Raw genomic sequence first — 121,896 nt, 5'->3', positions numbered from 1 at the left:
CACGAGGCCATTTCAGATAGTTGTGGTTCTGGAGTCAGAAGGCAGCAGAACAGGTAAGGATAGCGTTACCTTCCTTGAAGGATATTAATGATCCAGATGGGACTCTTTAAAATAACACATGACGATGGTTACATGATTGCCATTAGACTATATGTTAACTCTAGTTTTTCTTGAATTCAAATGTTACCATCTGTTATGGTGAGATTCCATATCACCAGCCCATTACGCTGGGGTTCTGGTCACTAGCCCAGTGATGTTCCACTCGTTCCATTGTCTCCCTAAAGAGGGAGATGCATCAGATCTTGGAAACTTGACAGAGTGGATTCTGAAAGGATGTTTTCCCTTTATAGAAGAGACTAGAACTAAGAAACAGTTCTTAAAATTGAGCTCTACTTTTTAAGATGATGATGATGATGATGGGGACGTTGGTATTTTCAATCATTAGTTTGTCGAACTCTCTTTCCAGAAAGGTCTGGAGGGTGGGCATTGAATTTATTAAAGGTGGACTTGGGTTTATAATAGGGGAATAGAGGGTTGTGGGGAACAGACAGCAGAGCTGAGACTACAGCATGGTCATATTGAATAGCAGTGCAAGCTCAAAGGGCTGAATGGCCTACTTCAGTTCTGAAGTCCTTTTCTTCCTGTAAAGACCTACCTACACTGGCAACATTTTTATTATTGAGCAGGCACCAATTTTACCAGAATTATTTCTGAGATCATAGTTTTAAATGTTGCTGACTTTATTCAGTTATATCATTTTTAATGCTGTGTCCAGGTGAACAAAACATTGACCATGAGAATTTCCTTTAATACCATATTCTGAAACATTTTTATACAGATTCTATGTATGCACATTTTTGTGTAATATAAACTATTTTTAACTTCCAACATCACCCAAATGTTGGAACATAGATTTGTTTTTGATATTTTTAAACCTGTTTGGACCCTAAGAAATCTACTTTACCCAAAATCTTCCATCTTGCAAGTTAGTTTTCTTCCTGTATTACAGTTGGATGACAGGGTGTTCATTCCCCACTACTCTGACTGTAAGTACAACTTGCAATATACCATAAATGAGACTGAAGTTTAAACTTCTGCAGAAAGTCAAAGCAAGTTGAAGATTATAATCTGAAAGAATCTTTTAAAAGTCACAAGTCAATGACATCAGAGTAACATCAAAACTTCCCTGAGTATGGTATCCTGGACCACTAGTAAAACTAAAATCAATGTGAATCAGAGGAAACACTCTTCACTGATTGATTGCAGTCATACCTGATACTTAGATAGTTGTGGTTGTTGGAGGTCAGTCAATTCTGCTCCAGAACATCTGTAGGTGTTTTTTTAGATTACTTAGTGTGGAAGCAGGCCCTTCAGCCCAACAAGTCCACACTGACCCTTCGAAGAGCAACCCACCCAGACTCATTCCCCTACATTTACCCCTTCACCTAACACTGCAGGCAATTTAGTATGGCCAATTCACCTAACCTCATTTTTGGACTGTGGGAGGAAACCCACGCAGACACTGGGAGAATATGCAAACTCCACACAGTTGTCTGAGGTGGGAATTGAACCCAGGTCTCTGGCGCTGTGAGGCTTCAGTGCTAACTACTGTGCTGTTCCTCAGAGTAGTATCCCAGGCTGAACCATTTTCAACTGCTTCATTAATGACCTTCCCTATATAAAGTCAGAAGTGAAAATGTTCACGATGCTTGCACAATGATCGACACCACTTGTGACGACTCAGATTCCAAAACCGGTCCCAAATGCAACAAGATCTAGACAATATCTAAGCTTGGGCTGAAAAGTTATAACATTTGCACCCCAAATACCAGGCAATGACCATCTCCAACAAGAGACAATTGAACTATCCTCCCTTAACATTCAATATCATTATCATCACTGAATCCCCTACTATCAATGTCCTGGTGTTACTATTGACTAGAAAATGGACTATCCATTCTGATAGTGTCTATAAGAGCAGTTTAGTGGCTAGGCATGCTATGAGTAATTGATTTCCTGACTCCAAAGTCTGTCCACCACCTACAAGCCAAGTCAGGAGTGTGATGGAATATTCTCCACTTGCCGAGATGAGTGCAGCTTCAACAAGACTCGAGTTGCTCGAGACCATCCAGGATAAAGTAGTCCACTTGACTGGCACCACATCCATAAACATTCACTCCCTCCACCACTGATGATGAGTAGCAGCAGTGTGCACTACAGACTTTCACCAAGGGTCCTTAAACAGCACATTCACTTCCACCTGAAAGGACAAGAACAGTACATAGCTGTGGACACTGTTGTGCGCAAGCTCCCCTCCTATTGATTCACCAACCTGATATTGCCATTCATTCACAGCCATTGGATGAAAATCCTGGAATTCTTTTTACAGCAGTATTGTGGGTCTACTTACAGCACATGAAGTCAGCAGTTCAAAATGGCAGCTCACCGCGACCTTCTCAAAGGCCCAGCCAGCAGTACCCAACTTAAGGTGCTTATTGCAATTTCGACCTTGAGTTATTGGGTTACATTATGGCTTTTATCAGATTTTGCAATGTGTGGTCAACTTTGCTAAACTTGGTATGATGGACTGTGTTTGAGCTGTTCTCTGCCTCACTAGGAAGGTCACCTGGTGCTTTCTCACTTAAAATCTTTCTGATTTGTGCCACCTTTTGACTCGAGCAATTTCTTAAACAATAAACAGTTGACACAGATTGGAGATATTATTGCATCTTGGTCATTTTTTTTTGTTTATTCATTACAATGATTAGGTCGGTTAATCTACACAAGCCATTCTACTGAACTTAAGTTTTCATTTTTGATATCAACGTAGAAATGTAATTTAAAATTTAAGCAGATATTTGCAGAACCAGGACCTAATTTGGTCTAACATATGATGAATGGCTGAGGATCCTGGCATTGTATTCATTAGATTTTAAAAAGTTGAGGGAGATCTAATAGAAACTTAGAAGATAATGCAGGGCTTAGAAAGGGTGGATGCTGGGAAGTTGTTTCTGTTAGACAGGGAGATTAGGACAAATGGACACAGCCTTAGAATTAGAGGAGCTCAGCTTAGAACTGAAATGAGACATTTTTTCAGCCATTGCCGTGGAACACAGTGGAGAGACCGGGAGGTTAAATGACTTCAAGGCAGAGATTGATAAATTCTTTTATCTCGCAAGGAACTAAGGGCTACAGGAAGAGTGCAGGTAAGTGGAGTTGAAATACCCATCAGCCATGATCAAATGGCAGAGTGGACTCAATGGGCCAAATGGCCTGCCTTCCACGCCTATGTCTTATGGTCTAATTTGCTTTACATTTAGAACACAAATGCAAAACATTTAAAGTAACAGATGTCTATCAGAAAGAAATAAATGGTATTAAGCATTTCCTTGATATTGATTATCTGGTTTCTTCAGGAAGGCCAGCATTGATCAAAAATGTTTGACCTAGAACAAGATTATGTTCTTAAGACAGATAACAATAATTTTGATTAACTCGTTAAGTTCTTCAGGTTTTTTTTCTCTTCCCTGTGTAGTCCTGTGTGGGCTTTCAGCACAGAGGATATGGATGTTAGGGCAGTTGCATGTGCGAGACACGACACATGTCTCCACTGACCGCGTCTACAAGAAGTGCACCTAATTCTAACTCCAACTCCTCAAACAGAGTAAAGGAGCTGGATGAACTGCGGATCGTCCGGAAGGCTGAGGGGGAAATTGAGAGGATGTACAGGGAGGTGGTCACTCCTCAGACACAGGATAAGGACAACTGGGTTACAGTCATGGGGAGGAAAGGGAACTGGCGGACAGAGCAGGGATCCCCTGTGGCCATTCCTCTCAGCAATAAATATACAATTTTGGATACTGCAGGTGGGGAAAGCCATAACGGTCCCATCTCTGGCACGGAGGCTCAGAAGGAAAGGGGGAAGAATAGAAAAGTGCCAGTCGTAGGGAACTCAACAATGAGTCGATTAACAGGAGATTTTGTGGTCATGAACAGGACTCCTGGAAGGTATGTTTGCTAAGAGGTGCGAGGGAGGAGCAAATGACCATTGGGAAGTTTTTAAGTGGGTGAGATTTTTTTTTTCTTCTTCTCTTCCTTTGTTTAGTCTTGTGCGGGCTTTCGGTGTAGTGGGGCATGGCTATTAGGTCAGTTGCATGTTCCTCCTGCAGAATGAGTCAGGTGAGAGACACGGCTCATGTCTCTGCTGACCACATCTGCGCGAAGTGCACCCAACTCCTGCTCATCAAAAACCGAGTTAGGGAACTGGAGCTGGAGTTGGATGAACTATGGATCATCCAGGAGGCTATGGGGGAAATTGAGAGGATTTACAGGGGAGGGGGTCACTCCCCAGACACAGGATAAGGACAGCTGGGTTACAGTCATGGGGAGGAAAGGGAACCGGCAGACAGAGCAGGAATCCCTGTGGCCTTTCCCCTCAGCAATAAGTATGCCGTTTTGGATACTGTTGGCTGGGACAGCCTACCTAGGGAAAGCCACAGTTGTAAGGTCTCTGACTGAGCCTGAAACTGTGGCTCAGAAGAAAAGGTGGAAGGGGACTCGATAGTTAGGTGGATTGACAGGAGATTTTGTGGTCAGGACAGGACTCCCAGAAGGTATGTTGCATCCCAGTTCCAGGGTCTGGGATGTCACCGATCAGGTTGACAAGGTTCTGAAGGGGGAGGGTGAGCAACCAGAAATCGTGGTACACATTGGCACCAATGATATAGCCAGGAAAGGGATCGAGGATCTGAAAAGTGACTTCAGACAGTTAGGTTGGAAGCTGAAGAGCAGTGATCTCAGGTTTGCTACCGGTGCCACAAGATAGTGATGAGGAACAGTCAGTGAATGCAGCTTAACATGTGACTGTGAGACTGGAGCAGGACGGAGGGCTCCAGGTACGTAGACCATTGGGATAGCTTCTGGGGAAGGTGGGACCTGTACATGAAGGACGGGTTACACCTGAAACTGGGGGGGGGCACAAATGTCCGCGTGGGAGATTTGCTTGTGTGATTCAGGAGGGTTTAAACTAGTTTAGCGGGGGGGTGGGAATCAGATCCACATGTCTGAGAGGGGGACAGTTGCAGATGGGGCAATGACAGGGTGTATTGAATCTATCAGGAAGGTTTCTCATGCAATGAAACCAGGGGATCGGTTAAAGTGTGTCTGCTTTAATGCGAGGAGTGTCTGAAATAAGAGTGACGAACTTAGAGCATGGATCAGTACTTGGGGCTATGATGTTGTGGCCATAACTGAGACGTGGGTTTCACAGGGACAGGACTGGTTGCTTGATGTTCCAGGGTTTAGAACAGTTAAAAAGAACAGGGAGGGTGGAAAAAGAGAACGGGGTGTAGCATTGCTAATCAGAGAGTGCATCACAGCTACAGAAACAAAGGTTGTTCAGGAAGGTTTGTCTACTGAGTCAGTATGAGTGAAAACGAGGAACAGCAAGGGAACAACCATCACATTGAGGGTTTTCTACAGACCACATAATAGCAGTTGAGAAATTGAAGAATGCATAGGCAGGCAGATTCTGTAAAAATGCAGAAGTAGCAGGGTTATTATGGGTGACTTCAACTTTCCCAATATTGGCTGGAACCTCCTAAGTGCAGACGGTTTGGATTGAACCATTTTTGTCAGGTGTGTTCAGGAGGGTTTCGTTACTCGGTATATAGACAGGCTGATGACGGAGAGGCCATTTTGGATTTGGTGCTCGGCAATGAGCCAGGACAGGTGTCAGATCTTGCGGTGGGAGAACATTTTGGTGAAAGTGATCACAACTGCCTCACATTTAGCACAGTCTTGGAGGGTGAAAGGAGCAGTTACCGAGGGAAGATATTTAATTGGGGAAAAGGAAATTATGATGCAATCAGGAATTGGAAAGTACCAATTGTTCCACAGAAAGGGCACAGCAGACATGTGGAGACTATTTAAGGAGCAGTTGTTGCGAGTGATGCAGGAATCTGTTCCTCTGAGACAGGTAAGGAGGGGTAAGATTAAGGAACTTGGATGACGAGAACCGAGGAACTTCGCATCAAAAGGAAGGATGTAGCTTACGTCAGGTAGAAAAAGCAAGGATCTAGCACAGCTTTAGAGGATTACAGGTTTGCTAGAAGGAAGGTCAGAAATGGACTGAGGAGAGCCAGGAGAGGACACGAAAAAGGCTTGGCAAGAAGGATTAGCGAGAACCTAAAGGTGTTTCACTCATACGTGAGGAATAAGAGAACAATCAGGGAGAAGGTAGGGCTGATCAGGGATAGCGGAGGGAACTTGTGCGTGGAGTCTGAGCAGACGGGAAGCCCTAAATGAGTTTTTTGCTTCTGTTTTCACCAAGGAAAGGGACCTTATTGTTAATGAAAACTTTGAAGAGCGAGGATACAGTCTTGACCAGATCAAAATTGATGAAGTTGACGTGCTGGAAATCTTGGGAACATCAAGATTGATAAGTCCCCAGAACCAAACCATATTTATCCTAGGTCGCTCTAGGAAGTGAGAAAGAAGGTTGCTCAGCCACTGGCAAAGATCTTTGCTTCCTCAAACTCCAGGGGATTCATACCAGAGGATTGGAGGGAGGTGAATGTTGTTTCTCTTTTCAAGAAGGTGAATAGAGAAATCCCTGGCAATTACAGACCAGTCAGTCTTACAACTGTGGTCAGCAAGGTTTTGGAAAGAACTCTGAGGGATAGGATTTATGACTATTTGGAAAAGCATAGCGTGATTAAAAGCAGTCAGCATAGCTTTGTGAGGGGAATGCCATGCCTCTCAAATCTTATTGAGTTCTTTGAGGACATGTCGAGCAGTGGAAGTGATGTATGTGGACTTCAGCAAGGCATTTAATAAGGTTCTCCATGGTAGGCTCATTCATAAAATCAGGACGTATGGGATACAGGGAGATTTGGCTGGATTCAGAATTGGTTGGCTGACAGAAGGCAGACGGTGGTTGTAGATGGAAAATATTCTGCCTGGAGGTGAGTGGTGAGTGGGGACCCGCAGTCCTCTTCTTGGGCCTCTGCTCTTTGTAGTTTTTATAAATGACTTGGATGAGGAGGTAGATGGGTGGATTAGTAAATTTGCCAATGACACAAAGGTTGGAGGTGCCATTGATAGTATCGAGGGCTATTGCAGGGATGCAGCGCAACATAGACAGAATGCAGAGCTAGGCTGAGAAATGGCAGATGGAGTTCAACCTGGATAAATGCAAACTGATGCATTTTGGAAGGTCAAACTTGAATGTTGAATATAGGATTAATGGCAGGATTCTTGGCAGTGTGGAGGAACAGCGGGATCTTGGTAATCAAGTGCATAGACCCCTCAAATTTGCCACCCAAGTGGATAGAGCTGTTAAGAAAGCATATGGTGTTTTGACTTTTATTAACAGGGGAATAGAGATTAAGAGCCATAAGATTTTGCTGCAGCTTTAAAAAACCATGGTGAGACCATACTTGGAATATTGTGTCCAGTTCTGGTCACCCTTTTTATAGGAAAGATGCAGAGGCTTTGGAGAGGGTGCAAAGAAGGTTTACCAGGATGCTGCCTTGACAGGAGGACTTGTCTTATGAAGAGAGGTTGACTAAGCTCCAACTTTTCTCTCTGGAGAGAAGGAGGAAGAGAGGTGACCTGATCAAGGTGTACAAGGTAATGAGAGGCATGGATAGAGTCAATAGCCAGAGACTTTTCCCCAGAGTGGGATTGACTGCCATGAGAGGTCATAGTTTTAAGATATTAGGAGAAAGGTCTAGAGAGACGTCAGAGGTAGGTTCTTTACACAGGGTTGTGAACGCGTGGAATGCGTTGCCTGCAGTGATGGTGGAAGCAGAGTCATTAGGGACATGCACATGGATAGCAGTGAATTGAGGGGTGTGTTCATGAGATTATTTTATTTTAGATTAGGATTAATTCCCAGCACAAACTCATGGACCGAAGGGCCTGTTCTGTGCTGTACTTTTCTCTTTTCAAATGTTAATATTAATATCTATATTACACAAAGTTGAATAAGAAAGGGAAGGACAAATTTGCCTCAGTGCCTGATGGATGGAATGTTCTTAGGAAATTGTCAAAATTTTCTTTATAAAGAGATCTGCTAAATATCGAGTTATGCAGTTTCTGAGAAGAACTGAATACTGTCGCATTTATTATGATGTCAGGACATGAATGTGTAACCAAGGGGTTTTAAATGATACTGATACAGAATACTAAAGCTGAGATGTAGAAGGTGTAATATCATTCCTGGATAGACTTGAATCCCCATGCAGCACCTAAAAACTGAACATCAAACTAATCAGTTTATTCCGGTATAAACATACATAGGAATGGCCAAAACAAGTTGCTATTACAGTTGGCAATTGTATTTATGCTATTTATTGATTTTACTTAATAAATGCAGGACATTGAAAGTGTTACTATGTAACATCATCAACCATCTCATTGAATGATGGAAGTCTTCACAAATAAAAATTTAAAAGACAAATGTTCCCTGAAAATTGAACTTGATGAATGGAGCTAAATTCCTGAGTCCACATTGCACAGTAAAATGACGGAGCAACAAAAAGACCATTGCCCTATCAAACTCACTCTGTGCTTAAATGCTATAAAATTTGAAAAGCTTTATTCCTATTTCACTTCACTTATCTTTCTTAGATGCTTAAAAATAGACTCCGTTCATTACATGGAACACAATGTGGACTGCTTGTCCAGCAAGACAGCCCTTATGCCTCAAAATGAGATTTACTCTATATCATATGAGATTCCATCTTTTTGCACAAGTGATTAAGTTATGGTTTTGTCTGGGTTTTGGAACTGGTTATGAAGATTTCCTGTCATGATATGAACAACATGGAAATCCCCCTGCATTCTGATCATTATTCCTCTTTCAAACATCATCTTCAAACCTCCAAAACTAATTTGAGGTAACTTGATATGGTGTTTTTTTTAAATAGTGCAGATTATTTCTCAATTTTTTTCCTTTCTCCTCACCCAACTCATATAAATAACTGAAACAAAGAATGCTAGAAGTGGTCAGCATTTGCAGAGAGAAAAAAAAGAGTTAAGTTTCAATTTGATCTCCTTTCAACACAACTGGGAAATGCTCCAGCTTTAATGGGTTTAAGCAACGACAGAGTGGAAGGTAGAAATAACAAAATGTTTAAAGGGTGAACAAAAGCCCTAATTAGATAACAGAATCATCATAAGAGAATCGGATTGGAGACTGGAAGGTCAGAGAGAATTCTTTAAAAACTGAAATTGATCAGAGTGATGTGATCGGAGAAAACCAAATGCAAGGTCTGAGGAAGACCCAGAGAAAGGTTCTGGAAGGGGTGATGGGCTATTCCTGATGAAGGGCTTTTGCCCAAAAAGTCTATTTTCCTGCTCCTCGGATGCTGCCTGAACTACTGTGCTTTTCCAGCACCACTAATCCAGAATCTGGTTTCCAGCTTCTGCAGTCCTTGTTTTTACCCTGAAGTGAGTTAAAACTGGGATACTTTTTTAACCAGAAGATAAAAATGGCTTTTGATGAAATTAAGCTACAGTCTAGAATGAGCAATAAATGACTAGCTGACAGTGTAAAAACAAAGAAAAACCCAAAATGAACAAAACTAATTTATATTCAATGAAACATCCCAAAAACATGGCAGGATCTCAAAGAAGAGTCATCGTGGACTCAAAGTTTTAACCTCTTTCTGCAGATGCTGCCAAATCTGTTGGTTCTCCAACACTTCCTGTTTTTATTTCAGATTTCCAACATCCACAATGTTTTGCTTTTAGTAGATATTAGATAAGATGACCAATAGCCTGGTCAGAGTGGTGGCTTTTAACGAGTGTCTTAAAGGAGGGGAACCAGTTAGAAAGGTTTACAGTGGGTGACCCATAACAGTTTATCATTTTGACAAAAAGGGACTGACTTGAAACCGCAATTCTTTTTCTCTCAAAATGCTGCCTGGCCTGACCAGAATTTTCAGTTTACACTTCATATGTCCATCAGCTGCAGTACTTGGACTTCAAATCTACAATTGAATGTGGAGTTCTGTTTCTCTTTTTTTGGGAATATGGGTCTAATGAAGGGTCAACAATTATACAGGCTGATCACTGTATCCGCGGATTCGGTTTCCGTAGTTTCAACGGCCCATGGCTTACCGTTGCCTGAGCATGTTACAAGGGATGTTCCAGAACCAGGAGCGGGGGTTGCTGGAAAGATACATTCCCTTTTAAATGAATGGGTTTGTGACTATCCGCGGTTTCAGGTTTCTGCAGTAGGTCTTGGATACGGGGCGGGGGGGGCCACTGTACATCTATATGTTCTACTAAGAGATGTTACCAATGGATCAATAGATGTAAAGCTGTTAGAACTCTTTGACCGTGGCTGACTGAAGTTAATATTTACACTGTCAGGACAAATTTAAATTATCTTTGTTTTAAACTTCTTAACAAGCTATTCCTGCTAAACCTTAATGATTATATTCACAATTTATAAAATCTACATGCTGGTCCTTAATTCTCTGAGATCATAATGAAAGCTTCTTGCTATCTATTTCAGAACAGACATCAAATATTGTTTGAATTTGTCAATATCATATTTCATCATAACAATGGCTCGATTTTGTTTTTTCTGAAGGCCGAGTGTAGCCAGGACCATCAGCCCTCTGGTCAGTGCTCCCTGTAACTCCACATTTACATTGCACTGCGTGTATTCAGTAACAACACTCTCAATAGCCGCAGTCACTGCAAAAGAATCGCAGGACACAAACGCTGTTTGAGTATGCATTTCTTTATCACCTTGCTTGACTTTAGTGTATTTTCCAACATGTTCTGTTATCTTCTTCATGAAACGGGCCTTCTCTGTGCCTTGATTTATCCATTCATGAAAACACTCCTGATGTAATGGACACAACAGAATCATCAGCTCCACACTTCAAAAGAATCTATTATCATCATTACTATTGATTTGTAGACATTGTAAAGAACAAAAGCACCACCAAAACAGAACTCAGAGACTCCTCATGGTGGACATTGTCACTGATGATATAAGGCACAACCTCAAACAACTCATATCATTTCAATAACTTTCAACTAGATTTCCTCACATTTTGACGATAAGAAATAACTATTTAAGATAATAATGGTAAATTACTCAACACAACATTGACATGAACTGGAAGAAGAAAGCTTTCCTTTTGCTAGTGGAGTGAATTGAAATGTATTGTGGTAATAGAGAATTGGTCCTCAAAAATACAGCTTATTTTTCTGCTTTAAAACACAGTTGTGAAATGACCCTATAGAAACTGAAAAATGGATCACTGGATTTTACCTCACCATTATCAACTGGTAATATATATATAAAACACTAAAGAAGATCCAGGTTACCAATCCTGATTCAGGTCAAATATTCACCCCCACAAGCTGTTCAGTACCTTCAGGGCCAACTATACAGTTTCTGGCAGGCAGAAGTCCTTTATCATTGATGACAGACCAACTGCTTGTTGCCAGCTGTATCTAATTTTGTACATATCACACTGGCTCTATCCTTTCTGTAGTCCCTCCACGACTGTTTAAACAAGCAGCAGTGTAAACATTACTTACACTGAGTATTAGTAACCTGCTTTTAAGAAGTGCAATAATCTTTCCACAATCCTTAGTTTTAAAAACAGATCATTTCAAAAATACAGAAAGATATAAATATGCAGAGTTTACAAAAGTCACAGCATCCTGAGTTGAACATAAATCATTATTTCCATATTGTTGAAAGTTGGTGAACATTAAAGGTGGGGGATGGGGGGGATTCCTTCAAGATAAGTTCAAGAAAATCACCCATAAGAATTCCCACAAGCCAGCCAGGAATGCATAATAAATTAACATTGCCACTGAAGCACACTTCATGAAAGAATATTTAATGAATTGAAATGTTAGAATTGAAAGCATAAAATAGTGGATTCTTGACTTTGTAATTATTATACACCTTGAATATCTTACCCAAGGCAGAGAGTGATGTAAACAATATTCCCACATGACTATATAAATTGGACATACAAACTGATTCAGAACAATGGAAGCTGCTTCTGGGTTATAAAGTTAAACTCTCCACAAACTGTTGTGTTCCCCCTCCCTGAAATGAAAGCAACATTTTCATGAACTTAGTTCAGTGCACCTTTCTGAATTCCAAGCAGTGTATAAAAAATACAGTCTAAACAGAAATACAGTTATTCAGCAAATGTGGACAAAATGTTGTTTTAAAAATCTAATATCTTTTATTTAGTTCCCATTGCCCCCACATTTTTTAGTGTGTAGTGGTCATCTCTTGAAATGGAGAGTGCAAAAACAATAATATATGGGGATTCGAGCAACACGATAATAGTTGGGATATAATGTGTGACAGGTTTAGAGGGCATAAAATTATTTGAACTGCATTCAAGAGACAATTGTAGCCAGCACACATGAAGCCCAGTGAGGGAGGGCACAATTCCAGGTGTAGTCTTAGGAAAGTAAACTGGACAGGTGGATGAAGTGGTGGTCAGTGATCATTTTTTAGATAGTGATCATAATATGTGACAATAAAACCTGAAACTAATACAGTTGGATGTCACAGAATTATATTAGGGGTCAAAGATACAATAGGAGTAAAAGTTCTAAATTGGGAGAAGTTAAATTTTACAAGGCTGCGAGATAATCTGGCAAAAGTGGACTGGTTACAATTAATTGAGGGAAAGTTAATGGTAAAACAATGGGAGGCATTTAACAACAAAATTCTATCCGCACAATATAGACATGTCCTCACAAAGGAAATCATTGATAAATCAAATCTATGGTCCCCTGGTTATCCAGCAGCATAAAGGAAAGGATTTACCATAAATAATTATAATATATAGACCAAACAATCAGCCTGACCACAGTTGGAGGAAAATCAGTAGAATCAACATTGAAAAGGCATGGATTAATCAGGGATAGTCAACATGGCTTTGTGAAGGAAAGGTCATGGTTTCCTGACTTAATTGATTTTTTTAAAGAAAGCAACAAGGTGAATTGATGAGGGTAGTGTGGTGCATGATTTCTCCATGGACCTTAGGAAGACATTTGACAAGGTCACACAGGCAGACTGGTCAAAAACAAATTAAGCCCAAGAGATACAGTGGAATGTGGCAAATTGGATCCAAAGCTGATTTGGTGGCAGGAAACAAAACCTAATGGTGAATAGATGTTTTTGTGAATGATTTCCACAGGTGTTTCCCCTAATAGAGTGGTCAATTATGAGGGAGTAGAGAATAAAGATGATTAGTAGAAGGATTAGAGAGAACATGAGGAAAATCTTTAGCACCTAGAAGCTAGTGGGGGTTATAGTCAAAGAGTCATAGTCATAGAGGTGTACAGCATGGAAACAGACCCTTCAGTCCAACCTGTCCATGCCGACCAGATATCCCAACCCAATCTAGTCCCACCTGCCAACACCCGGCCCATATCCCTCAAAACCCTTCCTATTCATATACCCATCCAAATGCCTCTTAAATGTTGCAATTGTACCAGCCTCCACCACATCCTCTGGTAGCTCATTCCATACACGTACCACCCTCTGTGTGAAAAAGTTGCCCCTTAGGTCTCTTTTATATCTTTCCCTCTCACCCTAAACCTAGGCCCTCTAGTTCTGGACTCCTGGACCCCAGGGAAAAGACTTTATCTATTTATCCTATCCATGTCCCTCATGATTTTATAAACCTCTATAAGGTCACCCCTCAGCCTCCGACACTCCAGGGAAAACAGCCCCAGCCTGTTCAGACTCTCCCTACAGCTCAAATCCTGCAACCCTGGCAACATCCTTGTAAATCTTTTCTGAACCCTTTCAAGTTTCACAATGTCCTTCCGATAGGAAGATCAGAATTGCATGCAATTTTCCGAAAGTGGCCTAACCAATGTCCTGTACAGCCGCAACATGACCTCCCAACTCATATACTTATTACTCTGACCAATAATGCCTTCTTCATTATCCTATCTACCTGCAACTTTACTTTCAAGGAGCTATGAACCCGCACTCCAAGGTCTCTTTATTCAGTAACACTCCCTAGGATCTTACCATTAAGTGTATAAGTCCTGCTTAGATTTGCTTTCCCAAAATGCAGCACCTCGCATTTATCAAAATTAAATTCTACCTGCCACTCCTCAGTCCATTGCCCCATCTGATCAAGGTCCCAATGTAATCTGAGGTAACCTTCTTCGCTGTCCACTACACCTTCAATTTTGGTGTCATTTGCAAACTTACTAACTATATCTCTTATGCTCACATTCAAACCCATTATATAAATGACGAAAAGTAATAGACCCAGCACCGATCCTTGTGGCACTCCACTGGTCACAGGCCTCCAGTCTGAAAAATAACCCTTCACCACCTACCTCTGTCTTGTATCTTCGAGCCAGTTCTGTATCCAAATGGCAAGTTCTCCCTGTATTCCATGAGATCTAACCTTGGTAACCAGTCTCCTGTGGAGAAACTTGTTGAATGTCTTACTAAAGTCTATATAGATCACGTCTACCACTCTACATTCATCAATCCTCTTTGTTACTTCTTCAAAAAACTCAATCAAGTTCGTGAGACATCATTTCCCATGCACAAAGACATGTTGGCTCTCCCTAATCAGTTCTTGACTTTCCAAATACATATACGTCCTGTCCCTCAGGATTCCCTCTAACAACTTGCCTACCACCTATGTCGTATAATACCCATGTGAAGCACTTTGGGATGCTAGTATGACTTTAAAAGGATGTCATATAAATATAAATTTGATATCAGCAAAGGGACTAAGATTTTGTTTCATGTTCTGTTCAGATTAATGTTTCAAAATGTAACACTGAAACATGCAATGAAACATAAATTGGATAAATGTCAAAGTTTTCCAGTTGTGTGAGCACACATTGTTATCCATACACACATCCTCTGTAAGTGAGGAATGAAATGGCAAAGTGGGCATGCAAAACCCATAATTGATAGAAGTTTCTTTAGATTTAGAATCTACACAAACTCAAGAATATGTTGCCCAAGCACAGCAGGTCAGGCAGCATCTGAGGAGCAGGAGATTCCTATTGAAAGACTTACGCTGAAACGTCGATTCTCCTGCTCCTCTAATGCTGCCTGACCGACTGTGCTTTTCCAGTACCACACTCTTCAACTCTGATCTCCAGCATCTGCAGTCCTCACTTTCTCCAACCTACACAAACTGCCTGTCAATACTGCTGGTTACTAGCCTAGTATCACAGTCTGATTAAAAACTAACAGCATTCAAAGATTAGATTAGATTACTTACAGTGTGGAAACAGGCCCTTCGGCCCAACAAGTCCACACCGACCCGCCAAAGCGAAACCCACCCATACCCCTACATTTACCCCCTACCTAACACTACGGACAATTTAGCATGGCCAATTCACCTGACCCGCACATCTTTAGACTGTGGGATGAAACCGGAGCACCCGGAGGAAACCCACGCAGACATGGGGAGAATGTGCAAACTCCACACAGTCAGTCGCCTGAGGTGGGAATTGAACCCGGGTCTCTGGCGCTGTGAGGCAGCAGTGCTAACCACTGTGCCACCGTGCCACCCCTTTTTGGTTGCATTTGGTTGACAGCTAAAACAAAACTAACTAAAATATAGAAGGCAAAGTGTCCTTTATTCAGCAAACTTCCCAAGGAAGCAGTAGTCATCCTAATCGTCTACAGCTAAATGGCCAGCATTTTAAAATAATGGCAAGAGTTCACCCTAACCTTGTTTCGATTGAATTTGTTTGGAGATCAGATTTTATGTGAAGTTTCCCTCCACGCCACTAGGATCATATTTCCCAAAAGCCTGATTTCCTCATCTGACCAGTATGTTCAGTGACTATCCATATCATGGCATTCACCACATGTTCTGTTTGCAGCTGATTCAAACCTGGAGCGTTTGAGTCTGGAACATCCCCCAGGCCATCCTTGCCATGGTACATTGAAGCATTTAACCTCTCTCCAAGGAGGGAACTGCAGGCTCCCCGGAACACAGGGATCTGTGACACAGTAAATAATTCCATTTTGAAATGTTATTTTGTAAATAACATCAGCAAATAATTCCATTTTGATCAACTGTGCATTAAAGGTTTGAACTATTTTTTTCAGGTGACCCTCAAGGATACCATAGAAGAGTAGTGAGCTGAGAAAGCACTCTGCTTATCAACCTTCTTTTAACTAACATAATCGAAAAATACAAGAACTGATTATTGTTCAAGGTGGGGTATTTCTGTGTGCAAATGGTGGCTGCAATTGCTGACAATACAATGTCCCGGCATTCCCTAAAGCATTTCATTTTCTGAAATACTTACGAATTTGAGAATTAAAGCCCCAATTAAGCTTGAAGTGTTTTTATTCTATTAGTATTTTCAACAGAAAAAGTTAATTAAAATAAAACAATTTGAACAGCAATTGAAGTTTGGTTCAGTCTTGGGATATAGCTTTGTAAGCTTCTAACCATCAGCCACCTCTCATTTCTAGTCAGTCATCATCACTCCCTTCTCAAAGGGTTCTCAATCCATGCAAACCTCCTTTATCACTGAAGTTTATTTACATATTTGTTGCCTCCCAAATCTGTCCCAACTATTTACCAAAGCTCTGTGTTACAGTTTTTCTCTCAGACTTTCAACCCCGCTAACCAGCAGTGAAAAGCTCCAAATCAAAGTCTCATGAGTGGTTGGGGTGGGCAACTTGCCAGATTTAGACTGAGATGTTATTGCCATGTAACAAGTGCAGAAATGCAGGAAAAGTGAAAAAGTGTCAAATGCTGCCACACTTAATGCCATTTTAGGTATAAAGGTACCTAGGTACAAAAAAACTCCGGTACAACAGAGTAAGAGAAACTAAGTTAAAAAATTAAGCATTGCAGATCTTCTTTGAATAAATAGAAAAGTAAAATAAGGTACTGGTTAACAGTAAAATCCTTCTTGATATTAACTAGCGAAATAAAGGAATAAAATTAAAAGTCAATGATTGAGAGCAAAGGGTCTGGGAAATAGCAAAAGGATGGCCACACAAACAGACATGAGATAATATGAAGGGAGAGACTTGAGGAAGATAGGAAGTCAGGTGAATTCAGAGTCAAAACGGAAGTGCATGGGGAAGAAGATGTAGGATATCTTGGTGTGCTTTGTGCAGGGTTTCTGGAATGATACACAATAGGAATTCTAAAGGAAATATGACAGGAATGTAATGAAGGGTAGTGAGTTAAGGAGTATAATGTTTCAGAAGAGTTCAGGAAGAAATGAAGGCATGGCTTTTTTTTAATAAAGAGTGGATTTCCAAATCAGTGGCTTGGCCGGGGAAGTCAGAGGGAAAGCTTCACTTGGAGGAAACATGAAACCACCGAAGTGCCAGTTTTTAGTCAAAGCCAAGTTGTCAGTTCAATCACCCACATATCACTAAGGATTGCTAGGTCTCTGCGTGACCAGACAATTTGGGAGGACAGAAGTGGAGAGAGAAGTGGTCCCTGATTAGTAGCAGAGTCCAAGTTGTTGAAAAGGCGTAGGGCGAGAGATAAAGCTCACAATTATCTTTTCATCGCATTTAGAGATGGGCAATAAATGTGGTCTTGTCAACAATTGCTAAATTTATTTAACGAAGTTCACCACCTGAAGAAGAAGATCAATTTAACTAAAAGGGTTTTTTTAGGAATGCTGCTCTTTTATTCATAAACTTTCAGCACCCTCCTCAGTCCTCTGGCACACACTGAGCACTCGAAGTACATTTCTGCATACATTGTCAAGGGTTCTATTTCCATGAGTACATGTAATACCCAGGATGTGCACATTAGGAGCTGCAAGAGCCATCATTATTGCTTGGGGCATCATCCAACCCACAACCAACATCTAAAAGCAACAGTTTCTTCGATGTCATTTTAGAATCTGTGAGCAAAACAAAATTAGCAAGATGAAATTCAATGGTATATTTTTTATCTACTCATCAATATACCTTAAAATGTTGTGGTTCTCAATCAAGGTCCCCTTCAACCTTCTCTGCTCTCAGGAAAACAACCGCAGCCTATCTAATCTCAGTTCACAACTGAAACATCCCAGACCTGGCAACACCCTGATGAATCCCCTGTACCTCCTCTCAATTACAAGCACATGCTTCCTATGGCATTGTGACTGGAATTGCAAAGGTACTCCAGCTATGGCCTAACTGGACCCTTATAAAGCTCCAACATAACCTCCAGTGTATTCTATGCCTCAACTAATATAGGCAAATTTCCTATATGCCTCCTTAACTAGCTCACCCACCTGCTCTCTTGCCTTCAGGAACGTGCAGACAGGGTTTCCTCTGATCCTCTGTACTTCCTAGGGTTCTACCATTTTTGTGCATTCTCTTGCCTCATTAATTTTTCCAACTGCATCGCCTCATTAGATGACCTTTTACCAGTCTGAAAAGCCACAATTGATTACTAGGTTGCTCCTGTCACTCAGCCAAATTCATATGCAGCTACTGTGTGAGTTCCATTCCCTCATCAACTGAGGTTACCATGAATGTCCTTTCTTCTCAACCTCAACCTTTGCATGGTAACCTTCAGGCAACCTGGCATTTGCCTCTCTAGGGGACTATAGCGGCTTTATTTATCAGGTCCTTCCTTCTCAACCTCTTCCCTTGCCTGACACCTGGTGATCTTCAGGTTAAACCACCAGTCCTCTCTCTAGGGGACTATAACAGCTTTATTTCCCTTACTACTTTTTCTCTTCCACTGGCTTTAACACATTGCTGACAAGTCTATCCTGTGATACTCGATCAAATGTTTTTTGGAAGTTCACTTACACCACCATCAACCACAATGTTCTTATGAGAAACTCAACAAAACTCAATTAAACTTATATCACCGTTTCTTAAACTTAGCCCAGTGTTCGAAGTTAAATCAACGAACCAGCGGCATGTAAGGAAATTGCGAATATAAATGCCAGGGACCTCTCGTGATCCTAACCTTTGGACCAGAAAGTTCAAGTTGATTAAAAATAAATTAGGCTGATTGCCACAGTCTAAAGTTCTCATGAAAAGTACTTTGTGTAGACCTGAAACATTAATTTGGCCTCTGGACAGGTGGTGCCAATTTATTGTGTATTCTTGCATTGTCTAGCTTCAGTTGAGGCCAGTTTACCTGCTGTAAGTTCTTTTCAAAATGAGTGGTTGTGGCATTGAACTGTCTGGTGATTTACCCTGTATTAAACAGGAGCTGGATAAAAAGTGAGTCTGTTGTAGGTTACCTTTAAAACACTGGCAGTAAAACTTACCTTGAACTTGCTATGTCCCGTCAACTTGCAGCAGAAAGATTTTTTAACAAAGATTTTTCTCAGTTAGATTAGTTGATAACTCCCAACCTTTGAGTCATTTGACTTGCTAACTGTTCTCAACCACAAATTACCAGGCAAGTTGTTCAGATGGATAATCTTGTTCAAATGCAGCCTGTAACCCAGAACTTGGTGCAATCTATCCTGGTGGGAAACAGCTGTAAGAATTTGATTCTGCAACAACCAAGAACATTCACCGAATTGAGTGTCTTCCAATTCTGAAAATATTAAAGAGCAAAACAACATACTACATGTTGACCATTGTGACAGTCATTCTTGGTAACGTTCCATGCATCGAATGAATCAGTCTCTTGGCACACAAGTATATCTTTTCAGCATAAATGGTCTCTCCGCCCTTGCAATGACCTTGCAATGACGGAGGTGCCCAGCGACCTTATCAGCAGTAGGGGTGGTGAGGAGAACCTGGTAGGGCCCCTCCCATTGAGGTTGGAGGCCGTGGTGTGTCCATTGTTATAGAGTATAAACTATTCCCTCCTTGCCTAAGTGTGTACATAATGCACATAATCAACTAAAACAGGCAGCAGCAAAGAAAGAACACAAACTTGTCCAGTAGGGGTCACCCACAGTTTGGTTTGAGTATCAAGGGAGTACCCTTATTTGAGGCCATAGTTTGTGCTCTTCAGCAGGGGGCTTTCTTTGTGATTTCTGCACCTTACCCAGGTCTGGCATACCTATCCCCATATTGTCTCTATCTGAGTGTTGCTGGGGGCTCAATGGGACCAGAAGTTTGGGGTGTAAGGCTACCTGCTTGGCAGTTGTATCCACCTGCCTATTACTTTGGAAACTGTATCAGTTACCTCAGCGTGAGCCACACATCTTCAAGGCCAACAATGCTGTTGGTTTGGGATAATTTGGATCTATCATTTTACTATCAGTTTTACAAAATTTAACTAAATTAAATGAAGTTCATGCAATTCCGCCACTCAATGAGCAAATGTTAAAGTCAGAAGTGATTTCCTTTAATGTTAGGCTTAGATTATAACTAAAATTGAGCAGAGACCTGCTCTCATCCTGGAACAGAATGATTTTGCATTTGAGGCCCAGGTTTAGTGCTACTGCTTTACTTCCTTGAGTCAATTCTTTCATTTGTACAACATGTAGGGGTGAGAGGGGTGAAAATGATCTTTGGCAGTAGCATGAAATTATGGGGAATATGAGAGCAAGTTTATACTGATGTCAAATGGTGCAGAATCAAAGGAGAAGACTTTTTAAAAAAAGATTATAGTGTTGTCTTCCTCTGTATTAAACTGATTTGCAATTGAATAAGATTAGCTTTCATGTATGCATAAAAGTGATTAGTTGGAAACTAACAGTAGGGCAGTCATGGTCTATAAGAAGAACAGGGGTTAATATTTCATTTCATAATCACCAAGGATCCTTAACCTTAAAAGAAATCATGTTAAATTCCCAAAATGCAAATCAAATCCAAAACAGTCCCAGACCTTGAGCTCCAGGCAACGAAACACAACATTTAATCACCAACAAGCAAATGTGCATCCAAACCGAATCTGAAGGGGTTAAACCTTCTGCAAGCTGCAGGGAATCAATTCTGATTTTATCTCTCTCTCTCCCCCTCTCTCTCTCTCTCTCTCTCTCTCTCCCCCCTCCACCACTCTGTTTCACACACACACTCCAGAAGTCAAAGTTAGGGAGTTCTACCCTCATAACTCTTAGCTCTGGCACATAGCTGCTTATGCAAGTGTGCAAGAATTGTGTCACTGGCCAACTTCCTTTTTTTTAACATGACAAAAGCAGCAACCACCCCCAATATTTCATAAACAAAGAACAAACACCAAAACAAACAGAACAAACAAGACAAAGCAGCAAACCAAGACAAGCCAAGCCGAACAGGTACAACAGAGAAGATAATCTCAATGTAAAACTTTCACTCATCAAAAACCTGACAACAAGCAACAAGACTAATTATTTCTGCAAAATATTCTCGATATTCTAAAACCCTGACAGTTTCATTATAACAAATCGCAATACTTCTTCGTTTCATCTTTCACAGAACAATTTAGGAATCAATTTAGACAGTGCCAATCTGACCGAATCAGAGTCCCCGACTCTGTGCTCAGGTCCCCGACCTGTTAGTTGGAGTCCCTGACTCCTTGGGGTCCCCAGCCCCTGAGGTCTACGACCTCTTTTTAGGGTCCCCAAGCATATTCACTGATCCCCGACCTGTTAGTGGGAGTCCCCAACTCCTGAGGTCCCCCACTATTTTTTGTGAAATCTTACCAAGGTCCATAAGACCATAAGACCATAAGACATAGGAGTGGAAGTAAGGCCATTCGGCCCATCGAGTCCACTCTGCCATTCAATCATGGCTGATTGGCATTTCAACTCCACTTACCCGCATTCTCTCCATAGCCCTTAATTCCTCGAGACAACAAGAATCTATCAATCTCGGCCTTGAAGACATTTAGCGTCCCGGCCTCCAATGCACTCCGTGGCAATGAATTCCACAGGCCCACCACTCTCTGGCTGAAGAAATGTCTCCGCACTTCCGTTCTGAATTGACCCCCTCTAATTCTAAGGCCGTGTCCACGGGTCCTAGTCTCCTCACCTAACGGAAACAATTTCATAGCGTCCACCTTTTCCAAGCCATGTATTATCTTGTACGTCTCTATTAAGTCTCCCCTCAATCTTCTAAACTCCAACGAATACAATCCCAGTATCCTCAGCCGTTCCTCATATGTTAGACCTGCCATTCCAGGGATCATCTGCGTGAATCTCCGCTGGACACGTTCCAGTGCCAGTATGTCCTTCCTGAGGTGTGGGGACCAAAACTGGACACAGTACTCCAAATGGGGCCTAACCAGAGCTTTATAGAGTCTCAGTAGCACATCTCTGCTTTTATATTCCAACCCTCTTGAGATAAGAGACAACATTGCATTCGCTTTCTTAATCACGGACTCAACCTGCATGTTTACCTTTAGAGAATCCTCGACTAGCACTCCCAGATCCCTTTGTGCTTTGGCTTAACTAATTTTCTCACCATTTAGAAAGTAGTCTATGCTTTTATTCTTTTTGCCAAAGTGCAAGACCTCACACTTGCTCACGTTAAATTCCATCAGCCATTTCCTGGACCACTCTCCCAACCTGTCTAGATCCTTCTGTAGCCTCCCCACTTCCTCAGTACTACCTGCCTGTCCACCTAACTTCGTATCATCGGCAAACTTCGCTAGAATGCCCCCAGTCCCCTCATCCAAATCATTAATAATATAATGCGAATAACTGTGGCCCCAACACCGAACCCTACGGGACACCGCTCGTCACCAGCTGCCATTCTGAAAAAGAACCTTTTATTCCAACTCTCTGCCTTCTGTTAGACAGCCAATCCTCAATCCATCCCAGCAGCTCACCTCGAACACCATGGGCCCTCACCTTGCTCAGCAGCCTCCCGTGTGGCACCTTATCAAAGGCCTTTTGAAAGTCTAGATAGACCACATCCACTGGGTTTCCCCGGTCTAACCTACTTGTTACCTCTTCAAAAAATTCCAACAGGTTTGTCAGGCATGACCTCCCCTTCTAAATCCATGTTGACTTGTTCTAATCAGACTCTGCTCTTCCAAGAATTTAGAAACCTCATCCTTAACGATGGATTCTAGAATTTTACCAACAACCGAGGTTAAATTGATTGGCCTATAATTTTCCATCTTTTGCCTTGATCCTTTCTTGAACAAGGGGGTTACAACAGCCATCTTCCAATCATCCGGGACCTTTCCTGACTCCAGTGACTCTTGAAAGATCTCAACCAATGCCTCTGCTATTTCCTCAGCCACCTCTCTCAGAACTCTAGGGTGTATCCCATCGGGGCCAGGAGATTTATCAATTTTAAGACTTTTCTAGCACTATCTCTTTCGTAATGGCAACCATACTCAACTCAGCCCCGTGACTCCCTTTAACTTTTGGGATATTACTCATGTCTTCCACTGTAAAAACTGACGCAAAGTACTTGTTAAGTTCTCCTGCTATTTCCTTATCTCCCATCACTAGGCTTCCTGCATCAGTTTGAAATGGCCCAATGTCTACTTTTGCCTGTCGTTTGTTTCTTATGTACTGAAAGAAACTTTTACTATCATTTCTAATATTACTGGCTAGCCTACCTTCATATTTGATCCTCTCATTTCTTATTACACTCTTTGTTATCCTCTGTTTGCTTTTGTATCCTTCCCAATCTTCTGATTTCCCACTGTTCTTAGCCACTTTATAGGATCTCTCTTTTTCTTTAATACATTTCCTGACTTCCTTTGTCAGCCATGGTTGTCTAATCCTTCCCCGGATAATCTTTCTTTTCTTGTGGATGAACCTCTGTATAGTGTCCTCAATTATACCTACAAACTCCTGCCATTTTTGCTCTACTGTCTTCCCGGTTAGCCTCTGCTTCCAGTCTATTTTTGTCAGTTCCTCTCTCATGCCCTCATAATTACCTTTATTTAACTGTAACACCATTACATCCGATTTTGCCTTCTCTCTTTCAAACTCCAGACTGAACTCTACCATATTATGATCGCTACTTCCTAAGGGTTCCCTTACTTTAAGATCTTTTGTAGAGTCTGGTTCATTGCAAAGCACTAGGTCCAGAATAGCCTGCTCTCTTGTGGGCTCCATGACAAGCTGTTCCAAAAAGCCATCCTGTAAGCATTCCATGAATTCCCTTTCTTTGGATCCACTAGCAACATTATTTACCCAGTCCACCTGCATATTGAAGTCTCCCATGATCAATGTGACCTTGCCTTTCTGACATGCCTTCTCTATTTCCCGGTACATGTTGCGTCCCTGATCCTGACCACTGTTAGGAGGTCTATACACAACACCAATTATGGTTTTTTTGCCTTTGTGGTTCCTCAATTCCACCCACACAGACTCCACATCATCCGACGCTATGTCATTCAATAGCATTGATTTAATTTTGTTCTTAACTAACAAGGCAACCCCACCCCCTCTGCCCACCTCTCTGTCTTTTCGATAAGTTGAAAAACCATGGAGGTTTAACTGCCAATCCTGACCCCCCTGTAACCAAGTCTCTGTGATGCCTACCACATCATAATCATTCACTATTATGTGTGCCATTAGTCCATTGGCTTTGTTATGAATGCTACGAGCATTCAGGTAAAGTGCCTTAATGCTAACTTCCTTATCATTAGAGATGTTGGAAGTCATATGATGTCCTAAGTTATCCTTGCTTTTTTCTGCATTCTCAGTCTGCCTCAATTTTAAATCCGCCTGGACACATGCTATCCTGCTGCTCATCTTTCCATTTAATGCCATACTCCCTGTCGCTTTCACTTTCCCTTCCCCCCAACTCAGAAGTTTAAAGTCCTACTGACCACCCTATTTATCCTCTTCGCTAGAACATTGGTACCCGATCGGTTCAGGTGGAGACCGTCCCAACGGTACAGATCCCCCCAGTTCCAAAACTGATGCCAATGCCCCATGAAGTGGAATCCCTCTTTCCCACACCAATCCCTTAGCCACGTGTTTACTTGCCTAATTTTCTTGTCCCTATGCCAATTGGCACGTGGCTCAGGCAGTAATCCGGAGATTATGACCCTTGAGGACCTGTGCTTCAATTTCCTGCCTAGTGCTTTGTAATGCCCAAACAGGTCCTCCACCCTAGTCTTGCCTATGTTGTTAGTACCAACATGGACCACAACAACTGGATCCTCCCCCTCCCGCTCCAATATCCTTTCAAGCCGGTCGGAGATGTCCCGCACCCTGGCACCTGGCAGGCAACACACCATGCGAGACTCCCGATCCGGCTTGCAAAGGATACTATCTGTCCCCCTAATTATAGAATCCCCTATAACCACTACTTGTCTATTAGCTCCCCCCTCTTGAATGGCCTTCTGCACCATGGTGCCTTGGTCAGTTGGCTCATCCTGTCCAGAGCCCTTTTCCTCATCCGAACAGGGAGCAAGAATCTCGTACCTGTTGGACAAGGTCAAGGGCTGAGGCTCCTCCACTCCTGAACTCAGGTTCCCCCTACCTGCCTCACTTACAGTCACACTCTGTTGTGCCTGATCACTAGCTGAATGTGAATTACTTAATCTCCCAGGTGTGACTGCCTCCTGAAACAAAGCGTCCAGGTAACTCTCCCCCTCCCGGATGTGCCGCAGTGTTTGAAGCTCAGATTCCAGATCATCAACTCTGATCCGGAGTTCCTCCAGCAACCAACATTTGCTGCACATGTGGTCACTGCCATTCACAATGGGATCAGCCAGCTCCCACATCATACAGTTACAACACATCACCTGCCCAGCCATCTCTGCTTAGTTAGTTAATTACTTAGTTACTTTGTAAAAATATGAGTTAGAATACTTTCTGATACTTCTCTGCTATAGTTTTTTTTTCCCTAAAAAAGGACTTAATGTATATACACACAAAAAAAACGAAGTAATTTTTTTAACTAGTCACTGGTAAAGAAATAAACAATCCTTACCTTAAAAGAAAAAGCAGAATAGTTAAGAAGGTTAGAGGAGGAGGGTGGGTGGGAGATACTACAGGTGTAGAATCTCGGGTTTAGCCGCCTTCCTGAGTTATATACTCACTGTTTTCCTACTCATGTCACTTCCTCTGCTGCTCCCGCTCTTTCTGTGAAGAGAGAGAAAAAAAGACACCGCTGCCCGCTACAGGTAAGTAATTTTAAAACAAACTGTCTTACCTTAGCTGTAGTCTCCCGGGTTCGCTTTTACTCCGCTGCTGCTCCCACTCAAATGAAAAAAAAGAGGTCGATCCTCTTCAGGCTGGACTTAAATGATAGACGGTGAGGAGTCGAGTCAACCACTACTTGAATGAGAAGAAAACCAAATGGATATGAAATACTCATGTCTCACTGGCCGATTCCTCAAAACTCAATAGTGGAGGACTCAAGGCTCTTAACTGCTGCCCATAAAGCTGCACACATGGCTTTAGACGAAGACATTTTTATATCTTTTTCTGAAAAGAAGTATAGCCATGGTTACAGAGCAGATTCAGACCATTATCAAACAAATTTAATAAAATGACATTATTGACAGCAACTTAGCCCAATGATATTTTCTGGTAACCAACTTTATTTTCCACATTCAAGCTTCTTTTTCTCCCTTTGCACCTGCAATTGCAAGGTCCGTCAGGATGGCTAGTAATGTCTTATCTAGTCTAGTTATTTCCAAGCTGTAAAGGAAGCATTGTCTGCTAATCTTTGATTCAGTACTCTACATTTATTTCAGGAATACAGCTTTTAGCAAGGTTAAAAGTCATTTTAAGCAGAATTGTCAATTTGCAGCTTAGAAGCCATTTTGTCATGTTACTTACATTAAGAAGCCATTTTGTTGTTAGTAAGAGCATGACATTAAATGGTTGTTCCTGACAGCAGCCTGTATTCAGATTTTAGATCCTCACTATAACTGTGTGATGAGAACTGGACACAGTATTCCAGAAAAGGCCTTACCAATGTCCTATACAACCTCAAGGTTATTTCCCAACTCCTGTACTCAATGGACTCAGCATTGAAGGTGAACCCATTTCTTTAAAAATTCATAGATCTTTCCTCATTCCCACAGCTTTTTTTTCCTCAAAAAGCCACAACTTCTTTGGGATTATTGGATAAGTCAGATTTCAAAATTAAACCTGGTCCAGTAGACATTCATTTAAATTTTGCAATTTGTCACTCTTGTGCTCAGTTACTGAATATACTGACATGAGGCTGTCAATGTACTTTTATGAAAGAACACAAGTTTATTGTACAAACGGGGAGAAGCTTTTTTTAAGAAAGCTTTGAAATGACTTGTAAGCACAAAGTTTGGTTAAAGATTTGAGGCTCGGGTGCTGGCTGTCCCAGTTGTGGGTGTGTCCATCGAGCTAGGAAGTTAATTTACAGTTGCTTCATCCCCTGCCAAGGTGTCATCTTCGCTGCATTGGAGCCTCCTCTGAAGCACTCCTGTCCTGTGTCTTCTGGAATTTATTTGGTTCTGTTCCTGCTACTTTCGGTTGCCGTTCTGGTTGTTTGTTGTAGTGGCCGGTATATTGGGTCTAGATCTATGAGCTTATTGATGGGGATAGGGGACGAAACATCTGCAATTCCCAAAACCAAACACATAGACCTAGACCCAATATACCGGTCACTACAATGAACAAGCAAAACCAGCAACCAGAAGTATCAGGAACAGAACCAAATAAAATCCAGAAGACACAGTGCAGTAGTGCATCACAGAAGGCTCCATAGCACTGAAGTTGTCACCTAGACAAGGGACGAAATGTCTGTAAATCAACTTCAAAAAGGAAGCAGGAGGAGGCAATGGCCTAGTGGTATCATTGCTGGACTCTTAATCCAGAGATCCAGATAATATCCCGGGGACCTTGTCACAGCAAAGGGTGGAATTTGAATTCAATAAAAAATTTGGAATTAAGAGTCTAACAATGTCTATGAATCCATTGTCAATTGTTGTAACAACTCATCTTCCTTAATATCTTTTAAGGAAGAAAACTGCCATCCTTACCTGGTCTGGCCAACGTGTGACTCCAGACCCATCGCAATGTGGTTGACTCTCAACTGCCCTCTGGGTAATTAGGGATGGGCAATAAATGCCAGCCTAGACAGTGACACCCACATCCTGTGAATGAATAATATAAAAAGAAAGATTCAGCAGTTTTTCACAGCAGTATCCTTTTAGAGACACGTAATCCCAGTGAAGTATCATTCCTATTGGTATTCTTTAACTTCTTATTTAAATGACATGGTCACAAATGTTTTCTGTCAGCAAATTTCTGCACATTCACCAGGTGTGGTTGTCTTCATTACTATCTCTCCCTGAGAAACACCAACAGAAGCTAAATCACTGTCTTCTTAAAAACAAAACTTGGGCTTTACCATTCCTATGCACTTTGAAAGCTAAACCAGGTTCAGACTTATTTCAAGCAACGATGGGCTGGAGACTGCCAAAAATAAACAGCACTTTTGCTGGTATGGGCCTTTTCTCTCTGAACTGGACCTGCTTGTGGCCTGTTTCCATTAGTGTCTTTCTGGGTCAGAACTCTTAAATGAGTAAGCACTTGAGTAATTATCTCACCAGGTAGTTTGCTTAGGTATTCAGATTAAATCCCATGATTTTATCATAGAGTCATAGAGAGGTACAGCATGGAAACAAACCCTTCGGTCCAACTCATCCATGCTGACCAGATATCCCAACCCAATCTAGTCCCACCTGCCAGCATCCGGCCCATATCCCTCAAAACCCTTCCTATTCATATACCAATCCAAATGCTTCTTAAATGTTGCAATTGTACCAGCCTCCATCACTTCCCCTGGCAACTCATTCCACCCTCTGTGTGAAAAAGTTGCCTCTTAGGTCTCTTTTATATCTTTCCCCTCTCACCCTAAACCCATGCCCTCTCGTTCTGGACTCTCCGACCACAGGGAAAAGACTTTGTCTATTTATCCTATCCATGCCCCTCATAATTTTGTAAACCTCTATAAGGTCACCCCTCAACCTCAGACAGTCCAGGAAAAACCAGCCGCAGCCTGTTTAGCCTCTCCCTATAGCTCAAATCCTCTAACCCTGGCAACATTCTTGAAAATCTTTTCCGAATCCTTTCAAGTTTCACAACATCTTTCTGATAGGTAGGAGACCAGAATTGCACACAATATTCCAGCAGTGGCCTAACCAATGTCCTGTACAGCTGCAACATGACCTCCCAACTCCTATACTCAATACTCAGACCAATAAAGGAAAGCATACCAAACACTTTCTTCACTATCCTATCTACCTGTGGCTCCACTTTCAAGGAGCTATGAACATTTACACCAAGGTCTCTTTGTTCAGCAAACACTCCCTAGGACCTTACCTTTAACTGTATAAGTCCTGCTAAGATTTGCTTTCCCAAAATGCAGCACCTCACAATTATCAAAATTAAACTCCATCTGCCACTTCTCAGTCCATTGGCCCATCTAGTCAAGATCCTGTTGTAATCTGAAGTAACCTTCTTCACTGTCCACTGCCCCTCCAATTTTGGTGTCACCTGCAAACTTACTAACTGTACCTCATATGCTCACATCCAAATCATTTATGTAAATGACAAAAAGTAGAGGACCCAGCACCGAACGTTGTGGCACTACACTGGTCACAGGCCTCCAGTCTGAAAAACAACCCTCTACCACCACCCTCTGTCTTCTACCTTTGAGCCATTTCTGTATCCAAATGGCTAGTTCTCCCTGTATTCCGTGAGATCTAACCTTGCTAACCAGTCTTCCATGGGGAGCCTTGTCGAACACCTTACTGAAGACCATGTAGATCACATCTACCACTCTGCCCTCATCAATCCTCTTTGTTACCTCCTCAAAATACTCAATCAAGTTTGTGAGACATGATTTCCCATGCACAAAGCCGTGCTGCCTATCTCTAATCAGTCCTTGCCATTCCAAATACATGTGTATCTTGTCCCTCAGGAATCCCTCCAACAACTTGCGCACCACTGACGTCAGGTTCACTGGTCTATAGTTCCCTGGCTTATCCTTACTACCCTTCTTAAATTATCGGCCTAATGCCAAAAAAAATGAATTTCTGATCCTTAAAAAATAGCCACATATACAGTCGAGAGTGTGATGCTGGAAAAGCACAGCAAATTAGGCAGCATCCAAGGAGCAGGAAAATTGGCATTGTGGGCATAAGCATCAATTGTCCTGCTCCTCAGATGCTGCCTGACCTACTTAGCTTTTCTTCACCTGATGGATGACTGCCTATTTCTAAAGGACTGGTACTTGATGTGGTCTTGATTTCCTTGTTACACTTCATCTATAAATGATAATCAGTTTGTGATTCAATTTCTGAGTATGCTGTTCAATGCAGTTCTTTTACGTCAGGATACATCTATTACACTTAACATAAAAAAGATGGATTGAACATATGAGTCTCATTACTTTTATGTTCCTCCTTTTTAGGACCAAGGGCTGGTAAATCCCCTGGACCTGTTTGGTTGCATCCTCGAATATTAAAGAAAGTAGCTACAGAGATAATGGTTGCACTGGTAGTAATCTTCCAAGAATCTTTAGCTTCTGGAAAAGTCCCAGAGGACTATAAAGCTGCCAGTTGATATGCTTATTCAAAAAAGAAGAAACAGGTACAGATACCTATAGGCCAGTTAGCTTAGCACCTGTTATTAGGAAAATGTTAGAACCTCTTATAAAAGATGTAATAGCAGAACATATAAAAATGCATCGTATCATCAATATTGACAAGAACAATCAGAATACTGGAAGTTCTGAATATTTTATATAAAAAGGGGAGATATTCCTTGATGGCCTAAATCAACGAGATAAACTAATAAAGATATTGAGACAATGGAGCAATTAGTTGATGATGCTGCCTGATGATACTCATTTTTTGTAGAAGGACTAATGAGAAAGAAAATGTTAATTGTTATACATTGTGATTATCAACTAATTATACAATGTAGCAGTTTTAGGGCAATCCCCAGTTTTAAAAGGAAACATTGAAAGAAAATGGCCTTTTGTGAAAAACTGGTCAACCTGGCATGTGTGCAGGCAGGATTTCCCAGCGTGCCTGTCAAAATAAAGACACGGCTATTTCTGGGGACAGAGATCCTCAGAGGTATAAGAGAACTCAACCAACAAAACGGCACCCGCCAGACATCGTATCAAGGGTCAGGCATAGAAATGGTAATGAATCCTGAAATGGTGAGCAATGGAGCCTATCTAGTTAATGTTTTACTCAAATCTAAAAATGGTTTGGGAAGCTCCATGAGGTCATCGAAATTTCAGTTAAGTAAATTTGGGACAGTGTCGACTCTTTTGTTTCCACAAATGATGAGATTAAACCAGCCCCAGCAGATACTTTCTGAAATGGAATTACCTGAGAGGCAGAGCCAGCCAACCTTTTGGAATCACAAGGGTAAAGGGGGCAGCAGGGACAGCTATCAGGGCTCTTTTTGTTTTCGCTCTCCTCACTGCATCTCTGGACACCAACCCTTTGGGGTTGAAGATATCGATCCTGTCTGCAACCTTAGACTTCCAACGTCCGCAACAACACCTGAGGCAGAGAGGGAGCTTCACTGGACAAGCAACAAGTCCCTCTGAGAACGTAAGAACCCTTTTCAGGCTTCGGACACTCATACTCTGGAGTAGTTGGTTAGGCATAGAGGGAGGGTGGTTGTGTAATTCTTAAAGTATAAGTACCCTGTAAATTGTGTAAGCTTAAAGATTTATGTTGTGTCCGTTCCAGTTTTCTTATATTTCATATCATAGTATAGAGCATAAGTTTCATCGAAGTATTGTACAGATTGGGCAAGTTGAATTTTTTTCTGTAATAAAGTTCACTGGCAATTTTGAACTCATATTTGAGTCCGTCTGTGCTCCTTCTGGATACACCAATTCTGGCTGAATTCACACCAGATCCCAGACTATAATTCCAGTGATACAGTGGATATTCCAGGAGTGATGCAACTGGTCAAAACCCCTCGGTTTTAAACAGAACAGAATTTATTTACAGAGTACCTAATGAAACACAAAGAGAACAAAATACAGAATAACTCAACCTATCTGAAAACCCAATCAACTCTATCACAACTTAATGATGCTGTTCCAAATTCCTGCAACAATCCCCATAAACACACCTTGGCAAAAAAGGGAAAATCAAACATAGCACCTTATAGGAGGGAGAGATGGCAGAGAGATTCAACATGGAACACATTCTTCCATGTAGCTGTTTCTTTGAGCAGCAGCTTCAAAAAAAACTGACTGCTTGCTAAAACCAAACCAAACCAGAGAAAAGCTGAGCTGCATGAACTGACCACTCCCCTTTCTTGTACAAATGTTTGTTTAAAAACTTAAAAGCTACTTCAAGTAGATAAACCTATGCGTTTGGAATCTATGCGTTTACGACTCCTCTGAAAAAAAAACAAAGGAGCAGCATTGTCACAACTTCCACTTGTCAAATATACTCATCTGGTTGTCTCATGCCCTTTAGGAAAGAAAATCTGTAGTCCTTACCTGTTCTGACCTACATGTGACTCCACACCTACAACAATGTAATTGACTCTCAACCAACCTCTGGACAATTGGGATTGGGCAATAAATGCTGTCATTACCAACAATTCCCCATCCAATAAGAGAAAAAAAAGAAATTGAGGGAATCAAGGGCTAAGGGGAGAAGCCAGGAAAATGGAATTGAGGATTATTTTATCAGCCATGATCTCACTGAATGGCAGACAGACTGAAAGGTGTACTTCTGGTTCCATGTCTCATGATCATAGAATTATATAGGAAGGATCCTTTTTAATCTTTATATGCTTTTGCTTTTAGTTTTATGTTGAATCTTTTCTCTTTTGCTGTCCATGAGGTTTTTTTTTTGGTGAGTAGAATTCTTACTCCTCAACATTGGGGACAATTCAAAGGAACATTAATGCTTGTGTGGACATAGTGCACATCACTGTAAGGATCTGTTGTATTGAGTCAAGTCACAGCACAGTTCTCAAGACATTATCATCATAACATCAGAGAGTTCAATTGACAATATTGATGAATGCCAAAGGACAGTACACACGAGAGTCTTTCTCCTTCATTAACTTTACCATATAGTCAATTAGTGGGAGAATACAGCACTAAAGGACAAGAAATGAAATTAAGAATCTTACGAACGTCAGACCATATAAATGTTGCATGGAAAAGGAAAACAACAAAAATGACTTTGAAGTGAAGGCAATAACGTACAAATACTAGAGGGCAAATTTGTTCAGTAAGTTATTGAGATGAAAATTGCAAAAATGAAGAAACAGACAATAAGCCTTTCATCAAGGAATATCAACATTTAGGCATAAATATAAAATCATATATACATGTTAATCTTTTTGAGAACTATTTTCCAATCAGAAGTTCTTTTATCTTTCAACTATTTTCCAATCAGAAGTGCTTGCATTGCAATAGTTAATGATAACATAGATATCAAATGCATTGCTGCTGAGGTATCATTCACAATAGGCAGAAAATAATTCATAGACTGTATTTAAATTTGTAAGAGGAAATAAACTTACTTTGTCTTTTCTCCCCATCTCATTTCTTGCCATGTTGCTTCTACAGCCAAGTATATTCCTTTTTGAACCTCTGGCTAGCAGAGTTCTTACTTTGGTTTCACAGCAAATTTCCATAAGAATAACTGCTTGCATTTGTTTGGACCTTTAACACAATAATATTTCCCAACCTGCTTCATAGGAGTGTTGTCAAATAAAATCTGATAATGTGCAACCAAAGCTTGTAATTATTCAATTTAGACTTTATCAAGCAGCTTAAATGAGAAGAGGAGAGATAAAGAGGTTGAGAAGTAGAGAACCAGAGAATTCTATGGAGAGAATTTCAAAACATAGATCCTAGACACTGCTTTGCTTAACCAATACTTTTGGATCAATTAAAATCAGAGCTGTTTGACATGCCAAAAGTGGAACAGCACAGAGACTTTGATGGTTGTAAGGCTGAAGAGATAAGTTGGGATAGAGAGGAATTTGATAACAAGGTTAAGAATTTTAAAATTGGAAACATTACTGGACAACCAGCCATTGTGAATTAATGAACACAGAAGTAAAAGGTAAATAGGACCGAGAATTACAGATGCATTTAATTCTATGTAGAATAGAAGATTAGAGGCTAGTCAGAAGAACATTGCTATCATTACATCAAGACGTAACAAAGATAGTTTCAACACCAACTGACAGGAGAGAGTGTATTTGGGCATTGCTTTGAAACAAGTGGTAAAAGGGATATGTTGTCCGAAGTTTCTATCAATGTTAAGCACAACATGGAGGTAACGGTTTTGAAGAAAATTAATTGAACTCAAAACATAACTCTCGTCACTCTCCCCACTGATGCTGTCAGACTTTTTGTGTTTCTCCAGTACTTTCTGTTTTTATTTCAGATCTCCAGCACCCATAGTATTTGCTTTTAATGTAATTTACAAGTGATCTGGTTCAGCCTCAGGTAGTAGCTAGATAAATGTTTTGGGTCCATACCAGGATCAGAGATTACCATGAGACTTGAGGAGAATGGTGTTGGGTCTTCCTAATATTAATTTGATGGAATTTCAGTTCATAAAGTACTGATAAAAGACAATCAATCTGACAAATTAGGGACAGTGGAGGTATATGTAGTAGTGAGGTAAAGTTTAGTAGTGCCGTCATTCACATTGATACTGACATTGTGTTATCAGATGATGTTGCTGAGAGATACATGCAGTTGAGAAACAAGAGGGGAGGGACAAAGATAAAAAAACTCTTGGGGATTCCAGAGACAATGGTGTGAGAATGGAATAAGAAGCCAATGCAAGTAATTCTCCAGTAATGACTGAGGAGATTGAGTCCTATTTCCAAGTCCAAATCATCTATTGATATACCAGAACAAAGGTGGATCCAGCACTGATTCCTGTTAACAATTCCAGCTCTTCTTAAATTTAACCTATTCTTGAAGCAATCAACTCTATAACCATGCTGCTGTATGCCATTTTGTACCAAACATTTGTCTTTTTAAATATAGTTCTCATATGCATTACCTTGCCAAAAACCTAATAGACAACTTATATCACTCTATATTGATTTGGCTGAAAATGTGTTGCTGGTTAAAGCGCAGCAGGTCAGGCAGCATCCAAGGAACAGGAAATTCGACGTTTCGGGCAAAAGCCTTATGAAGGGCTTTTGCCCGAAACGTCGGATTTCCTGTTCCTTGGATGCTGTCTGACCTGCTGCGCTTTAACCAGCAACAGATTTTCAGCTCTGATCTCCAGCATCTGCAGACCTCACTTTTTACTCCTATATTGATTTGGCCCCTTGTTCAGAACAAAACTCAAAACTTTTTAACTCAATATTTCCTGAATCATGTTCATGTTGACTATAATCCATACATTTTGAAAAAAAACCTTTCAAATTTTGTTTTAAATTATGGGTGCAACAGTCCAACCCTAAAACTCTCCTTGGTTCAGCACTTTGTTCAATTTTAAGATACAGTGTAAAATTTACTCTTTTAGCCAAGCTTCTTGTCACATTTCAAAATATCCTTTCTTGGCTCAATATCAATTTATTTTGTTTTATGATGTAACTATGGATTGCCATGTTTATTTGCATGAATGCATGTTTTTTTTGTTGTTTTACTACAATCTACCTGAACCAATAAGAAAGTTTGTTCTAGTCTGAGTAGAAATTGTTGATCTTGCAGTTGAACAATTACAATTAACCCTTATAAAAGAAAAGAACTTCAACAAATTTTACTGCACCTGTTAACTGTTCGGTGGCACTTGTGTGTGTGTTGAAGTTGCTCAAGGGTAGAATCAGAATCGGCTACGATACCAACATGAGCAATCACTTGCCAATATTCACATCTGCACTTTGACATGGACTAAAACAGCTTAAAAGTAGAAGTCAAAGGCCCACAGAATCCCCAACCAATTCCTTCGAGAGAAAGAAGAAAAGGAGCGACCCAAATCAAAATCAGTAAAAGAAGAAACTCAAAAGGAAGCATCCTACCAAACGAAATGAGCATTATGCTCTCTAGACAGTCTACTGATGTTTGCCTTCAATTTTCCTTGTGCTAGCACTATTAAACCTGTTACTTAAGAGCAGACATCATGAGTTGCTTGAACTTCTCAACATCACATTTGGTCATAATAAAAGCTTGATTTTGTTTTCTCAGCTGGTTCAGTGTATCCACAATCATCATCCCTCTGGTCACCGATCCTTGTAACTTCACACTCACTCCATAATGTATATATTCTGTGACATCACTCTCATCAATGGCAGCTGCCATTGCAATAGAATCACAGGATAAAAAGCCAGCTTCTAAATATTTGTCTGTCTTGACTTTCATGTTTTTGACAAACTTTACAGTATGTGGAGTTATTTTCTTCATGAAGCAAGCTTTCCAATGATTTACCCATTCTTTAAAAAATTCCTGCAATGAAAGGCAATCAACCTTCCGCATTTCAAAGTCATCTCATATCAGGTTCATTTATATTTAAACCAAAAGATAAGATATTACAGTTAAAATCCTTCTTTACACATGGAACCCCTCATTATATGGGGCAAACATATTCATATGTTGACATCTTGTGGTTACAAAATGGATTTTATTCAAATTTTAAAGCAAATTATGAGAAAAAAACAGTATATTCAAAAATGTTAATCTACAATATTGAATTGACAATTATTTGGTTTATTTTCCTCATTAAAAAACTCAATAATTAATGTAAGTCATGTCAAAGCTGGAGTTGTTCTCCTTGAAGCAACAAAGATTATAAAATTTGATTGGGGTGTTCAAAATTTAAAATGGTTTCTACATTATGAATACGATGAACTATACTTTATTCATTATAGCAGAAGGGTTGGTATTCCAGGGACAAAAATGCGATGAGATCGGCAAAAAGATTTTAGGTGACTTGAAGAACTATTTTTGGGTCATAATCTGCTATACACTACCTGACAAGGTGGTGAAAGATGATTCAGGGCAAAAATAGCTCAAAGGATGATGCAAGCCAAATGAGTCATATAGCACTTCAGTTCATGGAGTCTGCACCAACCTATCTACAATAATCCTACTTTCCAATGGCATTTCAAATACTCATCCATGTACTTTTTAAAGAGCCTGAGGTTTCCCCCGTGTAATGTCCTCCCAGGTAGTGTCTTTTGCACAATAGATTCAAACCTCAATCTGCCAAAAAGATCCAAATTGTGTTTTTTTTAGATTACTTACAGTGTGGAAACAGGCCCTTCGGCCCAACGAGTCCACACTGACCCGCCGAAGCGCAACCCACCCATACCCCTACACATACCCCTTACCTTACACTACAGGCAATTTAGCATGGCCAATTCACCTGACCCGCACATCTTTGGACTGTGGGAGGAAACCGGAGCACCCGGAGGAAACCCACGCAGACACGGGGAGAATGTGCAAACTCCACACAGTCAGTCGCCTGAGGCGGGAATTGAACCCAGGTCCCTGGTAATGCCTTTAATGCAGTCAGAAAATGCCCAAGACTGTTCACATGTGCTTAAGAAAAAAGATAAATGTTTAGAAAAAGGTGCTATCAGAACAGGTAAAGAAGTGGAGTTTAAGGAGGATAAAGGAGAAAGAGTTGGCAAAAGTAGGGAATGACAGGGACATTGCTCCCCAGAGAAGCCAACTGAAAAATATTTTTTTAAAAGTACTCAAATTGAGCACCAAATATGACAGGGTGCCTTCATGACAGAGATTAGAACCACGTCCTGGTTGTAACCAGGAATATCTGTTCCTTAAACAAAAATAGAAAGTATTTGAGAAACCCAGCAGAACTAGCAGCATTTGTAGGAAGAAAAACATGCAGAACTGTAAAAGGTGGTATTATGTATAAATAAATGCTCTGTTTCTCTCTCTACAGATGCTGTCAGACCTCCAGCACTTCCTGCTTTCCTTTCAAATTTCCACCATCTGCAGATCTTTGTTTTTATTTCACTTAATGTTAAAGATCAAATTAAACCACAGAAGTAAAACCTCTTGGACCAATAATACCAACTAAACAAGGACCACATAGTCAATATAAGTTGTCAATGCATTAAAGCATATCTCAATAGGTTCATTAGTAATCTGATTTTGTCATGTGTAAAGGCTTGAATATCTTATTTGCCTTAAATCTGTTATAGTTTAACGATAAACGGTTGTGGTGCATTGAGACCAGCTGGTCCAGTGGGTCCAGAGAATGATGCCAGGAATGAAAGGCTTAACATATGAGGAATGTTTGAGGACTCTGGCATTATATTCAATTGAGTTAAGAAGGATGAGGGGGGAGTCTGATTGAAACTTACAGAATACTGAATGGTCTGGACAAAGTGGATGTTGGGAAGGTATTTCCATTGGCAGGAGAGACAAAGACCCAAGGGCACATCATTAGAGTAAAGGGAGAACAGAGATGAGGAGAAACTTCTTTAGCCAGAGTGTGGTGAATCTGTGGAATTCGTTGCCATAGAAAGCTGTGGAGGCCAGGTCATTGAGTATATTTAAAACACAGATAGATGGGTTCTTGAGTATCAAAGGAATCAAGGATTGTGAGGAAAGAACAGGAGAATGGGGTTGAGAAACTTTTCATCCACGATCGAATGGTGGAGCAGACTCGATGGGCTGAATGGTCTGATTTCTGCTCCTATGTCTTATGGTCTTACGGAGATACTTGCACTCATCTTCAGCTGCAAATTTTACTTTCCACTTGAATTGTTGAATACTACCCGATATATTAATGTAAGCAGCAATTCAATTCTAAAATCCTAGCCCCAGCCTTTCGCAGTTTTTTTTTGTAATTAAGGTGTTGCAACTTTACTTTGTTTATCTAAATTAATGTTAGTTTAATGAAATCCTGCAGGAAAAACCAACTTGCAGTAGTTTTAAGTCTCTGGGGCTCAGCACAATTTTCCTTTTAACGCTCAAAATATATGGGGAGAGGAGATTGAAGCAGAGCTCAAGTGTTGCAGTGAGGATAGAACAGCAACCCAGTGTTAGATGTCTGGGAGTGTAGAGCACGAGTGTCACATGGTAAAGGAGGAGCCAAGCCTGATTGTTGGTTGATTCACTAATGAGATTGAATGCTTCCTACAGCCTCTGATGCATAATGTAACTTTAAGTATTACTGACCAAGATTTTTGGAATTTCTATTTACAGATACTTATGATATTCAACATCCTGACAGAAGAGGGCAGAAAGCACTACACTTCTTATAAAGCTCACTAGAAATGTCTGTAAAGGGAAGGCATTAAAATTTGTAATGTATAGAGGCAAAGAATATAAACAGATGAGATTTAATGTGCATTTAATTTTTACAGAGGATTTCAGGAATCTATTTAAAACTGAAGGTTTTCTTTGTTATAAGAATAATGATTCCTGGAAAATCAGTATTGCTGTTGTATCACTTTAAAGTGAGGTATTCATTTAACTATCTATTTTGGTGAATTCATAAATAATACAAAATATGGGAGATTAATTTGCAAGAATTAACATAAAGCATCCAAGTTGAAAGAATTGGTAATACAGAACAACCTCGATTATCCGAACTAGACGGGAGGGGAGTATTTTGTTTGGATTACTGATTGTTCAGAAAACTGATCTGATCGTGAAGAAAGGGAGCCATATTGAACAAAATTATGTTAAAAAAAAGCATGTTTACCGAGTTTTTATTTCATTCAATCGATAAAATGTGTACAAACATGGATATTGCTTAAAAATTCATGATATTTTACAAATAAAATCACTTTTTGGCTAGAGTGTGACTGAAGTCTGTGAAACGTTTCGCTGCCATTTTCCTTGGTTTTAATGCGGAAACCGACAGCAGCCGACATCTTTCTGTTTGATGTTGTCCTGCCATTCAGACTAACTAAGTGTTGTCCCTCCCTCCTCGGTGACCTTCGAGCCTTAAGGGAGAGAAGGTGCAAAATACAGGGGGAATACGAGAGAGAGGGAAGATTTTTTGTTGACTTCAGTTTCCTCCTCTCATCAATTTTTTTTATGAGGGTAATGTTTTACTCATGTTTCCTCCCAAGATTTTGTCCTGTTTATTTTCACCTGTGCTAACTCACTATTATTTGCTCTGTAAATACTTAGACTCAGTTTGCAGCGATTGCAACACCAGGGAGCGAAGTGGAAACTGAGCCATGGAGAGGGAGTCATTGAAATTGCATTACCAAAAATAACAAGCTTTTGTTTTCCTCAACTTTGGAACAGGGAAGGGGGTATATTGGAAGATTCGAGAGATTGCTCTAACGGATGTGAAAATTACAATAGCAAAACTTCACTTTTTCCAATGCACCACCTGGTTTAACCAGCGACCAGAGCTCTGAAAAACAAGAAGCCAAATATCTTCAGAACTAGTTGAAAATGATAACATGGGGTGAGGGAAGGGAGATTGAAATGATTTCAGGCATCAAGAAAAAAACTTCATCAGAAACCTGTGGGGGCAGCCAAATATTTTACTGTTAGCCCACCATTGAAATGTTTGATTCATTGTGAGTTAGTGAAATTCTTAAATGGGATCTGTATTACAGGGCTGAAAATGTGTTGCTGGTTAAAGTGCAGCAGGTCAGGCAGCATCCAAGGAACAGGAAATTCGACGTTTCGGGCAAAAGCCCTTCATCAGGAATGAGGAAAGTGTGTCCAGCAGGGTAAGATAAAAGGTAGGGAGGAGGGACTTGGGGGAGGGGCGATGGAGATGTGATAGGTGGAAGGAGGTCAAGGTGAGGGTGATAGGCCGGAGTGGGGTGGGGGCGGAGAGGTCAGGAAGAAAATTGCAGGTTAGGAGGGCAGTGCTGAATTCGAGGGAATCGACTGAGACAAGGTGGGGGGAGGGGAAATGAGGAAACTGGAGAAATCTGAGTTCATCCCTTGTGGTTGGAGGGTTCCCAGGCGGAAGGCACTCTTCCTCCAACCGTCGTGTTGTTATGTTCTGGCAATGGAGGAGTCCAAGGACCTGCATGTCCTTGGTGGAGTGGGAGGGAGAGTTAAAGTGTTGAGCCACGGGGTGGTTGGGCTGGTTGGTCCAGGCGTCCCAGAGGTGTTCCCTGAAGCGTTCCGCAAGTAGGCGGCCTGTCTCCCCAATATAGAGGAGGCCACATCGGGTGCAGCGGATGCAATAGATGATGTGTGTGGAGGTGCAGGTGAATTTGTGGCGGATATGGAAGGATCCCTTGGGGCCTTGGAGAGAGGTAAGGGAGGAAGTGTGGGCACAAGTTTTGCATTTCCTGCGGTTGCAGGGGAAGGTGCCGGGAGTGGAGGTTGGGTTGGTGGGGGGTGTAGACCTGACGAGGGAGTCACGAAGGGAGTGGTCTTTGCAGAACGCTGATAGGGGAGGGGAGGGAAATATATCCCTGGTGGTGGGATCCGTTTGGAGGTGGCGGAAATGACGGCGGATGATACGCTGTATACGGAAGTTGGTGGGGTGGTAGGTGAGAACCAGTGGGGTTCTGTCCTGGTGGCGGTTGGGGGTGCGGGGCTCAAGGGCGGAGGAGCGGGAAGTGGAGGAGATGCGGTGGAGGGCATCGTCGATCACGTCTGGGGGGAATCTGTGGTCTTTGAAGAAGGAGGCCATCTGGGCTGTACGGTATTGGAACTGGTCCTCCTGGGAGCAGATGCGGCGGAGACGAAGGAATTGGGAATATGGGATGGCGTTTTTACAGGGGGCAGGGTGGGAGGAGGTGTAGTCCAGGTAGCTGTGGGAGTCAGTCGGTTTATAGTAGATGACTGTGTTGATTCGGTCGCCCGAGATAGAAGTGGAAAGGTCTAGGAAGGGGAGGGAGGAGTCTGAGACAGTCCAGGTGAATTCGAGGTCGGGATGGAAGGTGTTGGTAAAGTTGATGAACTGTTCAACCTCCTCGTGAGAGCACGAGGCAGCGCCGATACAGTCATCGATGTAGCGGAGGAAAAGGTGGGGATTGGTGCCAGTGTAGTTGCGGAAGATGGACTGTTCCACATATCCTACAAAGAGACAGGCATAGCTGGGGCCCATGTGGGTGCCCATGGCAACTCCTTTAGTTTGGAGGAAGTGGGAGGATTGGAAAGAGAAGTTGTTCAGGGTGAGGACCAGTTCAGTCAGTCGAAGGAGGGTGTCAGTGGAAGGGTACTGGTTGGTGCGGCGGGAAAGGAAGAAGCGGAGAGCTTTGAGTCCTTCGTGATGGGAAATGGAGGTGTACAGGGACTGGATGTCCATCGTGAAGATAAGGTGTCGGGGACCGGGGAAGTGAAAATCATGGAGGAGGTGGAGGGCGTGGGTGGTGTCCCAACTCTGTATTACAGGGGCCTTGAGATCTTGTTCAGATAATCCGAAATTCTGATAATTGATGTTCGGATAACTGAGGTTGTTCTGTATTCCTGAGAAAAGACACGAATGATTTTGTGATGACTTCTCAGGATAATTCACAAGAAATATCAAAGTAAAAGGAGAGTGCTGATTTGTTGACAAGTGAGTTCTGACTGGTCAAAGTGTTTCATGGAGAATGAAATTAGTGATGACTGAATGTGAACTACCAAGCTTTATTCAGACTGATTGGCCAAGACACAGAACTGGTGAACAAAACAGACAATAACTGCCATGTAGTTTGTTGGGTTGAATCAAATGGTGTGAAAATGTTATTTCTCTCTGCAAAGAACAATTGCCAGGTGTATAAAGGTATGTAGTTTCCAGTACAGACAAATGCACCCTATTGAAAGCTTGACTGACAATGCTAAATTAGTTGTCAGCATAATTCTATACATACTATTATATAGAAAAAGTGGTTCAATTGCAGAATCAATTACTATTATTAATTATTCAACAGTTCTCTGATTCATTGTTCAGTGCAATTTCTTGATTAATTAAATTCCAGCAACCTTGTATAAAATTTAAACAAATTTGGTCGTTAACTGTCAGCCATCAGTAACTGGTGCATTTTCCATGGCAACACAAGTGTTCATTTGCCAACGAATAAGCATTCCCCTCTTTTATAGTATAATTGGTGTAAAATATCTGCAGAGAGCCTGGTATCCCATCACCAAGTCACCCTTTATTTACAGTGTACAATACATTGGCTGTAACCAGCCAGCTTGTTGTCAGTCCCTGAATTCAAGATCTTTCTGAATCCCCTGTTTCCTTTTCTACACTCCTTTTTTTTTCTTTTCTTTCTTTCTTTTGAAACAGGATGTCTGACACTCCTGTTCTTTTCCTTTTAAAAACTCTACCACCTAACTGCAGTAGTGTTTATTTTTAATCCCCTGTTTATATGTCAGCCAGGGCTTCCTAATTGGCTCAGGTTAACAAAGTCAATCAAGGATAGTCAATCCACCTTTTCTGTGATTCCAGCACGAAATTTCATTCCCTGAAGTAAACTGTCTCTCTCACTTAGAGGAAACATGTGGCCAGCATTAGCGAATCCACTACCATTTCACCCTCCAATCTCCAGGTCCAGGAATATCAGGTTTAACCTGGTGCAGAGTCTTCTCCCTGTCAGCAACTCTGCTGGAACAATCCCTTTAGTTGCCTGAGAGGTGGTCCTATAATCAAACAGGAACTGGGACAATTTGATATCAAGGGAATCTGCAGGCTGTTGCCTTAAGCCTGCATTCAATGTTTGGACTGCTCTTTCTGCCAGACCACTGGACAATGGATGGTATGGAACTGTCCTTACATACCAAATGCCAGTCAACTTTAGGAAATGCTCGAATTCCCTGCTGATAACATTGTCTGTGACCAATACTTCTGGGAGTCTGTGTATCATAAACTATATTCACAGCTTTCAATTATCCCTGAGTTTGCCAAATAAACTCTACAAACGTCCAATCACTTTGAATGAGTGTCCACAACAACTAGGAACACTTCCACCCATGAAAGAACCAGCATAATCAACATGTAACCAAGTTCAAGGTTTACCCAGCGATTCCTTTAAATGTCACCAATGGCAACTTCTGTCTTTACTGGCATTTTGGATACTGCCCCATCAACACTGCTATGTCAACATCTAATCCTGGCCACCAGACATAATGTCTTACCAACCAATGGATGACCCTAGTAGAGTTTTGTCAGTATCTGGTGATATCTTTACTCAGGACAATCACTCTTGTTCCCCACAGTAATATGCTGTCCTCTAGAGTGATCTTGTCTCACAGGGTCTAGAAAGGTTTCAATCCTGGTTGTAATGGCTCCTCTGTTTCCCCAAACACCACCAGTTGTTTTAGTTTTGCCAGGACAGAATCTTTTTGTGTCCACAGTCAGATATTGTCAGCAGTGACCAGAAAGGTGTCCAGAAAGTTTAAAACCAGACGGATTCTTCCAGGGGAGGGACCACTAGTGGAGTATCTCCCAGTGGGACGTGGTTCAAGGCATCCACATTAAACATTTGGCCTCCTGGACTGTGTTCCAACTTGTAGGTGTACACCCTGAGAATAAGGGCTCACTGCTGAATTCAGCCAGAAGCTCTGAGTGGCACTGCCTTGTCTTCTTTAAGAAGCACTAACCAGGGTTTGTGGTCCATTACAATGACAAATTCACATTCCTAAAGGTATTAGTGGGATTTCACTGCCAAACCTTTCTTCTCTATCTGGGCATATTTGCGTTGGACATCAGCCTAAGTCTGGGAAGCATACACTATTGGGCGTTCCTTTCCTTTGGGCTACTGGTGAGTCAACACTACCCCAATACCGTATGAGAAGGCATCACATGTCAGCACCACCTCTCGCTTTGGATTGTAGTGGGCCTACACCTTAGATGACGATAGCTGCTTTTTCATGTCCTTAAATGCTATGTCTTGGTTCTGCAACTATTTCCAGGCCAGGTTACATATGAATTTCCCAAAATAAATCACAAACCCAAGGAAAGACCTGAGCTCAGCACAAACAAAGGAGATGGGCTACGTTTGATTGCCCTCACTTTGTCTTCCAATGGATATAACCCTGTTTTGTCAACTATGTAACCCAAGTAGGTCACTTAGGACACCTGGAACAGACATTCGTCCCTTCTAAGGTATATGCCGCCTGAGAGAAATGTTTAAGCATATGTCTAAGTTCTCCAAGTGCACTTTATTGGCCTTTCTAGTTATTAGCCCATCATCCAGATAATTGTAACATTTCTCCATCATCTGCTGAAAAAATGCAGGCTGATCATACCCCAAACAGCATTCTTGTACATTGATATAAACCTTTATGGGCATTAATTATGGCATACTCTTGGGACTCATTTAGTCACAATTGCACATGAGTGTAGCTCAGGTCCAGCTTTATGAAGGACAGCCCCCCACCCACCAATTGTGTATATAAGTCCTCCAAGTGAGGGATTGGGTATTTATACGGCTGTGAGAAGCAGTTTACTGTTTGCTTGAAATCCTCACAAAGGTGAGCTGAGTCATCAGGCTTCATAATTGGTATGATTGGTGTTGCCCATTCTGCAAACTGCACTGGTTTAATGATATCTTCATTTTCCAGCCTCCTGATTTCTACCTGTATTTTTGCCTGTAAGGCAAATGGCACTGAGTAGGCCTTGCAAAATTGCAGAATGGCTTTCTGGTCGACATGTTAAGTGGCCTTGGCCCCTTTGATCGACCCCAACCCTTCCTGAAAAAACTCCTGGGAATTTCCTTACGATTTCACTCAGGCAGCCATTTTCTAACCAAAAAACATTGAGTCAATCAAGGTGAATATTTCTCAGCCAATTCCACCCCAGTAGGCCTGGGTCCAATCAGAGGTAACTGCACTACTGCTTCTCATAGGAGACCGGAATCAAAGTCATACACTTAACCTGTAACGTTTGCCCAGTGTATATTTTCAGTCTAGCTGAGGTCTTGTGCAAATTTCAGGTTTAGAGTCCAGGGCGAATCTTGTTAAAGACAGATTCTGCAACCATTGTCACAGCTGCGCTGGTTTCAACCCATGAGAACTGGATGACAATTCAACCAGACATTAATTTTAATTGGTTCTGGTTTGGATGTTGCTAAGCAATTTAACTGTTCCACCCACATGCAAATGGACTTTCCAGGGTGTTACTTTCCTGGATACCGAGTTCAGTTACTCAAGTCAGGCCTTGTAGGACTGACAGCAACTATGTTGGCTTGCTGGCCCAGATCCTAAAGAGCCTTTTAGCTATTTGGGTGAGGCTCAGTTTTGTTGTGGGGCTTTATGGTGGGCTGGCCTAGGGTACATTTGCTCAGGATATGCCCGCCTGAGGCTCTGCAATTACCTTCACTCAAGTGATGTTCTCTAAACTCAGTTGGACAGGTGAGAGTATCCACTTCCATTGGAATGCCTTTCAGATACCGTGCCCCACTTGCCACATTTTCTAATGACAAAGCCAATTGTAGTGCCTGTTTGAAGTCCAGTTGGGTTTCAACTAGTAGGCACTTTTGCACGGTTACACTATTAATTGCATCCACTGTCATCATCACTGAAATAACTGCACAGAGGCCAGAATCTGTCATCAAGTCACCCTTTATTTACATGTGCACAGTACACTGCTTGTGATGAGCAAGTTTGGAGTCAGTCCCTGAAGTCAAGAGAGTCTCTGAATCCCTTGTTTATATCTGTTTTTTTTTCTTTAGTTTTTTTAAAAACAGGATGTCTGACACTTGTGTTCTTTTCCTTCTAAAAACTCCACCGCCTCACTGTGATAGTGCTTATTTTAATCCCTTGTTTATATCTGTCAGCCAAGGCTTCCTGATTGGCCCAGTTTAACAACTTCAAGGAGAAAGTGAGGACAGCAGGTGCTGGAGATCAGAGCCGAAAATGTGTTGCTGGAAAAGCGAGCAGGTCAGGCAGCATCCAAGGAACAGGAGAATCGACGTTTCCGGCATAAGCATGATTCCTGAAGAACACCAATCAAGGACCTCATAGTCAATAAGATCCACCTGGTTCCCATCACTAGATCTTTCTCCCACTAAATCCAGGGATGTAGGCCTGGCCTTTCTCTGGTAGCTTCTCCTGGGACTCTTTCACCCCAAGTCCAGTTCCTCAGACTAGGACCTTGACACGGACAGTGTGAACTGGACTGTAGCCTGTCTCTTGTGTGTGGAGTGTCTCAGGAGTGTCTCATTTATCTCTCCACCCTTCAGGCACTCTGCCGGTATTCCTGATAAAGGGCTTTTGCCCGAAACATCAATTTTCCTGCTCCTCGGATGCTGCCTGAACTGCTGTGCTTTTCCAGCACCACTCTAATCCAGAATCTGGTTTCCAGCATCTGCAGTCATTGTTTTTACCCTTCTCAGGAGAATTTCCTCCTCTTCTTCCCGTGGTCAAGATAGTGAAACTGCATCCATCTCAAATTCTGAGGTTTCATCGCTGTTAGATGGAGGGGGAGAACCCATGGTGTGTGAAAGACCTTCTAGCTGTTCTGAGCGACAAAGTTTGTTTTGTTCCTGTTCTGTTTGCGAGATTGCAGCTGTCAGGTGTTTCATATGTTTATTCAGGACCATCTCACCTCCCTGAACTTTGTATATTGTGGGACCTGATCTCACAGTGACGTCATCTCATATTCATGTGGGACCATTTCTGCGGTTCCAGCACAAAACTTCATCGTCTGCTTAGATGAAGCACTTGGCTTATTTTGGTATTCCTTCTATCATTTCCAGGTCTGGGAATATCAGGTCATAGTAAATAAGATCCACCTGATTCCAATCACTACATGGTGTTTTCTCTTTACTTTGCTATTTGGCTTGCATTCATTAGAGTTTAGGATAAGTGGGGATCTCATTGAAATGTTTAAAATTCTAACCAGCTGGACACCAGATACAGGGGAGGATGTTTTCCCTGGTTGGAGAATGTAGAATAGGGGACACAGTTCCAGTGTATAGGGAAGACCATTTGGGACTGAGATGAGGTAGAACCTCTCCACTGAAAGGGTAATGAACCTATAGAATTCTCTACCACAGAAACTTGTGAAGAAAAAGTCACTGAATATATTGAATAAAGAGATGGATACATTTCTAGATTTAATGGCCTTGAGCAGAATGTGGAGAAATCAGGAAAATAGCATTGAGACAGAGGATCAGCCATGATCCTATCAAATTGCGGAGCAAATTCTAAGGGCCGAAGGGAATAATCTTGTTCTGAGTTTCTATGTTTCTCTTTTTTGTGAATCACCCTGATGTGCTTTAAGAAAAGATTCATCAAAGTCTTCTTTCAGCATTATTCAAGTTCTTTACTGTCGATAATATATGTCAGCATACAATCTGCTGTATTTGTGCCGTGGATGGAATCTTGTCTTTCTAAACAACAAACTCCTAAAAAAAAGCAAGTGATGCATGACATGACTGCATCATGTAATAAAGAAGTTGAGAAGAATAAAAATGGCATAGCTAAGAGTCAAAAGTATGCTTGAGAAAATCTCAGAAATAGCTCACAAAATTAAAATATTTTGACCTCAGGCTACTTTTACTTGAGATCCAATCCATGTTTAGAATAATTTCTCTTATTTTCTAAAGCAAAATATGTGCACATGCATTCAGTGAGGCTGATTTTATTTTTATTAAAATTTATTTCCAACAGCTTACCCAAGGTAATACATTACGTTGACAATATTCCCAAGTTGCAATATACATTGGGCATTCAAAATGATTCAAGACAATATAAGCTGCTTCAGGGTCTGCTGCAAAGTTAAACTCAGAACAGATTGTCACGTTTCCCCTGTGTGATAAAAGATAAAACCTTCAAATGAAATTAATTCTATCACAACACCAAAGGCTTCAATAATCTAATCACTTTTACCAATCTGGGAAAATACATGCTCATATGAAAGTATCAATATTAGATATTAGCTAACTGATAATGTGTGTATTTTACGCAATCAAACACACAATCATACCCATTGATGCTTTTTAGGAATTGTGAATATCTTTCCATGAAATCTTAGTGCAATACTAGTTGAAAATAAGGTTCAAGAAGGCAACACACGACCACCTTCTCAATTAAAATTGTAGAATGGCAATAAATGCTGGACTAGCAAGTGATGTTCATATCTCATACAAAATAATTTTTAATAACTGCTGTCTCTACCATTGATATCACACAAATAGCTCCCTGGCGGATGAAGGCTGCAGCAGTAGGAAGATTCCCCAGTCATTGAGGTTTCCTTGCCACTGGAACTTGATCTACCTTATGTCAAAAACTATGTGTCTGCTGACGTGCAACAGTATTTCCATGTAAAAAGATGTCATGCACACAGGCATCTACCAAGAGGAATTCAACTCCTATATTCCCATTCTGCCTGACCCCACATATACACAGCATAAGCCTTGTGGCAACTGGGGACAGGTGATGGAGACAGGATTGTAACATCTAGAAGTCCTTAGCTTCAGACTGGCACACAGCCAGTGAAGTTTGAATTGGACATTTCACTCTTGGAATAGAAACTGTAGAGTGTTTCAGCAGTTTTCTTCATGAGTGAGCAGCCCTTTTCAGAATCCACTCTGCTCATCCTGCACAAGGAAGAGGCTAGAAAATGTGCCCTAAAAATAGTCTGTTTTGTCGCCAACATGGCTGGAAAACCACATCCAGCCAGCCATTTTGCCTGCAATCTGAAAACCAACGTCAAACTCAATCTCAGAACCTGCAATGTACAAACTCTCATGGATAACAAGCAACACCATTGTCCAGAATGAAGAACTATCCTGTTGCTCATGAATTAATATTGATAGTGCTGCCTTGCAGAAAACTTGAAGAGCAGATGAATGGCAGCTGAGGGAAGAAGGTGGTGTTTACACCTTCTGAAGAAGAAAACGCAAGGATCAATATAGCCTGTTTGGAATTGGGCTTGCTATCAAGAACAAACTCATCAACCAACTCTCAGAGCTCATCATTCACATCTACAATCACCTCACAATTCTCCATCTACAACTTGCCAAGAACCAGCAGGTGATGGTCAAGAATGCCTATGCTCTAATGCATGATATTATAAATGAATCCAAAGAAGACTTCTACACCACCATGAATGGCATACTCATCAACATCCCAGGGATAATAAAACTATCATCCTTAAGGACTTCAATGTCAGGGTTGGAAAGGACACCCAACTCTGACAAAGGAGCCATCAGAAAGGGAAGGTTGGGAATTGTAGATCCAATTTGATTCTCCTGTTCACCAATATGTGGACTGTCATCTGGTTATCACTGTTCTGCCAAAAAGACAAACTCAGGACTTCTTGAAGGCATCCACAACCAAAGAACTGGCCCATGATTGATTACATCATCATTTCATCTGCGATCAAAAGGATGTCCTTATTACCAAAATGATTACCAGTGCAGACTTCAGATAGATCCACCAAATCATCCATTCCTCAATGTCCATCAAACGCTCTCTGGAAGCAGCTGAACTCAAAGAAACAGAAGAAAGGTCATGTTGAGCAGCTTCAAGAGCAAAGCAGGCTCAGAAACTTTTAACAATATTTTTACCAAATCCAACAAAGAGTTCATTTTAAATGGGTAGAGCAAATCTGGAAAGAGATGGAGACAGCCACCATCTCATGCTGTGAAGAAACCATCAGCTACAAGACAAGGTGATACCAAGATTGGTTCAATAAGAATGATCACATCAGCTGAGATTGCATTGAAGATGGGAAAGAATGGGAAAGAATCCTCAGCGGAATGACATAACCAGTGAGGCAAAGAGAAGAAGTCACCAAACAGCAAAGGCTGAGTTACAAAGAAGAACGAGGTATATCAAGAATCAATGGTGAGTTGAGAAATCTAACGAGTTGCAACTCTTTGCTGATAAGCACGACGCCCAGGTTTCTTTAGTGCCACAGAGACAATATATGGACCTGGCATCCTTAGCATTGTGGAGTAAGGATGGAGCCCTTTTGAGAGACAGAGAAAGACAGTGGGCGGCACGGTGGCACAGTGGGCGGCACGGTGGCACAGTGGGCGGCACGGTGGCACAGTGGTTAGCACTGCTGCCTCACAGCGCCTGAAGACCCGGGTTCAATTCCCGACTCAGGCGACTGACTGTGTGGAGTTTGCACGTTCTCCCCGTGTCTGCGTGGGTTTCCTCCGGGTGCTCCGGTTTCCTCCCACAGTCCAAAGATGTGCGGGTCAGGTGAATTGGCTATGCTAAATTGCCCGTAGTGTTAGGTAAGGGGTAATGTAGGGGTATGGGTGGGTTTCGCTTCGGCGGGTCGGTGTGGACTTGTTGGGCCGAAGGGCCTGTTTCCACACTGTAAGTCTAATCTAATCTAAAAAAAACATTAGTCTCCAATGGAAAGAACACTTCAAAGAACTCCTACATTGTGATATATTTGTTGATGAGGACATTCTTAAGGAAATCCCCCAACTCCCCATCTAAGATCATCTTGGACTCCCACCTAGTGTGGCAAAAGATGAAGTCACATTAAGAGTGGAAAAGTCATTACAGTAGGTGGGATTGTAGCAAAGATTTTCAAACATAGAAGGGCAGAGCTTAATCATTATCTCCACCAAGCGTTCCTGAAAATCTGGGGCAAAAGGGAAATCCTTGCTGATCTCAGGAACACTGCTATTACCACCAGCTTCAAGAAAGGAGACAAAGTGGACTGTGGGAACTATGAGGAATCTCCCTACTTCCACCTCTGGGAGGATTATTGCCCAAAATCTTCCTTGGTGCCTTCTGTGTGAAGTTTGTCTGTGTGAAAAGCCTTCCTGAAACTGTGGCTTCCAATCAAACCATGAAACTATGGGCATGATTTGCATTGTTTGGCAAAGCCAAGAGAAATGGCAGGAATATCAACTACTCTACATGGCCTACATCAATCTGAGGCTTTTGACTCCTCCACAATAAGATTTTGATGACGGTCTTCACTGAATATGACGTGACAGAATCATTTGAGACCGAGACAAGACGTCAAGCAGGGATGTGTCATTACCCCCACTCTTTACTTCAGCTTCATTGCCATTATTCTTCCTCATGTTAAGAGTAAGCTTCCCAGTGGTGTGGACAATGTTTACAGGATGGGCAGAAAGCTCTTCTACCTGATTGAAATCCAAGAAGAAAACAATACCAATATCATTTGTGGATCTTCAGTATGCAGATAACAATGTCAGCTCTGCTCTTTCAAAACAAAATTTTGAAACCTCCCTTAATGACTTCACAGAAACATATCAAAGAATTGGTCACAGCTTCATCTCAAGAAGACTCAAATCCTTTACCAAGTCACCAAGTCTGATCCACCTCTCCATGGAGAAATCTTCTCAAATATGGAACACTCCTCTTGTCTGGGAAGCTGCCTCTCATCAAAGGGTGACATTGGTGCAGAGATTCAACAGCATATCCTACCTGTTAGCACCACTTTCAATGCCTAAGGATCTCAGTGACAGCTGTGCTTATACCAAGATCTGATAGTCTTCCTTCCAGCTCTTCAATATGGCTTCAAAACCTGGACTACATGTAGACATCACCTCAAAACCCTTGAGACGCAGCATCAATACCGTTTAAGATGGATTCTGCACATCAGCTGGAAGGACAAACGTACCAACATCAGCATCCTTGAAGCAGCTAATAGCACTAGCATTGAGGCCATGATCATTCAAAACTAACTCTGCTCGGTCAGCCATGTGTTAAGGATCCCTGGGTTCTGTCAGCCAAAGTAAATATTCTTTGCCCGGCTAAAGCAAGGTGCTTGAACAAGAGAAGGTCAAAGGAAGCATTTCAAAGACTCCCTGAAGCCTTCCCTCAAGAAATACAACTCTTGGGAGACCCTATTCAGAAGAAACTAACTTGAAAGAAATTCCTACATGAAGGGATGCAATTCTTTGAGAACACCAGTTTACAAGAGAAAGTGTGGCAAAGGAACCAGAAAAAGTAAACCAATGATCTCTAGGCCAAGGATTACCTCAAACTTCCAGAAACATCTGGAAAATTTGCAGCAGGTCTGGCTTTGGATTTGGCTCACCATTCATGCAAGGTACAACAGAAGAGATGATTTGTGACATGGAATTTCCTAGTTGGATGATTGTATTCATTAGAAACTAATTGATGGCAATGACAATTGGTTGGTAATTTGCAAGGTGCTATCTAAGGATCTTTGGTGAATTTCTAGAGTGGATCTTTTAGATGGCACACACTACAGCTACTAAGCTTGGTGGAGGACAGAGTCACTGTGGATGCAATTCCTTATCAAGTAGCCTGCTTTTCTCTGGATGGTGTCAAGCTTCTTGAATGTTGTTGAAGCTGCCCTCATCTAAGTATTTGGGAAGTATTCCATCATACACCTGACTTGTGCCTTGTAGATGGTGGGCAGGCTTTGGGGAGTTAAGAAATGAGTTACTTGCCTTAATATTCCTAGCTTCTGATTTTTCTTTTAGTCACAAAATCTATATAGCTAGTCCAGTTCAACTTCAGGGTGAATGGTAACTCCCAGGAAAAGACCACTCCCTCCGTGATTCCCTCGTCAGGTCCACACCCCCCACCAACCCAACCTCCACTCCCGACACCGTCCCCTGCAACCACAAGAAATGCAAAACTTGCGCCCACACCTCCTCCCTTACTTCTCTCCAAGGCCCCAAGGGATCCTTCCATATCCGCCACAAATTCACCTGCACCTCCACACACATCATCTATTGCATCCGCTGCACCCGATGTGGCCTCCTCTATATTGGGGAGACAGGCCGCCTACTTGCAGAACGTTTCAGAGAACACCTCTGGGACACCCGGACCAACCAACCCAACCACCCCGTGGCTCAACACTGTAACTCCCCCTCCCACTCCACTAAGAACATGCAGGTCCTTGGACTCCTCCATCGCCAGACCATAACAACACAACGGTTGGAAGAAGAGCGCCTCATCTTCCGCCTGGGAACCCTCCAACCACAAGGGATGAACTCAGATTTCTCCAGTTTCCTCATTTCCCCTCCCCCCCACCTTGTCTCAGTCGAATCCCTCGAACTCAGCACCGCCTTCCTAAGCTGCAATCTTCTTCCTGACCTTTCTGCCCCCACCCCACTCTGGCCTATCATCCTCCCCATGACCTCCTTCCACCTATCACATCTCCATCGCCCCTCCCCCAAGTCCCTCCTCCCTACCTTTTATCTTAGCCTGCTGGACACACTTTCCTCATTCCTGATGAAGGGCTTATGCCCAAAACTTCGAATTTCCTGTTCCTTGGATGCTGCCTGACCTGCTGCACTTCTCCAGCAACACATTTTCAAATGTGGCTTTGATGTCAAGGAAAGTCACTCTCACCTCACTTTTGGAATTCAGCTCTTTTGTCCATGTTTGAACCATGACTGTAATGAGATCAGGAACTGAGTTGCTCTGGAGGAACCAAAACTAAGCATCAGCAAGTAGGTTACTGCTGAGCAGGTGTTGCTTGATTGCACTTTTGATGATACTATCCATCACTTTATTAATGATCGAGTGTAGACAAAGTGGCAGTTTTGGCTGGGTTTGATTTGTCCTGTTTTTTGTGCATATGAAATACCTGGTATCTTTTACAAGGTTGGATAGATACCAAGTTTGTACTTGTACTGGAACTGCTTGGCTAGGGGTGCAACAATTCAGGGTACAAGCGTTGCAGTATCCAATACCTCGCCATTTCTTGATATCACGTGATGTAAATGAATTGGCAGAAATCTAGTAACTGATCCTCTGTAGGAGGCTTCTGACAGAAGATTGCTTAAAAGACTTTAACCTTAACTTTTTTTAAACTGATGTGCTGTATTCTCCCATCACTGAGAATGGGAATATTTATGGAGCCTCCTTCTCTATTGAGTTGTTTAATTGTTTGCCACCATTCAAGGTGGAGCAGGACTGATGTGGTGTGTGAGTTAAATCTTTGGCAGGATTTCTTGGGGGATTGGTGGTGGAGATGAAGCTGAATATGAAATATTGTATGTTAATTTGATATTGAGAAACTATGCACTAAAGAGCTATCGACTTAGTTTTAAACAGTGATGAAAATCTAAATTTCTATTCTAGAAAATATCAGTTTGAGAGTTTCCCTCATGAATCATAAGAACAAATATGATAGGCTGCCAAGCCATGAAGACGAGAAAGCTATGAGTTTGATTCATGTTTATTCCTTCTAGCATCTGTCAGTTAGTCAAGCAATTTGTTTAGGGCAGTGGAGAAAATAAAACCCCAACCCACCACACATTATTATTAAAAATACATATAATGTCAATCAGAAAAAGACTGGGTTAGACATAACTAAAGACTGCAACCCATCCACTACAAAGTAGAATTGGTTGATCTAAATGAAGTAAATGGCATACCTTCCATATTTCCTCCCATGATATAGAGATATTTTAACTTTGATGGAAAGGTGGGATCCATTTTAAATGCCAGAGCAACATTAGTCATGGGTCCAGTTGCTACTAGAGAGACCTGTATAGTAACAAACAAATGGTTATCATAGCGACTGAAAGGTGGTAAAGTTAAAGATTGAACAATTGTAAAATATCAAATGCATTATTTTTATTACTTTGCCATTTAACACATGAAGATTAATTTTATATTCAGGTTTGTTTCAAATCCAGCTCGATCAAACTGAATGAAATGCAGAGGCTGCCACCTATCATGGTATTGCATAAACATATGGGCTATGGAATCCATGAGTTTTTTTTATGTATATAGGGCACGTTGGTGTCACTGGTTTGGGGAGCATTTATTCCCTGAACCTCATTGCCTTTGCAAAGGCGATGGTAAGCTGCCTTATCGAACTGCTGCAGTCAATTTGGTGTAATTACATTGAGAAAAGAGCACTGTTGGAGAGGGAATTTCTGGATTTTGATCCAGCATTTGTTACAACATAATATGTTTTCAAGTCAAAATGGTGAATGATTTGAAGGGGAACTTGCAAGTGTTGGTATTCTGATGGATCCACTGCCCTTGTCCCTTTAAGATGTTAGCGATCTTGGATTTGGAAGAAACAATATGAATTTCTGTGGTGCATCTTATAGATGCTGCTACTGATTAAATTCCCTACAGTATGGAAACAGGCCCTTCAGCCCAAAAAGTCCACACCGATCCTCTGAAGAGCAACCTACCCAGACCCATTCCCCTACCCAATCCCTGACTAATGTACTTAACATTATGAGCAATTTAGCCTGGCCAATTCACCTGACCTGCACATCTTTGGATTGTGGGAGGAAACCAGAGCACCCGGAGGAAACCCACACAGACACGGGGAGAATGTTCAAACTCCACACAGACAGTTACCCGAGGTGGGAATCAAACCCAGGTCGCTGGTGCTGTGAGGCAGCAGTGCTAACCACTGAGCCACCGTGCCACGTGTGTATTGACATGGAGGAAGTGAATGTTTGTGGATGTGGTGCCAATGAAGTCAACTTCTTTGTCCCAGATGATGCCAAGTTTCTTGAGTGTTGTAGGGGCTGCACTCATCCAGACGTGGGAAGTATTCAATCACATTCCTAACTTGTGCCTTGTGGATAGTGGGCAGGCTTTGGAGAGTCAGGAGGTGGGTTACTTGCTGCAGGATTCCTAGCCTCTGACCTGCTCTCATAGCCATTGTATTTATATGGTCAGTGTAGTTCAGTTTCTGGTCAATTGCAACCCCCAGAATATTGGTAGTGAGACATTCAGCATAGGTTCTGTCTAATTAGGAATTATTTTTGCTGGGATTTGTATCTCACAAATGTTATTTACTACTTGCAACTCCAAGCCTTGGTTTCATCCATGTCTTGCTACATTTGGACAAGAACTGCTTCAGTAACCAAGGAGTTGCAAATTGTGCTGAATATTTTCTACTTATCACTGAAGCTTATGATGGAGAGAAGGCCATTGCAGAAGCAATGGTTGGCCTAGAACGCTACCTTGAGAAACTCCAGTACAGAGACGTGCCTGGAGCTGAGATGACTGACTTCCAACAGCCACAACTATCTTCCTTTACACTATGTTCCATTTGAAATGCACAGTCAAGTGTGGCCTTGATGTCAAGGCTAGTCATTCTCACCTTCCCTCTATAGTTTAGCTCTTTTCTCAATGTATAAAGCAAGACAGTAATGAGGTCAAGACTTGAGTGGTCCTGGTAGAATGTAAACTAACGATCAGTAAGCCTTTGACACTTTGATCATTTTAATCATGGTCAAGAGTTAACTAGGTGATAATTGGCTGTGTTGACTGTGCAATTCAGGAGCACAGGTCTTCAGTACAATTGTCAAATGTTGTTAGGGCCATAGCTTTGAGGATCTCGTGCCTCCTATTGTTTCTTGATATCACATGAAGTGAATCAAATTGGCTTAAGTGTGGCATTTTTGACAGTGGAAGGCATAAGAGGAGGCTGGCATGGATCATCCATTTGGATTTATGGCTTAAGATTGTTGTAAATGCTTCAGCCCTATCTTTTGCACTGATGTGATAGCTCTGCAATCATTGAGGATAAGAAAATTTGTGTGGCCTCCTCATCCAATGACTGTTTAATTTCCATCACCAATTACAATTGGATGTGGCAGGACTGCAAAACTAAGATCTGTTCCATTGTTTGTAGAATCTTACCCATGTTGCTTATGCTGTTTTGCATACAGGTAATCCTGTGCTGTAGCTTCAAGAAGTTGATACCTTATTTTTAGGTTTGCATGATGCTGCTCCTGGCCTACTCTAAAAGAAAATATCTCCCACCAATCCTGCATATTTTTGTGAGGTAAGGATGCGATTGGACAGGCACAAGAAACCCTGATTACACCCATTGAAATTTTGACCATTAGAATCTAGTATAACATCCAATTCTGATTACTTAAACCCACCACTTCATTGTTCTTCCCTATCCCCTCCCAAGTGACATCTGCCTGACTTCTGCAGTCATTAACAAAGAACATAGAATAACACAACACAGCACAGTACAGGCCCTTTGGTCCTCAATGATGTGCTGGCCTTTTATCCTACTCTAAGATCTGACTATCCTACATACCCTTCATTGTACTATCTTCCATGTGCCTATCCAAGAAGTGATTAAATGTCTCTAATATATCTGACTCTACTACCACTTCTGACAGTGCATTCCATGCACCCACCACTCTCTATGTAAAGAACCTACCTCTGACATCTCCCTTAAACTTTTTTCCAATTACCTTAAAATTATGACCCTTGTAATAGACATTTCTGCCATGGGAAAAGGCTACTAGCTATCCATTCTATCTATGCCTCTCGACATCTTGTATGCCTCGATCAAGTCACCTCTCATCCTTCTTTGCTCCAATGAGAAATGTCCTAGATCCCTCAACTTTTCTTCAAAAGACATGCCCTCCAGTCCAGGCAGCATCCTGGTAAATCTCCTCTGCCACCTCTCTAAAGCTTCCAAATCTTTCCCAAAATGAGGTGACCAAAACTGAACAAAATATTCCAAATGTGGTCTAACCAGGGCTCTACAGAGCTGCAGCATAACCTTGCAGCTCTTAAACTCAATCCCCCTGCTAATGAAAGCCAATACACCTTCTTAACAACCCTATTAACTTGGGTGGCAACTTTGAAGATCTATGGACATGGACCCCAAGATCCCTCTATTCCTCCACACTGTCAAAAATCCTACCTTATACCCTATAATCTGCATTCAAATTTGTCCTTCCAAAGTGAATAACTTTACACTTTTCCAGGTTGAACTTCATCTGTCACTTATCACCCCAGTTCTGCCAATGTCCCGGTGTAGTCTATAACAGCCCTCCACACTATCTGCAACTCCACCAATCTTCATGTCAATGGCAAACTTATCAATCCATCCTTCCACTGCTTCATCCAATCCATTTATAAAAATCACAAACAGCAGAGATCCCAGAACCGATCCCTGTGGAACACACTGATCACCGAGCTCCAGGCTGAATACTTTCCATCTACCACGACCCTCTGTCTTCTATAGGCCAGCCAATTCTGTATCCGACTGCCAGATTTTTCTGTTTCCCATGCCTCCTTACTTTCTGAATGAGCCTACTGTCACAAAGCTAGTTCCTTTTTTCTTCCCTAAAAGCTGTTCCTTGACTCAAGGAGACTCTGTCCTTGATTTTGTTTTCAGAGGGGCAATTAACCGAGCTGGGCTCTAATCAGTCTGGTTTGGTACAGAGATGAAAAGGATTTTGAGAGGGCATTTGTTTATATGTAAACAGATGAGACTTCAGGCCAAAGTGGTCATGTTTTAGAAGTGACCTGTACAATAAAAGGGGAGTGGTCAGCTCTCTAGCTGAGCTGTGCAGTTATAGTTCAGTCTTGAACTGGGAAGTTCAACAGGGACCTGTGTGGAAACTTTCTCTCTTTTCTGCCCTTCAACGGTAAGAATGTGTTTTATTTATACTGGTTTTTAAAGTATATTCAGAATAACATAATTAAGTCTAGTTGGATAGGTTGAGTTCTGTAGGGGTTCTTTATTCCATTCTTTGTTTTTCATTGTGTAATTTTGTGAAGAAATTTTTGTCTGGTTTAAAATCTAAAAGTCAAGCTAGTTATCTTACTCTGGATAATTTTCACCGTATACTTACCGAAACCAATTACAAAGCTATAGTCTAGGGCTGCCTGCTTAAGAATGTTTTGAGTGGTCTGGCTTAGTCCATAACACTACCATGGAGAACCTGATCAAACCTTTTGTTAAAATCCACTCTGCCAAGAATCTTGCCTTTAACCCTGTATTCTACATTCAAATTCAACCTTCAAAAATGAATGATGCCATACCAATCCAGGTTGAACTCCATCTGCCTCTTATCAGCCCAGTTCTGCATCCTGTCAATGTCCTGTTGCACCCTATGACAGACCTCCACAATCCACAACTCCACCAACCATCACGTCATTGGCAAACTTACTAACCCACCCTTTCACTATCTCAGCCAAGTCATTTATAAAATCACAAAGAGCAGAGGTTCCAGAACCGATCCCTGTGGAACAACACTGGTCACCGAGCCCCAGGCTGAATACTTTCCATCTTCTACCACCTTCTGTCTTCTATAGGCCTGCCAATTCTATACCCAGACTGCCAGATATCTCTGTATCCCATCTCTCCTTGCTTTCTGAATGAGCTCCCATGCGGAACCTTATCAAACGTCTTGCTAAAATCCACGTAGACCACATCCACTGCACTACCTTCATCTATGTGTTTTGTCACATCCTCAAAGAATTCAATAAGGTTTGTGAGGTATGACCTGCCCCTTACAAAGCCATGCTGTCTCTAATCAAACTATGGTTTTCCAAGTAATTATAAATCCTGTCTCTCGAATCCTCTCCAATACTTTGCTCACCACTGACGTAAACTTGAATGATCTGTAATTCCCAGAGTTATCCCTATTCCCTCTCTTGAACAAGGGAGTGACATTTACCAGCCTTCAAACACCTGGCACACCTCCAGTGGACAGTGAGGTTGCAAAGATCATGGCCAAAGGTGCAGCAATCTCTTCCCTCACTTCCTGTAGTAACCTAGGTTATATCCTGTCTAGCCCAGGGGATTTATCTAGCCTTAGTTTTTTAAACTTTTCAGCACATCCTCCTTCCTAACATCAACCTGTTCTAGCATATCAGTCCATTTCACACTGTGCTCACAAATGTCAAAGTCCTTCTCAGTAGCAAATACTGAAGCAAAGTATTCATTAAGCACTTCCCTTACTTCCTCTGATTTCAGGCGCAAGTTCCATCCACTATCCCTGATCAGCCCTACCCTCACTCAGGTCTTCCTCTTATCCCTCACATAAGTGTAGAACACCTTAGGGTTTTCCTTAATTCTACCCACTAAAGCTTTTTCATGCCACTTCTAGCTCTCCTAAGTCCATTTTTCAATTCCTTCCTGGCTACCTTGTAACCCTCAAAAGCCCTGTCTGATCCTTGCCTCCTCAACCTTAAGTAAGCATCCTTCTTCCTCTTGACTAGATGTTCCCCATGTATTGTCACCCAAGGTTCTTTCAACGTACCATCCCTTCCTGCCTCAGCGGGACAAACCTGGCCAACACTATCAGTAAGTGCTTCCTAAACAACCTCTACACTTCTGTCGTGCATTTCCTTGAGAACATCTGTTCCAAATTTAGGCACTCCAGTTCCTGTCTAAAAGCATTGTAATCCCCCCTCCCCCAATTAAATATTTTCCCATACCATCTGCTCTTATCCCTCTCCATGAGTATACTAAAGTTCAGAGAGTTGTGATCATTATCGCCGAAATGCTATCCCACTGAGAGATCTGACACCTGGCATGGTTCGTTGCCAAACACTAAATCCAATATGGCTTCCCCTCTATTCGGCCTTTCAACATGTTGCATCAGGAACCCTTCCTGAACACGCCTGGCAAAAACTGCTCCATCCAAACTATTTGAACTAAGTAGGTACCAATAAGTATTAGGGAAATTAAAGTCACCCATGACAACTATCCCGTTACTTTTGTAACTTTCCAAAATCTGCCTTCTAATCTGCTCCTGTGTGTCTCTGTTGCTACTGGGGGACCTGTAGAAAACTCTCGGCAGAATGACTCCTTTCCAGTTTCTGACTTCTACACACATTAACTCTGTTGATAAACCCTCCTCAAGGATTTCCCATTCTGCAGCTATGATACTATCCTGGGTATTTTGAAACCATTGTATTTTGTATGCATTTACAAAATAGGACAAAGACGAATATAACACAGGAACAGGCCCTTTGGCTGTCCAAATCTGTGCCGACTCATGCTGCCTTTCCATACTAAAACTATCTTCACTAACAGGATCCGTGTTTTTCTATTCCCTTCCTATTCATGAATTCATCCAGGTCCTCCTTGAATGCTGCTGTTGTGCCTGCTTCCACCACCTCCTCTGGCAGGGCATTCCAGACACTCTATACTCTTCGTGTGAAAAACGTGCCTCACACATCTCTTTTACACTTCCCCTTCCACACCTTGAACCTGTGTCCCTATTAATTGATCCTTCCAACCTGGAAAAAAGTCTTATACCTTCCACCCTATCCGTGCCATTCACAATCTTATAAACTCCTGTCAGGTCATACCTCAACATCCAGCATTCCAGTGAAAACAAATCCAGTCTATTCAACATTTCTTCAGAGCTAAAAAACACCATACCAGGCAAATCGTGGTAAACCTTTCTGTACCCTCTCCAAAACATCAATATCCTTCTGGTAGTGTGGTGATCAAAATCAACGTAAAATGCCAAATGTGGCCTAACTAAAGTTCTACAAAGCTGTAGCACAACTGGCCTATCCTTGATTTGGAGATGCCAGTGTTGGACTGGGGTGTACAAAATTAAAAATAACACAACACATGGTTACAGTCCAACAGGTTTAATTAGAAGCACTAGCTTTCGGAGCACCGCTCCTTCATCAGGTGGTTGTGGAGTATAAGATTGTAAGACACAGAAGTCTCTCATCTGTTAGAATGACCATGTTAATTTCACTTCTTTCACAAAACTTTTCTAAAAGTTACATTCTCAAGTCACTTAACAAGTTCTCAAGACATTTAACAAGCAATCAAGGTATTTTTCAATGAATAATTTCAGGTATATCACACTGTAAATCTTTGCTATAAATTCTATGTCTTACAATCGTGTACTCCACCACCCCCGATGAAGGACCAGCACTTCGAAAGCTTGTGCTTCCAATTAAACCTGTTGGACTATAATCTGGTGTTGTGTGATTTTTAACTTTGCCTATCCTTATATACTCAACTCCCCTTCCAATGAAGGTAAGCATACCATGGACTCTTTTTATGACATTATCTTATCTGTGTTGCCACTGTGGAACTGCACACCCAGATCACTGCATATCAATGCTCCAAAAGGGTCTGCCATTCACTGTACAATTTCCACCTGTATTTGGCCTTCCAAAATGCATCACCACACATTTGTCCGGATTAAACTCCATCTGCCATTTTTCTGACCATGCCTCCAAATGATCAATTGTTGTGTCCTCTGATAACCCTCCTCACTATCTGCAACTCCATCAATCTTTGTGTCATCTGCAATTTTACTAATTAGACTAGACACTTTTTCCTCCAAATCATTTATGTAGACCACAAACAGCAGAGGTCCCAACACTGATCCCTGTGGAACACCACTAGTCACGACCCTCACTACACTCAGTCTCCTATGACTAAGCCAATTCTGTATCCAGGTTGCCAGCTCACACTTGATACCATGTGACTTCACCTTTTGTACCAGTCTGCCATGAGGGACCTTGTCAAAGACTTTACTGAAGTTCGTGTAGACTACATCAATCGCTTTTCCCTCATCGATTGCCTTTGTCACCTCCTCAAAAAATTTGATCAAGTTAGTGAGGCATGACTTCCCCTGCAAAGACTATGCTGCCTAACGCTAATATGTCCATTTGGTTCTAAATGCGTATAGATCTTATCCCTGAGAATCTCTTCTAATACTTTCCCTACCAATGTGAGGCTCACAAGCCTGTAATTTCCTGGATTATTCCTGCTACCCTTAAACATTGGGACAACAGTGGTTATTCTCCAGTCCTCTTGGATATCAGCTGTGGCTAAAGAAGATACAAAGGTGTCTGTCAATGTTCCAGCAACTTTTGTTTTGTTACTTTGTTACAGTTGTGAACCATGACTAATTACTGACTTAAATACTTAAAAAGAAAGCAGAGCAATTTTTCCTTTATACTGAACCTTTAATTCTGCATGTCTGATCAGACAAAACGGCACACATTTAAAACTAAAATACTGCTTTGTAACTGGGGCTCCTTTTAAAGGGTCAAATCTTAAAGGTAGTTGAAAATTAGAAATAAACTTAATAGCTTATAAATATCTAGAAATAAAGTAGATATTATTCAACAGCTGTTCCACTATGTAGGAAATTTAAATAGGCAATTAACTATGATCAGAAGTCAGGACTGCATTAGATTGGACCAATAAATTTACCCTTGTATGACAGTAAATGTGGGAGTCCTTGGGGATAGAAGCTCTGGACCAAATTGGTTTTATGCCAAAAGTTACAGGCTAGATGAATGGAACATTGCAAGCCAAACAATACTTTCCTCTGTCTGCATATTGCCTCATCCTCCTCTGTAAGTGGAGCATAATCCAAGGAACATGTAGCCTGGGTATTTTACCCTAAAGAGCCATGGTGAAACAATGAGTATATGGCTGTTTGGCTGTTCTCAACTCACATCCATAATAGGAACCAGTGATAAGATGTACAACTGGCAGAATTTACATTTACAGATCCTACCCAAGTCAAAGACACTACCGTATGGAAACAGGCCCTCTGGTTTATAAGACTATAAGACATAGGAGTGGAAGTAAGGCTATTTGGCCCATCGAGTCCACTTTTCTATTTAATCATGGCTGATGGGCATTTCAACTCCACTTATCCGCACTCTCCCTGTATCCCTTAATTCCTTGCGAGATCAAGAACGTATCAATCTCTGCCTTGAAGATATTTAACATCCTGGCCTCCACTGCACTCCATGGCAATGAATTCCACAGGCCCACCACTCTGGCTGAAGACATATCTCCTCATTTCCGTTCTAAATTGACTCCTTATAATTCTAAGGCTGTGCCCACGGGTCCTAGTTTCCCCGCCTAATGGAAACAACTTCCCAGCGTCTACCCTTTCTCAGTTATCCATTATCTTGTAAGTTTCTATTAGGTCTCCCTTCAATCTTCTGAACTCTAATGAATACAAGCTCAGGATCCTCAGCCATTCATCGTATGTTAGACTTACCATTCCAGGGATCAACTATGTGAAACTCCACTAGACATCCTCCAGTGCCAATATGTCCTTCCTGAGGTGTGGGGCCCAAAATTGTACACAGTATTCCAAATGAGGCCTAACTAGAGCTTTATAAAGCTTTATTTGGGGTGGCACAGTGGCTCAGTGGTTAGCACTGCTGCCTCACAGCACCAGGATCCCAGGTTCAATTCCAGCCTTGGCTGACTGTGCACATTCTCCCCGTGTCTGCATGGGTTTCCTCCGGGTACTCTGGTTTCCTCCCACAGTCCAAAGATCTGCAGGTCAGGTGAATTGGCTGTGCTAAATTGCCCGTAGTGTTAGGTGCATTTGTCAGAGGGAAATGGGACTGAATGGGTTACTGTACGGAGAGTTGGTATGGACTTGTTGGGCTGAAGGGCCTGTTTCCACACTGTAGGGAATCTAATCTAAAGTCTCAGAAGCACATTGCTTCTTTTATATTCCAATCCTCTTGAGATAAATGACAACATTATATTCGCTTTCTTAATCACAGACTCAACCTGCAAGTTAACCTTTACAGAATCCTGGACTAGCACTCCTAGATCCCTTTGTACTTTGGCTTTATGAATTTTCTCACCGTTTAGAAAATAGACCATGCCTGTATTCTTCTTTCCAAGGTGCAAGACCTTGCATTTGCTCACATTGAATTTCATCAGCCATTTCAGGACCACTCTCCTACACTGTTTAAATCTTTCTGCAGCCTCCCCCACTCCTCAGTACTACCTGCCTGCCCACCTAACTTCATATCATTGGCAAACTTCGCCAGAATGCCCCCAGTCCCTTCATTCAGATCATTAATATATAAAGTGAACAGCTGCAGCCCAACATGGAACATCACATGTCACCAGCTGCCATTCCGAAAAAGAACCTTTTATCCCAGCTCTCTGCCTTCTGTCAGACAGCTAATCCTTAATCCATGCCAGTAGCTCACCTCGAACTCTATGACCCCTCACCTTAGTCAGCAACCTCCCATGAAGCACCTTATCAAACGTCTTTTGGAAGTCTGGATAGATAACATCAACTGGGTGTCCCCGATCTAACCTACTCGTTACCTCTTCAAAGAATTCTAACAGGTTTGTCAGGCACGACCTCCCCTTACTAAATCAATGCTGACTTGTTCTAATCCAAGCCTGCACTTTCAAGAATTTAGAAATTTAATTGCTAGTGATGGATTCTAGAATTTTACCAACAACCAAAATTAGGCTAATCGGCCTATAATTTTCCATCTTTTGTCTTGATCATTTCTTGAACAAGGGGGTTACAAAAGCAAATTTCCAATCATCTGGGACTTTCCCTAACTCCAGTGACTTTTGGAAGATCACAACCAATGCCTCCACTATTTCCTCAGCCACCTCCCTCAGAACTCTGGGGTATAGCCCATCGAGGCCAGGAGATTTATCAATTTTTAGACCTTTTAGCCTTTCTCTTTTGTGATGGCTACCATACTCAACTCTGACCCCAACTCTCCTTAATTGTTTGGATATTACTTGGTCCAGCAAGTCTACACTGGCTCCAAAGAGTAACCCATCAGACCATTCTCCTACCCTATTACCCTACATTTTCCCCTAACCTACACATCCCTAAATGCCATAGGCAATTTAGCATGGCCAATTCACCTGTGAATGTTATCAAGACTAATTTGGAATTCTAAATGATTGAATAGTCACCATATGGTTTTTGCCAATTATAAAGACTGCTCAAATCACTGTTAATGTAACAAAAACTGTAATAATGTATTTACACCTAAAAGGTTAATTACTTCATAACACTATTATGCCTACTGTTGCACTGTTTTACAAACAAATATCATTGCAGAGAAAAGAGACAAGCCATCAAAGTTTTATGTTTTGAATTCATCAGCACTGAAGTAAGAAAGTCAAATTTCTCTGCCAATCATCGGTCTTATCAGTTTGGCTTATAATGTGGCTTACTTAGACTTGTTAATAGTTACATATATTTGTATACTAGGATCTGACTGCTAAAAACAGAAAGAACACGTCCAGGCATTGCACTTTTTTAGAATTAAACGCATGAGGGATCTTAGTTAACTAGCATTCTCTATGGCAACATCTCAACTATGCAGAATCAACTTGCCTAATAGTCAATACTATTTTCTCATGCAGTATTAATAATTTCTTGCATTTAAATTTGGCATTTTTGTATCTGACCTGATGGGTGCAAAATGAAAAGCTTTGGCAGCATGCCTCTTTTTTCAGCAATATTCAAATTCAGTACAACTAAGCTTCAATTATCATTCTTGTAGATGTACAACATTTGTTCTGCATGTGGTATAAAAATATGAAAACATTGATTTGATCATGTACCTCTGTCTGCCGGCAAACTTTTAGCACTCTAAGTACATTTTTGCATACATTTTCAATGTTCGTGTTTCCATGAGTACATGTTATACCCAGGATGTGCACATTAGGAGCTGCAAAAGCCATTTTCATTGCTTGGGCATCATCCACCCCACAGTCAACATCTAAGAGCAATAGCTTTTTTACCATCTTAAAACCTGTGGTCCAAAAAAAAAGGAGTAAGATTGAGTTTAAAGCAATATATATACCTATAGGTCTCTGACGTTTGTTATAATACTTTAGTAACCTTACTGACTGTGTGTATGATGTTGTGAGAGAATAGATGGTGTAATGAATAATCATTAATTCATCATAAACCACAAAAATTCTGACTGGCATATGAATATAAGGCCGATGTTATAGTTTTACATTACTTGTTCCCACTTATACCAGATTAACTGAAAACAACAAGGCTTTATGGCCACTGAATCAGTAAGGCTCAAGCTCTTCATCCCATTGTTTTGCGGTCTTGTATTTACAGTCTTTAAATCCCCACTGTTAGTTATTATTTCAATGACATGTTCAAATTTCTTCTTTTTACATTCAAGAAATGTCATTTGTGAAGCAAGTAAGCAAAGATTTCAGCATCAAATATCTCATTACTAACTTATTTGATGATGTTGGTGAATATGTCACTTCTCCCTTTTCTCTTAACCAATACCTGAATTTTTGTAATTCCAATAACAATGGCCTTGATGGTAACAAATTGTACACATTTGCCTTAGGCGAAAGTTCAAATGAGCAGTAGATAGTTGATTGCCATTTAATGCTTTGCCCAATTTTCTGTTCAAAAGTAACAACAACATGTGTTTCTGGAATTGGGAGCCGTGGGGAAGATTCTGAAGAACCTTGGAACCGTTCAAAATTAAGCCTCCTATTTCCATATTTAAGGTGATTAGCATTTATTTTAGGTATTTCAAGGAAAGTTCCCTGAATTTAACAAGGGGACTGACAAATATATGAATTAAACTCAAGCGGTCCCACTGATATAGTTTGAGTCCCTTTAACAAACAGCGAATTTCACAACTAATCTTGGAGGAACTGGTTTGGGTGAAGTTCACAACACAGAATCAGATAAGTTAATTGTTGCTTTAAGTCTGTCCAAGAAAAAGGCTGTATTAGTGAGTACAGTGGTTCTTTCTTGATTATATGTTTTTGGAGAAAAGTCTCTTGATTAAATTTAAAATATAAGCCATAGCTATTAATTTAACCTGGTGCAGTCTTTTGTAAAGGAATAAGACAGTGTTATTTTCTGGGTCTGTAGATTGTGAAGGAGCAAAAATGGCCTTTGCAGTAATATGTACTTCTTGACAGATGTGGGAGTTTAAAGAGAGTTTAAGGGTTACTACAGATTATATCTGCCTTAAATGCTGCTGTATGTGAATCTGATCAGATCAAGTAGATCGATTGGAGAGACAGATAGAAACAATGAGGAATTTGCAACAGCAACAGTATGTGATGGATGGCAGTTATAGGAAGGGGGGAAAGTCTCAGATACAGTCACATAGATGGGTTAACTCCAGGAAAGGTAAGAGAGGTAGGCAGCTAGGGCAGGAATCTTTTGTGGATATACCCATTTCAAACAGGTATGTTGTTTTGGAAAATGTAGGGGGTGATGGATTCTTGGGGGAATGTAGCACGAACAGCCAAGTTTCTGGTATTGAGACTGGCTCTAATGCAACGAGGGGTACGTCAGCTTCCAAGAGGTCAATTGTGTTAGAGGATTCTGTAGTCCAAGGTACAAGATGTTTCTGTGGCCAGCAGAGAAAAAGCAGAATGGTGTGTTGTTTCCCTGGTGCCAGGATCAAGGATGTCTCAGAGAGGATGCAAAATGTTCTCACATGGGAGAGGGGCTAGCAGGAGGTCATTGTCCACATTGGATCCAATCATATAGGAAGGGAAAAGGTTGAGATTCTGAAGGGAGATTACAGAGAGTTAGGCAGAAATTTAAAAAGGAGGTCCTCAAGGGTAGTAATATCTAGATTACTCCTAGTGCTACGAGCTGGAGAGGGCAGGAATAGGAGGATGGAGCAGATGAATGCATGGCTGAGGAGCTGGTGTATGGGAGAAGGATTCAAATTTTGGGATCATTGGAATCTCTTTTGGGTAGAAGTGACCTGTACAAGAAGGACGGATTGCACCTAAATTGGAAGGGGACTAACATACTGGCAGGGAAATTTGCTAGAACTGCTTCGGAGGATTTAAATTAGTAAGGTGGGGGAGGTGGGACCCAGGGAGATAGTGAGGAAAGAGATCAATTTGAGATTGGTACAGTTGAGAACAGAAGTGAGTCAAACAGTCAGGGCAGGCAGGGACAAGGTAGGACTAATAAATTAAACTGCACTTATTTCAATGCAAGGTTTAATAGAGAAGGCAGATGAACTCAGGGCATGGTTAGGAACATGGAACTGGGATATCATAGCAATTATAGAAACATGGCTCAGGGATGGGCAGGACTGGCAGCTTAATGTTCCAGGATACAAATGCTACAGGAAGGAGAGAAAGGGAGGCAAGAGAGGAGGGGGAGTGGCATTTTTGATAAGGGATAGCATTACAGCTGGGCTGAGGGAGGATATTCCCGGAAATACATCCAGGGAAGTTATTTGAGTGGAACTGAGAAATACGAAAGGGATGATCACCTTATTGTGATTGTATTATAGACCCCCTAATAGTCAGAGGGAATTTGAGAAACAAACTTGTAAGGAGATGTCAGCTATCTTTAAGAATAATAGGGTAGTTATGGTAGGGGATTTTAACTTTCCAAACATTGACTGGGACTGCCATAGTGTTAAAGGTTTAGATGGAGAGGAATTTCTCAAGTGTGTACAAGACAATTTTCTGATTCAGTATATGGTTGTACCTACTAGAGAAGGTGCAAAACTTAACCTACTCTTGGGAAATAAGGCAGGGCAGGTGACGGAGGTGTCAGTGGAAGAGCACTTTGGGGCCAGCGACCATAACTCTATTCATTTTAAAATAGTGATGGCAAAGGATAGACCAGATCTAAAATTTGAAGTTCTAAATTGGAGAAAGGCCAATTTTGACCGTATTAGGCAAGAACTTTCGAAAGCTGATTGGAGGCAGATGTTCGCAGGTAAAGGGACAGCTGGAAAATGGGAAGCCTTCAGAAATGAGAAAACAAGAATCCAGAGAAAGTATATTCCTGTCAGGGTGAAAGGAAAGGCTGGTAGGTATAGGGAATGCTGGATGACTAAAGAAATTGAAGGTTTAGTTAAGAAAAAGAAGGAAGCATATGTAAGGTATAGACAGGATAGATCTAGTGAATCCTTAGAGTATAAAGGAAGTAGGAGTATACTTAAGAGGGAAATCAGGAGGGCAAAAAGGGGACATGAGATAGCTTTGGCAAGTAGAATTAAGGAGAATCCAAAGGGTTTTTACAAATATATTAAGGACAAAAGGGTAACTAGGGAGAGAATAGGGCCCGTCAAAGATCAGCAAGGTGGCCATTCTGTGGATCCACAGAAAATGGGGGAGATACTAAATGAATATCTTGCATCAGTATTTACTGTGGAAAAGGATATGGAAGATATAGACTGTAGGAAAATATATGGTGACATCTTGCAAAATGCCCATATTACAGAGGAGAAAGTGCTGGATGTGTTGAAACGGTTAAAGGTGGATAAATCCCCAGGATCTGATCAGGTATACCCGAGAACTCTGTGGGAAGCTAGAGAAGTGATTGCTGGGCCTTTTGCTGAGATATTTGTACCATCGATAGTCACAGATGATGTGCCGGAAGACTGGAGATTGGCAAACATCGTGCCACTGTTTAAGAAGGGTAGTAAGGACAAGCAGGGAACTATAGACCAGTGAGCATGACATCGATGGTGGGCAAGTTGTTGGAGGGAAACCTGAGGGACAGGATGTACATGTATTTGGAAAGGCAAGGACTGATTAGGGATAGTCAACATGGCTTTGTGCATGGGGAATCATGTCTCACAAACTTGATTGAGTTTTTTGAACAAGTAGCCAAGAAAATTGATGAGGGCAGAGCAGTAGATGTTATCTATATGGACTTCAGTAAGGCGTTCGACTAGGTTCCCCATGGGAGACTGATTAGCAGGGAGAATTAGCCATTTGGATACAGAACTGGCTCAAAGGTGGAAGACAGAAGGTGGTGGTAGAGGGTTGTTTTTCAGACTGGAGGCCTGTGACCAGTGGAGTGCCACAAGGATCGGTGCTGGGTCCTCTACTTTTTGTCATTTACATAAATGATTTGGATGTGAGCTTATGAGGTACAGCTAGTAAGTTTGCAGATGACACCAAAATTGGAGGTGTAGTGGACAGCGAAGAGGGTTACCTCAGATTACAACAGGATCTTGACCAGATGGGCCAATTGGCTGAGAAGTGGTAGATGGAGTTTAATTCAGATAAATGCGAGGTGTTGCATTTTAGGAAAGCAAATCTTAGCAGGACTTATACACTTAAGGTAAGGTCCTAGGGAGTGGCTGCTGAACAAAGAGACCTTGGAGTGCAGGTTCATAGCTCCTTGAAAGTGGAGTCGCAGGTAGATAGGATAGTGAAGAAGGCGTTTGGTATGCTTTCCTTTATTGGTCAAAGCAATGAGTACATGAGTTGGAAGGTCATGTTGCGGCTGTACAGGACATTGGTTAGGCCACTTTTGAAATATTGCATGCAATTCTGGTCTCCTTCCTATCGGAAAGATGTTGTCAAACTTGAAAGGATTCAGAAAAGATTTACAAGAATGTTGCCAGGGTTGGAGGATTTGAGCTATAGGGAGACGCTGAACAGGTTGGGGCTGTTTTCCCTGGAGCGTCGGAGGCTGAGGGGTAACCTACAGAGGTTTACAAAATTATGAGGGGCAGGGATAGGATAAATAGACGAAGTCTTTTCCCTGTGGTCGGGGAGTCCAGAACTAGAGGACATAGGTTTAGGGTGAGAGGGGAAAGATATAAAAGAGACCTAAGGGGCAACATTTTCACGCAGAGGGTGGTACGTTTATGGAATGAGTTGCCAGAGGATGTGGTGGAGGCTGGTACAACTGCAACATTTAAGAGGCATCTGGATGGGTATATGAATAGGAAGGGTTTTGAGGGATATGGGCCGGGTGCTGGCAGGTGGGATTAGATTGGGTTGGGATATCTGGTTGGCATGGATAAGTTGGACCAAAGGGTCTGTTTCCATGCTGTACATCTCTATGACTCTATGTCTCCATAACTTCCCAAAAAAAGGGTATAGCAAGATACTAATTTCATTTTGAATTCTTAATTAAAAATGAAAAGTCCTTGGCAATTATTGCCAAACCGGAACTGTACTGTATTTTTGTAATGCTGTGTTGAATGAACAGGGTGAGTTACTCAGCCAGAGATCAAACCCAGTGCTGTTGATGTTAACTGGATGCACATACCAGCTAGGAGAATCAGCCTGAAAGAACTCTTTGCTTCCTTGTAATATTTGCTGCACCTGGAACGGGAAATTAATATCAGATCAAGGAGACTAGTAAGTCCAGGTAGGAGTCCCAGAAGGAAACCATTCAGAGGGTTCTTCTTAATAACTACTTAGCTAATGCCACCATTTGTCCATATGTATTTTCCTGAAGAAGGGCTCATGCCCAAAACGTCGATTCTCCTGGTCTTTGGATGCTGCCTGCCCTGCTGCGCTTTTCCAGCAACACATTTTCAGCCCTGCAATTATCTTTGTCTGGATAATGATCTAATGTCATGTTGAAAGTTTTGCCCGCAACATAAAGAAAATCCTTGATACTGACACGAGGTACAGACACCATTAACATCACTAGCAAATTCATGACAGCTTTAACCTGACAACCTTTGGCCAAGACAGAAGCAAATGTCATAATTTTGAAAAAAAACACACTGTGGCTCAGCTGTGTGCTAGTGAAATGCCATCCTTAGTAGCGAGTGACCAGGAGAAACTGGAGATCTGAACTAAAAGTGGCAGAAATGAAGCTGTGGCAATGCTCAGCGGACCAGGCGAGCATCTCGAGAGAGAGATAGAAAGATCCAGGTTGGCTACCTTACATCAGAAACACAAACTGCGTCCAGAAGAGTGAGTGAAACGTGGAGATTTTGGTCTTGAGGGACATCAGTGAGCGGCGCGCGCTCACGCGCACAGCCGTTAACGGCCGTTAGCAGCTCACCGCCAAAACACCTCGGCGCCAAACATCCTGCAGCCCAGCGTCCCCCGCTGCCTCCGATTTTACTGCCTCCTTCCACCCTTCTTGGATGGTTGCTTGTTTACCCTCTGTTGTCGCAATGCCAACAGTTGTAAGCCACAAATCCAAAGCCAAATGTAATTATGAAATGCTCAACAAGTACTTTATTTGGCAGAGAGGATGGAAGGGTGGGTTGAGCCGGCCGTATTCATGGGAGGTTTGTATTTATATGGTCCTTCAGTCTCCATAGAGATCAAAAGCACAACTTTCAACGTTGGTCGCTCATTGATCTTGAGCAAATATTTGCAGCAATTTCCCTCACAACGGCAAGTGTGCCTATGTCTTCAACCCCAAACAAACAGGTGAACTTGAAGTCATTGGACTAGATTTTCCTCACCTGGGTTTGTGTTGTGTCACAAGGCACCTGAGATTTTTTTTGACTCTGCATTTCTTCCCATAGAGTATAATTGAATATTCCTGCAGATGTCAGGACGTCACCAAGAACTCACACTCCAAATTAATTGCAAGTGAGATTAGATTGGATTCCCTACAGTGAAAACAGGCCCTTCCACCCAACCAGTCTACACTGACCCTCTGAAAAGTAACCCACCCCGACCCATTTCCATTTGACTAATGCGCCTAACACTATGGGCTATTCAGCATAGCCAATTCACTTGACCTGCACTTCTTCGGACTGTGGGAGGTAATCAGAGCACCCAGTGGAAACCCGCTCAGACACGGGGAGAATGTGCAAACTCCACACAGACAGTCACCTGAGGCTGGAATCAAACCTGGAACCCTGGTGCTGTGAGGCCATAGTGCTAACCACTGAGCCACCGTGCCTAGGCACTGTGTGACAATGACAGAAAGGGACACACTTTTGATTTCATTTTCAGACAATGACAAAAGTTGCTTGAAAACGTGTGGGGAGGATGAGGGAGCAGATGTTGTAGAGGGTGATGGTAGAAGGCTGTTTATGTGACTGGACAAAAAGCAAAAGAACTATGGATGCTGGAAATTAGAAACAAAATCAGAAATTGCTGGAATACGCAGCAGGTTTGGCAGCATCTGTGGGGAGAAAGCAGAGCTAACATTTCAGGTTCAGTGACCCTTTTTCAGAACTGATTTGAGCTAGGAAAAGGTTGATAAATATGCTAAAGAAGAAAAGGGGAAGAGAGTAAACAATAGGTGGAGATGGAGCCCAGAGAGACAGAGAAAAACAGTTGGGCAGACAAAGGAATGGGTAAAGGCCAGTCTGGGAGAATGAATAGCTCATGATAGGGACCATTAGTAGCTGGCAATGGGTTGCTAATGGTGGCAGCCCATGCGATGACAAAACCTAGTATGTGGGGGTTTGTGTAAGGATATGGGAGAAGGGGTTCAAGTCCAAAAATTATTTGAATTCCATATTGAGTCATGAAAACAAGTGGGAAAATAACTTGTGCTGTGCTTCACTGGACCACTGCAGCAAACCTGAGACAGAGATGTTGTTCAGAGAACACAGTGGTGTGTTGAAATGGCAGGCAACCAGAAGCTCAGGGTCATTATTGCTGAAAGAACATAGGTGTTCTGCAAAGTGGTCACCCAGTCTGTGATCCATCTCCTCAATGTAGAAGAGACCACATTGTGAACAGTGAATACAGTAGACTAGATTAAATGAAGTGCAGGTAAATCCCTGCTTCACCTGGAAGGTATGACTCAGGCTTTTGATAGTGAGGAGGGAATGGTCAACATCCCTGTCTAGGGCTTACTGTTAATAATTATGGATCTACGTAGCTTTGGCAGTAGAGACTAAATGGGTTCTTCTGCACTGAATCATTAACATATCTTCTTATAAGATAGTTTTAACTTGCAACTCTATTGTGTCTTTTTTCTTGAAGACAGTTGGCTCTGCAACAGCTTATAATGCATTAGTTTGGCAATCCAGTCTCATCAGTAGGTGCATGAGATGTTGCTTATCTGACTGGTGTTGACTTCTGAGAAACTTTCAGGAAGTTACTGCTAATTCAATTTGCAAATTATACCAGCCTTCTTTGCTGAGCTGTTTAATGTATTTTTAAAATAATCATAGATATGCATTAAATTTGGCTTTTTCTCCATTCAACGTATAAAATACTTTTAAAAGCAAAATTACTGGATAAATCCATCCAATATATAATACATAAAAAACAGGGCTCACATGTACTTTGTAAGAAAAGCTTTTGCAAATATTTGCTCAAGATCAACAATTGAGCAGGACTAAAACAATCAGATCTCTAAGGAGACACAAAAACAACAGAACACTTTTATTGATATCTGGTGCTGGGATTCAGAAACTTTACAACCTTCTCTGTGAAGTAAGTAGTATATCGTGTTGGTGTCTCATTCTTAAATGGCTCATAATTTTGATGTAACTATCTTGCTTTGAAAGTGCAATATGATGTAAAACACAATTGACAGCCAAAAACAATGGAATTATAGTGATGAATAAAGCAATCTGATGCTGAACACTTCATCACCCAGAGAGAGTAAAATCAGACTCTAATTTGGCTCTAATTCCATCTGAGACAGGTTGGGGTGTGCTGGAGGAGCAGGTGGAAGGAACGGGGAAGGGGGTTTTGTAGAAGTACTAAGCAAAATAATTTATCTATGGGACAGCATGTGCTTGATCTGAGCATTTGCTTGTCCCAAAGCTAAATTCAGAGTTCCTTCCCAGGGTTGCCAGAAAAGTTCATTTAGATTACATGTTTAATGTTTGATTAATTCCATCAAAAAAATAGTTTATGCAAGATAGATGACTGCCATTTCCACAATTCCAGGTGCGCAAGCAAGCAGCTTTAGTCACTTCTAGTTTAGAAGAGAAAATTTGTCAGAACTTTAAACAGGCTGCAAATTAACATTTACTGGTTCTCAAATTCCACTCTAGGCAAATATATATGCCAACTGTTACGTTTAGGGTGATTGTTGGTCTGGGAACTACATGTTCAGAAAAAGATGGAAATTGGACATTTCCAAACTGACTGAACTGGTTTATATTAAGATGTTTAAATGTTTTCTGGATTTCATGTCCATTTTCTTTATGAATGCTAAGTTTTGCAATAAATGTTGATTTTATAAAGAGGAGAAATGCAAATATCACCAAATCTCCGTACATAAATGGTGCCTAAGAGTGGGCGGTTTCAAAACTGGGAGTAGAGATTTACAAAATACTGAATTTGAGTAACTGCAAGAGACAATATAGTCTGCCTCAGTGTTGTTCATCTAATTGGGAGCAATAGCATCAACTTTGCCTACATATCATGGCTCGGATTTTGAAGTCTGGAAATAAACAATGCTTGGTATTCATTAAGCTTACAACTGTCGACAGACAAAGATGGCATGTTAGCTCAGTAGTTAGCACTGTTGTCTCACAGCACCAGGAACCAGGTCCAATTCCACGCTCGGGAAACTGTGTGTGTGGAGTTTGTACATTCTCCCCATGTCTGTATGGGTTTCCTCCAGGTACTCTGGTTTCTTCTCACAGTCCAAAGATGTGCAGGTTAGATGGACTGACCATGCTAAGTTGCCCATTGTGTCCAGGAATGTGCACACTAGGTTGATTAGCCATGGTTGATGCAGGGTTACAAGGATTGGGTGAGATGTTCAGTGGAGGATCAGTGTGGACTTGATTGGTCTAATGGCCTACTTCCACACTGTGTGGATTCTATGATTTGCCAACATACAGTGCTGCCAAAGTATGAAGATTAGAACAATTGCATTAAACTCAATCCTTTTTTTTAAGCAGAATTTAAAATGGCAAAAAAGCTATTGCTGTTAGATCTTGACTGTGGGGTGGATGATGCCCAAGCAATGATGATGGCACTTGCAGCTTCAAATGTGCAGATCCTGGGTATAACATGTACTCACGGAAACACAAGAATTGAAAATGTGTGCAAAAATGTACTTCGAGTGCTGAAGGTTTGCCAGAGGACAGAGGTATGTGATGATGATTATGGATAAAGATACAATATTTTTAAGAAAGATTATTAGTACTTCTAAGGGAAATAGATACAATTTATTGGTGAAACTAACAGCCACAATGTCTCTATGTAGCTCAACATGAATCTCACACACGGGGGAATTTATCTACTTTTTTATCTCTAAATATTTGCAAGCCTCTAGTTTATTTCAAATGTTTGACAACTGCATGAATTTCCCTTTACAAAAGAATCGCAGGTTCAGTCTGTACTGCGATTCAGTACTTGTACAATGTTTGTCCACTGGGTGCATATTTTTGTTTGATCTGCTGCTTAAAAATAATTATTCAATACAAAGGAAAAATAATTGTTCTGCATGTTACGTGTAACAATCTAAATTAAATCAAAGAAATAAGGCATCAAAACAGCTGGCCTTAGGAAGGCTGGATGTATGGATATCAAGGGGAAGAGATGGATAGGTCAGAATTTGATGTTGAACCAGGTTCCAATGGTCAAAATTCTGATGCATAAGACAATTGTTTCTTTTGCTCACCTGTTCCCATCCTGATCTTACCAAATTATGAAAAACTAGTGAACTGCATTCTTCCCATAAGAGTCAGTAAATTTGTTTGTTTTCTAATTACAGATTCCTGTGTTCCGAGGTGCAGGAACCTCTCTCCTTGGACATCAGTTAAATGCAGATCATTACCATGGAAAGGATGGTCTGGGTGATGTTCCAGATCCTAGTGCTCCAGGGTTGGAACTCATACAAGCTGAACATGCAGTGAATGCCATGATAAGAATAGCCACTGAACATGTTGGTGAGGTGAGGTGGATGTGCATCAGGAAATAAAATTCCAATAGATAAACAGACAACAAGATTAGCTCAGTTAGTGCTGAAACCTGTTCCATTGTTCAAGTAGATCATGGCTATTAGGCATATTAATGTTCATGTAATGTCTTGATTCTGTAACCCTTTAAACACTTACCTAATTAAAAAAAATACTAACTCAGTTATGAAGTTTTCAATTTAACTACTTTCAACAGCCTTGTAGGAAAAAAAGTCTATAGATTTCTATTACAATTTATGTGAATATGTGCTTTCCGAAAACACCAATGATGACTTAGATTTAATTTTAATATCTTACACTATACTCCTTCTCAAGAAGAACTAGTTTCTTTCTGTACCTTATCACTTCATTCAGATGGAAACTTTAAAATGCATTTTCATTCAGCAATAACAACAATATCCCACCTAGGTAGAGTAGATAGCCAACAACACTACTCACATCTAGCTGTCTAGAGTTTGGCTTCCATTATGGTCAATATTTTCTGCAAAAGCAGAAATTGCTAGAAAAATTTAACATCTGCGGAGAGAAAGTCAGGCTAATATTTCAGTTCAGGCGATCCTTCTTCAGGATTTGAAGAACATTAACTCTGCTTAACCTCCACCAATGCTACCAGATGTGCTGAGTGTTTCCATCAATTTATGATTTTGCTTCTGATTTCCAGCATCCTTAGTTCTTTCATCTTTTTGTGGGCATGGCTGATGATGTCTGATTTTGCACAAAGTTGATTCCAATGAGGTGACAAGGATAGTCCAATAAGAATGTTTGAACATCAGGTTGGAATTCAAACCACTGATAAAACAAACCAGATTGTAAATCTAAATCTTAGAACAAGGACTACACAAAACTGAAAAGGAATGAACTTACTGTTGTATCTGTTATGCTTCCCAGTTGTACAAGCCAACTATAACGATACTATCAGTCACTATGCTAAGAATTTGTTCTTTGCTCAACAGGTCTCTCTTGTGGCTGTTGGTCCCCTGACAAATGTTGCCCTGGCATCTAAAATGGATCCCACCTTTCCAGCAAAGTTGAAACATCTATACATCATGGGAGGAAATATGGAAGGTATGTAGTACAGCTTTTGAATCATTCTGTCCAGGTCATTTGGCTTCATACTAGGAGAAAGTGAGGACTGCAGATACTGGGGATCAGAGTCGAGAGTGTGGTGCTGGAAAAGTACAGCTGGTCAGGCAGCATGTGAGGAACAGGAGAATTGATGTTTCTGGCATGAGCTCTCGTCAGGCATGAGGATATGGCTTTGTACCTAAACTCGACATGACTTTCATCTGATATTCAAATCCTTATACTTACAATAGAAATGTAGTGTGGACTGTTTTTCTCCCCTGTATTCCCTAAGCTGACAGGAGTAAACATCAATCAAACATGATCACTTTCTTGTCTTTATGGATTAGCAACCCATCATCCATACAGTTAGTAGAGAAACTCTGAAAATACTTGTTTCTTAGAGAAGAAATTTAACTCACTGTACACAACATATTCCATGAGTGGAATTTTAACTCCTAAAACTAGAGTGGGGAAGGATGGACTCAAAATGTGGGAAAGTGGAACGAGGTGTTGCCAATGGTGGAGGAAAGGTGCAAATGGAGGTAAAGTCCTGAAAAGACTGGCATTTGGGGATGCAGCATGATTCTGTCTACTTTTGACTTTTGCTGGAATGCGGTTAGCTAGGTGTTGGAACTACACAGATCCACTGATCCTGTAATTTAAATATTTAAGTAGCCAGTCTTTTGCAGATTTTACCCAAGGTTCTGACTTTTAAAACCAGCACACAAGTTTCTCAAGCAGTGTACAATTTACCTTGGTCAATGAGGTGAGAATACAGTAACAAGCCATTGATAAGTGAAACTGGCTGGCTGAAAATCCTTTAAATAGAGAAAGTTGACCAACCTATGTGAAAAGTTTGTATCCACAAGAACTCGCAGCGTGAAAAGAATACAGGAAGTGCTGTGAAACCCAACAGTTTCCTGCCAAGATCTGTAGACAGAGAAACCAAATTACTGTGTGAGTCCAATATGACTCTTCTTTGTTCTCCAGTATTTGCAGTAGACCATAGGATAAAGGTGCAGTATTGTCGAATCTGCTCTGCCATTCAATGGCGGATATGGTTCTCAACCCCATTCTCCTGCCTTCTCCCTGTAATCTTTAATCCCCTCATGAATCAAGAACCTATTTATCTCCGTTTTAAAAACACTCGGTGACTTGACCTTCACAGGCAATGAGTTCCACAGATTCCCTGTGACTGAAGAAATTCCTCCTCATCTCAGTTGAAAAGGATCATCCCTTCGCTCTGAGTCTGTGCCCTTGGGTCCTAGTCTGTCCAACTGTTGGAAACATGTTCTCCACGTCCACTGTATCCAGGCCTGTCAGTATTCTATAATTTTCTATAAGATCTTTCATCATCCTTCTAAATTCCATCTCCTACAAATCCAGAATCCTCAAATCCTCATCCTGATAAGCCCTTCATCCTCAAGATCATTCTTGTAAACCTCCTCTGACCCACCTCCAAAGCCAACATGGGCCCCAAAGCTGCTCATGATATTCCGAATGAGGACTGACCAGAGCCTTATACAGACCCACCACCAGGGAAATATTTCCCTCTCCACCCCTTTCGGCCTTCCGCACAGACTGTTCCTTCCGTGACTACCTGGTCAGGTCCACGTCCCCCAACAACTCACCCTCCCATCCTGGCACCTTCTCCTGCCACCACAGGAATTGCAAAACCTGCGCCCACACCTCCTCCCTCACCTCCATCCAAGGCCTAAAGGAGCCTTCTACATCCATCAAAGTTTTACCTACATATCCACCAATCCATCATTTATTGTATCCGTTGCTCCCGATGCGGTCTCCTCTACATTGGGGAGACTGGTCGCCTCCTAGCAGACCGCTTTAGGGAGCATCTCTGGGACACCCGCACCAATCAACCACATCAACATTTCAACTCCCCCTTCCACTCTGCCGAGGACATGGAGGTCCTGGGCCTCCTTCACAGCTGCTCCCTCACCACCCGAATCCTGGAGGAAGAAAGTCTCATCTTCCGCCTCGGAACACTTCAACCCCAGAGCATCAATTTGAACTTCACTAGTTTCCTCATTTCCCCTCCCCCGCACCTCACCCCAGCTCCAAACTTCCAGCTCAGCACTGTCCCCATGACATGTCCTACCTGCCTATCTTCCTTTCCACCTATCTACTCCACCCTCCTCTTTGACCTATCACCTTCATCCCCACCTCCATCCACCCATTGTACTCTTTGCTACCTTCCCCCACCCTCCTCCCTGACCTATCACCTTCATCCCCACCTCCAAATGCCTATTGTATTCTATGCTATTTTCTCACACACCACCCCCCCTCACATTTATCTCTCCACCCTTCAGGCACTCTGCCTGTATTCCTGATAGAAGGGTTTTTGCCCGAAACATCGATTTTCCTGCTCCTTGGATACTGTCTGAACTGCTGTGCTTTTCCAGCACCACTCTAATCCAGAATCTGGTTTCCAGCATCTGCAGGTATTGTTTTTATCTAGAGCCTTATATAGCCTCAGAAATATGTCCCTACTCTTGTATTCTCGCTCTCTTGAAGTGAATACTAATATTGCATTTCCCTTCCTAACAGCCAATTGAACCTTAAGAGAATCCTGAACGAGGACTACTAAGTTCCTTTGTGCTTCAGAATTCTGAAGCCTTTCCCCATTTAGAAAATAGCCTATGCTTCTATTCTTCCTACCAAAGTCATACACACCCCACGTTATAGTCTATTTGCCACATCTTTGCCCACTCTCCGATCCAGTCCAAGTTCTCCCTACTTCCTCAGCATTACCTGTTCCTTCACCAATAGTATGTGTTATTTGCTATGAGAGCCTGATTTTGCAGCATGAAAGCAGCATTCGACTCAAACTTTGGCCTCTTAGGAGCAGCTGCAAGAGCAGCTGCCATGTTCACTTGCACAGGTCACTTCAGCATAGAAAGAATAGTCATAGTGTTCCAGTTGGAAGCAAGTGAAATTAGCAACTTATATATGGGCAGAGGATCAGATCTCTTGACGTGCCTGAGAATTAGTGCTTTCTCAGGTTCAGGCTATTGCAGCAGCTCATTACTAACATCGATACTCTCATGAATCATTGCCTGCTCCACAGTGGATCTGGTGAGTGTGCACCTTCCAGTAGGCATCAAAATATCCTTTGCCTGGAATCAATCTCCCGATCTCTGCCTCTCCCTAGAGTTCCATGTTGTTCTCATGTAAGCTGTGTTGTACTAAGGGGAAGGACATGGCAGTGGATACTGACGCTGACTGTGAAGGATGGGTAGAGGATGTCAATAAGATGATGGTGAGCTTTTTTATTTGTTCACAGGATATGGGCATTTGTATCTAGAGCAGCACTTATTGCCTAACCTTAATTGCCCTTGAGAAGGTGATGGTCAGCTGCCTTCTTAAACTGCCACAGTTCATGTGCTGTTGGTGCACTCGGGAGGAAGGGTGTTCCAGAATTTTATGCCAGCTACAATAAAGGAGTCTTAAGTGAGTTGCTGAAATGAACCTTGTAGGTGGTCATGGACTACTTGCTGTGTTGGTAGGAAAGGGACTAAATGCTGACGGTAGTGAATGGAGTGCCAATCACGCAGGTTGCTTTGTCCTGGATTGTAGCAAGCTTCTTGAATGTTGTTGGTGCTACATCCATCAGGCATGCAGAGAATATTCAGTCCTGACTTGTATCTGTCATGATGGGATGTGAATCACATTTTTCCAAGGGCCTGGTAACATCGTTATGCCACTACCTTCCTGTGTGTTCCTGTTCAGATGAGGTTGTGAAGAGGTTCTTAGAGTGAGAGAAACAATGAGTGCAGTTGTGCAGTGTAATGGTCAAAGAAGTGCCTATACCCAGGGATTGATAGTTGAGTGTGGGATACTACTTCTGCACTCATTGACCTCTAGAAAACTGTAAACAGATTTGAATGACCACACATATGATTCTTACTTCCTCACCTTCCTTCAGGGACCCAGGTCCTTTGGGACTCCCCAGTCATTCAGAGGTTGGCAAAGGTTGGAGGGAGTCTGGCTTCATTGAGATTAGAGAGTCAGGCTCTAAAGTAGTCAAGCATGAGGGTAAGTTTAAAAAGAAAGGGTCTTTCATGTGGTGATGGCCTACTGCTGGCGAGGCCCACCAGGTAGAACAATGTATCCAGACAGGAGAAATTCCAAACCTAGCCTGAAGACAGGCCTCTGACAGTCTGTCAACATGTTGTGCATACCCCTCCTTTCCCACCACTGATAGCACTCTAATAAACAAACTAGCTTCCCAAGTTGAGTCCCGTTGCCTTGAAGCTGCTTGTATAATAGTATGATCCCAATATTGCAAATGTACCCCAACAAGATATTTATGTCTTTCACATATACTTCAATCTCCAAAGGTAGAGTGAGAACATGGTTCGTGAAAAGGAGTTTGTTACAAATCAGTATGTGCTTTATTTGAGAACCATCCAATCACCAAAGCTATATTTGTAAGCACACAAAATAAGGAACACATTCATCAGTAGAAAATTCTGTCCTTTTGCCTTGGGTAGAACCTCTTTATTGCAGCAGCAATCAATATGTTTCATATAAATCCTAATCTATGTGGCTCAGGCCTGATGATCTGTAAATTTAACCCTTAAAGTTAAGTTGAATTTAATTGTAATATTTGACCAATATTGCATTAAGGTCTCGCGTGGCAACATTTTCAAAAAGGATAAAATATGCATTTGATTCTAAAATCAACACATATTTCATTATAGTGGATAGTTGATAATTCCATGCAATATGAATGTTTTAATTTAAATGCAAAGCATTTATTTTTACCACTGTTAAAGCTGATAAGAGTAAGATGCTTTTAAAGTTGTGATGGAATTAATTCCATTTCAAGATTTTATTATTTTCAGGCAGGGGCAATGTAACGATGTGTTCTGAGTTCAACTTTGCAGCAGATCCTGAAGCAGCTTATATCGTCCTAAATCATTTTGCATGCCCCATGTACATTGCAACTTGGGAATATTGTCTTCGTCAGGCGCTGCCTTGGGTAAGCTGTTGAAGTACACTGTGTCAGAAAATCGAGAACTGTGAATAGATATACACTTCTTTTGTGTATGTATGGGTTTGCCAGAAGTCTGAAGTACAAAGAGACTTGGGAGTTCAAGTCCAGTTCTTTCAAGGTAAATTGCAAGTTGAGTCAGTAGTTAGGGAGGCAAATGCAATGATGGCCTTGAATATATTTTTAGAGGCCTTGAATGTAAAAGCAGGGATGTACTTCTGAGGCTCTATAAGGATCTAGTCAGACCATATTTGGAGTAATGTGCACAGTTTTGGGCCCCATATCTCAGGAAAGATGTCCTGGCCCTGAAGTGTGTTCAGAGGAGGTTCACAAGAATGGTCCCAGGAAGAAAAAACTTAACATATGAGGAACGTTTGAGGTCTCTGGTTTTAAACTTGATGGAGTTTAGAAGGATGAGGGTGGATTAATTGAAACATAAAGAATACTGAATGGCCTGGACAGAGTGGATGTGGGCATATGTTTCCATTGGTAGGAGAAACTAGGACACAAGGGCATAGCCTTAGAGTAAAACAAGACCTTTTAGAATGGAGATAAGGAGAAACTTCTTCAGCCAGAGAGTGTTGAATCTATGGAATTCATTGCCACAGAAGGCTGTGGAGGCCAGGTCGTTGAGTATATTTAATACTGAGTTAGATAGATTCTTGAATATCAAGGGGATCTGGATTACGGGAAGAAAGCGGGAGAATGGGGTTGAGAAACTTATCAGCCATGATTGAATGGCAGAGCAGACTTGATCAGAATCCTTCCACTTCCTCCGGACCAAAAGGGTAGCCATGAGCACCCGCATGGGCCCCAGCTATGCCTGCCTCTTTGTCAGTTATGTTGAACAGTCCATCTTCCACAGTTACAACGGCACCATTCCCTACCTTTTCCTCCGTTACATTGATGACTGTATTGGTGCCACCTCAGGCTCCCATGAGGAGGTTGAACAGTTCATTAACTTCACCAACACATTCCACCCCGACCTTAGGTTCACCTGGACCATCTTGAAAACTCTCTCCCCTTTCTGGACCTCTCCATCTCCATCAATGGTGACCGACTCAACACTGGCATCTTCCACAAACCCAGTGACTCCCACAGCTACCTGGACTACACCTCCTCCCGCCCTACCTCCGGTAAAAATGCTATCCCTTATTCCCAATTCCTCCACCTCCACTGCATCTGCTGCCAGGAGAACCAGTTCCACCACAGAACATACCAGATGGTCTCCTTCTTTAAAGACTGCAATTTTCCCTCCCACATGGTTGATGATACCCTGCAGCGCATCTCATCCACTTTCCACACCTCGAACCCCACTCCTCCAACTACAACAAGGACAGACCCCTCCCCCCCCGGTGCTCACCTTACACCCTACCAACCTCTGTATACATTGCATCATCCTCTGCCATTTCCGCCACCGACAACAGGACCCCATCACCAGATATATATTTCCCTCCCCACCCCTATCCGATTTCTGTAAAGACTATTATCACTGCGACTCTCTTGTCAGGTCCATCACCCCCACCAAACTACCTCCCCCTGCCACCGCAGGAATTGCAAAACCTGTGCCCACACTTCACTCCTCACCTCTGTCCAAGGCCCCAAAGGAGCCTTCCACATCCATTAGAGTTTTACCTGCACTTCCATATATGTCATTTACTGTATCCGTTGTTCCTGTTGTGGTCTCCTCTACATTGGGGAGACAGGACTCCTACTTGCAGAGTGCTTCAGAGAACATCTCCAGGACACCAGCACCAACCAACCCCACCGCCCTGTAGCTGACCACTTCAACTCCCCCTCCCAATCCGCCAAGGACATGCAGGTCCTGGGCCTCCTCCATCTCCACTCGCTAACCACCCCATGCCTGGAGAAAGAAAGCCTCATCTTCTGCCTCGGGACCCCACAACCCCACAGCATCAATATGGATTTCATTAGTTTCCTTATTTCCCCTTCCCTCACCTTATCCCATTTCCAACTTTCTAACTCAGCACCGTCCTCATGACCAGTCTGACCGGTCCAGTTTCCTTCCCACCTATCCACTCCACCCTCCTGTTTGACCTATCACCATTACCCCCACATCCATCTACTTATCGCAGTCTCAGCTATCTTCCCCACAGCCCAACACCCTCCCATTTATCTCATCATCCCTTCAGCTCATAGTCTCATTCCTGATGAAGGACATTTGCCTAAAATGTTGATTCTCCTGCTCCTTGGATGCTGTCTGATCTGCTGTGCTTTTCCAGCACCACACTCTCGATGCCATCTTCGTGGGTACCAAACTTGGCTATCGGTCACTTTGTATTGTTGCCTATCCCAAAGTCCGTCTTGGAGGTTGGTCACCCGAAGATCCGAGGCCGAATGTCCCTGACTGCTGAAGTGTTCCCCGACTGGTGATTGTTGTACAGTGTCCATTCATCCATTGTCAAAGTGTCTGCTTGGTCTCACGCATTTATCATGCCTCAGGGCATCCTTGCCTGCAGCATATGCGATAGACAATGTTGGCCTAGTCACATAAGTGCCTGCATATACACGGTGGGTGGTGTCGCACGATAATGGTGGTATCCATGCCGACACTCTTGACACATCTTGTGTGGTTGACATGACAGAGCTGTACGATGTTGTAGTCGATGTTGCCCTGAAAGCTGGGCAGTTTGCTGCGAACAATCATTCTCAAGGATGCCCTCATAAGAACATGAGATACTCAACTCATCAATTGCCAGTTCCAGTGTGCCACAACGAGAAACCGTAATGACCTCCTCAGGAGACAGACATGGGTTGCAACCGATAGGGCACCTTTCGTTACCCAGTATTTCCTGGGAGTGGAAAAACTATGCCATGTTCTTCGCAATCTGCAACACATTATCAATGAGAGTGGATATCTTGTCAAGACCCTCACATTTAAATAATTGCCAAACTTTAAACAGACGATTGTTCGCAGCAAACTGCCAGACCAAGTCCGTTTTGGAAAAGACAGTATTGCTGCAAGACTGCCATGCTGGGCTGCAGGAACACCAGACTGGAAGTCACCTCTGAAGCAGGCTATTCACATCGGGTTGCTGGAATACAGAAGCCGGCCCAAGGACCAATTTTATTGCCGATCCCAGGAAAGAAGACATTGTAAAAGCCACCAAATGATGTTGGGCTGGAACCACCTCAAATCCACCAGCTTCAGCCGATGTAGCAGCTGATACCGGGTTTCCATGTTTACTCCTTGCCAGCTGCCTGTCATTGCTAACTCCAGAATCCTACTCCAGGCTCACCAACTGCCTTGCCACCGTTCTCCAGGTCCCACTCCTGACTCACCAGCTGCCTCACCATCATTCTCCAGGTCAAACTCCTGACTCACGAGCATCTCATCGCTGTTTTCCAAGTTTCACTCTGGGCCCATCAGCTGACACCATGCTCCAGATCATGAGGAAGATGCTTTCATACCGCCTTTCACAACAAAAGCCAAAAGAAGAAGAAAAGCAAGAGAAATGAAACATGAAAAAGGAGAAAATAAAAGAAGAAAAAAAATGAAAATTGGAAGGCTTATTCTGCGGCCACCATCTTAGGTCATTCAACTATCATGTTCAACTATCATGTCTCCACGACACTTTAGTAGAGAATCAAATTAATCCTGGATCCTTGTTCATTCTCCTTTACTTCCTAGTTTCAAGTATTTGTCCCACTATTACACTGATAGTCACAAGTTGTGGAATTATTTCACAAATGTAGAGGACTATAAATTTATGGCTTGTATTAACTATTTTGAATATCATGAGAGAAATTAATGCAATAATTACCACTAGATTATTATAAACCTGTATTTTCCACATCATTAGACGTTTTGCTTTTTCACAGCTGATCACTTATAAACCTAGTGCACAATTTATCTAGTAACTGAAGAAAGATGGCAACATATTAAGATGTTCACTATTATAACTGATGAGGCAATTGATGGTAATAACAATATTTTGAAAGCTTTTTTTTCATTTTGATTAAATGGAATATATGGGAGATGACTTGGGAGTAATGCAAAATGAATGGCGTGTCATTTTGTCCATTTGCAGGAGTTTTTTAAGGAGTGGGTAAACCAAGGCACTGAGAAAGCTTGCTTCATGAAGAAGATAACTGCGCACACTGAAAAATTTTCCAAAGGCAAGCAAGGTGATAGAGAGATGTATTTCGGACCTGGCTTTCTGTCCTGTGATTCTTTTGCAGTGGCAGCTGCTATTGATGAGAGTGTTGTTACTGAATACAAGAGATATGGAGTGAGCGTGGAGTTACAAGGTTCAGTAACCAGAGGGATGATGATTGTGGATACACTTAACATACTGCAAAAAGAAAATCAAGCATTTATTATGACAAAATGTGATGTTGAAAAGGTTAAGCAGCTGATGATGTCTGCCCTGAAATAGTGGTTTCAACAGTGATAGCAAAAGGAAAGTTGAACACAGATATCAGTAGACTTTCTAGAAAGTATAAAATGTTGGTCGCAAGCTACCTTCCTGTTTGTTATTAATTTGCTAGCATGTTTCTTTTACTTATTCATTTCCCTGTCCCTTTCAATATTTCTGAAGGAACACAGCAAGGTTAAAGGCAAACTAGATACCTCTTACTTCTCTTCCAAGTTTTTTTTATTCAACAGATGTTGCAGAATGCAGATGTTGAGTATTGCTCAGAGTGGCAACATAAATAAACCTCATTAAGTGTGCACAATTTGTACACATATGCCCCACCAAGCATTGTGACTGGATACTGACAAGGATCAGAAAGTTCCATTACATTTCTCTTCTTTCTCAAAAAGAATTATCATAATTTTACTGCAACTTAAACTATTTCAGCCTAGGGAAGAAATGTGACATGCTACCTTTACTAACTGACTCAGTGAGTAGAGGTAACAGCAACCATATAACTTGTACTTATAAAGCACTTTTGATGCAGAAAAATGTCACAATCTTTCACAAAAACATAAGACAAAAGGATCTGACATTTAGTGAAAGAAGGATGAATTAAGAAACTTAGCCAAAGAGGTAAGTTTAAGGAGCACCTTATCTTCAAAATGCACTAAATTTCCAGGATTAATGTGTTGCATTTCAAATGAAAATTACACTTTAAGAAGGTGCAGATTATGATATTATATTCAAAAAAACCAGACTCTTCATCTAATAAAGATGTGAACTCTGCTTTCTCCCTTAAATGCCACCAGATCTGATGAGTTTCATTAGCAATTTCTGTTTTTGTTTCAGTTCTCCAGCATCCACAATTTTATGTTTTATTTGAATGTGATATTATATTGCTGCACTTACTGTCAATTAATGGCATTGTGATGTAATTCCAGCTATATTTGATGATATAACTATTCAAGAAGGCACAGAATTATAAATAACTATGGATCATTTAAATTAATGTGTCAACTCTTACAATCCCTGATTTTAGATAAAACTAAATAGCATTTGAAAATTGATTGATTAATGGGAACAGTTAACAAAGTACTATGAAAGCAAGTTACATTTAAAAGTTTTCTTTTGATAAATGACCAATTCAATAAAGAGAATGTGTGATTATACATTGCAATGTTTATAATTATTGATTTAAAATTTCCCATCAGAGGCTTGTAAGAAAACTGAGAAAGTTGGACTAAGAGGAACTGCAAGTCAGTTTCCACCAGGAGAAAGTTGTTAAGCAAAATGTTAGGTGATTTATCCCAGGGATCCATTTGTGTCCATTTTTGTTCTTGGATAAATAATGCAAAAACAGAAAATGCTGGAAAAACACAGTAAGTCTCGCACCATCTGTGGAGAGAGAAATACAGATATCGTTCAAGTCCAGTATCATTCTTCTTCAGAACTGAAAGGGCTTGAAAAATGTGTTTTTTTATGCTTCTAACAAAAGTGGCAGAGAGAGAGGAGAACAGATGGTGTGAAGACCCAGTGCAAAAAATAAAGGAGTTGTTAGTTACGGTGAAAGAGTGATAGGGTATTATCTCTGCTGAGTTCCTCCAACATTTTCTATGTTTGTTTGCAGGTTGTCTGTAGATGATTTGGGCTTCAACATAGTAAAAACAATATACTTATTCTCATTCAGAGAATCATCTGCGATAGCTTCTCTTCTGACTCCTAATCATTACTTCTGATGTTCTGCAAAAATCTGTTCTTGGCTCTTTCCTATTTATTATGTGCATGCTGTTCCTTGACAATGTCATTAGAAATCACAACATCAGGATCCTAACCTTAATCTATTAACCATAAAACAGGATCCTATCCACTTCAGTACCAACTCCATCAAATCCCCCACTGTCAATTACTTATCACACTGGAGGAAATATATGGTATCGGTATTAAAAACAAAATTTATTGCCCACCCCATCATGCCCGAGAAGATGATGATAATTTATCATCTGGAAGTCCATCAGTCTGTGTGTTGCATGTACTTCTATAGTGCTGTTAGGTAGAGAATTCTAGGATTTTAAAGCAGCAAAGTTGAGAGAGTAGTGAAATATTTCCAGGACAGAATCAATGTTCAACTTGAGCAGAACTTTCTTTTACTTAAATACTGGAAAGACCAAACCTTATCTTCAAGTTAAACACACTGCATGTAGAAAGAGACTTGGGGTTCCAGGTGCATAGATTTTTAAAATATCATAAACAGGTGCAGAAAATAGTCAAGAAAGTTGATGGAATGCTGGCTTTTATATTCAGAAAACTGGAGTACAAGGATGTTATGCTACAGTTGCGCTGCAGTTATACAAAACCATGTTTGGATCCCACTTGAAGCACTGTGAGCAGATTTGAGCACAATACTTTATGAAGGAGGCATTGGCCTTGGAGTACAACATAGGTTTACAGGACTGATACCTGGACTTCTGCAGTTAAGTAACGTGGAGTTATTATACAAATTGGGCCTGTTTTCTCGAATTCAGATGGTTAAGAGATGATCTGATTGAAGTATTCATCTTTTAACAGGAAAAGACAGGATAGATGAAGATGATCTATTTCCACTGGTTGGAGCTTCTAAAATTAGGGGGCATTGTCTGCGAATTAAGGTCAGGACAGATGTGAAGAATCACTTCTACATACAAATGAAGATAGGTGTTTAGAACTCATTTTCATAAATGGTAATCGATGCTGTATCAGTTGTTAATTTTAAATCTGAGATTCATGCATTTTTGTTAATCTAAGGAATTAAGGTATTTGGGCCAAAAACAAGTATATAGAGTTAGGTCTACATCAGCAAAGAACTCATTGAATAGCCAGACAGGCTCAAGGATATAAAAGGCCTACTCCTGGTCCTATGTTCAAAATGCATTAAAGCTCAGTTTCCTAACCACCAAAGCAACCTGCCTCATTAACCACTGTCTTAAAATTGAACCAGACTTCATCATGGAGCATTTAGAAAGCAGTGGCAGGATCAGGCAGAGTCAGCATGGATTTATGAAGGGGAAATCATGCTTGACCAATCTGTTGGAATTCTGATTTAGATTTAGATTCCCTACAGTGTGGAAACAGGCCCTTTGGCCCAAGTCCACGCCGACCTACCGAAGAGTAACCCACCCAGATGCATTTCCCTCTGACTAACGCACCTAACCCATGGGCAATTTAGCGTTGCCGATTCACCTGATCTGCACATTTTTGGACTGTAGGAGGAAACCGGAGCACCCGGAGAAAACCCACGCAGACACGGGGAGAATGTGCAAACTCTACACAGACTGTGGCCTGAGGCTGAAATTGAACCTGAGACCCTGATGCTGTGAGGCAGCAGTACTAACCACTGAGCCACTGTGCCGCCATCTTCTATGAAGATGTAACAAGTAAAGTTGGGGGTGGGCAGTCAATGTGATATATTTAGAGTTTCATGAAGCATTTGACAAAGTCCCACATAAGAGATTATTGTGCAAGAGTAAAGTGCATTGATTTGGGGGAAGTGATTTGAGATAGATAGAAAACTAGTTGGCAGAGGAAATGATAGGAATTAATGGGTGTAATTTCTGTAATTAGTGTCACGGGGTTCAGTGCTGAGACCCCAGCTATTCACAATATATATTAATGACTTGGATGAGGGATCAAAATGTAACATCTCAAAGTTTGCAGATGATACAGAGTTGAGTAGAAGGGTGAATTGTGGTAAGGATGCAGAGATCCTTCAGCATGATCTGGACAGGTTGGGTGAGTGGGGAAATCAATGAAAGATGCACTATAATTTGGATAAATATGAGGTTATTCGCTTTGGATGCAAAACCAAGAAGGCAGATTGCTACATGAATGACTATACATTTGGAGAGGAGAGTGTGCAGTGAGATCTGGGTGTCTTTGTGCACCAATTGCTGAAGGTGAGCATGCAGGTGCAGCAGGCGGTAAAGAAGGCAAATGGATGTTGGCCTTCATTGCAAGAGTTTTCGAGTCCAGGGGCAGGAATGTGTTGTTACAGTTATACAGGGCTTTGGTGAAACCACACCTAGAATACTGTTTGCAGTTTTGGTCTCCTTTTCTGAGGAAGGATGCTCCTGCTCTCGCGTGAGAGCCGCAAAGATTTATCAGGTTGATTCTGGGGGCTGGCAGGACTGACGTATGAAGAGGGAACTAGGTTAGGATAATTTTGCTGGAGTTCAGACAAATGAAGGGGCATTTCATAGAGAATTATAAAATCTTAACAGGACTAGACCGGGTATGTGCAGGGAGAATGCTCCTGATGGTGAATGTGTCCAGAACCAGGGGTCACAATGTCAGGATTTGGGATGGACCATTTCGGACGGCAATCAGGAGACATTTCTTCACCCAAAATGTGGTGGGCCTGTGGAATTCATTATCATTGGAAATAGTTGATGCCAAAATATTGAATATAGCACTTGGGAGCAAATAGGATCAAAGGTTATGAGGAGAAAGCAAGATTAGGCTATTGAGTTGGACTATCAGCCATGATCATGATGAATGGCAGAGCAGGTTTGAAGGGTTAAGAAGCTTCCTCGTGCTCTTATTTTGTATGTTTCTATTCACAATATTAATGTTATATCTGAGCACAGGGCAAATTTCCAATAACGCATTGAATCCAACAAATTACTAATTGAAAATTACAACAGTTATAGAACATTGCCTTCCAGGCAATAATGTGAACGCAGAAAATAAGAGCAGGACTGTGCCATTAGCCTCCCGACTCCCCATCCATTCAATAAGATAATATTGAACTGATAATTCCACATTCCCACCTATTCCCAATAACTTTTCATCCCAGTGCTCATCAAGAATGTCTGGCTTAACTATATTCAAAGAATCAGTTTTTCAAGGAAGAGTCCCAACATTTTACCAACCTCTGCAAGAAAAGATTTCTGTTCATCTCTACCATGAACCATAAATTTTATTTTTAACTTTGTATGTGAATTACTTTCAAACAATTACCTCTTATTCTATAATTGGTCACAAAAAAAGGTTCTTTCCACATGCATCCTGTCATGTCCCTTCAGAATCTTATATATTTCAATCAAGTTGCAATTTTCAATCAATTACCAGCAGATTTCAAACCACTTCAAACAGCCACAGGTGTTTATCTAACCTGTCTAACATTTCCCTACAAGACATCCTGTCCATTACAGGTAATGTTTACTGAAACTTGTCTGAACTGCTTCTGATACTTTTTTTAAAATTCACTCCATCTCTAAAAGGTCCTTAGTGAACCAGATGGATTTTTCTGACAATTGACAGTGGATTCATGGTCATCAATAGACTCTTAATTCCAGACTTTTGCTGAATTCAAATTCCACCATCTGATATGGTCATATTTAAAACCAGGTACCAAGAACATTACCTGGGACATAAAATCATAGAGTCACATGGCATGGAAACAGACCTTTTGGTCAAACCAATCCATGCTGACCGTAATCCCAAAATAACGTCTCACCTGCGTGGCTCATATCTCTCCTGAAATAACTGCACAGAGGCCAATATCCTATCACCAGGTCACCCTTTATTTACATGTGCACAGTACACTGGCTGTGGCCAGCCTGCTCCAAGTCAGTCCTTGAAGTCAGGAGATTCTCTGAAACCCCTGTTTATTTTATTATTTTCTTCTTTTTTTTACTTTTTTCTTTTTTTTTGTTTACCCCCACACTACCGTCTAACTGCAGTAGTGCTTATTTTTTTCCCCAACACTCATGTTGTGTGCATGCAATTGTGAGAAAACCCCTGTTTATTTATTATTTCTTCTTGCCTTTTATTTACATGGGGAGAGTCCTTGACATTGATCCAGCTCCCTCAGAGTCAGCTCTCAGTGAACAGAACCTCTGACAGTCCGATTTGTCTTTTTTTTCCTTTTTTTTAAGTCAAAGGGCAATGCTGCGTGCCCACTCCTGTTTATTTATTTTTTTTCTTCTTTCTTTTCTTTTTTTATTAACCCCCACACTACCGCCTAACTGCGGTCGTGCTTATTTTTCCCCAGCACCCATGGTGTGTGTGTGTGCAGGTGTGAGACACAGTGAGAGACACAAAGTGCACAAATCTTTATTCAATTTCCACCACCAGAAAAATAGGAAAACACCCGAGTGGCCTGTGACAAGCAGTGCCCTTCACATCAAAGGCCAATGCTGTGTGATCAAAACAGTGAAGGGGAGGGTAGGGACTAAATCAAAATAGAGTTGGAGGGGGAAATGATGCACTCCACTCCCTGCGGCGCCCACCTCTCCCTGAACAACTCCAGGGTGTTGGTGGACACCGCATGCTCCCTCTCCAAGGACAGCCAGGCTTTAACGTAACCGCGGAAGAGGGGCAGGCAGTTGGCCTTCATGACCCCCTCCACGGCCCGCTGCCTGGACCTGTTTATGGCCAGTTTGGCCAGACCCACGAGGAGGTCTTCAGACCTGCCCTCCCTCCTCCGTACCGGGTGCCCAAAGATCAGGAGCGTGGGACTGAAGTGCAACCAAAAGCAGAGGAGGAGGTTTTTGAGGAAATCAAAAAGGGAGTGCAAATTCCCGCACCCAAAATATACATGGTCCACAGACTCCACAGCACCACAGAACAAGCAGTTGGGCTGGGAGTCCGTGAATCACCGCAATCTGCAGTTGCAGGGGACTGCTGCGTGCAGCACCCTCCACCCCAGATCCCCGAGAGAAAGGGGGAGGACTCCCGCATAGAGAGCCCTCCACCGAGGATCTCCACCGGCCGGTGGCAAATGGGCATGCCAAGGCATGTCCGGACGGTGGATGAAGGAGAAGAGGTGGACAGTGTGCAGCAGCAGTCTATACAGGGCCTGTCTTTCTACCCCCTGAAGGGGAACAAAATTAAAATTCCAGAGGTGGCTCAGGTTGTGGTGCACAGGCTCCCACGGGAATTACAGGACCTTGGGACCAATGTGAAATTCCATCCGGGCTGGGGTGAACGTGGACGGGATCCCACCGCACACTTGAGCGTCCTCCAACTGGTGCACTACGTCGGGTCTGAGCACTACTGTTTTAAGGCGTCGGATGGCGGTGGCCATGTACTGGATGTCTACCGCTGCCCTGCTTGCTATGTCCTGCAGCATCGTCCAGCCCAGGCCCCTGGCACCCAGCACGTCCCCGACCCTGGTCACCCTCACCACCATGGCCCTCCCCTCCAACAGCCACTTGAACCCGCGAGTACGAGGGTGCAGATTCCTGAGCAATGGCTCCCTGACGACAGCCGCTACTCCTGCCAAAGGGTAGGCACGGCGCGATTCGACCATGTTCCAGACAGTGATCAGGTTCTGGTAAAAGACAGGCAGCGTCTTGAGGGCAACCTCCAAACCGTCACGGTTGACAAACAGGAGCTGCATGTCATAGTTGAGGTTACGCACCTGGCAGAAAAAATACATTGCCAGGGTGCACCATCTAGGAGGAGACTTGACAAAGGTATCGCTGCAAGATCTGAAGGCGGAATGTCGCGACCTAGGTGCGGACACACACTAGCGACTGACCACCCTCCTCAATAGGGAGACTCAGAACCTGCGCAGCGACCCAGTGCATCTTTTTGTCCCAGAAGAAGTCGACCAACATTCTCTGGATGTCAGCGACAAAGCCAGGAGGAGGGAACAAAGTGACCAGCCTGTACCACAGCATGGCAGCCACCAGCTGGTTTATGACCAGCACTCGGAGCAGTCCTGTCCAGCGGCCTAGGCAAGCCGAAACTTTGGCCTCCAGCTCCTGCCAGTTCGCTGGCCAGGATTCCTCAGTCGGGAGGAGGTAGACCCCCAGCTAGAGGAGATGGGTGGTACTCCAGCTGAACCCCCGTAATTCCTCCGACAGAGAGTCCACCCGCCACAAACTGACCAGTAGTCCGGAACATTTGGCTCAGTTGATCCTGGTGGAAGACACTGCTGAGTACATGGCCTGGCACTCACGCATTCTCCCCAGGTCAGCCAGGTTGGTGAAAGTGAGGAGCACGTTGTCGGCGTAGGCCGAGAGGACCATCTCATGCCTGCGCTACGCAGAACCGGACACGACAACCTCCTCTGCAAGAGGCGCAGGAAAGGCTCCACGCACAGGAAATACAGCTGGCCGGACAGAGGGCAGCCTTGACACACTCATCTCCCGAAGCGAAGGGGCGCCGTCAGGAACCTGTTAACTTTAACCAGACACTCTGCGGCGGTGTACAAAAATCGGATCCGGGCGGCGAACTGCGTCCCGAACCCGAATGCCCGCAGAATCCCGAGCAAGTACTCGTGATCGACCCTGTCGAACACCTTCTCCTGGTCGAGAGACAGGAAGGCGCTCGGCAGACCAGCCCATTGACAGAAATGGATCAGGTCCCGGACCAGGTGGACGTTGTTGTGTATCCTCTGGCCCGGGACCATGTAGGACTGGTCCGGGTGAATCATGTGGGCCAGAACGGAAGCCAGGTGAGAAGACAACACCCTGGCGAAGATTTTGTAGTCCGTGCTGAGGAGGGAGACCGGACGCCAGTTCTTCAAAGAATGAAGGTCCCCCTTCTTTGGCAGCAGGACGATGACCGCCCTGCGCCAAGAAAGGGGCAGCTCTCCAACATTTAGACTCTCCCCCAGGATCTCTGCGTAGTCGCTCCCCAGGATGTCCCAGAATGACCTGAAGAACGCCACAGTCGGACCATCCAACCCCGGGGATTTGCCCCTCGAGAGCCGGTTGAGGGCACCGGTCAGCTCCTCTAAGGTGATGGAAGCGTCGAGCCTTCTGGCATCCTCTGGCCGAGCTGCAGCAGGTCCTCCCACAGAATTCTGCGAGCATCCTCGCTGGACGGATCCGGAGAGAACAGAGCCGTGTAATAGGTTCGGACATGGGCCCTGATCCCCTCCGGATCCGAGACGAGGAACCCGTCATCGCCAGCAGCACAAGGAGCAGCTGACAGGTGCCACGCCTTTTTTCCAGCGAGTAGAAGGGGGAGCCGTGGTCCAGGTCCTGGAGGAGCTGGATCCGCGACCTCACGTAGAGCCCCAACGAGCTGCAAGTCCTGGAGCGAGGCCTTCTTCTCTTCGTACACCCTGCGCAGAGTCGGGTCCGTGTTGGGCTGACCGAGGCGTGACTCCAGGTCGAGCATCTCCCTCTCCAACTCCCTCTTCTGGGATTTCTGCCTCTTTGGCGACCCCCTCGCGTACTCCTGACAGAAGACGCGGACGTGAGCCTTGCCCATATCCCACCATAGCCTCAGGGAGGGGAAGCTTCCCCGTTTCCTTCTCCAGCCGGCCCAGAAACGACGAAACGAGTCCCGGAATCGCTCGTCCTCCAGCAGCAGGTTGTTAAAGTGCCAGTACGCAGAGCCGAGCCTGGCGCCGAACGGAAGGAGTTCCGCCCACACCAGGTGATGGTCCGTGCACGACACCTGCCGCGTGGTGGCCGTCGGGAAACAGGAGGTGTATGCCCACGAAACATACAGGCGGTCGATTCTGGATGCTCCGACGCCAGGCCTCACGAAGGTGAAGGCACTGGAGTCGGGATGGAGATTCCGCCAGACGTCCACCAGGTCGAAGGACTTGACCAAGTCCCCGAACCTCCTCCCTGATGCCCAATCGGTACGGGCACCGCCGTGGTTCCTGTCCTCGAGGACGCAGTTAAAATCTTCCGAGGACGACGCACTGGTTCTCGTCGATGGAGGCGAGATGAGCGGACACTTCTCCGAAGAAGCTCGCTTGCCTCGGCCCGGCCAGGAGAGCGTAGACGTTCAACAATTGAAGCACCGCGCCCACCCCAGCCAAACCGTCATGTGAAGCAAACGGCCTGGCATGGGCTCCCTGACCCCCCCCAAGATCTCCGGCTGAAAATGCGGGGCCAACAAGGTAGCCACCCCGCCAGATCTGCAGATGAGGTGACTCATGTAGACCACCCCCCCCCCCGCCACTCTAGGAGCCAGGGTAGTGTGGGTTTTTTGCAGGAAGCACACCACATACCTTCCGTCCCGAAGGACAGAGGGGGTCTGGAATCTGTGCAGTGACTCCCTGCTGCCGTTGGTGTTGAGTCTGGCTATAGTGGTCTCCATGTCGGAAGCATAGTGCAACCACCACCAGTACACACAGTTAACCAAAAACTATATATATTTACTGGGAGGACGAGAGAGGGGCACAGAAGTCCCTTGCCCTCAGCAGGAGTGCCCCCAGGAAGTTCCTGACTCGCTTTCGTTCATTTATGTCGAGCCCAGGCATCTGACGCTCAGCGTGGGCCGACCAGTACACTCTTTTGAAGGAGCTCCAGCGGTCGAGCGCCAGCTGGGCTGTATCCCAGCGACTCCGAGTTTCCTCGACAAACACCCGGAGTTCCTCGAGGTGGATAAGGGAGAGATCGTGGGGGGAGCACCTGGGACTCGAAAATGTCGCTGAAGACAGACTCCGCATTGTCCCCAGTGTCCGCCACCGATCCTGAACCCTTCTCCGGGAGGTCACCCTCGGTCACCGACCCCTCCCACTGGCCTCAAACCTTTGGCGATCCCACCCCCAGGATCACTGGCGGTACCTTCCTCGGCACACCCCTTCCCAGAAAGCCCAGATTCCGGGTAGTCAGGCAGCAGAGACTCAGGGCCCCACTCCCCTCCTGACACAGGGACACCTGGTTCCTCGGGGAAAAGGTCCTCCTCCAGGGCCAAAGCCCCCGGAAAAATAGTCTAGGAGGGAGGAGCGAGGATAACACCTTCCTCCCCTCCACCGCTTGACAACCCAACAGATGGTTCTCCATCGTCGCCCACACCACAGCCCATGTGATTATTAAAGTCCTCCCCAGGGCCGGAGGAGTTATGGCAGTGGAAGGTCCTGGTGTAGCCCATGGGGTTTGGGCAGGTCAGAACGTGGTGCGGGACATACAAGAGACACCGTTGGCTCGTCTCCTGGAGAGGATCAGCGCCGCCTGCGCACTGCTAGGCTGTCTCCCTCCTCCAAGGGCCAACGCTTCTTCCTTAGCGAGATAGGGGGGAATTTATGGGCCTTCCCTCCCCGCCCGCCTTGGTGGTCATGGGGCCCGAGGTCCCCCCCCCCCCAACAGCCTTTCCCGGAATACGATTGGCTGGGGGTAGACAGGGGGCATGGCCAGGGTGGGGTGGGTCAGCTGTGTCACTTCCTGCCCCACCCCAGTTTATCAGGTGATGGTGGGCAGGATAGGGGCCCAGTTCCCTCTCTGGGGCCCAGAGACACAGTCGCTGCAGGAGGTGAGGCAGCGGTGGTTCACCCCAGGTTAGTGTCATGATGGGGCGGGGCCAAGTGTTGCAGCACCAGGGGCAGGCGTTGAAGCCCCAGGGGTTTCTGTATTGGGGTGGGGGTTGGGTGTAGGGTCAGAATCAGGTATGGGTATGGGTTTGGGTTTGGGTGTTCCCGCGCCAGGGCGAAGCTGGCACGGCCGCGGGGGCATTGTCGTATGGGGCCGGGGCAGGTCGTGGGCTGGATGTAGGGGAAGGGGATAGGGTGGTCTCCCTGTGGGCGGGCCCGACGTGTTACCTTCCTGAGCGCCTTCTGACTGGTCGGACGCTCACGCCCCTCTCTGCCAGAGGCTGAGGCATTGGAAGCCTGTGGCTTAGCCCCAACTGCTGGGGCTTGTGGTGTTGACTTCGGGGGAGGGGGGCTAGGTGCGGCGGCGCCACCCTCAGCCGTTGGTGTGGGCTGGGCAGCCTTCTGGGTGGAGCAGTTTTTTTACATGTGCCCCACCTCATGGCACAGGTGGTACCGCACACCGTCCGGCATCCAGAAGACACGGTAGGCTGCACCCTTGTGGAGGAGGGTAAAGGGCCCCTCGGTGACCTCCTCCCAGGCCAGGCAGAGGAACATTTGGCATCGGAAGGAGTATATGTGCTGGAGGGCAGGGTTTTTAAGACCGAGCAGGAGCTGTTCGACACCTGACCGGATCTCCACCAAGGTCTTGAGGTGGGGAAGAAGGAGCTCGCTGGAAATGAAGGGCGGGACATTGGAGATCACGACCCTCTGGGCTGTAACCTCCAGAGGATCAATGGGCAGATGTGTCCCGCCCACAGTGAGCCCCCTCTCCATGGCCAGGTGGACCGCCTGCTCGGTCATTAGGAAGAAGACGTCCTTCCAGAACATCCGGGCCACAGTGACAATGGCCAGTGGGGCACCCACACTAACCATGACCTTGCTGTAGGCCTCGATTGTCACATTGGGGTGGGGATAGGTCTTGACCCCCAGGCGTTTAGTTAGGTGCCTGAAGGGGGTCGGGGTTGGAGCAGCCGCCCCTAAGTCAGCAGCTACCCCGGCATAGGTGCGGCTGGGCCCTGCAATTTTGGGACTCGTCATACTGTGCTGCTGAATGGTAGTAGGCTCTGGGAACCACCTGTGTTGTGAAGTCCAGGTGAGGCTCCAGGCAGTGGCAGTAGCAGCAGGTGGAGGAAGGCCTCAGGTCACAGCAGTGGTGGAGGTCCTGGGGAGGGGCCCGAGGCGAGTCACAGTCAGCGGTGATGGAGACAGGCCTCAGGCAACAGCAGCGGTGGAGGCAGGCCTCAGGCAAGTCCCAGGCAGCACCAGAGTGAGTCTCACATAGACCCCTGGTCGCAGCTGTGGGGGCAGGCCTGTTGTGGGGAATGCCCAAGGTAAATCCCAGGCAGCAGTGGTGGGATTGGGCCTCTAGCAGTAGCAGTGGTGGAAGTCCTGGGAGGGTGCCAAGGCTAATCCCAGGCAGGCCCCTGGTCACAGCGGTGGGGGTAGACCTGTTGGGGAGGATCCCCAAGGCAAGTTCCAGGCAGCCCCAAAATTGAGTACCAGGCAGCAGCAGTGGAGGTGGGCCTCAGCTCGCAGCAATGGTGGAGGTTGTGGGGAGAGTCCCCAAGGAGAGTCCCAGGCAGCGGTGGTGGAGGCAGGCCTCAGGCAAGACCTAGGCAGGCCCTTGGTCGCAGTGGTGAGGGCAGACCTATTGAGGAGGGTCCCCAAGGCAACTCCCAGGCAGCGGCAGTTGTGGAGGTCCTGGGAGGGGCCCAAAAGCGAGTCCCAGGCAGCAGCAGTGAGGCACTCCCCAAGCAGTAACAGCTGAGGCAGGTCTGGGCGGGGTCCCAGGTCAGCAGCAACACTCCCTTGATGTGGGCGAGGCCCAGGCTGCAGCTCCAAAATAGACCCAGGACTCAGAACTCTCATCTCCTTCTGCCTCTGCCTTCTTACTAGAGCTCTCTGGATGTGGGGCAGCTGGTTCAGGGATAGTCCCCTTCCCCTCTGATCCTTCAAGGAGGAGGGTCCTTGCACGTGCGCGCGCGCGCGCGCGCGCGCACACACACACACACACACACACACACACACTGATCCAGCTCTCGAAAGGAAAACACCTGAGTGGCCAGTGACCAGAAGAGCCCTTCACATCAAAGGGCAATGCTGTGTGATCAAACAGTGAAGGGGAGCGCAGGGATTAAATCAAAACAGAGTTGGAGGGGAAACCCTGTTTATTTATTTATTAACTCCCACACTATCGCCTAATTATGGTAGTGCTTATTTTTCCCCAGCACCCATGGTGTGTGTGTGTGCAGGTGTGAGACACAGTGAGACACACAAGGTGCATGAATCTTTATTCAATTTCCACCACCAGGAAGATAGAAAACCGCCTGGGTGGCCAGTGACCAGCAGAGCCCTTCACATTAAAGGGCAATGCTGTGTGATCAGAAAGTGCAGGGATTAAATTAAAATAGAATTGGAGGGGAACCCCTGTTTATGTCTGTTAGCCAGTGTTCCCTGATTGTGGTTGTTATTCTGAGCCAATCATGGGTCTCCAAGTCAATCAGGTACAGTTGGTTCCAATCCCTACACCTCCAAACATTTCTTATTTATGTACTTTTTAAAATGTCATTTTAAAAATGTCTCTGCACAAACAGTCCAGCGATAATACCACTGGGGCCATCACTTCCCCATTTACACCCTTCCTTAAATAAGGAGACCAACACTGTACACTACTAGAGATGTGGTCTCACCAATGCCCTGAACAGGTGAAGCACATCCTCTCTACTTCTGTGACAAAAACAGAAATTACTGGAGAAGCCCAGTAGCAATTCTCCACATGTGGAGAGAAAACAGTTGATTTTTAGAGTCCAGTGAAACAACTTTAGTCTACTTTTATATTTAATCCCACTCACAGTGAACAGCTTTCTATTAAGCTTCCTAATTACTGAGCTGTTGTGATTCATGCACGCTGGCACGCAGGTCCTCTTGCATTTCAAACTTTAAATCTCTCACCATTTAGATAATATGCTACTTTTATTTTTCTCACCAAATGGATATTTTCAGATTTTCCTACATTAAATTTCATTTACTAGTTCTTTACCCACTCATCTAACCTTTCTATATCCTTCTGTAACATCCTTATGCCCTCTTCATAACTTACTTTTGTGTTATCAGCAAATTTAACAACTGTAGCTTCAGTTCCTTAATCCAAGTCATTTATATAAATTGTTAAATGTCCATGCCTTCGTACTGGCTCATTACAACGTGCCAACCAGAAAATGATTGATTTGTGTCTGATGTCTGTTTCCTGTTATATAGCCATGCCAATAAGTTACCTCCTACATGATAAGTTTTTATTTTCTGCATTAAAATTTGATGATGTACTTTATCAAATGCCTTCTGGAAATCTAAAGTACAATACATATGTCAGTTCTCTTTCACCCACAAACCTTGTACTTTCTCAAAGAACTCTGATAAATTGTTTAAGCATGATTTTACAAAACCATATTGTTTCTGCCTGAGTGCACCTTGAGCTCTGAATGTGCCCACATCTACCCCCTCACCTCCATCCAAGGCCCCAAAGGAGCCTTCCACATCCATCAAAGTTCCAGCTGCACATCCACCAATGTCATTTATTATATCCGTGGCTCCCGATGCAGTCTCCTCTACATTGTGGAGACTGTTCACCTTCTCGCAGAGTGCTTTTGGGAACATCTCTGGGACATCCGCACCAATCAACCCACCACCCTGTGGCCGAACATTTCAACCCCCCCTCCCACTCTGCCGAGGACATGCAGGTCCTGGGCCTCCTCCACCGCCACTCTCTCACCTCCCAACGCTAGAGGAAGAATGTCTCATCTTCCGCCTCGGAACACTTCAACCCGAGGGCATCAATATGGACTTCACCAGTTTCCTCACACCTTTCACCCTCCTCTCTGACCTTCATCCCCACCCCCATTCACCCACTGTACTCTTAGCTACCTTCTCCCCATCCCCACCACCCTCCCATTTATCTCTCCACCCCAGAGGCTCCCTGCCTCATTCCTGATGAAAAGCTTTTGTCCGAAACGTCAATTTTCCTGCTCCTCGGATGCTGCCTGACCTGCCGTGCTTTTCTAGCACCACTCTAAGCTTGACTCTGAATCCTGACTTAGTAGCTCCCAAGTTTTAATTTTTCTTTTTGTTTACTCTTAAGGTTAATTACTGAACAATTTCATGACAGCCTATCAATGTACTTTTAACAAAAGAGCACAAAATTTTATTATAAAAAGTAAAAATGCAAACTAACATACGCTGTTCAAAACTATTGAATGATCTATTTTCAAATATCAGGAAAAAAGATTCATCCCCTTTATCCAAGCAATATTTTTACACCCACTGACAGCTCAGTGAAGTGTCGCCCATAATCTCTGTAAGGTATAGGGTTAAAATTGTACAGAGTAAGGGAACAGGTGTTGCTTTTGCAAAAGCTTGCATTATAAAATTAGGCTGTGCATGCAAATACTAAAGTGAGAAGCGAAAACAGGTAGAATTATTTATGACTAATAGGGCAGAACAACAGTGTAGCAGGATGTACCAGCAACAGGACAATAGTGTGTCAGTCGCAGGAGGGATGTGGCCAATGGATGGAATTTAGTTTGGCAGGATGATCGCACGAAGACAGCAAACTATGCCAGGATAGTCACATAAGGAATGAGATAAATAAGAGTAAGGGGCGACAGGCTTAGAGTAATGGGAGAAGTAATCAGAGATGGAGAGAAGCTAGAGACAAAGGCAGAGAGAAGCTAGACAAAGGCGGAGTGAAGCTAGTGCTTGTGATAGGCTACGCACTACAGCAAAATTAACTGATCGGGTGAAAGGGGAGGACTGAGAGACGCAGTTGAACTGCATAAATCAGAATGTAACCCTCAGATCAAGGTGCTTACTCGTTGGGCACCCATTCTTGCAAGTACGTATCAATAAAATTCGCTGCTTCAGAATTTGACTCGGACTGAAATTTATTAATATGAGTTTTGTTTCTCACAGTCTCCACTCAAAAGCTTCCTGTGCAGCTGGCCCAGCTATGACCAGTATCCTTTTGGCAAATTTCTGTGTATTCACTCGATACAATTGTCTTCAGTTAATACATCCTTCCCAGGACCCTCTAAACAAACTGTAAATCAGTTCACTCACTAATTAATATCGGTTCCCTAAACTCATATGTTCAACAGAAATCTGGGAAGTTCTCTTTGAAAATACCACAACCTTTTGGTTCTGGAACTTCCTTATTCCTGATTTCTGAGCATCTCAGTGCTTCTCCACTGCCCCAACTCCTTGGAGGCTACTTGAAACAGCACTTCTATGGTTGGCAAAAAATTATTCCCAAGGTGGCTTGATGGTAACTTGGTTGAAATCACATGCTATCTTCTAAATGCTGTTTTGAATTCAATGTTTAAAATGACTTTCTGACCTTATAAAAAGTGTGATCTTCACAGAATGGAAAAACTAAAACTAATTTTACTTCAATATTTGAACCAAATTCTCAAATGATAATTATATATTATAAACCTTCATACCACAGTTAGTCTCAATTCAAGAACATAGCAAAAGTCATAAAAATAGCAGTAGTCTGATTTGCCCACGAAACCGGATTCCCATTCAATATGATTATGCTGAGCTGGTTGCAGTCTCAACTCTGCTTTCCTGTTTGCTCCTCATTTCTGTTGATTCCTTTGTCTATTTGAAATCAGCTGAACTCAAACTTGAATAAGTTCCCCACTGCTTTTCAGGACAGAGATATCCACAGACCAACAACCCTCTGAGAGACCGAGTGTTTGCTGATCTGTGTCTTAAAAGGAAGACCTGAAACTTTGGTTCTTAGTTTTTATCTCCCTCAAGCTCAATGTGTAGCAGCTTCATGGCTGCTAAAACATAAGTAAATTGCTCACTTGCCCAATGAACAATGGATGCTGGGTATAGGATACGTGGCTAAGTAAAGCTCTGCAAATTGCAAACCCAGAAACCAGACACAGTGCAGTGAGGTGCTAATTATATTAGCATATTGTAAAGGAACACATCATGTCAACAGTTCAACTAAACAAAGGCAAAATGCATATTTTCAACCAAAAGCTAGACAGAAAGGCACCTAGGCCCCGCTACATAAAGAAATAAACATTAATTGAAATAATTCCACTGAGGCCAGCATCTCATCATCAAGTCACCCTTTATTTACACGTGGAATGTCATTGAGTCTGACATTGCCTCATCAGAGTAAGCAGCCAGAAGACCAGAATTTCTGACACTCCTCATTTTATCTGTTAGCCAGGGCTCCAGCTTGCATTGGTACCTGTAGTGATTTGACCATTCTGGTATTGTAGGATACCTGTGTAAATTCATTAATAACATATTGGTTGAAGTGTCTAGCAGCTCTTAAAAGGCGAGAACACCAGAGAAATAGCACCTCATCTTTAGTTTGACCACTTTATAGCCTTCTGGATTCCAGATTGAGTTCAATAATTTCAGACCATGATTAGATTACTTACAGTGTGGAAACAGGCCCTTCGGCCCAACAAGTCCACACCGACCCGCCGAAGCGCAACCCACCCATACCCCTTACCTAACACTACGGGCAATTTAGCATGGCCAATTCACCTGACCCACACATCTTTGGACTGTGGGAGGAAACCGGAGCACCCGGAGGAAACCCACGCAGACACGGGGAGAACGTGCAAACTCCACACAGTCAGTCGCCTGAGGCGGGAATCGAACCCAGGTCCCTGGCGCTGTGAGGCAGCAGTGCTAACCACTGTGCCACCATGCCGCCACTAATTGATTATGACAATAGACAATAGACAATAGGTGCAGGAGTAGACCATTCAGCCCTTTGAGCCTGCACTGCCATTCAATATGATCATGGCTGATCATTCCTAATCAGTATCCGCTTCCTGCCTTATCTCCATAACCCTTGATTCCACTATCTTTGAGAGCTCTATCCAACTCTTTCTTAAATGAATCCAGAGACTGGGCCTCCACTGCCCCCTGGGGCAGAGCATTCCACACAGCCACCACTCTCTGGGTGAAGAAGTTTCTCCTCATCTCTGTCCTAAATGGTCTACCCCGTATTTTTAAGCTGTGTCCTCTGGTTCGGCACTCACCCATCAGCGGAAACATGTTTCCTGCTGCCAGAGTGTCCAATCCTTTCATAATCTTATATGTCTCAATCAGATCCCCTCTCAGTCTTCTAAACTCAAGGGTATACAAGCCCAGTCACTTCAGTCTTTCAGTGTAAGGTAATCCCTCCATTCCAGGAATTGACCTCGTGAAACTACGCTGCACTCCCTCAATAACCTTTTAGCAATGTGCCAATCTGAATTGTATTTATCATGCTTTTGTCTTTGGACAGAGTTCTCCATTTTCTGGCATTCACATTCTGGGAAAGTAGTTTGTTTCATTTGAAAACCACTGCCAATTATATTCCATGACATCTTTGTCATTTATTTTCTCCAGCCTACCTAGATCTTCCTTTTTCCTCTTCTTCTCCTTCCTTCCTTCCAAAAGCCTAAAACCCATCACCTTTCAACTTGCCATCAGTCTTTAAATATATCATATTCTACTCAAACATTCGACTCTTAGATTAGATTTACTTGGATTACTTAGATTTACTTAGATTACTTACAGTGTGGAAACAGGCCGTTCGGCCCAACAAGTCCACACCGACACGTCGAAGGGCAATCCACCCAGACCCATTCCCCTACTCTGTTTCTCTCTTCCATTTTACTGTCACACCAAGAATCATACAGTGCAGAAGAGATATGTTAATGATTCCCCACCTGAGAAATTGCTTGAAAAACTCAGCAGGTTTGTTGCCTCCTGTGAAAGAAAGCAGAGCCTAAGTTTCTAGTCAAGTGACCTTTCTTAAGAACTAGGAGTGAAGTAGAAAATCTGAAGAAGGGTGACCAGACTCAAAATGCTGGCTCTGCTTTCTCTACCAGACTTGCTGTTTCTTCATTTTTTTTTGTTTTGTCTCAGATCATCAGTATGCGCTGTTGTTTGTTCTATTTTATTTTCTATTGTCATTTCCTCTGCATTTCCACTAAGTTTCTCCCTTCCACTTTTATTTCTGACTAAATCCACTTTCCGATCCTCATCCCCCATCAAACTAATTTCAACCTCCCACAAAGGACTCAGTCCCGCCTCTGTCACAGCACTCACAGTCAGTCCCATTGTCCCAGTGATCTAAAGCCAAACCTCTGTGCCAACCTTGGCAGTTGTGCATTTATCTTTCTTACCCTCCTGCTCATGTAATCACTTGAATATCACTGAGCCTATTCCAGAGATTACAATTTTTGAGGTCCTGCTTTGTAATTTTCTACTTGGCTCCCAATTTCTGACTATAGGCTCTCATCCTTCATTTCTATTTCTGTTGGTTCCTGTATAGACTACAACTGCTGGCTGTTCATGCTCCCAACTAATAGTATTCTGCAGCTGCTCAGAGGCCTCCTTATCCTGGCACCACACAGGCAACACAATATCAAGGAACTGTGCTTGTGGGAGATTAATAATCAGGAGTATTCATCATTTAGGAAGAATAGACAAAAAAGGAACAGGCTGAAAAGAAACTGCATGGCTGGCTAAAGAGGAACTCAATGCAATAGTGAGGAAAGATCTTAATTGCAATGATATGGAATCTGACTGGGTTGTGCTGAGAAACATCCAGGGCCAAAACATTTTAGTGGTGGTTGTAAATCTTGAGGTGATGTTGGGAATGGCATTGAACAGGAAATTAGAGTTGCATGCAATAAAAGAACATCTGCAATTATTGGTGCCTTTAACCTGCATATAGATTGGGTATTTATTCCGTAGCCTTGTGTGCTATGGCATTTCAAGGACTGAGCTAAATAAGTCTCAAATGTTTTGAAGATTCATGTAATGAATGTGGTTTTTAGGCAGAATTCCAGATATTCAACATCCCTGAGTGAAACTTTTGTTCCTCAAACCCCCCTCTGAACCTTCTGCTCCTCACATTAAAACTGTGCCCCCTGAGTTTTGACGGCTCTACTAAGGGGAAAAGTTTCACCCTACACACCGAGTTTGTGCACCTCAATAAGGTCACTCCGTCAGTCTTCTGTGCTCTAAGGAAAGCAACTCCAAGTTACCTACTCTCTTCATAGCAGAGTCACTCCAGACCAGGCAATATCTTGGATGAATCTCATCTACACGCTCTCTCGTGCAATCCAGTTGTGTGGCAATCTGAACTGCACACTGTACTCCAGCTATGACCTAATTAACACTATTTATAGCTTCATCATAACCTCCTAGCTCATGTTTTTAATGTCTTGACTAATAAAAACAACGATCAGATTTACCTTCTTAACCACCTTAACTATCTGTCTTTTAGCCTTCAAGAAAATATGAGCATGCATATCAAGTTCACTCTCATTCTCTCTACTGTTTCTTACACAACCAATATTTCTGTCTATATTTGGGTAATCAAAGACACCCACTTTAACTACCCTATATTACTGGCATTCTGTAATTTCCTTACAGGTTTGTTCCTCTACTATCCTTCCGCCTACTTGTTGGTTGAAAGCAATTGCAACCTTTTTGTTCCTCAGCAGTTGCCAAATTAATTCTGTTCTTCAACCACTAGAACAACCTTCGACTCCCACTCTGCACCATTTTCCTTAATGAATACTGCCACCACTCCCCCTTTCCTTCTTTTTTGTTGTTCTCAGAACACCTTGTACCCGGAACATTTAACAGCCAGTTTTGCAATTCCTTGTGCCAGGTCTCGGTTATTGCCACATCATCATGTTTGTATATGGTAATCTACTGGTGAGTGTACCATTACTACTTGCTGGGACCACTATCATGGGGAATTTTACAACCAGGGCTGTAGAGAGGGTTTTGAGCTAAGTAGTAGGTGGATTGCCAATAAGGACAAACTATTTGGATTTTGAAGAGGAACATCAAAGTAATCGGGCAAGATAGCAGTACAGGAAATGATAATCAGAATAGAATCATAGAACCATAGAATCCTGTGTATGGAAAAAGGTAATTTAGCCCATTGATTCTACATCGACCCTCTGAAAAGTATTCAACCCAGACCCATCTCCTTGACCTACTCCTGTAACCCTGCATTTCCAATGTTTAATCCACCTCGCCTACATATCCCCGGATACAATGGGCAATTTAGCATGGCCAAACAACCTAACCTGCACCTCTGTGAACTGTGGGAGGAAACCGAAGCACCCAGAGGAAACTCACGCAGGCACTGGAAAAATGTGCAACCTCCACATAGGCAGGGCCCCTGGTGCTGTGTGGCAGCAGTGAATCAATTTGATCAGAAAAAAAAATTGAAAACATTGGAAACACTGTCACATTGACTGGATTAGCTTGATACAGCCTCACAATCATTTATGATGCAATTGAAAACAAAATAATAATAAAAGTAAACTCAAAATAAAAATTCTTTTTGAGTAGAGTCGCTTTGTTGGAATGGACACAAAAGGTAAACTATCCACTTGTGAAGACTAGCTAAAACAAAAATGGGAAGGGCAAACAATCAGTAAACATTGGGTGTTAAATATTGTAACTATTAGTACTTTTGGTAGTACTGGACCATATTCATGTTAGAATATTTTCTTTCCAATTCTGTTAAATGTTAGCCTCTGCCCATGCACTTCCACTCAGTACTTCAGGGCTGTCAATCATATAGTATTTTGTTCCTAATTGATATGGAGCTGGAACTACAAAACTGAATCTCCTAGTATGTACATTGTCAAGCACAATAAGTCATGAAATTAAAATGGAACCATACCTATTCTTCTTACCGGGATTAACAAAGGAGAATTAGAACATACAACATAGAACAATACAGCGCAGAACAGGCCCTTTGGCCCTTGATGTTGCACCGACCTGTGAACTATTCTCAGCTCGTCCCCCTACACTATCTCAAAATAATCCATGTGCTTATCTAAGGATTGCTTAAATCTCCCTAATGTGGCTGAGTTGAATACATAGCAGGTAGGGCATTCCATGCCCTTAGCACTCTCTGCATAAACATTACATCAACAAGAAATCAGTGCATGACAACACTGCAACGATTCATACTTGGGAATCTTTGAAATAGAATATTACAAATATGGAATCATACAGGTCAGCAGAAAGGAGCTGTGAGCTCTCTGTGACCTATGAAAGCAGGATGTGGGAGGATGATGATTTCTGGTCAAAGGTGTTCACCTAAAATATTTGGAAGATTCATTCCAGTGTGGCTGTGGAGAGCAGCTTACAGCTGCTGGTCAATTTGGAAACTTGACTTAGGCAACAGTCTTTAGACAGTCAGTCTAAACTGCTACTCAGTGAAATGTTTATTGAAACCTGGCAGAAACTGTATACTGTTTCATGGAACGTATGACAAAGACATTGTGTAACCAGTCATAGAGTTACACAGCAAAGAAACAAAACCTTCTGCCTAACCCATCTGTGCCAACCAGATTTCTGAAACTAATCTGGTCTCATTTGCCAGCATTTGGCCCATATTGCTTTAAACCCTTCCTATTCATGTACCAACCAGATGCCTTCTAAATTTTGTTTGTACCAGCCTGCAGTATTTATTCTGACATGCACTGCCCTCTCTGTGAAAAAGTTACCCTCAGGCCCATTACAAATCTTTCCCTTCTCCACTTCAGCTTATGCAATCTAGTTTTAGACTCCCCTACCCTAAAGGGGAAAGTGAGGACTGCAGATGCTGGAGATCAGAGCTGAAAATGTGTTGCTGGAAAAGAGCAGCAGGTCAGGCAGCATCCAAGGAGCAGGAGAAGAAGGGCTCATGCCCGAAACGTCAAATCTCCTGTTCCTTGGATGCTGCCTGACCTGCGCTTTTCCAGCAACACATTTTCAGCTCCCCTACCCTAATCCCAACAATGCTATTTGCTCTACCCATGCCCCTCACGATTTTATAAAACTTGATAAGGTCACCCCTCAGCCTTGGATGAACAGTCAAGACTAGTTATCTATATGCACTCTCGTGCCATAATTTTATAGTCCAAAGGTTTATTTTGGGTTCAGCAACAGCCTAAAGTAAACTTATGAGGTAGAATGGAGGCTATGTATGCACTGGTATATGTTAGTGAGGACAGGGTTCAACTAGGTAGTGACATTGTTTTCTTTCCTGCTCAAGTATCAAACTATGCTCAATATTATGGCTCACATTCTAAACTGGCCATTTTTCTCAGTCAACTTCCTTAAGAAATCAAACCTTGAGAGCTAGAATATATAAAAAATTGACAATATGTTCCCTGCAAAGAATGCTACAGTGGAAGTCAATAAAAACATTAATTTCAGTCAAATGAAGAGGATTCTGGGCAATCCAAGATGGAGGAGGGGAAAAATTTCTGGCTGTAACAGCTGCTTCTTTTTTGAGATATTTTAGGTGCTGGAGGTGATTTCCTCAAATTCCAGGAGCAGCAGTTACTGTTTCATATGCTATTGCATTGTTTTGGAACTTTGGGAAAAAAAAGTCAAAACAAGAACAGTTTTAAAAGGGAGAGGAACAGACAAAGGAAACACATGGTGAGGACAGTGCAGGAGACAGAGAGTTAGACAGAACCTGCACAATTACTGCCTTCACTGTTGTTGAATTCATGTGTCGCTGGACATTGGAGAGCATCTGGGAAAATTAACAAACAGTGAAATTCACAACGAATCTTGGAGGAACCTGTTTGGGTGAAGTTCACAACATAGAATCAGATAAGTTAATCATTGTTTTAAGTGTGTCCAACAGAAAGGCTGCAGTAGTGACTAGAGTGGGTTATTTCTTGATTATATGTTTTTGGAGGTATGTCTCTTGATTAAACTTAAAACATAAGCCATAACTATTAAGTTAATTTGGGGAGGTGTTTTGTAGAGGAATAAGACGGTGTTATTTTCTGGGTCTGGAGATTGTGAAGGAGCAAAAATGGCCTTTAGTACAGTTATATATACTTCTTGTCAGATGTGGGAGTTTAAAGAGAGTTTAAGGGTTACTGTGGATTATATTTACCATAAGTGCTGTTGGATGCAAATCTTATCAGATCGAATGGATTGGTTAGAGAGACAGTTAGAAGCAATGAGGAATTTGCAACAGCAACAGTATGTGATGGATATCAGTCATAGGAAGGAGGGGAAAGGCTCAGATACAGTCACATAGATGGGTTAACACCAGGAAGGGTGAGAGAGGTCAGCACCTAGGGCAGGAGACTTTTGTGGCTATACCCATTTCAAACAGGTATGCTGTCTTGGAAAATGTAGGGGGTGATAGATTCTCAGGGGAACAGAGCACGAACAGCCATGTTTCTGGTGTTGAGACTGGCTCTAATGCAACGAGGGGTACATCGGGTTCCAAGAGATCAATTGTGTTAGTGGATTCTATAGTCTGAGGTACAGACAGATATTTCTGTGACCAGCAGCAAAAAAGCAGAATGGTGTGTTGTTTCCCTGGTGCCAGGATCAAGAATGTCTCAGAGAGGGTGCAGAATGTTCTCACGGGGGAGAGGGGCCAGCAAGAGGTCATTGTCCACATTGGAACCAATGACATCGGAAGGGAAAAGGTTGAGATTCTGAAGGGAGATTACAGAGAGTTAGGCAGAAATTTAAAAAGGTCCCCGAGAGTTGTAATTACTCCCAGTGCTACGAGCTAGTGAGGGCAGGAATAGGAGGATAGAGCAGATGAATGCATGGCTGAGGAGCTGGTGTATGGGAGAAGGATTCACATTTTTGGATCATTGGAATCTCTTTTGGGTAGAAGTGACCTGTACAAGAAGGAGGAATTGCACCTAAATTAGAAGGGGGCTAATATACTGGCAGGGAAATTTGCTAGAGCTGCTCAGGAGGATTTAAACTGAGACGGGTACAGTTGAGAACAGAAGCAAGTCAAACAGTCAGGGCAGGCAGGGACAAGGTAGGACTAATAAATTAAACTGCATTTATTTCAATGCAAGGGGCCTAACAGGGAAGGCAGATGAACTCAGGGCATGGTTAGGAACAGGGCATGGTTGGGATATCATAACAATTACAGAAACGTGGCTCAGGGATGGGCAGGACTGGCAGCTGAATGTTCCAGGATACAAATGATCCAGGAAGGATAGAAAGGGAGGCAAGAGAGGAGGGGGAGTGGCATTTTTGATAAGAGGATAACATTACAGCTGTGCTGAGGGAGGATATTCCTGGAAATACATCCAGGGAAGTTATTTGAGTGGAACTGAGAAATAAGAAAGGGATGATCACCTTATTGTGATTGTATTATAGACCCCGTAATAGTCAGAGGGAAATTGAGAAACAAACTTGTAAGGAGATCTCAGCTATCTGTAAGAATAATTGGGTGGTTATGGTAGGGGATTTTAACTTTCCAAACATAGACTGGGACTGCCATAGTGTTAAAGGTTTAGATGGAGAGGAATTTCTTAAGTGCGTACAAGACAATTTTCTGATTCAGGATGTGGATGTACCTACTAAAGAAGGTGCAAAACTTGACCTACTCTTGGGAAATAAGACAGGGCAGGTGACTGAGGTGTCAGTGGGGGAGCACTTTGGGGCCAGCGACCATAATTCTATTAGATTTAAAACAGTGATGGAAAAGGATAGACCAAATCTGAAAGTTGATGTTCTAAATTGAAGAAAGGCCAATTTTGATGGTATTAGGCATAAACTTTCTAAAGTTGATTGGGGGCAGATGTTCACAGGTAAGGGGATGGCGGGAAAATGGGAAGCCTTCAGAAATGAGATAGCGAGAATCCAGAGAAAGTATTTTCATGTCAGGGTGAAAGGAAAGGCTGGTAGGTATAGAGAATGCTGGATGACTAAAGAAATTGAAGGTTTGGTTAAGGAAAAGAAGGTAGCATATGTAAGGTATACACTGGATAGATGGAGTGAATCCTTAGAGTATAAAGGAAGTAGGAGTATACTTATGAGAGGAATTAGGGGGGCAAAAATGGGACATGAGATAGCTTTGGCAAGTAGAATTAAGGAGAATCCAAAGGGTTTTTACAAATACATTAAGTTCAAAAGGGTAACTAGGGAGAGAATAGGGCCCCTTAAAGAGCAGAAAGGTGGCTCTTGTGTGGAATCGCAGTAAATGGGGGAGATACTAAATGAGTATTTTGCATCAGTATTTACTGTGGAAAAGGATATGGAAGATATAGACTGTAGGGAAATAGATGGTGACATCTTGCAAAATGTCCATATTACAGAGGAAGAAGTGCTGGATGTCTTGAAACAGGTAAAGGTGGATAAATCCCCAGGACCTGATCAGGCGTACCCAAGAACTCTGTGGGAAGCTAGAGAAGTGATTGCTGGGCCTCTTGCTGAAATATTTGTATCATCGATAGTCACAGGTGAGGTGCTGGAAGACTGGAGATTGGCAAATGTCGTGCCACTGTTTAAGAAGGGCAGTAAAGACAAGCCAGGGAACTATAGACCGGTGAGTCTGACCTCAGTGGTGGGCAAGTTGTTGGAGAGAATCCTGAGGGACAGGATGTACATGTATTTGGAAAGGCAAGGACTGATTAGGGATAGTCAACGTGGCTTTGTGCATGGGAAATCATGTCTCACAAACTTGACTGAGTTTTTTGAAGAAGTAACAAAGAGGGTTGATGAGGGCAGAGTGGTAGATGTTATCTATATGGACTTCAGTAAGGTGTTCGACAAGGTTCCCCATGGGAGACTGACTAGCAAGTTTAGATCTCATGGAGTACAGGGAGAACTAGCCATTTGGATACAGAACTGGCTCAAAGATGGAAGACAGAGGTTGGTGGTGGAGGGTTGTTTTTCAGACTGGAAGCCTGTAACCAGTGGAGTGCCACAAGGATCGGTGCTGGGTCCTCTACATTTTGTCATTTACATAAACGATTTGGATGCGAGCATAGAGGTACAGTTAGTAAGTTTGCAGATGACACCAAAATTGGAGGTGTAGTGGACGGTGAGAAGGGTTACCTCAGATTACAACAGGATCTGGACCAGATGGGCCAATGGGCTGAGAAGTGGCAGATGGAGTTTAATTCTGATAAATGCGAGGTGCTGCATTTTGGGAAAGCAAATCTTAGCAGGACTTGTACACTTAATGGTAAGGTCCTAGGGAATGTTGCTGAACAAAGAGGCCTTGGAGTGCAAGTTCATAGCTCCTTGAAAGTGGAGTCCCAGGTAGATAGGATAGTGAAGACAGCGTTTGGTATGCTTTCTTTTCTTGGTCAGAGTATTGAGTACATGGGTTGGGGGGTCATGTTGCAGCTGTACAGGACATTGGTTAGGCCACTGTAGAATATTGCGTGCAATTCTGGTCTCTTTCCTACCGGAAAGATATTGTGAAACTTGAAAGGGTTCAGAAACGATTTACAAGGATGTTGCCAGGGTTGGAGGATTTGAGCTACAGGTAGAGGCTGAACAGACTGGGGCTGTTTTCCCTGCAGCGTCGGAGGCTGAGGGGTGACCTTATAGAGGTTTACAAAATTATGAGGGGCATGGATAGGGTAAATAGGCAGTCTTTTCCCTGCGGTCATGGAGTCCAGAACTAGAGGGCATAGGTTAAGGGTGAGAGGGGAAAGATATAAAAGAGACCTAAGAAGCAACCTTTTCACACAGAGCGTGGTACGAGTATGGAATGAGCTGCTGGAGGGAGTGGTGGAGGCTGGTACAATTGCGACATTTAAGAGGCATTTGGATGGGTATATGAAGAGGAAGGATTTGGAGGGATATGGGCCGGGTGCTGGCAGGTGGGACTAGATTGGGTTGGGATATCTGTCGGCATGAACGGGTTGGACTGAAGGGTCTGTTTCCATGCTGCACATCTCTATGACTCTATGAGATAATAAGTCAATACCATCACCGTCTAAAGTGATTTAATGTTGACATTACCAATAGTGTCATTCTGGTCAGGTTGAGTCTTGTCAATGCAAGACTAAACCCAATAATACCCAGCCTCAATACTCAACTTAAACACAGCCAAATACAATAGCATATTAGAATAGTTTATCTAGAAAAACTTGTAACTTATTGTGTGAAATAACAATGACTTAGAACACAACTGAGCATAAGCAGTTTGTCAGTTTCCTTTAAGTATTTCATACTACTTGGAGAAGCACATTATACAGCTTACATGAATTTAATGTGATCAGATGAAACAAAAGTAATTCCACTTGTGAATGCTTTAAACAGTTTGAATACTGCAAACATAAATAAATAACATTTACAAGTTTACATGAAACATAAACAGTTTGGACGGAATACTTGTTCATATACATTATTTACATTAAAAATGTGACTTAAATCATAACTGCACACCCAAGTTAACATGGCTATGATATGCATTACACGTTAATTTACAGAACTGGCAAACTTTAACAGTATGTTACAACATAATAAACTTTGTACAAGTACCACTTAGTTTTCATCTATTACAATATTCTCAACAACAACCTTTTCAGCTTTCCAAACAGACCGTTTTATACTTAAGAAGAGAAACATTTGATGGATACTTTTGAATTGAAACATGGTTCCAGTGTTGCACAAAAATAGAAATTACTGGAAAAGCTCAGCAGGTCTGGCAGCATCTGTGGAGAGAAATCAGAGTTAATATTTCAAGTCAAGTGACCCTTCCAGTGTTATACAAATTGCCTGAAAGAAAACTAAGCTAAATTGAAAGTGAGCAAACTTGTTCTCCAGAGCTATTTACAAATCCATTCTGACTGATTGGTCTTCTAGTGGCATTAGTGGTGTATTCTTTTAATCCTATGTCCCATTTGGTATACGGAGAAAACCTTTATGTGAAATGCAGCACTTTTGGAACAATGATGGAGAAACAAATTACAACATACTTCAACACAATTTACTGTTAGTAAAATTATTTTGTGTTAACTTCCTTTTGCATCATGTAAAACAGCAACAAATAAGTTCTTAAAAAAAAATTTAAAATCTTGTTATCCTTGTAAATAAATTGTGTGCCATTCCCTTAAAAATCAACAGGGCAACAACAAAGCATTTTACTCGCTCTGTTAGGATTGTATATACAAGGACCCCAGGCTACTTTGAAGAGCAGATGTTAGTGTAAGCATGTGCCTTGAAATGGAAAAATTCATTCAACATTAACTTTCATATTTGTATTGTTGTGATTACCAGCACAGAAGCATTTGGAACGCGTACCATTCTTGAGAGCCTGGCAGAAACATACTTCGTCCTAGATACCACAGACCACAGTGACCCCTGGTCAGTTGCACTTAGACAATGCGACATCACTCAAAACAGAGGCGTATTTTAGGATATCCTAAGAAAACAAAAAGTGCCCTTCAGCAAACATTTGTTTTAAAATCAATCAAGTTGCGTGAAAATACAAATGATGTGAGCAAAATCCTATCTTTAAACAATAGTTACCTTAATATGATGTAATTAATGTTATCAGTAGAAGTTAGTTTCCAACACGTGCTGCAGTGGAATTGAGGCCCATTTTCTGAAAGTTTCAACCTTGGCTACTGTTACTAGATCAGGGACATTGCTGCTATATGACTGTTTTCCTACAATGGTCCAATGATGTTCCTTGGGCCTTTCTTTCTTGTTGTTATAAGACAAGCTGAGGGAATGTTTTTTGTTTTAAGGTCAATGAATATTCCTGAGGTTAGTCCCCTTGCTTTAAGTTGCAGATGTGTCACAGAGTCATAGAGGTGTGCAGCACAGAAGCAGATGCTTCGTTCCAACTCAACTATGTCAACTAGATACCCTATTTGCTAGCACTTGGTCCATATCACCCTAAACCCTTCCTATTCATATACCCATCCAGATGCCTTTTAAATGTTGTAATTCCTCTGGCAGCTCATTCCATACACATACCATCCATTATGTGGAAAAGTTGCCGCTTAGGTCCCTTTTAAACTTATCAGCCTAAGCCTATGCCCTCTAGTTCTGGATGCCACCACCCCAGGGAAATGATCTTGTCTATTTACCCTATAAATGCAATGGATACTACTTTTTTGTAAGCGAATTTCTGTGGAGAGCTCGGCAGCTTCAAGGTGTCCAGTGTGTCTGAATCAAAGTTTCTGCTTGGCAGTGGGGAGGGAGGGGAGTGTGTGTTCCTGGCAGTGGGGGAGGGAGGGAAGGGAAGGGAGAGTGTGATCCCTGTGGTGGGGAATGGAGAGGAGAGTGTGTTCCTGGCAGTGGGGGAGGGAGGGAAGGGAAGGGAGAGTGTGTTCCCTGTGGTGGGAAATGGAGGGGAGAGTGTATTCCTCACGGTGGGGGAGGGAGGGGAGAGTGTGTTCCTCACGGTGGGGGAGGGAGGGGAGAGTGTGTTCCTGATAGTGGGGGGAGGGTGGGGAGTGTGTGTTCCTGGTGGTGGGGGAGGGAGGCATGTTTGAGTCCCATGTCAGGTGTGGGACCTGGCATCTTCAAGGGCTGCTGCATTGCTGGGCTCGGCCCAGCGCGGACCCATGGTAGAGATGACATCAGTCGAGGTAAGGTGGCGAAGGGCAGTGCAGCAAAGGGACTTGAGGGTGGCTGATTACTTCCTGCTGATGTTAGACTCTGTGTTGGGCGGGAGAAGAGTGGACTCGACCCAAAATGTTAACCCGAATTCCTCTCCACAGATGCTGCCAGACCTGCTGTGTTTTTCCAGCAATCTCTGCTATTGTTTCTGATTTCCAGCATGTTCACTTCTTTCAGTTTTTTTTGTGTGCGGGGCATTACTGAGCAAATTTCCACATTGTTGTGTAGACGGCAGTGCTTTAGGTGTACTGGAACAGCTTGGCTAAGGGAGTGGTGAGGTCTGGGCAAGTCTTATGGAATATTACCAGAACGTTGTCAGAGCTCGTCATCCAGTGCATCCAACCTCTGAATTCAGAGGCACACTCCATACTGCCATCCTCCATAGTAAGGTCCACTAAGGAAAAAGCAAAGGTCCTTCAAGGTGTCACTTGCGTTTTTTAAAATCTATTAAAACTTTTTGTATCCTTTTCAGCCATATCTTCATCACATACAATTCAGACAGTGAACCAGGTTCAGGTTTCTGCTATTCAGAATGATTCACTGGGTAACGCAGCAAGTTTTCTTAAATTAACTTATTCCCTTAACTTGGAAACAGAGCAGAAATTGAGAACTTGCCACATTGAAAAAAATCTGGGCACAGATATGGAGCAAGTTGCGAGTGAGTGTTCAGGTTGAAAAAGAAAAATAAACATTTTTAGTTAATGTTTGTTATAGGTGGAGGCTATTAACAATAATAAGTCCCTGAAGAAGTAAAATGCAGAACCCATCAACAGCTGAATATATTTCTGATCCAAAGCTTATTCTGATTCTAACAGTATATCCAAAATGTCTGGCTTTAAATTTCATCTCCAGATAGTAGCACACACTTATGAAATGCAAAATCCTAACAGAAAAATCAAATATTCATGCTATTGATCAGAGCATCAGGCAGTGTAAGGAATTAAACATAATAAGTTGTGGGAAATTAAAACAAAATTATGAAAATACATGTCAAACCACTTTGCCTCAGCAGTTCAGGCTGAGATCCTTTGGCATACTGAACCAAGTATCATGGACAATTGTGTGTCCTATATCCTGATTAAAACATTCTCTAATTTAAAAGGTACTAAGTCCAGAGCTACTGAAAAACTATCCTCAAAGCTTTTTCTCTCTTTTCTGAGTTCTCATTCAAACTAAGACTGCATTATCTCTGGGCCTCTTTAGATCTGAATTTACCTCAAGCGTCACTTCACTGTCATAGTTACTAAATCCATCTGCAATCTTTCCACACTCCCAAGATCACAGAACCTGGAAAGCATGTTTCTGTTATTTTTGAGACTAAGCTTCTCCAGTTCTGTCACTGTCCTCCTGAGCTTCACTTTGTATTAATTCTAACTCAATCAAAATTCTACTTCCTGGTTCCTGTTCTGCACTAAATCTTGTTTGTCCATTATCCATTTTGTGTACAGTCTCCATTGTCTTCCTGTTCTCAGAGACATCCAATTCAAACCCCGATTCTCATTCACAAATCCTTGTATGGCCTCACCGAAATTTAGCTCCTCAGAGTCATTGCTTGATCTCCAACACTGACCAGCTCTGCAACCAATCCTGACACTCTCAAGAGGATAAGCCTTTTGTATTCTGTCCTGGCCCTTCTTAAAACTTTCCACATTGCTAAATCTCTCCCCATGTGTTTCATTATGCTTTTGCTTATCTCTACCTCTCCTACCACTATTACAAATTAATACTCATAGATTAAGTAGCTCATTCACAAGCAAATTGGTTTTCTGCACTTCACTGAATAGGTGAAGAGATATAAGGTGGGTGTTGGTGCTGGAGCTCCATTAGATCTTTGCTTATTTCTTTGTCATTATTTTGATGATGATAGAGATCCTGAGATTGCAACTCAGAAATTGAAAATGGAGGTCACAGGAATGCCCCAACCATGGTGCAGATCTGTGTTCATATTTTCTTAAGAAATATTGTAGCTGACATTGAGTGCACATCTCCGGAGTTTGTCAGAATGCGGAGGTAGGTCAGTGGGGAGGTAAAATGTAAATCTTGTACATAACCCTAAGGTATTTTGTAACCAGAAGTATTGGAAAGCACTGTTTAAGTGAGCGAGTTTCTTTTCTGCATCTCTGCCTATAAATTCTATGTGTTTCCCTTCACTTCATCTGACTGTTGCAAAGTTAGTGTGTAAAAATGGTAAAATTGTAAAATGGGGAAAGTATTGTATGGTCCCTTTAAAAGACAATGTTCTTTTTGGTGCTTAGAGCCAAAGTAGATGTCTGAACAGCAATTAAAGTGCAGGTGCACAGATTGAAACATTTTGTATCGAACAGCCAAGCCGCATTTTACATGACAAGTTTGTTCAAATTTAGCCAATTAATTTAAACTAAGCACTTACAGTTTGAAAGCCAATTAAATTTAAATCTGATGGTTTTGACAACCTGAACCAATCCAGTTGTAAAGAAATTAATATGTCAGCACAGGCATAAAAATAGAGGCAATTGGACAGAGCCAACAGCCATCCAAAGAGAAAGAACTTATCAGCTCTCAGAAAAAAAGCACCATCTGTTCATAAAGGTATATGGCACTCTTAGTAACATTCCTGACACCAGAAAACGACTGAGTAGGCATTTTGGACAGAGGAAGACGATGCAAGAAGAAACAGAAAGTTCAGCAAGACAGATTCCATATGAACTCTGAGAGACTATGTTTTAATTTATTGTTTGCTTATTACTTGGATTTATACAAGTGGGACCTGTGTTCTTGGAACAGCATAGTATTCTGGAATACAGTCAAATCTGACAAAATGTCACATTTTCATCCTTGTGCAACCTTGTGTTATATGAAAATCACGCAATAGCCATGCTACTTAATCTAATGGGGCTGGAACTGCATTACAGCCAATATGGGTAAGGAAAGTTCACATTCTACAAATAACAGTCTAAATTCTTCAATCGTGTTAAAGCCAATTCACCTTGACGAAACATATGTTATATCAGAGCTGACTGTAGGTATTGTAGTTAGTTAGAGAGGGATTATTTGGTGTGTTGGTAATTGTGTT

At 42.6% G+C, this 121,896-nt stretch overlaps 3 protein-coding genes across 3 annotated transcripts; 1 reads left to right on the top strand and 2 right to left on the bottom strand.

Annotated features, from left to right (window-relative positions):
• Positions 1-10,519: 10,519 nt before the first annotated feature.
• On the bottom strand, positions 10,520-16,029 carry LOC132816967 (inosine-uridine preferring nucleoside hydrolase-like). The gene is given in 4 exon segments (XM_060826994.1): positions 10,520-10,864; positions 11,962-12,056; positions 12,059-12,094; positions 15,897-16,029. Coding segments are annotated over 4 exon segments (609 nt in total).
• A 19,891-nt stretch (positions 16,030-35,920) lies between these two features.
• Positions 35,921-66,914, bottom strand: LOC132816966 (pyrimidine-specific ribonucleoside hydrolase RihA-like). The gene is made up of 4 exons (XM_060826992.1): positions 66,732-66,914; positions 55,011-55,126; positions 48,328-48,460; positions 35,921-36,262 (listed from the first exon to the last, which is right to left on the bottom strand). Exons 1-4 carry the CDS (start codon positions 66,912-66,914, stop codon positions 35,921-35,923), a joined length of 774 nt encoding a protein of 257 aa, XP_060682975.1.
• Positions 66,915-76,689: 9,775 nt separating this feature from the next.
• On the top strand, positions 76,690-88,183 carry LOC132816851 (nucleoside hydrolase-like). Its single transcript, XM_060826831.1, has 5 exons — positions 76,690-76,872; positions 77,500-77,679; positions 78,658-78,769; positions 83,635-83,771; positions 87,836-88,183. Exons 1-5 carry the CDS (start codon positions 76,690-76,692, stop codon positions 88,181-88,183), a joined length of 960 nt encoding a protein of 319 aa, XP_060682814.1.
• Positions 88,184-121,896: the final 33,713 nt, after the last annotated feature.

Source organism: Hemiscyllium ocellatum, chromosome 6 (assembly GCF_020745735.1).
Source record: "Hemiscyllium ocellatum isolate sHemOce1 chromosome 6, sHemOce1.pat.X.cur, whole genome shotgun sequence".
NCBI classification, from domain to species: Eukaryota; Metazoa; Chordata; class Chondrichthyes; order Orectolobiformes; family Hemiscylliidae; genus Hemiscyllium; species Hemiscyllium ocellatum.
The sequence above is the reverse complement of the archived record's forward strand: the minus strand, read 5'-3'. Positions and strand labels throughout refer to the sequence as shown.

What these genes read in the sequence shown, in the direction of transcription:
- LOC132816966 (XM_060826992.1), bottom strand. Translation starts at nt 66,914, where the DNA reads ATGGTAAAAAAGCTATTGCTCTTAGATGTTGACTGTGGGGTGGATGAT. An exon ending in AAGTTTGCCGGCAGACAGAG is followed by an intron (nt 55,127 to 66,731) that starts GTACATGATCAA and finishes GTTACTATACAG; the next exon opens with GTCTCTCTAGTAGCAACTGG. An exon ending in AACGTAATGTATTACCTTGG is followed by an intron (nt 36,263 to 48,327) that starts GTAAGCTGTTGG and finishes CTTTCATTGCAG; the next exon opens with GAATTTTTTAAAGAATGGGT.
- LOC132816851 (XM_060826831.1), top strand. Translation starts at nt 76,690, where the DNA reads ATGGCAAAAAAGCTATTGCTGTTAGATCTTGACTGTGGGGTGGATGAT. An exon ending in CATGGGAGGAAATATGGAAG is followed by an intron (nt 78,770 to 83,634) that starts GTATGTAGTACA and finishes TATTATTTTCAG; the next exon opens with GCAGGGGCAATGTAACGATG. An exon ending in TTCGTCAGGCGCTGCCTTGG is followed by an intron (nt 83,772 to 87,835) that starts GTAAGCTGTTGA and finishes GTCCATTTGCAG; the next exon opens with GAGTTTTTTAAGGAGTGGGT.